We start from the raw sequence: 117922 nt of genomic DNA on the forward strand, positions 1-117922 counted from the left end.
ACCATCTCTTTTCATTTTCCTCTCCAAGTGATGCTGTCAGCAGCCAAACAAGATATCACTCTCCACCCACCCTCCCTGACAGGGAGTCACAACACAACGTTGAGGAAATGGAATAAAAGAATAAAGACAAAGGTAAACAAAATGGTTGCCTTCCAGACTCTGGCACCTCTACCGTACCCAGCTAATCCCATGATTCTCTTTGTTCCTTAATCCCATCAGCCACTGGGGTCCTGCATGGCTCTCTGGGTGCAGATAATGGCACCATGCCGTGTGTCTTGATGAAGTTCAGGACCTTATTGAAGTGAATTTGCATGCATGTTTAAATACAGGGAGAGGAAAAACTGCCTCGTGATGCCGGGATGATAGTTTAAAGGATTACAACTTTTCTCCACGTGAATCCAAAATCATATATTTCCGCATTTTTCCAGCATCAGACAACAATTTTAATCCTTAGCTCTGTTACACTCTGTGCCTGTTCTTTGTTTCAAGGTAACTTTATAAACATGACAACCTTTGACTTTTAATGGTTGTGGTACATTTTTTATTGCTTGAATAAACGTGTGGTCAAGGTGACCATTACATCGCCAGCACTGTGAATCAGTGTGTTTACTCCCCTGTGTCGTGTTGTAAGAGCAGCCTCACACAACATCCATATACATAAAAGGCACCAGTGCCTTGTGCTTTAATAACTCCATCAACTGTAAATCCAAAACCAAGTCCAGTAACAACACTGCCGAGAGTTGATTCAGGTGCTGCATTTCTCCAATTATAAAAGCTGCCATCTTATTCAGTCTGGTGTGTCAGGGCGGGAAGCTGTTGGTTATAAATGTGCGTGATTTAAGCCGACTGCCACAACTGTCAAGGTTGTTAGAATCTGGGCTTGTAACAGCTTCTATTCAGCATCAGGGAGGCTAAGTGAGGGCACAATGATGCACAAGCAGAACCACAGAGAAAGTCTTCTCTCACTTGGAAGCCCACCCAGAAATAGTGCATTTTAAGACAGCGAAGAAAAACATTTTCCAATATAAATACCTCACAACGAATATGGCTGCATTCATTGTTTTGATAAAGAATCACACAAACTGGCAAGTGGGTGTATTTAATGAACATACGACCTCAGACAGACAGTTGTTGAGTATTCTCGCCTGCCCTGTTCTATGAAGTTACAAAAGCCATTTTAAGTAAAGAATGATAGGTCTGTCGCAGAGGCTGCAGTGTTGGCATGTGTATTTTTGGAGCGTTTTTTTTTAAGACCTCCAAGTGGCACTGGGAGGTTACAAAATCAGAAGCTTTCTAGTGCCACAAACAGCTTGAGTGGTGTAATTTCGTGCTCAGAGTAAACAAAAACGTGTCTGAAATCAGCAACGCCATCTACTAATGTTTCTGACTAGGCACCTAGTGCGCCAATTGCAGATGAGCAAACAGTCTCCACACACCATCCCTAGAATAGTAAAAGCCATCAAACAGGCTCTTTTGCTCCTCTCGGTATTTATAGGCACACAAATAGTCTGCACCTGGAGTGATCACATAAAAGTCCTGGACATTTGTGTTGACCCTGAGAGAAACCTGGCCATGAATTCAAATAAAAAGAAGATTTCTCCTCCTATACTTCTCTCGCAAACTTCTTAAAGACATGTGTGTACATGCATGCATGTGCATACACACCCAGGTGTGTAAGCCTAGGCGCTCCGGCAGCTGTCTAAAGCAGCATCCATCTCTGTAACTCAGTATGCAGAGGTTACCTTGGGGGCAACCTGCTCATTACTCCAAGTGTTGTTACACAAAGTGTACACGCACCGATTCATCAGCGCACACCAATTTGTCAGAGCCACTCACTTCCGCTTGCTAGCAGTGTACTTCATGTCTGAGAGTTTGCCAACTCTTCTGTGTGTGTGTGCCAACTGACTTCACGTGTGTGCATACGCATGCGAGTGTGTGTGTGTCAGCTGGAGAACCCACGTGTGTTGTTTTTGTTGTTGTTGTTGTATGTGTGAAGAGGAAACAAAATCCACCAATCTGCGTGTCCCTGTGGGCACACTCTACATCTGTAGCTATGTGCTTGTACCTTTGTCCACGTGTAATTGTGTCTTTCTGGTTGGTCCATTTCCGGTGGCCCAGAATCTACCTGCAGCACATAATGCGTGTGCGTATTCAGAGGCTGCCTAATCTGTTGCTGCAAAGCTACGGGCGGGAGGGAAGGGGGGACTGCAGAGGATATCCTTTATTAGACTGATCGGAGTGGAGGAGTGGAGGGATGGACGGTAGGAGGGAGGAAGGGGGGTTAAGCCTTCACAGGTAAACACACCCCAGGCGATGTTCGATCCCAACATTTAAACACACACACATGCTCAAAGCTGCAATTCAATTATTCGCCATGAAATCTTGCTTTCAACAAGCTCTAACACCACTTAAGAGGTCTACTCACCCAAAGGATTCTTTTTAATAAACAGCAGCAAATCATTGTTTTGTGCTTTCTCTTTTAACTACTTAATTAATAAAGTACTTTGGCTATAATGACCTGGAGTTCATTCTTCAAAGTAATTATTTCAAAGTGAATGTTTAACAAAAAAGAGTGGCTTGGGAAGCTTAAAGACAGACTTAATAAACAATAAACTCCGCAGATAATCTTTTCTATGGTGATGGTGTAAAAATGAAGATTTAAGCTACCAGCTGCTCATCAACTCAACATGCTATCATTTTAGCTTGAAATAAAAACAATGCCTTCTTAAACTCTCTTTTTCAAGTGAATAAATAGCATCCATTGAGACCAGACCAGAGGCAGAGTTGCTAGCCAGCTCTCATTTACATAAACACTTACCGTTCAATACAGCGAGAGCAGCCTGGCTAAAGTAGATTGACTCTCATGTACCCATCCTATTAAACATTTATTAAACATAGTTAAAGCAGAGATTGGTTCCAATTGTAGGCAAACAGAGTTAAAAAGCCAAACAGACAAAGTGGAATCGAAATAAAAGAAAATAATCTAAAGATTGCAAGTCTATTTTCGAAAAGTGGGCAGAATTGAATTCTACCAGCCTCCGCTTACATCACACTTGCTGATATGTTGACAAGTAGTAAATAGCAGTAGTTCTTAGACCTCTCCATTTTCACTCTATTTCTCTCCTTTTACGCCCTTTGCTTGCCAACAGCTCTCCTGTAAACCATGGCGCAGTGAAGCTGGGGCCAGAGGCCAGTCATCATCTTGTCATTATCTGATGGGAGCACCGATAACTTCCTTACTGCTTCCTTGTTGAGGTGGGAAGGGTCAAGAAGTCAGCTTGTGTCAGAAATGGAGAGGAAACGATGGAGCTGCAGCCGTGATATACAGTATTGATGGCATTGACATATGTAGGAGACTGTGATTTGAATTTGCAAATCCTCATTACAGCCTGAGCCTGTCTGAGGACAGCATTATTAACATAGAGAGAGGCACACATGCCCCTATGAATACTAAAGTCCTGTTTGCCTTCAGTGGAGGATTTGCTCCCAAATCGATTAGGAAAATATGTACTCTGCATCAGTTTGAGTTTGAGAACTTGACATTATTGAAGTTAAGGCAGTGTTTTTCACCTACTCAGCACATTAGCAAAAATGTTAATCACAAGGTTAACATATTCATGTTGGCCATCCTTTTTGGTAGTCAATGATTTATCACCTTATTTTTTGGATCAGTCTATTTTGATCTCACACCTGTCAAAGATCACGATATTTTACAGCAAATGATCATCTGGAAGTAACTTCCGGAACATGAATCAGCAAAGTTTCCCTCGTCACTGTCAAATTTAGAGAGGCGCCATTATGCATGCACACGTGCTTGTTCGCAGACACACACAACCCTGTGATCTCCTGCTTTGGATTGTTCTCGCCTTCTCTCGCTGTTTGCAAACAGAGCTGCCCTAGAAGCCTCTGGCTGGCCTCTTCACCGCTAATCAGAGCTCCCACACACCGGCCCCTCTAATGCTGCAGCTGCCATAAACACACGTGCAGTATCCAATCTTAAAGCAGGCGACAACCTTTCCAAAGAGCCTTTTTAAAAATGTGCTTAATGTGTTATGTCCCATCATTTCAGTCTTTTATCCATTGCTAGGATATGAATGGATAAAGTCATATACTATAAACTACCCAGTGCTAAAGTAGTTCAGAATTTCAAGAAATAAACGTATTTGGTAAGAAAAATCAGTACGTTAATTGAGCTGCAGACAGGAGACTTTCAGTTTAGCATGAATACAGCAAACAGCCTTCCTGACTCTCATCACAGAAAAACAAACACATAATCCATATAAAACCCACATACCATGTTTTTTTTTTTTTTTTTATATATATAATTCTAATTGTTGTTTCATTGATGATTTTTAGAGGTGCCATCTCACAGAGCCAAGCAAACTGCTTCTCCGACTCCACTCTTAACGCTGAGCTGACCCACCGCTGGCTGTATCTTTAGCAGACAGACCTGTGTGAGTGGTGTCAATCACATCATTGAACTGGTGCTGCCATCAAATGTTTAGAGTGTATATGAACCCCCCTCTATTGTGGTATTCATGACCTCAGACCTCCAAATTCTCTGAAAGCTCAGAGTCCACGAGTTGTGACGTGTTTGCCGGCGTTTTCAGAAATGGTGGTCGTAGAGGTTCATTTCTGGTAAGTTAATACATTTTTTTCCCATGATTTATTGATATGTTTGAGGAAAATGTTCACAATGGCCTCAACTTTTCCTTCTGTCATTCCACCTTTGCATTGCCTGCATTATGTCACGCCTCTGTTAGCATGAAGAGTGTACACACGCCTTCCTATGTCGTAACCACGAGCTCACGAGTTCCATTTGAAGGCAGCATGAAACAAATTGAGCAAGTGTATTCCCAACTATATCACACTATCCTTTAAGTGCAGCTGTCTCTGAACCCACTTTGTTATTTTGTGTATATTTTCTTTGCTGATGATGTGATATCGAGCCATGACAGGCGTCAACCTAATACAAGTTTCAGTGTCAGTTCCTCAAAATGGATCAGAAATGTTTTCCTCCAGACTCTATTTAGCCCAAGGAAAATCATGGTGAAAGATACTGACGCTGATTCCTGAATTTAATTCTGTCTATAAAATAGCAGCGACTCTTGGGGTCTAACTGAGGCAACAAGGAGAGAGGTAGTATACACCACTCTTCACAGACTGATATGTGTACAGCGATGTAAGACAATCCAAGGATACAATTTTCCTTTGTGTGTCAGTGTTTGCAAGTGCGCTCGCTTGTAGGGCTCGGTATGATCTCTTGCCCTCTGGGCTGTAATTAATTAGAGCAGCAACAAGGTCTGATCAGGATTCCTCTGTGGTTCACAACCCCAGCATCCTTTCCATCCCGCCTGCAGAACCAATCCCGACCTACAGTAAAGCAAGTGTTCCTGGTTTATGCATTAAATGTGTATGAAGCTCATTTAGGTGCTTGTCAAACATGTTTTGTCCAATCTATGGGGCATACAGTCAGCATGGCTTCATCATGGAGAAGGCATGTCATGCTATTCAGAAGAGCAAGATATTCTAAAAATAAATAAAAAGGAAAAAGAAACAAGCATGACTCATTTCTCATATGAGGTTTTTTTTTTTATGGTTTAATAGTTACACGGTTTATTAATGTGTTTCAGCAAAAAAAAAAAAAAAAAAAAAAGTAAATCCGTCTTTGCATTCTGCTGTGAAGCTGCCATTGGAAATATCTTTTACACTGCAGCCTCTTGTCCTTGGCCACTAAGGATTACTTCTACTCGCCGGCCATTGAAATGGTTTCTTTTGATCTCACATTTCCAAATTAGGGTTCTAATTCACACTATGAAAAATGTATTACCATTTTCTAGAGTTTCAAAGAGAATGGGTATGATTCGATTCACACACGGCTGGTATTAAATATGTTAAACAGAGGCTTTCTCTTCTTTCCTGGGAACGTTTGCATTGCTTGGTCAGGGGTGCTTGGTGTTGAATTAGTGATGGCCTTCATGGCACGACACTGTAAGAGAGGCTGTCTAAAAGTCAGAGCCTAGGTTTAAGAGGGCACTCTGTGCTGCTATTATAAATTGTGCTTCAGCAATTATTCAACAATCCAGTTGAAGAATCAGATTTGAACAGATTTGTAGACTCTCCAGTCTCGCTGTTGCACTTCAGGAGGGTTTTATATATAAAAATGCATAGCGTGCTGTCAGCAAAGAAGGAAAACACAGTCACAGTAGCTGATACTCCAGCGCTCCCACCATCCAGTGAAATGACAAAGAAATTATTCGACAAGCTGATTAAAATTTACAAGCACACAGTGCACCTACAGTATTTGTGTGGCCATGTCTCCTAGACAACTGCATGAGTGCATATGAATCGGAATAATTGTAGAGTTTTCGATCCATGGCAATTGTTAACAAAGATTTTGTGCACTGAAAATAAGTACACTGCCTGTGTATTTTTGAACCCTGAATCCATTAAGTTTTAAGAATTTCCCATCACCTGCAGTTTTTTTTTTTTTTTTTTTTTCCAAGTATAGTCACATGAAAACAGGGACGAAGGTAAGTGGAGCCTCTCTATGTTGGCATGCTATTACTGAAAACTAAACATGGATGTTCCTGAGGCCAAATATAGTCAAAAGAATTTACATTTTAGGGTTAATATTGTACATATTTTAAGAGTAACAGCCTTATATATGAATACTTCATATACACTCTGTCACTTATAAACCTGATAGAAAAATTCTAAAAACAGATTCAAATTCAGCACACAAAGTACTATAAAATCCACATCTATTGACTTGAAGGACAGAAAAGGTACAATTGTGTTGCCCAGTATTATTGATGGAGCTGTTGTGTGTTTTCTTTTGATCTCAAAGACCAAAGTTTCATTCAGCGCAAGACCTTTGATCACTGGCATATGCCTTTACCCTTCACTGTATCCTTCAAACAACTGCTCTTATTGTTCTTGCTAATTAATGATGTTTCATTCAGTATTTCATTTAAGTGACAAATGAAGTGTCGTGCTGTCTCGACTGATTGCCAAGTGTTTAACTTCTTTGTCTATTTCAATAAGCGATATTTAGGTATGTAATTAATTTCTTTTGCTGGAAACACAATTGATTCATTAAAAAGAGAGGATTCTCCTTATCGTTTTCCCAAAAGGTTTGCACCTACAATTTCCTGTTCTATTTCAAGCATATAAACTGTTCAGTCGAGGCCAGTCCCAATCAGGACACATTTAAAGATAATGGTGGACTCTCGCTAAGCTATTCAAAGTTAGCTGACCTTACAAAATTGAAATGAAAGGAAATTAATTTTCATTGAAATGAACAATATGCTTAACAACCAATGGCAATTTAGCAAAGCTTGAAAGGTTTTCCATCACCTTATGTATGAATATTTTGAAGACACAATAGACTTATTCACACTAGAATGTATATTCCTTGATTATTGTAGACAGGGAAGAAGCTTTGATTTGATTGCAGTGTTTTTTTTGTGCACAACAACCCATATTTTAGATATACAAGAGAATAATAAAAAATAAAAATTCCTTAAATGATCCATTGTTGTGGGAGAGTATAATACTTTGAGGTTTAAGGTTGGAGGATTTGGAATATAAGGAGAAAGAGAGATTCTTGTCTCTTTTCTGAAGCCATTACTGGACAATAGATATTGATCCCTGCTGCATCATTGGAGTTCTCGATGGTGATCCATTTATCTGTTAATCTGTCTGAGACCAGAGGTGGAGAGCCAAAACGGACGAGAACCAATACACCAAAGTCTACACAACATTTTATAAACTAATTAATCAATGTTGGGCCTTAGCAAAGGCCAAGAAGCCTGCGGGAGAACTGCAGAAGAGCAACACTGCCACCTACTGCGACTCTGCTCCACTTCATCATAAAGTAAGGGAGAGCTTTGGCACCCACAGTGGCATTAAGATGAGAAAGTAAGGCTTTGCCAAATACTGTCATATTGTGTTTTCTGGTTAAAAGAGACGACCACTGACTCAGCTGTTGTGAGGCTGAGGGAGATGAGCATATGGCCGTAGTAACTAAAACAGGACTTGCCGGCAATGTTATTATAATTTACAGATTTAATAGAGATGGAATGTTTGGCTTGAGCAACATTCAAGGTTAGTGTATGATTTATGCAGGATACATGGATTAAATCCTGTTGTTGGTAATGCTAGAATAAATTGCCAGCAGCTTTTAGAGCAATCTGTTCGTGGAATTACAACAGGAGAGAGGCGTATTATTTTTCCCCATGAAGAAATATATAAAACCAATCTCAACAAACAGATATGTAACATACTTAACATACATTGAGCTGTCCTTATTTGTCAGTTTTAGGTGCTATAAGTAAATAAATGCACAAGGAAAAAGGTTTCAATGTGTTGTTTTCTATCTCTCATTATTGATGTTTTTATTTGTTGCTATTATATTCTGCTGTGACTATTATTTATAGAAATATTCCTCATGCCCTGCATGGTATAAACACTCATGGTGACATGGAACTAGAAAAAAAGTGCTAAATAAAAAACTTTTTAAAAAGAAGTTTTATGTTGGCAAAGTGTTGTACTTGAGATTTGTATAATTGTATTCTTGATCAAATTCAAACCAGATTGAAGCATTATGAAACAAAAGCTCTCTTCTAACACTGTGATAACTACTCAGTATTCCCCTTCGTATTTCAGGGGACCATATGGCAGGAAATCCCAATGAAGGAATCATTCAAAGAGGTCCATTTTCAAAGGTAAATATGTCAGACATTAAAAGCCCCTTTTGAAGTGAAATGAAACTGAATTTTAATGCAGCACCATCCTCCACCTATTTCTACAGCGTATTGCAGGATAAATTGATTAAAGATCAGTGGGAACTTTATGTGTACTTCATGTGCCTCTCAAGGTTTGGGGGGAACTTCAGCAAATGTCACACATCTTTATCGACAATGATGATGTGATGACTTCCAAATCCTCAAAGCATTTGTTGATGTTTACAGCGGTGTGTCATCATAATACTAACAAACCACAAAAATATGTGTAGCTTATCTTGAGTCCTGGCATAGGTTCATGAAGCACTATCACAACACACAGGCCATTGGAAGGAGTTTATATCCTCCAGCATCCAGCAGTGATTAAGTGGCAAGTCACTCTCATTTAATGTTTCAAGGTCACTTCAGCTTACATACTTATATATAGATTGTAATAATTTGTACGTAAGTATAGTCACTACTAGTTAGTGTTAAGTACGCAGTCACAGAGCTGCCCCTACACAAACACACAGACCTGCACCTGTCCCAAGTGGGAAATGTATCATTTAATCCAGGTGTACGTGTTGCCATACATTTATATTTCTGCTCTCCTCATAGTTCAGGTCACTCATTGGTATGAATTTATTTGTTTAAAGCTAACCATAGTGCAAGCACCTTAAAAAAGTGCAGTGGTGACCCTCACATAACTAAGGCTACGTCTCAAATCACATACTTGCACTTGCTATTTTGAGTGCATGAGTCCGTTCACATGGAAAAAAAGCATGCACTATGATCACCGAGATGGTGTGCTCATATTGGTCCACAAATTAAGTAAAAAATGCTGGACACTTCTCACCCTCAACAGTCCTCATACAAATACCAGATGTCGTTTTGAGACAACACTACCCAGTTGAAATTCACGCACTATGCAATGAAGTGTCCTACATGTAAGTGTACTAATGAAAGTACAATAATTAGAGACCATGCGTCTTCATTTGGAAATTGGTGACACAGTGGAAAAGCAGGAGTACATGCTATAGATCCTGTATGCCGCATCAGCTACAGTATTTGTTCATACTAAATATTAACCACAATTATTTCTCCATGTAGGTGTGTATAAATGTGACAACTGCATATCTATATTTACAAATGATTGACAGGAGGGATTTTGTGTTTATAGCTTACAGTGCTACAGATGTTTCTTATCAACCAATTTATACTTTACTGAAGTATTTGCTATCTGACACATTGCCCGAGCTTTAATGATGCAACGTCATTCAATAAATCACTTGTATTAAACTACTTAGTAGTTACTTACAAAAGACTTTACACACAAACTAACTCCACAGTGGATTTATAAGTAGCTGTTGCAACCCAACTCAAGACTAGACTGCCATAACTGCAGCACTTCTTGCCATGAGAACAGCTTCAGGACTTCTTCTGGCACCTTTTTCTCACAGTATAGTGATGACAGTGTTTTATAGTAATCATTGTCCCACTTCCCTGTTGGTAAGACAGAAACCACCCAGAATGATTCCAGACAGATCTCCCGAGGCCAGTCCACCCCCTTCATCTCCTCTGGCTCGAGGCACTGGTGTGCAAATGTTCTGTCAAATAACTTTGCCTAGCAGTGAGCTGAAGCTCCTCTCAACAAAATAATCATTGTGTCTTGATGCCCTCCATCTGCTGAACCACTGGCTGTGGAGACACGTGTATTGCAAGCGGCTCAACAAATTGTGGCCCCCTGTCTTATAGTATGTGTGTTTGCATGTATGTGTCAACAAGGGTTAATTGGTGAGAGGACCTGTGTTTTTGCTTGCTTTGCTTAAGAGTGATTAGTGATTTTTTTTTTTTCTCATTTCCCCCACTTGAAATATTATTTATCAAGACCAACAGAAAGTGACATTATGAGATGGGGAGAAATTAAACACTGCTTGGTGGAGGATTACTGTTGTGCCAGTTTAAATGGTTTATAAAAGGTCAGGGGAGCTGGATATTTAGTGTCCATAAAGGGGCTAAGCACTTTCCTTCCTGCCGCTGGAGTACTTGTGGACATACAGTTATTGGGCTAAGACTGCCATTGAACTTTTTTTTATTTTTGTACCAGCCCTGCATTTTACCTTTACATCAGTCTTCTATCTCTTGCACTGATGAATTGTATAGAAGCTTCTCAGCAGAGGATGTAAAGCTGCTTTACCATTCCTTCTGCCTACTGATCGACTTTTCCCAGGGCCTCTGAACTTCTAAAAAGTACGTGGAGCCTCATTCTCTTGACCCAGTTTACAGAGTGTGCCGTGCCCCAGAATAGAAGGTCTTATAGTTGCAGAGATTGAAAAGCCCTGTGTGATTATGTTCGATATATATAAAGTTGACCTTACCTCACACCCAATTTGATAGACTTGAGCCACCTGGGTCTCTGCAAAGGACAAGAGGATATACATGATGGGTGGGTAAAACAAACTTGACTGGACTGTCCAGTTAAAGCAGCACCTGAAACAATTAATTCACTCATTCATTTTCTGTGCATAATTTCAGGGTCTGAGTACTACTGTCTGTCTGTCTGAACTGTTTGTACTATGTAGCTCAGTGAGAAATCTGTTCACTTTCCAGCAATAGGCAACCAATCGTAGAAAGATGTACACTAAAATATAATAATATCTGATATCATGCTGAGGGACCTGGTATACAGCAGCAAAATAAAATATTGGAAAGTCAGGTTGGTTGTGAGAGGAATTAAGCCGAAGATTTGGTAATGTACCAGAAATGGCTGTATGCGTGTGGGTGTGTATTCTACCCTCTTTGTGTGCGGTGGGGTGTAATGAATCGGATGCCATTTTGAGAGATGCTGTTTATGAGCGTCTGGATCGACGTTGGAGGCGACAAGGGAATGTGGGGAATTAAGGAAGGAGTGTGAGCTACACTTAACAGAATGTGACAGGCACAAAATGAAAGGGTTTGGCCCGGGAATCAGGATGCCATCTTGCGTGCACACACACACACATACACACACATACAATCTGCAGACGAGCTCCAAACGCACACACATATACACACTCTGCCATGGAAAAGTGGGTACAAGCATGAGGGGACAATTTGATCTGTTCCACCAAACACAAATCAATGTCTATGTGGCTCCATTTTCAAAACACACACATACCTTTGTACTCCTATCTTTGCGAGGACCCTCATTGACATAATGCTTTTTCTATCCTCTTACCCTAACTATCACGAGATGCATAACCCCAATCCTTACTGTGAATCTAATCTAAACCTGACTCTGACCTGAATCCTAAATCAAAACTTGAATCCCTGAACAGACCTTTAAAGCACTTTTACAAAAATGTCCTCACTTTTCCTACAAATACCCTGTCTCAAGGTTTAAAATTCAAATTGGTCCTCACTCAGACAGGGAAAAAACAAAGTCATCTGAACCAGCGAGTGACTTTTCCACCTGGTTGTGACAGCCACAATAGTTGCTATTAGACAGATTAACCTGAGGGATTTCTGCCCAACCCCGACTGCCAAGGAAGGACACCCCATTATCTGGACCTTTAGGGGCATGAATCTATAAACAACATGGACATTTACATGCTCATAGTCTTTGTATTTTATAACTAGTGGTGTATTAAATATGTCAAATATTTGACTTGTCTTGACATCTTAAAAATGCAATACAACCACAGGTTACGTTTTAAATAAAATGAAGAAAAAAAAGTATCTAATCTGTTATTTTCTGTCATGACTAAGGATGGGTACCTTTTAAAACTTTTCACGACCAGTACCGATACCAATACCTTGACTTTGACATTGGTTCCTGTACACTTTATGAAAGCAACTTAATGAAATCTATTTTAAGAAAAATAAAATTACATTACACATTACAGGAGGTCAGTCAGCAGTTTAGAGAGGGAGACTGTAACCCAGGTTATTTTCTTGAGCTACAATTTACAGATGTCCCTGAAATGCCTCATATACTTTCAATAGGTGCTTGCTATACATTTGTGCACAGAGGCTTTCAGTTACTGCATTGCTGTAATTCCCATAGCAAAAACAAACTGGACCCAAATGCACAACTCAGGTATGAATACATAAAAGGGAAAACCAGAGAACACGATCAAAACCAGGCAGGCAAAAACTGGGAAGAGTACAAAGGAGGCCAGGTGAAAAACATCAGTCAGGAGACATGCAAGGAACAATTTATCTGGAAGACTTGCACAGAGAGCAGGCGGAACAACTGGGAGAATAAATGGCTGGAACAAAGACCACAGAGTATCACAATGAACAGACAGAGACCAACAGGAACAAACAAGCCATATACACAGGAGGGCAGGGAGACAGATGGACGCAAATGGAATCAGGGCGGGGCAACTGATCCAACACGAGGACATAAAGTCAAGACACCTGAAATGACAGGCGAGTAATTAACCACAATAAAACAGGAAATGAAATACTAAATCCCCCCAAAAAACAGCTAACATAACTGAACGTCAGATGCAGGTTGTGACAAGATTTACCTCCGTTGCAACCCAAAGATTTTATCAACCTGGGAGAACCGCTCAAGTAGAGGCTACGTTTGGGAAGCATATTGGCTCGCAGATCCTGATGAGAGTTACTCCTGAGTAAATATAGAAAAAGTTATGCGTTTTAAAATGAAAATGTGGATGTAGCCTGGGTATCAAAATTTGGTACCAAATGACAATACTATGTAGTATGAAAGCATTTTGGCCGGTGCCAAAAAAGTTCAGTTCCCAACCTTAACAATATATCATTATTTCAAAGAAGATTTGTTAAGTGGAAAGGCTGCTTTACATTCAACAAGCATTCACCTCATACTTTCAAAAGTAAAAGATCATCAGGGGATAAAGGAGTAAAATAACTTTCCTTCCAGCTCTGCATATATCTGTATATTTGGCCACAACTGCACTAAAACTCTTTACCACAAGACAACATACAAATATCACTGTATTTTGTTGTCAATACATAATTTGTTTGGAACATGTATGTAGATCTCCTTTGCCCAACATCGCAACCCATAACAACTTGTATCCTGTTTAAACTGAAATCTCCACTACAAGTTTCTTGTATGGAGACAGAAGAAACTATTGCTTGGCACACAGCAACCACTGTGGTGCTTCTACACAGTGGGGAATTTATAAATATTCAGCGCTAAGCCTCCACTCCACTCTGCTGCCCGTCAGGGTCAATCAAAATAATGGCTACAGCTGTGAGTCATCTCCCAAGAGCTGAACATGCTTACCGTGAAACATTGAATCGAAGGCATAAAGAACAGGAGCAAGGGTGAGTCAGGAAATCTTTCCTGGGAGAATGAAGCTGTGTGGATGTGAAGATTCAAATGATGCTGACACATGCTGTAGATGTGTGCAAGTAAGATGAAAGAGAACAAAAGGTAAATACATAGGAAACAGGTGGAGGGGGAGAAATAAGCAGGAAAGGTAAAATGCGGGAAGAGGACGGTGACAGATTGATCAGTGATGGCAGTTTATCAGCATCTGGTCCGCAGGGTCACCTCAGCTCCTGGATTCTCTTTCTCATCTGTCTTCCTCTCGCATCTTCTGACCCCACTTCCTCTTCGTACCACCCTCCATCATAAAGTGACAGTTGTGACAGAGCACTAAAATGTCCAGGCAAATGTTCTTCTCTTGATTTCTCATGCTCCCACACATACAGTAGACTTACACATTTTTGTTCTTCAGGCTCTGAGCTTCAGCACATTTAGTTTGAAATAACATATTTGATGTTTCATTAAAGTGTCAAGCCTCAGCTTTAATTCGAGTACATTTACTCTGCAATGTAACATAATTGTAAGTGCACGTGTGTGTGGGCATACACTTCGTCTTGTCCATTTGCTGAAGAGCTTCTTGCTAGAAGGTGGAACTTTTGAGAAAAAAATACTCACAATGTCAACACGAGTTATCACAAATGAAAGGGAGCAAAGACAGGATAGACAAATTAGCATTTCTCAGGAAGCCTTCTGTCTTTGAAACTTCAGAGAACAAAGCAACCACAATTAAATGGGCCAAAGTAATACGCAGAACAAATATTGTGTTTATTTTTAATACAAAATGTAGTTTTTGAACATTTCAGTAAAGGCAAATAAAGATACATAGAATAGGCTATGACTCGAAGGTGAAAAGGTAGAATATACACATAGTGTACTGCCTTGTATAGGAACAACATATGTGGGAATTTACCTGTTTAACACATAACCCAAAACTTCAGGGTTTAAAAGTAAGAGGACACATAAGGTCAAATAAAAATGCCGCTCAGTCCGACTGAGATCCGGTTATTGACTCGGCCAGTCGACGATGTTCCACCTCTTCACCCCTAAAAAGCTCTTTGGTTGCTTTGGCAGTATGTTTTAGGATGTTTGTCCTGTTGAATGGTGAAACGTTGTCCAATGAGTTTTGATGCATTTGGCTGAGTGTGAGCACACAGAACGCCCCTGTATACCTCTGCATTCAACCTGCTGCTTGGGTCATCAATAAACACCAGCGTGCCACTCCATTGGCAGCCATACATGCCCAAGCCATAACAGAGCAACCGCCGTGTTTGACAGATGGTGGTGGTGTGCTTTGGCTCATGAGCTGATTCTTTTTTTCTCCACACTTTCCTCTTGCCAACATTTTGATAGAAGTGGAGTTTTTTTTTTTTTTTTTATCCGTCCGTAGAACTTTGTTCTGCCACTTTCTTTTTGTATGTGTATGTGAACTGACCTGTTTTAAAGGCTTATCAGGGTTTTGCATCTTGTGGTGAATCCTTCAATGTTATTGCCATGAAGTCTTTCTTGATCAATAATGAGGCTACACGTACGCCTACATCCTGGAGAGGATTGCTGTGCAGTCACAAATTACTTTTCTTTACCAGGCTGCTGATTTTCCAAACATCAACAAAACTGTTAGTCCAAATTGGTAAAGTAAAAGCAGTACACGTAACATAACATTTTTAAATTAAAGTTGTTGTTTTTTTTTTACAAAAGCGGACAACTCTAACCGTTTCTTTTTTCTTTTTTTTTCACAGCAAATTCACAACTAATGTTTCAGACACACTACAGTTCTGTATAAAGGTCACGGGTTTCTTGCAGTATTTAACACAATATTTAACAAAAAACAAGTTGGTAAAATGCTGAAAGCCGCCCATTAATTCATAGTCAAATTAGGAAATCCCAGACAGACTAAAGAAACTAGCATGAATGTGCCAGTGTTTTAACATGCAGACTTTGCGAGCTAACTTACATATTTGAGGTGCCAACCTCGCGGTAAAACGGACTTATGTTGACAGAATGATTGCCACTGTTTATTTTACTTTGTGCTACCCACATGTTTGTGATATTTAGTGTTTTGCGGCATTCAGAATTTCATAGGTCTCAGTATTTCAGGCATCAGTTAGGGTGCAGAATAAAGCACCTACTTTATCAGAGACTCCCTGACAAACTTACTCTACATAGAGAGAGAGATAACTGTGTGTAAACACAGTTAAGGCAACTTTTCCCTCATCACACAGACTATCCTTCTATCAGCCTTCTTCTTTTTCTTCTTCACACCTTAATGGATATAATATTACAGGCTGTTCAGTTTCATTCAATGTTAACTTTTAGTTAAAATTGCACTCTAATTACTGCTTTCAGACTGCATATGTCTGGCTGGACATAGTTACTGATCTCCTGAACCCGAATGCTGTGCACTAATTCGTTGAATAGATTCTGTTGTCCGGAATGTCCGCGGCTTGTCCGTCTGTCTGCACTTTTCATTCTTGTTAACGCAATGTCTCAAGAATGCTTTAAGAAAATGTCTTAAGCTTTGGCACAAATGTTAACTTGGACTCAAGGATGTGCTGATTCGATGTTGAAAGTCGAAGGTCAAGATCACTGTGACATCATGTCTGTCCCATTTGAGCATCCTTAGGAACACTGTTTGCGGAACGCCTTGAGGGAATTTCCTCTAATGTGGAACAAACATTCACTGGGGCTCAAACATGAACTAATCAGATTGTGATTAGACACAGGTAATTGTGACCTCACAAAACATGCTTGTGGACATAACTCCAGAATTCAATCTGTAATCATGACATTTTACACAAATGTCAAGTTGGATAAAATAGTGTAGCAATGAGATTTTATATCTGAAAGGTCAAATGTCAACTGCACTGCGGCTTCATAATGTTCTGCAAAAACCCATCCCTGGCCCTTATTCAACACCATAACTCAGGAACAAAAGGGGAGATTGTGACCATATTTCTCATTTGGTTAGATAATGAATTGGTGACACGAATCTTGGTTGTCCACTTTCAAACTGTGGTCACTGTATAGATCTTCTGTGCTGTCGGCTAAGCGATGCGTGTCAGAGACAGAATTTGTAGTTTCTTTGCCAAAACATCTATATTTGAAGCATTTGTCAAAGGCAACCCCCTTTGCTGGTCAAGTATGTGGACACATAAGAAAACCCTAAACGTCTTCAATATATAGATTATATAAGTCTGGAGAGACATGGATGTAAACCACCTCTTTACTGGTTGGCAGAATGATACAACCTCTAGTTAATAATTCTAGTTTCTTTACAGCCTCAGAATAATCTTCATTTAATCACTCAGAGCCATGTGTGAGCTCCTGAAATGCTGTCTAATTACTGCTGAACCCTTGCAGTTTGGTCACTGCATGTTAAAAGGGCATCACACACAGTGCTTTCACTATTGATGTAAGCCAACACAAATTAAAGCCCTAGACTTGGCATTTGCTGAACCACAAAAAAATTTGCAACTGTACGGCTTTGGGTTGTACACACAGCGAGCACAGTGGTCACAAAGACACATCGGGGGAACAATTAAGACAAAGAAATACCACTAACAATCTAATAATAGTTGTCAATAACCTCAGCGATAGATGGACCACAGACTTTATTGCTTTGGCATTAACATATTTAAAATGCCAGCCTCCTTGTGCAAGAGCAGTAGATTTATGCCGACATCCCCCGGTTGATTAAATGTGATGTTTCAGAGTAAAATACAGCCTTGGTGAAAGGAAGAGGAGAAAGTCAGGGGAGGCCAGGCTCACACTGCATGTGTACGACATCTTAATTGCATCAATGATTATCCCTCCACATTACGCTTTCCCTGCTCATATTTATAGTTGTGTCCAATTTTCATTATGCTCTTCATTATGGCACATAAATAACCTGCGTAAATGTGCCGGCACACCACGACACACCCCATAACATTGCCAAGTGATATCCATCTTGCCCCCCAGTGATTCAACATTACCTGGCTGAATTATGTCTATTAGCTGCATGTGGCCCCTCCCACTCCATCAGGACAGCAGTCTGCAGATGACAGCATTAACTTTTAAGGCTTTATAGCATCTTCTTTACCCAACACATACCATTAATCCACTTAACGGCCACCATGACCCCTTTCATCGTGTTTCATAAAATAAAAATATGAATAAAGCCCATTACAGTCTCTATTGTGGAGAGTCTCAGTGATAAATCAGAGTAGTTCTATTAGAAGGATTGCCTCTGTGACAAGTCAAATTGGCCACACTAAATCATCAGTGCTGTTTGCTTTATCAAAGCACCCTTTTGCTCGTTTTAATGCTAAAAGCTGGAAACTTTAACTTTCCACACAGTTTGATCCTTTTTGGCACTTCAGTTGCTCATGCGCAGATCTCGGACTAATATTTACCCTCGTCTTTTAGTGAGTATTACAAGACTGAATCGCATTGAATCTTCCACAGTGTTTTATTTTCTACTCATTTTCTACTGTTGATATTAATGTGTAAAACTACAAAAAGTACCTCCTTTACAATTGTCTCCAAACACACTTTATTATTGTCTGTCGAAGAGGTCCAACCACACACAGGGATGACACTCACCAAGTCGAAACATGGCAGGTATATTTTAACTGACAACTTAAAGCTCTTCTAATTAGTTTTTACACTACAATACATAATGAGTATATGCATGTGAACTTTATTCGGGGTTATTTCACAATTCAGCAGGTCCCCTCAACTCAATATAATTGGGATACTAGCAGCCCGTGACTATTTTGGTCCACTCCCATGCGTGGTTACAGTTTCATCTGAAATGTTTTTTGTTCAGAAAAAAAATATAAAACCCCAAAACACTATACTAATAGGCTATACAAATAGGAAACTGCAGACGGGGTAAGTTGATGGATACCTGGTGAACATATCGCATTAAGCAGCTAAAGAGCACTTATTTTTGCTTAGGTGGTAGAGTGTAAAACAGCTAAAAGGTGAGTGAATATAAAAAAAAAAAAAAAAATCATCAAATAGAGCCAATAGTAGTGCCAATCAAACTAGACACGGCCCCAAATATACCGCTTTTTGAGACTTAATATCTAATTAAGTATGAAATTATTTTCAGAAGGACTGGCAGAACATAAATCAGATGGAGTGAATTTAGCGAATGCCACCATATTGACTTGAGAAAAAATTTATCGTCTTTGTATTTCATGAGAAGTTGAATGGGAGTCTACGGAACCAGAGGCTTTTTGGAGCTAACCCCTAGCTGCCCTCAGTGGTATTGCACTTTAAGGCACTTCCGCATTGGCATCCACTTTTATATACAGTCTATGAGTGTAATACAGTGAAATGGGTTGACTGTATCTTTGGGGTTTAACAAATGTTTCAAGAGCATTTCGTCCCCAAAAAACATTTGCAAAGCAAATTTTTCTCAATGTTTTAATCCTGCTTTTTTGTGTATCTCGGAGAAAACCGCCAACTGTCAATCACTGCAACAGTGTTCAACCACTGGGTGGACTGTGGAAGAAATCACCCACATGCATGTGAAATGTTTTGCACACATGAGACAAATAAAAAAAAACAAGAGGTCAGAAGCTCTTTTTAGATGTTTCTATTTGCATAGTTATTTTTTTCTGTTTGTTTTTTTTAAAAGGAAACTAAAGGAGAACTAGTATCACTTTCATTTCAGTCAGAATTGTTGAAAACTTGTATTTCTACCAACCTTGCTATGAACTACTGTCTCAATCGCCAGAGACCCATCAAATATAATATAAATGTTGAAAAGGAAGGCCTTTTAACCTCATCCAAAGGCATAACTGCCAGAATCTATTAGCCATGTCTACATTCTATTATATTTGCACATTAAATAAAGACCAAGACAAAGAATCTGCATTCAGGACGATTCCCATCACGAGGTAACCATCTTCCGAGCCAGGCCAAAGGCCAAGCACACAGTGTACAAGTTGATTGTGCACGTGCCTATAGTGGAAACATTGGCAGATGAGAAACTGAGGTCCAGATACTGTTGAATTATGGAGCAACCCCTGCCTGGAAAGAATTAGTTATTCTTGCGTGGTTTCAACAAAAAAACAAAACCAGAGTCTTCTGTTTTCACCTTTTTCCGTTCCCACCGTGCCGTCTGTTACTTAAAATTCTTCTTTGTGGAGATGAGAGCTCTACTTTCACTTGAAATAATTATCTTGTTATTTATCCTCGTGCAACGCTGGGCAAAACTCTGCTTGCATTAACAGGTAACAACCCTTGTGATTGAGCGTCACATATAATTTGTTGTTTGGGCAATACAAACCAGTTCACGGGAGGACACAGTAATGATAAATGGAATTATGCTTAACAAAAACGCTATCACTGGCTGTGGTACAAAGGCCTTTCAGTAAATTCTCAATTTGAGGATCTAACACTGCCCTTGAATTGTTTAGGCCCAACTGGGACGGTGTTGGAGGAATTAATTTCAGATATTACCAAACAGTGGGATACACAGCTCCCCAGGCACCGCAGACAAAATCTTTCATCCCTGTTAAAAAAAAATTGAATGGGGACTTAAGGAGAACACAGATAATTCAATCTTTATCTGCGGCAAGACACAATGAAATCTTAAGTTTCCATGGGATCCTCTCACCTCAAAGGAGCATACTGGAATGAAAGGACAACACATCTGAAGCATCTGCCTTCTGCTCTCCAGCTAACGAGTAAAAGAAACATACACAGACACACATTCTCTCAGAGACGAGAACAGACAACATGAAAGGTTCTCATCAACATATCAAAGCTGAAACTTCCTGTTCAACATGCTATATGTGAACCCAGTGGATGCCAACGAGGTAACTTACAGCCCGTTTCTGCAACTACACACCATTTATATATATCGCTCTGACAGCTCCTGCAGAAAGCAGACAGTTACAGATCGAGATAACTCCCAGGTGTCAGATATACATGCACACACACACAAACACGGACATGTTTGGCATTCTGCTCCACCACCACCAGCCCCTCTCTCTCTCACGCTCTCACATTTACACCCTCACAATGTATGCGAGAGTGTTTTAAGGAGGAGATAGCGTAGGAATGAGTGAAATGAACAACTCTGGCTTAGTAACGTCAACTCTGACTGAGATACCCAATAACAGCGTATAGATCGCAGACAAGCTCCACTCCAGCATTATGGTTGTAAACGTGCATCTAATCCACCAGTGTGAGGAACCGTTGCACCAAGTCAATATGCAATTTGAGGCAGGTTGACAGAAAACATTGGATTGATTGATTTTGACCTTTTTGCCTGACAGTACCTGCTGTACACATTCTCCACAAAATAATGAAAAGTGTTGAAGTCCTTATATCTTTAGGTTCTGCCTCTTTTCTTCTCCCCAAATAAGCACCTGTTGTTAATCCCACTCATATGTCTGGCTGCAGGTCTGCTCTCTCTACTTTATCTCTAAAAGCAGGGGGAGACAGACTCAGGGGGGTGATACCAGCCATATCGATTTGTGCAAACACACACACACACACACACACACACACATACACACATACTGTAGGCACACACTTAACCATTCGTTGTGGAAAGCTTTGCTATAATCCTCAAGATTTAACTCCATTTATCCCACGCTACAACTACACGGTGATCCGTGATGAGAATGACTGGTGTTTCTCACATTAATAATGTAATAACAACAACAACACAATAACGATGTATAATTGTAACGTACAGTATAAAACTCGTATTTTGAAAGATGCTGTTATATTATCCATGCCAGCAGCACAGTTGAACGCAGTGTCAATTATTTTGACAGTCCGACAGGTTTCCACATGATGGATGGTGATCTTCTGAGTTTTCCTGTTGTGTCATCATGAGGTTCACACTCGTAGTTCTGAGGGAGACAACTCAAACAACTACTGATGATGGCCTGCCATGAAATTTGGTGGAGGAAGAACGGGGTAAATTCAGCCTTTGGGGAAGTTTCTTGTTTCCCCTTGTTTCTTGTTAACCATAGACGCAATTTGTCATGTGAAAACATCTTTGAAGTGTCATCCATTTTACTCACCCTGTGATGGACACGGGTCCGGGGAATAAATGGCAAGCATATTTAAGTTCAACAAACTGTAACATGATCAGTAGCACAACTTACTCCCATGTAGCTCAATTTGCCCCTCATTAGGGATAAGGGACCACTTTCTTTTTTGGAAACTCATGTTTTCAAACAGTTTATTTCACTACATGTTGAAATACTTTTACATATAACTTACCCCGTTCTCCCCTAGATTTGAAATCCACTGAATACAAATCACTTTGCTGTTCCCTTAAACTTTTGAGTGACACTATCAGGTGAAAAATGTATTCAAGTTTTTGACAGAGTGTCTTTTAAAAGTAATGAACTGCATGAGTTTCAAGTGCACATTCTGTTTTATTCTCAAGGGCAAATGTCGGCATGCTACCACCCTAACATGGCAATTAGACTACCTAGTAGGTGATTTGTTATTTCGAACAGGGGGTGTGAGAGGGGGGTTAATGGGAGCATTCATCAATACCATGTGATTTATCAGCAGGCATATATTTCCATTATAGATTCTAACTGGCACAAACCTCAGGGAGATAAAGGATCAATGAGTGAAGGCAGAGTAGACTAAATATTCAGTGAATATGCACTCCCTCTGCGGCGGCAGGTTAACGAGGCGGGATGCATTTACCAGCAGTAAGGAGGTGCCCCCCCTCAAGTTAGCTACTTGCTTAACATTAGCATGTTGGCATTCTCATTGCGAGCATCAGCGATGTTAGCATTTAGCTCAAAGCCGAACTGTGTGCAATTCCAGTTTTCCAGTTACTAGCATGGCTGTCGAGAGTTGGTCTTAAGACGGATGCAACAGTAAAGCTGAACTCGACTGCTGTCAACATCAACAAGATAAAGACTGTATTCCGTCAGAAGCTAAAGCCTTTCACCCTGTTTTGGTGAGAAATGGAAGCGATCAAGCACATTTCAAGCTGATACGACATCTTATTGGTGCATTGAGGGGATAATACAGTGTGGAAGGTCACAATTCAAACATCCTTTTCCCTTCAGATGTAGCGAGAAAATAGAAATCCCTTCAGAGAGGAAGCAAGGAGCTCTCATATCAATCCATCAAACGGAGAAGTCCAAAAAATGCCACTTCTAAATGAAATTCTCTTGTCTTGTGGCAGAGCTCAACTTGAAAAGGCCGGTCACATGTGGGTTTAAATAAAAATCTATTTTCTGGGATGAAAATCAAACTGGCCATCATTCTGTCCTGCCTCTCCTCTCTCTTGGGGACTTGTCACATTTATAACATGTAGTCATTTTCTCAGCTGTCAAATCATGCTCTTACCAAGCCATGCTCCCCAACCCATCCTGTCAGCTTCTAATTCTAATCTGCTAAAGCTGTCTGTGTGTGTTGATTCAAGTACAGTTTTTCAAAAAATGTCTTTGATAATGAAGAGGAATGAATCTCCTTATAATTCCAGTGTGTGTTCGGTAAGGGTCTGGACAGAGGTGACACAGCATATAGGTCATGACAGAGGTTAGTACTGTATTAGTGACTGTCACTGGCAGGACAGGAGAGCGCAGACACCAGGGCAGCCCTCTCCCTTTCACTCACAGTCTCTCTCACACACACACCCACACCCCACACACACACACACACACACACACACACACACACACACACACACCAGCGATTTTCTGAAACTCCGCAGCTTTCTGTCATGGATCTGAGCCAGAAGGCCGTGACACACATGGAGGGCAGTGTCTGGAACAGGAGGACGTGTCCAGTCTGTCTTTTGGTGTGTATGCACACACATGCATGACACAATGTTCACATATGACAGGGGAGCCTGACCTGCCACCATCCAAACTGTTTGTCCTTGCCAAAGATTCACAATAAAAAATAAGAAGTTTTCAACTTATTTTGACACTTTTTAGATTTTTCCTCTTTTTCAGTTCCATATTCAAAGATTTGCTCCATCTAAGCACAGATGGAGCCTTTGTATCAGTATCCACTTCTCAAAGTTGACTTATGGAAATGTGTCTCATTACTTCTGCCTTCTTTTCAGTTCAGACTCTCACATAAAAACATAACGATCCAAGCTGTTTCTGTTGTCTGCTGCGTCAGTCAATGATTTTTTTGATGTTCTAAGTCTCTTCGGTTTCTATCCTCAGAAAGTCGGGGATAATTATGGGAGTAAAAAGGCTCGCTATCAGAGCAGATTAACAACATCTCACACGGCTGAACTCCTCGCTCCCTTTTATCTCCTCAAAAGCAGCAGAAGAGAAGAGGTGTTACGCAACTGTGCACCTTAGGGACCCAGCCGACTTTCCACCCAACTTCTGTCTGTCTCTGCATGTCTAGGGTGTCTGCTCGTCCTCTGCTATTTGATGTGCATGTTTGAAGCAGCCCTGCAACCGGGGCGGAGAGGATGTGCCTGTTGTTCGCAGCTCTTCGCTGCTTTGCTCCTCTCCCTCGGGGGAAGAGTTTCAAAGCGTGGCAAAGTTGGACCTTTCCTGGTTCTACACTTAACACCTTCTCAAATCACAGTGCCCTGGTGCTGGATTACTTCCTTCCCACCTTTTTCTTTTATCATTCCTCCAAAGACCCCCTTTCATTAGATGCATTTTGAAAGACCTGCCTTCTTTCTACTGTCATTTAGCTATAATATTTCCTTTGTAAGAATCTGCTGCAAATTATTTCTGCTGCAAATTTGTTTAACAAACTAGAACTAATATGGTGTTCCTTAAAAAAAAAAATTAAAAAAAAAAAAATACTAGATAATGTCAGGGAGAACAAATTATATTACACATCGAAAATGCAAAACATTTACAAGATTTCTACTCCGTCTACTTACGAGAAACAGCTTTTATTTCCTTTGTGGAAAATAAATGAATAAGTTGAACTTTGGGTTAATTAGGCTCTGGCACTTCTGGGAACATTTTCTGGCTCTGGCTTTCTGGTTTGTTTCCCTCTCACTTTACCACAGAAAGTACCCAGAGATACCAATAACTGAATCAATGGTCAAGAGGAAGCAAAATTGATGAGAGCCTGTCAGAATGAAAATAACTTTATGCTGTAAAAAGGCATTCACATCAAAATAATTCTACTATGTGAATGGTTTTCAAATCTGCTTTCCTTGACTTCAGTCATTGTTGTGTTTTTATCATTTCCATAAGTAACGTCGACTCCCTCGGAGATCCAAAAGAGAAAAGCGACATGTAGCTCCTTTGCACTAGAAATAATCAAAACAAAAACTAAATCTAAATTGAACACGTGCTGCTTCAGGGTCCAAACTGATTACCAACGTCAGATTTTCCCAACTTGACTTGATCAGATTTGTACAGACAAGCAGCTCCATCAGAAATACAAACACTGATGGGAGCTCTCTCAGATCAAACATTTCTGCTGATGTCGGATCGTCGTTGATATTTCAGAGTTTTTCATATTGTAGTTTTATGTCTGGGATGGATTACATTTTAATCTCAGTATGAAGAAATATGTAGAAAAGGCCGAGCTCTCTATGAAGCTCATGCTTTTACCAAAGTGTTATATACTGTACATATCAAATGGAGCACGGCCCACGAGACACTTGTAGTACAAAGAGGGGAGAGACATACAGAAGCAGCACACAAATATCAATCTACAAGTCATACATAGAGGACCACGGATTTCCAGCTAGATCAGCAGATATTCGTGAACATGGATAATTCAATCTGGAGAATTAACCCCGAAGAGAAAGATGTAGATGTACAGGCTCTATATAGGAGATACTGTCATGTCCATGCCCACTTAAATGTTTATGCCCCGAAAAAAGATGACAGATGATGTTTAATACTGAAGCCATGCAAACTATTTATTTCTGGAATAATACACACGCATTTTTGAGGTAATTATCCAAGCGGCTTTTGCAAGTCATTATACTTTCATGCTTTATCAGACTCTCCATGAAAACGTGGTCTGAGGCAATAATGTCTGTTTTTGCAGGAAGGTGCAGAAATGGCTTTGTATGACAGATATAAACCAATTAGTGTGTTATGCTGACCAATAATTTCTAACAAACATTTTGGCTCAGAAAATGCAGGCGAATAAATAGTTAAGTGACCTCAGCTTCTCATACAGCTGTGCATTTTTGGCCAAAGATGCAAATGGAGGAAATATCAGCCTATTTAACAAGATAAACAAATATGATGTTATACGGTCTATGTTAGAGCTAAAGTGAAGGGCTTAGATATTTGGTAGTCTTAAAAAAAAAAAAAACTCCCCCTTTCACAATTATTTACAGGCCGTTCTGGGAACCTGATAAATAAAGAATGATTTGACAAGATAGGAGGTTTTAACTTTAAATTTAAGGCTGTAAATATTTTTACTTTGATTGTTATTTCTAGACTCGACTAGCCTTGAACAAAAAAACACTTCAAAGTTTTATGGTAAAATATAAAAACAAGAAATAAGTAGGAAATATGTTTATGCCCAATAGATAAAGTAAAATTTAATTTACCTAGATATTTATCTAGAAGTCATGTGGGTAACATTTAAATAAATTACAATGACAAAGAGGTGATACTACATAGTTGTGCTGCATCTCCAGGACCTGACAATGAAGTCATCATTTGATATACATTTACAGTGTGTCACCTCATATAATCTGGTTTACCCTCGTAGTTGCATGATAAAAAAAACAAAAAAAAACATCTGCTACATGTGAGAGACGAGTCCAAACCTATGCAATAAATAAACGTCTTAACTTCTTAGTCTCAGGAGTAGACGGTGCCTTAAACACACCACTAGTGGTCAGTGATTAGCTGGGAAGTCCTCTAATGTATACTACGTGATCAGAACGTGACATAGGTGTCTTGTCAGCCCGTGAACGGTGCCAGTAAGGCCACCACACAGCAGGTGTTGAACTGGGTATCACTGTGGCTGACTGCCATCTCAACTTTATCCCAGTGCTATTGGTCCACACTCACTTAAATGACTTAGTGCCACTCAAGAACAGATCAGCATGCTTACGGTGCAGGGTGTTAATGAGAGGACCTTAGCGTTTTCCGCTGAGGCTGACAAAGGCCAGGTGGAGGGTGGTTATAAAAGGGAAAAGGTAGCCAAGTGGAGATGTTCTCTGTACCTGTATAGCACTACAGGCCTCGGCCCTTTTCATCTGTAAGCACCAGCTGCTCCGCTGCACACAGGCCTGAAACACAGGTAAGAAACTTTCCCTATATTCACTCAGTCTTTTAACTGTTAAAATTTATGTGTATAATAACCAGGATGAAAATAAAGTGTAGCATGGCCAGGATCTATAATTCAACTAATCTACTTTGCCAAGGAGCCTGGCACACAGCCAAGAGGGATAGAAGAGTGGCGGGGCTCGACAGAGCGCTCTGCCAATGTTGTAATGCCTGGCACAGGTGCATTGTTAAAGACACAGTTAAAATGATTCATCTTCAGTCCAATAATCTGCCGTACAGTGTAAGATGTCCACAAAAGGTCTATATAGTTTCTAAATGACTGCTAAATATGTTTTTCACCTTGAAACAGGAGCTGAACTTTAAACCTGGGAGAACATCCATCACAATGGGATTTAACTAATAACACTAACAGTTCTGTACTGCTGGACAAATCATTCCCACTCTTGAGCACTAGAACTACTGAGCTGGACAACAAGGTGGGGACTGACATTGGGGACACACTGATTGTATTCACAGTGGTGATTCTGGGACATTGGGATTATTTCTAGTTTAGATGGTGCCGTTATAAAATAAGGCTCAGCAGGGGATAAAAGTGAAGCAAAGGGAATCAAAATAAAAATCAATTTTCTATTTACTTCAAAAGGTGCTGTGTAGGAACGACATTAAACATAACTTTGGATGGCTGATCGAGAAAAATTCTGTTTGCAAATATTAAGTATGAAGCATGAAAATAAAGTTCTGAGTTTAATGCGAACTTGAAAACTGCTCTTTTGGTAACATCATTATCATCATATGAAGCCTTATTACCACATCAACCCCCCCCCCCTTCCTGAAGAACATCGTGAAGACCACTCTGGTCATTAAAACGTAATTTATAACTTTTCTTAATCTTGCCATTCGTCAGTTGTCTGTAATAGTCTGCTTTGGCTTGTGCTAATTTGGTAGATTCGAGACAAATGTCAAGCATTGACTCTCCTGCAGACCTTGTTCCACTGTGGCGTTTCATCCTGCCCTTTGATTTCCAATGGAAAAATTAATTATTCAGTTTTCTGCTTACTTCAAAGCCCTTATTTTAGAGTAGGGGTATCTCTGCGTGCCTTCCATGTTGCCTCTGTGCCATTATACTCGGCTTGCAGCTATCTGATGGAATCTCACAAAAACATAGCAAAGTATCAAAGTAACTAAAAGTTATTGAAAGAAAGTGGTTTTGTAATGCCAGAGTGCCATCAAGAGAGGTCTGATCACATTTCAACATCACATCATCCTCCAACTTTCATGATGGCATTAAGTATTGATGGGTGGATTCAGTTTTACACTTTGTCTTTGAAACCCAACGATGAAAATTCGATCTGATGGGTGCTATTTTATGCGTGAAGCTTTCGCTTTTGTGCTCTGTCCAAGCGGTCTCCCTCCCATGGCCAGGGTACCATGGATGGTGTCAGTGCTGTTGCTGCTGGCGCTCTGCTCCCCGGGGGGGTCCTTGGCCCCCGTCCAGCACCTGTGCGGCTCCCACCTGGTGGACGCCCTCTACTTTGTATGTGGCGAACGGGGATTTTTCTACAATACAAACCGACACCACAAGCGGGATCTGGAACATCTGCTGGGTAAGACCGCTTTAACTCTGGAAACGCTTTGGACTTTTTGTTTGATTTGTGTAACATATGTTTAACCATCCTCTCGATGGTGGGAGTTCAGAGAGGAACAGTATGGCATCGCCCCGAGACCCCAGTCTGGCTTTGTGACTTCAGTCTGTGTCCACCCTGTTCAAAGTCCAGACTCAGTCCAATGAAAATGCCAAATTAGATGCTGGCTGGAGGAAGAATGTTTCGGGACACCAAGCCGAAAACTTTACTGAACTAAATCTACGTCTTTGTCCGAGCCATCATTAGTGTGCGTAGCCTCTCCCCAGCCTCTTTTGATTTCAGTGCTGTGGCCAGGGTTTTGGCTCCATATTGTTGCCTTCAACATCTACGATGTGACAAATCCATGCATCACAAGTCTTGTGAAATCCCCAAATTCCTCATTATGTTGTTCCCAACACGCATTATTTGGATCTTCCACCTCAAACAATCTATTGATATTTTGAAGTTAACATTAGGGGTGTAAGTAAGCTACGATATGCCTCTGCTGGAGCTCCACCATATCTCCTCTTGATGTAGAGACTAACGAGACTAAATGGATTGGGGAGATCAGATTAACTAGCCATTAAGTCTGCATTAAGTGTGAAAAGTAAATGGTATTTTTTTTTAGGTTTGCACAGCAGTGGCAGGATTTAACATGGGGCTATGGAAACTTTCTTCACTTCAAAGGGTTCCGGTCTAAAAGGGCCAGACAGGAGCAGCGGCTGTGGAGGGCTCTGTCTGGCCGTAATGAGCCCAAGGTGAAGAGAGGCATCGTGGAGCAGTGCTGCCACAAGCCGTGCAGCATTTACCACCTGGAAGGCTACTGCGAGTGACTCGCCACTCCATGACTAGCACCACTCACAGCTTGTAAAAAATAAATAAATAATAAAAAAAAGAAGGTCCCGAAGTCCATTTCTGGCCCGATACTTGCTGGATATGTCTTATCAACTGAAGGAAATAAAGCTTCATGACCCATAACCCAAGGCTCCTCTCTGCAAGTATGTGAATTTGTGTTCTTTGTAGCCGGTATATGTGTGTGTGTGGATGAAATGTGGGTTGCGGCAGCCTTTTTGCTCTGCTTCAACCTGTGGCTGCAGTCTTAGAGTGCTCTCTACTGGCTGATGACAGACATGGTCTGAAAAGAGGCTCTGTGCACAGCGCTTTTACACTGGAGGAAATGATTAAACCTCAGTAACACTTCTGTTTAAAAAGATGATTTAATCTGTCTTTATTTACAAAAGAAGAAAGATTTAGAAAGAGCTATCCCACGTTAAAAAGTTACTGGTCCTGCTACCCTTAAAAACTGCTAAAGAGGTTACAAGGACCAAAATTCTAAATTAATTTCATAAATTTCGTCTTCCACTACAATCTATGCATCCATCCACTTCTTCGTTATTTTTAAACACTGCTCCTGTAAACACACATTTGCTCCTAACATTTCTTTTTAAAATCAAAGCAGATAGTTAGTCCTCATAGGATCTATGTCACAATTTGACCTAAAGGCTGTAAAACACCAGCATGAATAAAGTTTACACGAACTGATAAAACGTCACCAAACACACCAAACCTCAAGTGATATTAGTTGGCCCATTAGCTCTCAGATCTTGTCCATTAGAAGAAGCTCCACTAGAAATAATGGTTTCCTAACAAAACACAGAATCAGAATTTTTTTTTTAAATGTTAAATTCTTATTATTTCTTCAAAGTCGTGGAATGTGTATAGAGTCAAGGTGTTGTATTGCAAAGTCGGGTTAGTGCTCACCTTCTTTAAGAGGTTCGGTGGTTTCAGTTTGCCTGTTCTCCTTGTCGTGTTGGAAAGCTTTTCTGGGGTCAAACCTGCGGCGAGGAGTGCCAGGAAGCTTTGACTTCAGCTGCTCCAGATCGCTCTTCTGCCGGCTCACCTGGGAGCGAAGCTTAGACACCTCCTACACAGACACACACAAAGGGAAGGGGGATGAAATCCAGGCTCATGAGCTAGAGACCAAAAATGTGTTTTAGAAAGCAGACAGCGCTGCTCTCACATTTCACCTGTCTCAGGGAGATGTTCTCATCTTTCAGCTTCGTCACGTGTTTAATCTTCTGCTTCTGGTTCTGGTGTCCCAGGAGACGAGCGTAAGCGTCAGCTAATTTGTTTAATTCCTCCTGGTTCGCCCCATTCTCGTTAAGCAGTACATTTCGCTCTGCTGCAAACGCATTGAGTTGTTCCTGCGGGGACACACACACACACACACACACACACACACACACACACACACACACACACACACACACACACACACACACACACACACACACACACACACACACACCGACGTAAACATTAAGAAGCTTTTAATTCACCCGTTTAGTTTGACTTCAACTAGCATGGATTGAACACTGAACACTGAACATTGAAGCTGTGAACACAACACTGACACATTGTTGACCTAGGTAGGTAGGTAGGTAGGTATTTACTGTATTAATCCCCGAGGGGAAATTTTTTCGCTACAGCAGCATACAGAAGCAATAAGATAATAATAGAATATAATAATAGAAAAGCAATAAAATAGCAGTAAATAGCAGTAAAAAAATATAAAATGCACAGTATATACAGTACATTATATATATTATATACAAACAAACCAAGAAACACAGTCAACATATTATGAATATGATGAAGGTGTTGGTAACATTAGCTTTCATTTAAGTAGTTTCTGGCCACCTGATTAAATCTATATTCTCCAGAAACATTTGAGGGTAACATCTGCACTGTTTTTTTACTACTGGGTCTCTAACTGTCAGCCAGCCATTTGATGCCGGGCAGGTTGTGTAAAGCGGATTTATCAGAGCTGTGGGGCTCAAAACAAGATTGATGAAGGCCTGAAAACCAAAACAATGAGCTCCAAGACACTTCACAAAGCAGAGCTGAATAGTACAGATAGGGGAAAAATATCTGTTGGTTCATCGGTATAAGCACATTTCCCATTAACATAAGAAAATTGATTAGTGCAGCTTTAATGAAAGCAGTTCTGGGCTATTCTGGAGATTTCATATGTGAACATGACTGACCTGAAATGGGCGAACTTTTGCAAACAGCTCCTCATATTGTTTCCTCCAGAGCTCCGTCTCTGATCTTGGGGAGCTTCGAAGAAAGAAATTATAAGATAAAATCACCAAATTGTGAAAAAAGACCCCAAAAAAATCTCCAGATCGCACACAAATCTCACCTGTTCTCTTGTGCTTCATTTATTTGTCTTTGGAGCTCCCGTCGCTGCTCCTCCATCTCCCACTGTAGTGTAACCTTCTCCTGAGTCAGCACTTCTACCTGTTCTTTCACAGCTCCTTTGTCTTGCCGGTGTTCTTCCAACTGCTGCTGCAGAGCCCGCGTCTTCTCCTCCACAAGATCTAATTGGGCCTGGAAGCTCGCACCCTCTTGCTCGAGCTCATTGAGGCGAGACTGAAGCACATTTCTGTCCTGCTCGGCCGTGCTTAGTTGACTTTCAAGAGCACTCCTGGACTGGTCTTTGAGTTCCACTTGAGACAGCAGACTCTTCCTTTTCTCGTCTTCTCTCTCGAGCTCCGCCTTTAGGCTGATCACCTCTGACCTGACCTGCTGGTGGTCTTTCCTTTCAGCCTCCAACACTCCTTTTTCCTCCTGAAGGGCCGTCTGAATTTTAACTCTCTCCTCTCTTTCTTGTTGGAGCTGCTCCATTATTTCCTTTATTTCCTGGTTGACCTCCTCCAACAGTTTCTGTGCTTTTTCCCTCTCATCTTGGAGTCGAGCTAAAATCGGACCCGTCTGTTCCTCGAGTAGTCCCAGTGCCTTTTCTTTCTCTTTTGTCTGCAGCTGCAGCTCCTGCTGTAGCTGACTGATTTGAGCGGCGTGGCCTGCCTCTGTGCCCTTCAACTCCTCATCTTTTTGTGCGAGAAGAGTCTGGGCCTCCAGCAACACTCTACCAAGTCAAGGGGAAAAAAAGAGAATATAAATAAAATAGAGCAATGAAAATTATTTCAACACAGACCAATAGTGAATTTTAAGCGTACCTTGAATTCTCCTCCCTGGCTTTGGCTTCAGCTAACTGTCTCCCCTGGTGCTCCTCTAATTCCTCCCTCACTCTCCTGATCTCGTCCTCTTTCTGTTCGACCAGTTTATCCATCTCCTCCTTTATTTGCTGGGTCACTATGTCCACCTTTGCTTCCAGGTTGCTCCGTCTCCCCTCAGCTCCCTTTAGAGCCTCTTTGGTGCTGAAAAGTAAGACAAGCACTCTGTGAAGCTCACGCGCCGACAGAATTTTTATTTTAAAGCCAACACGAATCAAACTGCCTTTCAAGAAATACATCAAGAAATACTGACATCCGAGCGCTCACCTTTCCAGCTCAGTGACAATATCTCCCATCTTGCTCAGTGAGTTTGTGCATGCCTCTTGGAGCTCTCTCACAGCAGCTAAATGTTCCTCTTTCAAAGCTGTCACATCATTGCTCTTCCTAGAAATGACAAGCACACAGATTGGATGTGTTAAAATTGCTATCATTGCTTTACAGTCCTAAAATAAATAATTTGCTTGTGTCAAAGGATTGACAGCACCATCATAAATTTTCTATATTTTGTATCCTCTCCGATTTCTGAAGTATTAGTCGGGTAAACATCCATACAAATTCGTAGTGTTCCATTGACGGTGAAGTGCACAACAGAGCTTCAACAACACCTTAGACCTGAAACAACTGCCGGATTAATCAAACAGGAGAGAGATTAATCTGCAACAATGTTGGCAGCTAATAAATAATCTAAATTACTTTACAAACAAAAGTACCAAACATGACCTTCATCCGACCTTCTCAAATATGACAATTTGTCTCTTTGTTTCTCACATAGGATTGTAAAATTAATATCTTTGGATTGTTGGTTGGACCAAACAGTGATGGACGTGGCGCACTATTTTAACCAAATAACAACACAACTACAAATGAACAATGAATTGAGGAATGCAGACAATAATTGACAGATAAAAAGACAATGACTTAATCATTAGTTGGAGCCTTGGTTGTAAAGTAAACAGAAACAAAATTGCCTTCATCAGAAAATAGTGGCATGAAACTCAACAAAATTTGTGAACTGTCAGTCTGTGTAATAAATGCAGAGAACATGTTCCTCTCCATGGGCCCTGTTGGCCTTACATACAGAGGATGAAGTAGTGAGGTGTCTTACAAACTTTAAATTGGCCATAAACAGAGATAGACAGTGACCCAATGCCTGCAACATACCCGTGATGGACTGCCGAGCGCAATTACTTTTCTCTACACTGTGTTTGGTGTATGCTGGAACATGCTGCCAGATGCCTGTGGACCTAAACAGTAACTCGAGGGCAGCGAGGACAAATCCAAAAAAAGGTGTTGTTTTGCCAGTACAGTGGGAAGTTATTTAATCTGAGAATGGCTGCAAGGCTTCAGGACTGAAGATATATAGTCATAAATATTTGTAAAATATCATCAGTAACCTAAAAAAAAAAAATCCTGTTACCTTTGAAGAACATTAACAACATGACATGGATGACGAGGGCTGGGTAGTTATCTTGACTTCAAAACCAGTTAATGAAAAATACTTTTTTTTAATCACCTATTTAATAAAAATTCATTTTATGAAAACAAAAATCACATGACTGCACAAATCTTTAGTTTCCATGCAGTTTAGAGGGGGAGAGTGTAACCCAGGTTATTTTCTGTAACTAGAATTTAGAAATGCGTCCTAAATGCCACACATGTAAATGATCAGAAGATGTTACATTTGACCAATGATCCTTAAACACCTCACAGATGGTAGCCAGAATAGTTTGGATGCAGCCTTAGATATCCAAGTTTGGTACCGAATGATGAGGCACTTTCAATAGTAGATAGTATCACAGTAATTCAGTCGGGGCCAGAAAAATATCAAAGGCCGATGGATGACTCAATCTTCAAAGGGGATGGACACACCTGGCATTAACGAGCATCTCCGCATGCCTCTTGAGTGACCACTTGTGATTACATCTCACTTCACTGCTCTACATGTAAATCATGTAATATACAGTTAAACAAACATGTGAACCTGTACAAAAACAAGAGGAGGGAGGAGTCGAAGCCACCGGCATTTAACAGAATGAGTCATCCTTACTCACTGTGGCTTCATTTTAATGTGCCGATTATTTGAAATTTTTGACGTATTTGTAAATGTCTGAACGCTTGAGTTTGTCAATTGACCCGACGACGTCAACAGGGATTTATCTATTGCAGCAGGTTTGAGGGTGTGTTAGATATATATATATATATATATATATATATATATATATAAAATAAAAATAGAAGTTTTGGTGAAACAGCTCATGTTTTTAAATCCCTAAACAGATGCCACCAGTTTGCAGGTAAATCCCTCCTGCTTCCTGCACAGCTCAACTGTGCTTGGAATCACATAGGACATTTAAAAAAAAATAAAAAATAAAAGAAGAGCTGGCACAGATCTTCTGGTGTAATACCCGTTTGAAAGGAGGGAAAAGACCCCCCCCCCCCCCGAAACAAACAAACCTGCTGTAACGGGACGGTAACACATCGAGTCAGATACGAACACAGGAATAAGGCACCGAGAGCTGCATTCAATATCTCTACTGCTTATTCAGAGGATGTCAGTTGCGAAGTTGGTCCTTCAATGTGGTCCAGGACGTGTGTTTGCATTCACACTGCTTACAGAATGGGACCATATGCCAAATCTAAAGTCTTTCACTGATGACGTATCTACAAACAGCAGGGCAGACGATGTTCATGCTTTACAAAGCATGAGAGGTCTGAATAGATCGGATCTCAATAGGTGTTTTCAGACCAAACAGTTCTACCAACCAGAGAGTTTCCCCCAGATCCAAATAGGTTGTAAGGCCTTTTGCAGTTTACACTGTCAATATGAACTCTGAAATGTCGTACCACGACGTCAATGGAGCGACTTTTGGTCCGGGGTCATCACTTCTGCGCGCCACAACTTCAACAACAACAACAACAACAACAACGTGGTGGAGGACGCTGTGATCAGAGCTGTGGGCCTTTTGTGTGTTTTCTATTCGTAACGTTTATTTGTAAGCCAGTTTGAAATGAGATGCGCGACTTCTGCCGTTGAAAGAGCAAGAAGGAGAGCAAATAAGACAAAATTCCTGCGACAGTTGGCAGTACCTTACATTGTTGAGGCTGAGAAGAACACAGCACCGATGACAAAGGAGACGAGTACGTAACTCTGACATTATTGTAGCTTTATGGTGTGTGTGAACAAAAATATTTTGATATTTAAGTATGACGTTAAACAAATCAACCGAGGGAAAAATACAATAATACACATCCTGGTTGTGTGATCACATCAGATCACCCCGGAGTCGTGTTAATGCCGGTGTGTCCAGCCTCAGACATTTGACCTTTGATAGCTCACCTCTCCAAAAGTGCCATAGTTTCACTCAGCTGCCTCTCCAGCTCCTTGTTTTCCTCCTGCAGCCTCTGGACGGCCTCCTGACTCTCCTCCGCCACCTCCTGCCTCCTCAGCTCCTCTTCCTCCATGACAGCCAGCTCTCCCAGCACCTCCTCCATCTCCTCCTTCAGCTGTCTCAGCCGCTGCTCAGACTCTTCCCTCTCCTGCTCCACCAGCACAGACAGGGAGTCCACAAGTGCCTGTAATGGAAACAGAAAAAGCGTCAGCAACATCCTGAACATCTGTAACTGCAGCAAATTGAGACAATTCATTTTGTGCAACCTTTTCTTTCGTCAGTTCCTCGGTAAGCGTAGCATGTTCTTCCCGCAGCTGGATCTGCCTCATTTTCTCTTCTCTTTTAGTCTCCTTCAGTGAGTTCAGCTCCACCCTCAGCTCCTCTACTCTCCTCAGCCCTTCTTCCTGAGTCTTACCTAAAACCAAACAAAACATACACCATACATGCATCACAAACTTTATATGACCTGAAACAAAAAAGACTTGTTGGATCTAGTAGAACATACTTCTCTCCTCCTCAGAGAACAGACACCTCTGTTCAAGATGTGCCACTCTCTCATCCAGCTCCTTCTCCGTTCTCCTGAGCACCTCCTTGAGTCTAACAAGCTCTGCCTCCTGCTGACAGACCATTGCTTGAGAGTTTTGAACTTCTTGGTTGGCCAACTTCATCTGCTCCTTCATGTCACTCGCAGACTTTTGTAAAGAATAAAGCTCTAGCTCTTGATCCTCCAACTTCTTCTCCATTTCCCATAAGGCATCCTTTGATGCCTGCAGCTCTTGCTGGAATTTGTGTGCCTCCTCCTCTTTTTTTTCTAGTGCAGAAGTGTGCTGCTCAAGTTCAGTCTCTAGTTGCCTGTGGAAAAGTGACAAATGAGTGCGCGTGGCCTTCAGTTTAGCTAGAACCCGCTGGGAGTAAACCTGAAGCGTTTGCTTACTTTATTTTCTCCACTTGAACACCAGCAGCAGTGTTCTCCTCCATCTTCTCTTGAATCTTCAGGCGGAGATCCTAAAACCACACAAATAGATCAAGGATGTCTTTGACTTTCAAAGAGTATACCCAAAAGATGAAAAATGTCTGTTTAGTAAGTTTGATCTTATAGCCATACTGTAGTTTATACCTGGATCTGGTCATTGGCTGCATCAAGGTATTCCTGCAGTACTTTGATCTCCTCCCGTAGCTCCCGTATCACAGCTGGAAAATGACACAGATTTAAAGTTGATAGTTTCCACAAGCAAACCAACAAACAGAGGTGGGAACAGTGTTACCTGTAACGCTGGCGTGATTTGTACATCATGAGCAACAGTAAGGACATATGTGCATCTTTGTGTGCAGGAGACAGGCAGGGAGAAATCTTGGAATGAGGCTTAAGATTGAGTCACGGGTCAATTCAACCAACTGAGTGTAAAGTTAACAGCAGGCTGTATGCAGCACTCACCGTGTAGCCTTGCATTTTCACTCCCCAGCTCTTCGTTCTGGGTTTTTATAACTTGATGGAGCTCCTCTATAAAAGGTAAAAGCCCTGATTAGTTCTACGACACATGCTGACTACCACATTTGTCTACCTGTTAACACTATATATATATACTTATAAATCTTACCCAAGTCTTTGTTCCTGTCCTTTAAAGCTGTGACAGTCACCCTGGCAGCTTGGAGGTCAGTTTCTAACACCTTTAGTTGGCCCTCACTGTTAACCTGAAGGATACTTAACTCCTGGATACAAACATATACATTATATATAAGCACAAGACAATCTACTGCGGCTCAAAAGGTGCTCATAGACTCTTAAACCAATGAAGGAATAGTCATACCTTGTTTTTAACATCCAAATTGTTCCTGGCCTCCATCAGCTCCATTGTGAGAGAATTAATTCTCTTTTTTGTGGTATCAGCAGAAACCTAGGAAGTTTTAAGTCACATATTTATGCAGTAATGCTAATAAACATCAAATGTTTTGCTGCAGGGACAGCGGAGCACTTTCTCCAAAAGACTCCTCCAGCTCCGCTGTCACAAGGACAGATGCAGGAGATCATTCCAGATACTGGAGATCATTCCCGATACAGGAGATCATTCCAGATACAGGAGATCATTCCAGATACAGGAGATCATTCCTGCCGACCGCAATAAGACTGTACAATAACTCACCTCTGGCAAAATCCATCACACAAGAATAACACTGTTGTCTATGTTTCTTGATTGTTTGTATATAATATATGTATAATATATATATATATATATATATATATATACTGTACTGTATATACTGTGCATTTTATATTTTATATTTTTTTTACTGCTTTTTATTATTCTATTATTATCTTATTACTTCTGTATGCTGCTGTAGTGAAAAAATTTCCCCTCTGGGATTAATAAAGTAACTACCTAACTTAACCTAACCTATTACCAAAGACACACCTGATTCTGGTGGAATATAGACTTGATTTCTAAATACACTGAAGCCTAGACACAAACATCAAAACCAAGCACACCTTGTTTTTTAGGAACTCGTTGACTTTCTTGAGCTCGGCTCTCTGTCTTTCAAGTGTGGTAACATTGGCAGCGAGGCCCGTCTTCTCCCTGACTGCAGCCAGCAGCTTGGCTTCCACCTTGTTCAGCTCCTCTTCCAGGGCCAGCAGCCGACGGCCCTGATCCCCTCGCTGCTGCACCAGGGAGCGGATCTGGAAAGACATAAATCGAAAGTTATCACTCTGACAACAGGCAGTCAAAGGAAGGTACAATGACAATGTAAACACTTTCTGGTTTCCCAGCTGTTCATGGTTATAATTGAAGGATTCAGGACACTGATTACAAACAACTAAGAAGAGCATTTTCGAGATTAGCCTATAGCACACTGATGAGGCGTACCTCGTTCTCCAAGAGTTTCTGCTGCTTCCTTTCCACAGTCATGCCATTCCTCTCTTTCTTTACGCTCGACCCACCAGCCTAGGTTCAAACAAGACACAAGGTGTTATGGTGGAAGCAGTTGTAGGATTAGCAGTCATCTATGTTGAAATACCTGTATACTTACAAGACCATCAACTGAAAGAGACCTCCGGACAGGAGACACCAGGACACCTCTGGAAGGGGACGGAGGTGGCATAGCAGTCCCAGCAGCTGGACACACAGACAGTGAATAGAAGTGGCATGAAGCGTCATGTTTTATACAACACCGGTCCTCGCAGCACTGTAACTCATCACATCACATCTACCCACCAGCTTTAACGGGTCTGAACCGATCCGACCTGTCGAAGGACGCAGCTCCCCTCAAGTCATCAGGCTTGATTTCATAGGAACCGGGTGGAGGCGCACAACCTTCGGCCAACAACAACACAGTCAGCTGCTGCAATGTCGATTACCGTCATCCACAGCGTCAATCGACTGTCTTCTTTTTTCGTTTAAATAATGTTACATTTGCCAGCTTGCTTTGCTTGACTGGATTTCATTAAACTCCGCTAACCTAAAACATACCCCGCTGACGAAAAGTGACTTGTTGGCTCAGCAATTAGCTGCGTCCGTCAGCTAACATAAGCTACTTACCGTTGAATAACTTACGCGTCAACTTCCTACTCGCTGCTCACAGCTTTTTAACGTTACTTACCTGCGTGCTCGTTGAACCTCTTCAAAGGCGCTCTTGAAAAGGACATTTTTGTTATCCGCTGTGTGTGACTAAATTTGATTTCTGACAATATAGCTAAGGCTGCAGCGCAGCTCCTGAAGACGCACACACAACAACAACAAACGCTCCGCCGCTGAAATTTCAAAAAACGTCATACGCACGTTTATGTACGTACAGCCAATAGGAATCCAGTCCGGGCTGACGCTACGCAGCGCGTCCTTCCTTATATGGTCTCGCATTTTCATATTTAGACCCTCCAGTAAGTTTACTTTATGTGTACATTTATATATGTGTGGTATTATAAAGTATGTATGCTTTTTATACACCCCACATCATTTTATTTTTTTTATATTTTTTTTTTATGTGCACCCATCAAGGTTACATGATTTTATTTTTAATTTTTTTTTTTTAAATCACAGAATATGTACATTATATTTGTTAAAAGTGTTTTCATGTTCTCCCTGTGCCTGCGTGGGTCTCTGGGTACTCCGGCTTCCTCCCACCGTCCAAAAACATGCATCTCAGGATAATTGGTGATTCTACAAATTGCCCGTAGGTGTGAATGAGAGCGTGTATGGTCTTTGTTTCCGTCTGTCTCTATGAATTGACCCAGTATGTAACTCTGGTAGAGAATATCCTCTCTATTTCCTTTCACTTTAATAACTTTTTTACCAAACTGTGAGATTATAAGAAAATGAGTTTAACAATGAGTCTTAAAACAATGTGTATGTGTAATCATAGATTTTAAACTCATTTGACATTGTTCTGTCAATGAACCCTCCAACACACAAAACTGCACCTAAAGGTAGAACCCACTAAAGACCAATATTCTAAATACAATTTTATTTTTTCAGTTAAACGTTTTTTATTTCATGGAAATACAACATAACTTCAAATCCTTTGCAGGACCATTGTTGTACATTTTATAGTCTTTTCTCCTTTTTATTTTGTACTTCAAAACATGGTCACTTGTACAACAATATCATAAACAAAGCCTCATGTCACAAATGGAGCCATTGATGACAATAAATTACATTTGCCATGCTAAGGTTTCAAGATGATACATTGGTACCTTCATTTTCACTAGATTAACCTTTAAATGAACAACAAGTCGGAGTTGAATAAATATGATAAAAAGACACTGGAGTTACAAAAGAAACTTTCCTTGTTGAAAACAGAGCAGAAAAAAGATCACAGGGCTGTTTGGAGAGGCTTAAATAATTCATTTGTTTTCCTTCATATGAAAAGAAATAGGGACAAATTTTGCATATTTTGATAACACTGCTAAATCTAAAGCAAAAATCCAACAATAGTAAATACGGACTATATTTAGGAAACTGCCCTTTGGATATAATTGACATTTTAGTTATGATTTTTTTTTTTGTCCTTTACTGTATGTGGAGAGTATTTCATAGGTGTGCCAGACCAACATCATCCATTCACACTCAAAACAGGTTAATCTAGTACAGCACTGTCTTTATACAACCTAGAGGTATTTTCTACTCATGTTTCTTTTTTCTAACTCTTGAAAAAGAAAACACATTTACTCCGATGAAGATGTGTCTTTTCCAAATTGTAAATAATAACACTGTATCCATGTACAGAATATAAAAATCTTTCAAAACAGACAAAAGAAGGGGGGAAGGGTGACAAAACAGTTGATGAGGTTTCCAGTCAATAGTAGAGAGGCAAGTATACCAAGGATGTGTAAAATAAAATATTAATAATTAAAAGCAAGAACAATTACAACACTCAACACTTCACTTTGTTCAACAGTGAAATATACAGTGGCGCTGGTACCAAATAAAAATGTGTTAGGATGTGGGAAAACCAGACGGGGCCGTGAGATAAATAAAAGCAAATAAAAAAATGCAAAGTACCTCTTTTCCTCTGAAAGCAAGCTGGGTGTAGAAGTAATGAGTAAGTATTCATCATGATAGACACTATGTATCATGGACATGGGCAGACCAGATTATTATACAAATAAGTGAAGAGATTGAAATGGATCACGACAAACAGATTTGGGTCTTAATAGAGGACACGCACAGCGATAGCACAGGTTCACAGGCGCCTGCGCTAGTACTGTTAGTAGCTGTTAGAGCACCATGTTGCACTTAAAAGATCATCATATAACTTAGAAAATTAGTTATTTGTTGCATTATTTAGGATGGTTTAGGATGGATTAAACCTAGTTAGAAGGAGTTTTGTCTCAGTTCTTGAATTCTGAAATTCAAATTCAGGCGTTTCTGACGCTGGATGGCTTTAATTTCAATTATGTGCAGCCAACTATGGCTTCAGATTATAAGATAGAGAGATTCTCTTTTGGCATTTTTATCAGTGGTCCAACGCACAGGTGTGCAGCTGAAGGAATAAGAGAAGGCATGCATGAGTCTGAGTGAGAGCCACACAGATAGTAAAATAAAAAGATAAGGTGTGAATATACACCTCCACCTCTGGTCTGGTCCACCTGTTTGAAGAATCCAAAGACACTTTAAATAGAAGAACAGTTTGAGAGGATTTTGTCTTTGGATTCTTGCAGCCAGTGTGGAGCCACTGTGGTAATGTATACCTCTCAAAAGACCACCAAGAGGCAGAAAGTAGCATCACAGCTAGGGGGAATGTGTGTTTGAGACTGTCTGTGTGTGTGTGTGTGTGTGTGTGTGTGTGTGTGTGTGTGTGTGTGTGTGTGTGTGTGTGTGTGTGTGTGTGTGTGTGTGTGTGTGTGTGTGTGTGTGTGTGTGTGTGTGTGTGTGTGTGTGTGTGTGTGTGTGTGTGTGAGAACTATTTGTCAAGGGTCTTTTTCAACAGGTGGTGGCCAAGGATTGGTGTATAGGAGGCTGGAAGCAGCGAACATGCTCCACAGTGGAACTGTCCGTCTCCACTGCCTTCATGTATTTGTTGAGGATGGCAAATATCTCGTTGTTTAGGATCTGGTACTTCCTGATGCGGTCTGCCATCTTCTTCAGGGGCTGTCGAGGAAAACAAGAAAAGCAGGGATATATTTAAAGCCTTTTTCTGTGAAGACAAGCTAAATAAAGAAAAATGCCTATACAAGTGTGAGTAATAATGCATAAAATATACCCACCACATTTTTGATGATCTCATCCTTGCCGTCCTGCCTTTGGACTTTGAGCAGGTGGTAGCAAAAGTCAAAGAGGTCGAAGCGGCGCTGCTGTCCTAACAGGACGATGATGGCACAGCCGGCCCAGTTCAGCCCATCGCCAAAGCACTGTCTGGAAGGCAAAGCACGTACAACACGAGGAGTTATGTTTCCAATGAGCGAGGCACAAGAGTTGAGAAGATGTGACAAGACTGCATATCAACTGTGCAACAGCAGCGCGTCTCTTCTGATGCAAGAACGCCCTGTCGTATTTTATCGGTTGCCACGGTGACAGAAAAAGGCAACATGACACGGTAAAGTCTCTCTGGATCCAAAGTTTGGTCACACAAATCCAATATTTACTTATTTATTTTCAACTCTGCCAGTCAAGGAGAGCCATGTAAAGGAAGAGTGGCGACATGATGGGACTTTTTTTTTTTTTTTCTTACAGAAGAAAGAGCAAAAGCAGTGACTGCAACATCCACGAGTACAGACAAAATGTGTTTCTTCAAAGATATGCCAACTTTTCACTGCAGCCAAGGCACAACATATTTTAGCAATAGTTTGTGGCCTTTTTCCCACCAAATTTTAGGCGTTTACAAGAAAAAAAAGAAAAGGTTCCTGCAGTATAATCTCTTTGTAAAAGACAAAACTGGGGGGTTTCAGTAAATTATATTGCATCACATGTCATAAATGGTCACATCATATATCAGAAATGTTCAGAACAGAATCTGCCCCATAATGTATTTTAAAAATAAAACATGAAATCCCACTTTTTGCAAATGAGAAAGTTAGAAAGGAGGCAATGACACAGGGTCTGCTGTTATATTGAGTTATCTCTTGCAGGAAATACAGAATATGTTAAAACAGAGCAAATATTTAAAAACAGTGGACGGCAGTTTCTGCCTTTAGACATCTGCACACCTGAGAAACGTTTCATTCATAAAGAAGCAGCTGATGATAACAGATAGTGTGAGACTCACTCATCAGATTACAAATAAGTACAAACTGATTTACCAGCGTTCCTGCTTTAACCACATTATGTATGAACTTATTATGCTAAGTCAAATCCTGGCTGGAAAGCACTTGATTAAATAATTTACTTACAGTTTATGAATTATTCTGTTCGTGCTGTGCATTTGCTTCAAGTATTTAGTTTTCCCTTGTTGATAAAATCACTAAAGTGGCAGCGGATTCATGTTACAAATGTGACCAAAATACTGACAACTTGCTTTGTCTTTATATCACTACAATGCAACTTGTCTTCCATTATCATGGTAAGCTGCATATGCGGCTGATACCTGACATCTATAGCACAGACGCCAGCCAGACGTTACTTACTCTGCTGTGAACTCGTGCGTGCCCACGGGAATACAGTAGACAAACTGCATGGCGCTCCACAGGCGGTGGAACTCCATACACTCATCAACGTGCATCACGCCGTTGGTAGGCGGAGGCCCGCGCCACACGCCGTCCTGCAGGAAGCTGCGGATGCGCGTTAGGATGACTTCGAACATGGAGAGGCCGCAGCACAGACGCTCTTTGGTCAGCAGGTCTCCCTCCCGGGCAATGGCGATTTGCTGGTAAAAAAAGAACAGACATTTGAATAAAATACAGCACAAATGCAGTTTCATTTGTTTACTTTTATATAAGCAACATAGACACGAAATAGACTATAAAGTAGAAGAAACAAAGGATCAGATGCCTGTCTGCTTTCATGCCTGTCGGTCTTCCTGAAGACAGATCGGTGTTGAACTCACTTGTGGGGTTCCCAACCTCTCGATGAGAGGCACAAGGTGGAGAGGGGCGTACTTCGCTTCCAGCCTCTTCATCCTCACCTCCAGACGCTCTCCCTCTGTATACACCCAATGTTACAGTTACACACAAATTTCAGCATGATAAACCTCCCAAAAATTCCCCAAATTCCAAACTGTGAGTAATCTGATGTGAACCTTTCTCCCTTTCATTAAATGCTTCTTCTGTTGTATACCTTTGATGTAAACTCGGGGCAGGATGTTCTGGAACGGGGCGGCATGAAGCAGGTCGCACACTTCCTCCTGGGACTATGATTGAAGCACAACACACAAAAAAACCCCAAAAGAAATCATTTCAATCAAGAAGCTCCCTCTCTTTGCCTCATAGACACCTTCACATACATACATGCAGATAGCCAAGAGGTGATTTAGATTTTGCTGAATTTAGTCTCAAAATCCAGTTTTACAGATTTTGGCTGCAACTGGAAACTTTTTTTTAAACATACTTTAAAAGACTATCACAATAAGAGAACTGCAATGAGCTCCCTATTGTACAGTGGCGAGTAGGCTGATGGATTACGCGTTACTATCTCCAGCTTCCGCAGAGAGGGAGATAAGACTGAATGATGCATCTGTGTGGATAATGACGCTGTGTGTATCAAGCCATAATTTGTCTTACTCTAAGTACAAAATCCTATATAGTCTGCTTTAGCAGCAAGATGTCAAGTTCACAACCATCTTAATGAACTGAGCATGTCAGGTGTGTCGGTGTGTATTTTAGCTCAGTGAAGGTACATCAGGAAAACTGTAACTTGTCAAAGTGGTTGTCACGGTGACTGTTAGTCTAGACAACAAGCTACAAATCAAACTAAATGCAGAAAAGCAGCAGCATCTTGAAACCTCGGCTATAGCAATGAGAAGAGAGCCATGCGCTGAAAAAAGCAAGACACACCCAAACACACACTTTGAGGCAGTCACAAAAACCAACACACACACACACACACACACACACACACACACACACACACACACACACACACACACACACACACACACACACACACACACACACACACCCTAAAACAGACACACACAGGTCAGTGCAGTCAGACAGAAATGGTAGCAAGTGTGAGAGCTGAGCAGTGTTATCCAGAATTAGAAGAGAACGGAGACAAAGACTGAACCAAACACAAATGTAGAATCACCTCTTCCATGGAAGACAAGGACATACAGAGTCTGTAACAGAGCTGCCAAATGTGTTTTCTTTAACTTTTAATTATCATGATCAAATGCCTGTTCATGAAGACAAATAATGTCTTTTGTGTCAAAAATTATATTTTCAAAATAAAAGGAGGGTCTCAGTCCCTTTTCTTCCATGGCTGATTGAAAGTGAAACTGCGTGTGTGCCAAACTAACATGAAACAGAGAAAACAGAAAACACAGCAGCCCAAACCAACAAGAGATAGAAGAGAGGGAAAAACACAAACATATTTGGTTTCGGTGTCATTTTGATACCAACGACAAAAACCTAAATCCTTACCACCTGTGGTAGTTGCCAGCGTGTAATGAAAAATAGAGTTGCATTTCAGAAGAAAAACAAAACATCAAAGACTGAACACATTTGGGGGCACGTGGACCGGGAGCCTGACCGTTTCCGACCATGATATTTGATTTAGGGGGCGAATCATCAACATAAATTGGGCGGAAACTTTCAGGCACCCAGGTTACTAGTCACCCGTTAAAAACATGGCAGTCAAGACAGCTACATATCAGTGGTCCTGTTCACTGAGCATGCTCAGGCACCACAGAGCGAATTATCAGAGTTGGGAAAGCAGTAGAATAAGGGGAGAGAATTTTAATGTGGCAAAAAATATATACATATATCCAGCTAAAGGAGATGGGACTATAAAAACATGACAGTATTGTGAGATCTATGAAATGTCCTACCAGAGCTTGCTCGATGAGCAGGCAGAAGAGGATAGCGTTTCCAACCTCCCTTAAGCTCTGGAAGACATCTGTCTTCAGCTCAGCATACTCAATGATATCCTTGAGCTGGTGGTGGAAGAACTCCAGGATACCTGGGAAAATACAGTCGTGATGCGCTGCTAAATCCACATTTTATCAAGAAACACCAACACAATCTATAATCTCCTTTAGTCAAACGTACAGCTGAGAATTAAGCGCCTTCTAGTACCTCATTATGTCATTGATAATCTATTGCTACCAGGATGAATCAGGATGATGTCAGTGGGTTTGCCTGGCTGCTCTGACCCACATATGGTCGGAGCATCAGGCCCTTGCAGCAGAGGACAGGCGGATCATTAGCTGCTGACGGTAAGATCACAGGCAGTAAGCCAGGTACAGAACATCAGTAATCTACAGATTACTAAACCCTCCTTACAGGGATATCCCATCTGACTCACTCTAATCTGTGCACATAGCTCTGGCCAAAATGTATGACGGCAGGTGAGGAAATACACAAAGGTGCAACGCACACATGTAAAGAAGGCATTGTTGGTGCTTTAAGGGGACATTTCACAAGGCCTGGATGTATATACATTTTTGTTGTCTGTATTACAAATTGACCAAAAGAAGTCATTTACTCTCGCTCATTTCCACCTCTCCCAGCTGTATTTTGTAGTGGTTCATGTGCTGCCAGAAAGTATTTTACAGCTTCTCAAAGTCACAGCGGAATCTTATTCCAGTGCTGTTTAATGTTCCCAAACCCTGGCAGCAGTCAGAGAGGCTGTCTACATGTTTCACTACAGAAGTGAGAAGGAGGACGACTGTGCTCGTAGTAAAATAGGATTGGAACTGCATGGACGGGGATTGAATTGATTAAAACATAAAAATACACACATTACCATTTATGTGGCTCAAGTATGCTTCAATGTTTGAATAACTTGCGTACCGTGCCGTGAACAGATCGGGTCCAGTGTACATCCAGGACATGGTCCAACCCTACATCCCAGCCCGCTCCCTACCAATCGGCTTGTTGCTCCTTCACTGCGAGCTAAACACTCTACGAAATCATGACTGTTTGCTGTCCTGGCTCCTAAATGGTGGAATGAGCTCCCCAACGACATCAGGACAGCAGAAAGTCTGTACATCTTCCGCCGCAAACTAAAAACACACCTCTTCAGACTTTACCTTAAATAGTAGCACTTAAAATGGCATTTACTTATAGCACTTTGTAGTTTGGCTTTCTTGAAGAAATTTGTACTTTCTTGATTCTTGTTGTTCTGGGTTTTGTACCCTCATGGTTGAATGCACTGATTGTAAGTCGTTTTGGATAAAAGCATCAGCTAAATGAAATGCAATGTAATAAATCTTGTTGCGTAAAAGTACATTAGAACACATGACTATTATGTCCACTGTAAAGGAGACTGTAGCATGGGTTTTGGTATTGTACTTTTTATTGTCTTCTCTTTAGTGTAACTGTACACAAGAAGAGCCAAGACAAATAATTGAGTGTGGAATGATGGGAAAACAAAAATCTAAACAAGACTAGCTGTGCTAGCAGGACTATGAGGCAGCTTTGTATTCAACTATAGATAACAATATCAAGGCTAACAATGACAATCTTAAGACCATTGACTTCATATAAATATGGACATGACAGGTCCAATAAAGTGATGCTGAAACATCTTGATCGCCCCCTGGTGGCTGATTATAGTACAGGTCATTAACTACACCCCCTTCATGGGCCAAACTAATAAAACAATCAAAGTGTACCTCAAATAATTTGTTCCCAAATCTTGTTTCTGTCATATTAAATACTTTTTATTGCTGATGTTTGTTCAAGTGTTAATTTTTCTGATAAATTTGGACTAAATTAGTTATGACATGCAATAAAAAGGTTAAGTTGTGATTGAAATGTGTTGTTAGCAAAGATCCACTGGTTTATCAATTGGCTGATTTTATCGGCTAATACTGGCCTTTATGTATACAAATATATATGTAACTGCGTCTATGTCTGAAATGAAAACTTTTATTACATAACATAATGCAAAAAAAGATGCTTAGTGTAATTTAGAAATTGCTTGATTTGTGTTTTCTTTTTATTTATACTTGTATATAATACAGTATAGTATATGGTATGGTATGGTATGGTATGGTATGGTATGGTATGGTATGGTGTGGTATGGTATGGGATGGTATGGTATGGTATGGTATGGTGTGGTATGATATAGATGGTGGTGCCAGATGAAAAGTCTGAAGATTAAAAGTGTGACTACAAATCATTCTTAAAGGACATTTGTATAAAATTTCCCAGCAATCAATCTAACGGTTGTTGAGATATTTCTTACTATTTATATTATACCCAACCTTACGGTGTCCCATGAATGTCCCTCTAATTGTTGTTGAGAAAATTTCAGTCTGGCTCAAACTGGTGTACCAAACAACAGACAAACCAACAGACTGACACGGTCATCCTCAAACCATGTTGTTAGCACGGATACAAATCAACGACTTACAAGGAATTCTGACAACATCCTGATTTATGTGAATCAATTAAAGACTTCAGCCTCAAGTAAAGATGACAAAGACATCTAGTGTCTGAATGGCATGACAACTGGAGTCAGAAAATGTACTAGATGTAACTCCACATGCTTTCAACTCATTGCAACGGTGGGGGCTATAAACTCACCTGGGGAGCCATACTCGTGGCGCGGTAGGCGGCAGATCTTGGGCATGACTTCTATCAGTGTTTTTACATACTGCAGTATGGTGCCCTGTAACTGCAAAGTGACAGAGAAGATCGATAAATCACAGCAGGCAAGAGGAAGAGAGGGCACCGAGAGGACAGAGAATCACAAGTGTGAGACTCCAGCACACTGAGAGCAGCATGTTCTTTAGGGATCGAAAATGAAGATAAATACCAGGCTCTTGACAATCTTAAGCAGCTCCTCCATCACCACAGCAATGCCTTGGTAACCAAGGAGGCGGCAGATGGTCTTAAAGTGAGGCGGGCCAACAAAGTTTCTGTAGGAGCTGTATATGTGGGAGTAGGCAATGTTCAGAGGCTGAGAAGAAAGGAAAGATCAGAAGCAGAGACGATGTTAATCATGGAGCAGTGGGAGGTCAGCTTTCTTTTAAACACAAAGCTTTACAAAGATCTTTTACTATAACGTACAAATCACAGACGGCACCATACCTTGGACCCATACAGGTAGTAAGGCTGCACATTGGCTGGCTTGTCTCTTTGAGGCTCCTGGGTGAAAGGAATGGCTGTGCGTACAAAGCTAAAGAGTGGAAAAAAAAATGTTTAAAAGCAAAGAAGAAACAAAAATATATATCTACAAACACACAGCATCAAACTGACCGGTTTGTGGATCCGTTGTAGCAGTAGTTGGGGAGGAAATCGAAGTTGAGCTCCCAGAAGACGTGGAGCGTGATTCGACCGTAGGGAGCCGAGACGTTGTGGTTGGCCTCGCGGAACATGGCGTCAAAGCTGTCCAGAGTCATGTGCTTGGACAGGAGGCGGTGGGTGAGCCTGTTGATCTCCAGCAGCCACTCCAGCTCCTGTTCAGATATGCAGAGAGGCACAGTGTGAGACGGGCAAGAGGAAACAGAGGAAAGAGCTTGTATTGATTAGTGTCCCCGATGTATGATCGTACCACTATGGAGGTGAGGTCCTCGCTCTCAAAGCGGCTGATGGCATGGTCCAGGGACTTGTACATAGCTGCCGAGATCCTCTGGGTGATCAGGCGGTTCAGGTCGATCGAGCGACCGAGCAGCTGCAAGATACGGGAAGAATGCATCAGAAATACAAAATAACAGAGAAATAAAATGATGGTCACCCTTACAGATAACAGACGCACTACACAATTTCAGGTACCTGTACGTGTCTCTGCTTGAGCAGCGTCTCGTAGCGGTTTGATGGAGGGTACGGGATTATCACGCCATAGTTTTTACACTCTGCTCTGAAGCGCTTGTCTAGGAGGACACTGTGGAACACAAGGTATGTGATTTAGTAGAAGAAGATTTCAAAGACTGCTGCAATATCTGCCAATAAGTCCAAAATGTATAAAAAGGAAGTCCCTTCTACCTTCCAGCCATTGCTTTGTAGTAGGCAAATATCTGATCTGCTAATTTGTAGACAAACTGATCAAAGCAGAGGTTTACCTGAGAACAAAGAAAACACGATGAAGGTACCACTTTCAAAGAACATCGCTGAGAATTATCTTTCTCAAAATGTAAAATAAGGCTAATTCAAGCCGTGTCCGTTAGACCTTACCTCAGCCTCGATTTCATCATAGAGGAACTGTTTCTTGAACTTAGTGAGAGCATAGTAGCCACTGTCGTTATACAAGTCTAGAGGATACAGCACATATCTGGAGGACAGAGGACAGGTTATAATTCTGCTTGTTTTTTCAAGGCTCAAACACAATCCGAGTTCCTCAGTCGACTTGTCTTACTCCATCATGGAAGGCTCCTTGGTCTCGAGGATGTGGTCTGTGAGGATCCAAGGCATGGACATCTCAATGGGGAACTGGATTCTGCGGCCCATGGTCAGCTCCAGGAAGAACTCTCTGAACCACAGCTGGGACAGGTCACAGCACTGCTGCAGGGCCTCTGGACAGCAGAAGGACAGCGGCAGGGGGCAGAAAAGGATGTCTACAGATTTGCAAGCCTTACCATTAATTCGAAAACACATCAGATCAGTTTTGTCAGAGTAGCTTTAATATGATCTGTCAGTATGGCATCTATGACTGCTACAATTTCTGTCATATTGGTCTGTTTGTGTTAAATTTGCCTGATGGTCTGGGGACCTAAATGTGTTTTTAAACCTATATTTCACACTTTTCTGGTGTTTTATTTGCAGTCTTGATATCTGTTAGAAGATCTTTTCATGGTTTGAAGTACTCCGAAACCATCTCAACATACAACTTTAGTTTTACATCTACTCTCTGAGACCTCTTGCCGGCTGTTTTGTGTCTGTGTCTTCAAAGACCATCTCCTCTGATTGGCTGACTTTCTTCTGAGTGTCACATGCCCAGGCCAACCACAGGCTCTTTTCTGTGTTGTAACGTGTTAGTGACAGAATGGCTGTATTGCGTTTTCTTCCAGATAAAAGTTTGGACAGGGGACTGTGCTGACGGTTGTGACATCACAACTTGGGGAAGTATAAATGGCAGAGTTGCTGAATACTGGCTGTGTGCTTTTCTCTGTGGACTGATTGTTTTGATACTTAAAACCTGCTTTATAATTTTTTTTTTAAATGGAAATCGGAATTTATACAATATGCAACGTTTAAAGTGAGTTCAAGTGTGCAGGGTTCTATGGCTTCTCTTCTAGTTAAGAGTTTCTGATCCAACACACCTGTTACCAAGACACATGATGTGCAAGGACTTTTTCGAAAGCATGGTTTTCTTCAAATCTATGTTGATAATTTCTATTCACCACTGAAGTTGAGCAAGTGTGTGAAGAAGAAGGATTGCTTGTGGAAGTCTTCAATGGCCACCACTATGGGTCCATCCAGACTGCTGCGGAGAGTCTTCTTCGATCCACTCTTATCTGCTATCAGCGACTCCAGCATGGTGCGCACCATGTACAGCTGGAGAAGACACAGATGAAGAAGACAAAATGTGAAAAAAAACTCTTTAGTACTCACACCAGATGAAGGTGAACGCATACAAACCTGCATAATGAACCATTCTTACTTATTTGTCACCAACATTATTCAACTTGACAATCAGTTTCTGATTGTACTTTGCAGGTCACATGCAGTTTGTTAAAAAATTTGAAATAAAATGCAGTATTTTAGGAGGAAGCATGATTTATTTCTATTGATCAGAGCAACCCCAAAGCAAAAAAAAAAAAAAAAAAAAGGTTGAGTGCAGAGACTTCAGAGAAACAATTCATCAGCCTCCAAACTGTGTTATACAGTTTCATTCATTCTCTCGTGTGTTAATCTACTCCTTTACCTGTCCTGGTGCCTCTAACACCATCCTCTAGGAATGTTTGTTGGCAACACCATCCACTACAACTCACTCTGCCCTCACATTACATAAGAAAATATGAGCATTATTTCCAGTTGTTGCAAGTGCATATTAATGTCTGCAGTTACAGATAGAATTTAAATTTCAGATTTCATTCATCAAATATTAAATGAGTGACGCTACTTTAGCTAACTCTAAACAGTTAGAAAAATATCTATGCAGATGGGAATGTATTCACTAAAGAACTTAGAGAAGTAATGGGTTTTTCATCTTCTTTCCTTATGCACTCAGGTCTCCTACATGTCTTACCTGTGTGCTGGAGGGTCCCACAGCTCTACGAGGCACCTTGATGTCAAAACCACCTTTCGGGTCCTTCTCTCCCCTCAGACAGGGGTCATTAGGAGGTTCCCTCGCCCCCTCCCAGTCACAGACCGTCTTTCGAATGGCCTGGAGAACACTACAGAAAAATTGAAAGGGAATAACATTAAGTACTTCCGCTCTTTAAGACTTACACAGAAGAAGCGTGTGATTAATTGTAATGTGCTTATGATCAGATGAGTTTTGTACACGGTTACCTAATGAGTACATTCTTCTTCTTGCGTACAGCCTGGCGCAGAGGCTCTCTGAGGGTCATCTGGGCAAAGTCCTGCAGAGCAGCGTAGATGGTATTCCTGATGGCCTGGTTAAACACGGACTCCATTCGGCCCATCAGAACCTGCACAGAATGTTACACAGAATCATCATCATCAACATCCTTAATATTATCTAGGTTGTAAGAACTCTTGAAGTCAGTTAACATCTTTTTTTTTTTTTTTTTTAAATCTACTCATTTTCGATCTTTGAAACTGGACATTTAAAAAAAGTCAAATCTGTCTTCACTCCACATCACTTCCTCACACTAATGGTGAGTGAAGTGATCAATAATCAAAACTTGACTTGAAACATGAACCTACAGTTATCTTAGCTTAACACAAAGACATAAAAGAGGGTGAGCATCTAGTCAGGCTTTGTTAGAAGCGAACAAAATCAGCTTCCAAGCAGTTTTAAAGCACCATAAGACAGAACCGAGCTAACATTTGACCTGTTTCCAGTCTTTAAACTACACTCAAATTTATCATATGCAGGTTGTAACTTTATATTCAGTGGATGCATGCAAGCAACCCTCAGCTATAAAACAAATAAATGGGGAACTGTTCCTTTATGATTAACAACAGAACATATCAAGTCTGTTTGGAGCATAGTTTATCAGGTTTCATAGCATTTTCTGACAAAATACATTTCTTTTGTGCATCCATTCATAATTATACAAACAGTTTTATGTTCTTTGCTCTTTGATCAACCACCTGTTGAAAATATCAATAAGAGAGCGACTTTTATTTCACCAGTGTTTTACCTGCAGCCCTTTGATCATGGCGATGACCTCCACCAGGGCAAATTTCTCCTCACTTGTGTAATTGTAACGCGTGGCTCGTTCGTACTCCTCCGCTGTGCCGGGACAGTCCTTATTACAGAATTTATCTGTGGGATGTACCAGCTTCCACGAGTACTGCCAGAGACAAAGGAGAGATATAAATAGATCAAACCCAGAACAATCAATAGAAAATAAACCAATAAACTTCTCACACTTCCTCTGCCCACGCATATCGACTGCCACACAAAACTCTCCCCGCCCACACAGTCGATCCCTCGCGGTACTCACAACTTCCATGACATGCGTGCTCCACTTGGACAGCAGCTGCAGGCCCCTCAGAGCCAGGTCGAACAGCTCCCTGTACTCCTCGTCCGATTTCTGGCTGTCCAGGCCCGAGCCCGTCACCACCTCGCTGTTGCTGTAGCGCGCCAGCTCGGAGATGAATCGGATGTGGTCCTCCCTGATCTGCACCATCTGCTCGCACAGGTTGTACTGCGGCGAGATGCTGCTCTGGGTGCACGTCCACCTGAGGCACAGGTGGGGAGAAGATGGAGGGTTGAGGGCGTTTGGAAATAAACTCTTGTAGGTGTACAGATGTCTGGTTGGTTTCTCTTACTTGGACTTGTTTTCTTCGTAGTGAGCGCTCGTCTCAATGTAGCGTGACAGTTCAATCTGCATGTCTCCAAATAGTGGCACTACTTGAAGCTGAAAATCAGGGACGAATGCTTCACTCTCTGCTGATTCACACAAATACACTGCTGGATAAATACGGTGCTACAAGAGCCTTACTTTAAAGAACTTGTCAATCTTGCTCAGGTTGATCCTCTTTTTGGCATCTAGTTTGTAGATATTACTCACGTTCCCATCCATCAGGTACAGACCGAAACCCATAACCTGACAAACGGAAAAAGATTTGTTTACATTTTGCACCAGCAGGAGATCCGGTTTTTGACTGTTGCAGGTCAGCAGCAGGTGACGATGTCAAATGTGGGTTTACCTTAAGCAGCATGTGTTTCTCACTCGGTGTCAAATACATTTTGTTCTCATAATAGTCTACACAGATGTTGACTATATCTGCCAACAGCTCCTCATAGCCAGGAATCACCTCCAACTGTTGGTGCAGGCACTACACCGAGACAGAGAGGGGGCAGCAGGTCACCTTCAGACAAACAGTGAAGGACTGACAGACGAATCCTAACAAGCATTCATAAATATGAACGTAGTCAATACTGTGTGATGACCACTGCTCAAGATGGTCCCCTATTGATCATTTTAAACAAAAATACTCTCCCCAGTTGGGCCTCTGGTCTCTTTGATCATTAAAAACTGTAAATCTATAAAGAATTTTGCCATCATTTGATCTTTTATACTCTGAACTGCCATTTCAACAGGGCCACTGCCAATATACCTGCTCTACTCACTTTTGTTTGGTTTTCCATCAGAATAAAGGTGTGGATACCTGGTACTATTTTTGGTATTCCTCTATCAAGACTCCAAGCACACTTAAGGAGCACCATTTGCAGAAATCCAGAAAAGTCCCTGATACCAAAAGCAAGTAGAGGCAAGTAGAATAGAGGCTGTACTGACAGTGGAAAAGGAGAAACAGACAACTTGCTATCTTGACAATAAGTTCAGTGCAACATGGGAAACAACACAGTCAGTACCTGACTCCAGACGTTCAGTGAGAAAGGTGCATACGTCTGAGTCATTATCTTGTTTCAGGAAGGTCAAATGCCAGTTGGAGTTAAGAACTGTAGGTTAATTGCATAATTTCTCCTTTGCAACTACACTTGCGACATGGCACCTTGAGTAGAGCACAGACTCCAAATGTGAGTCTTGCATCTGCTCAATCGGTGCAGACAGTCATTTCCCGGAGTATTCAGTTAGAAGGTTAGAAGTTCAGTTGTGGTATTATTTTTATAGATTGAACAGAATATGTGTGTGCATTTGCAGGAAACCCCCTGATCAAAAGGTTAATTTTAAGGGCTTCCATTTTAACAAAGATACATGAAAAAACAACCCTGAATGACTTCACAACTGCTGCACATCATTAGAAAGTATTGGTAATGTAAAGTCACCATTCATCTACCTAGCCCTCCCATATTAAGGCAGTTTTATCCCACACAGTGAAGTAAAGATGTTAAAGAATCACCACTCTAACCTGAGTGATCCTGTTGTGGTTTGCTAAAAACATGGAGAGGTTCTGGGACTCCTGGATGGACTGCGGGTCGGCCATCTTCCTCAAGAACTGAGCTGCCCTGAAGGCAGAGGAGGAGAGGAATGTTAATTTAGCTCTGCAGAGGGGGGAAAAAAGAACAAAGGTTTAGATATCTGCTATTTATGCTCCACTACCGTTTGTAGGCAGAGTGATCATTCTTGACGCTACACTTCATATTCTTTAGTTCGTCCAGCACTGCAAACATGTTGATAAATTTGCCCAGAGTGAGCAGATAGGCCTCTGACACGAAGTCTTTCCTTCTCTCTGCGTGGCACAGACGCTTCACTTCACTACAGAAGCGTTCGATCGCTTTCCGCTGTAAAAAACATGAGATATGGAATTGATTATTAAAAACTCTATCAAAAAGGAAAAACATTTAAAATGAAATAAAAATAATAAATACAAATAAAGAAGAAAAACTACTGTCTGCAAATCATTTTTTTTGCTTTGACATATATGTCTCTTGACCTTTTTCATTTCAATCAATCATAATGTTTTGAGAGGAAACTGACCTGGAAGTACATGAACTTCATGAGCTTGGTCACTTCAGGTTCTAACACCTCCACTGTTTTCTCGTAGATCTCCACTCTGTTGGGCTGCTCGTTGCATTTCACCTAGTGAACACAAGATGGAGCCATCACACAGCTTGGTCTGGTAGCAGCAATACAGTATGTTTACTTAGTTCATGCACAGTTATAGTGTATTTGCATGTAAACTACAAAATGACTTAGGTCTGTGTTAAGGTGTATTTTTCTCCCTCAAGCAGGAATTGTCTAGTTTGGGGAAATTGTCTGATGTGAAATAACAAAGTTACAGAGGTAAAACTACAGACCTGTTGAGGTACTATTAGATTAGAAAATAATGTAACAATCATCATCACCATCATAATTATCATACATTAGTTAACATTAATATTAATATAATATTATTAATATTGTTATTATTTTATTCTAATAATTGGATTGCAACACAAATAACTTCAACAGGTCTATGTTGTTACTTGAGTAACTTTATTATTGCACATCACATAAAAATAATAATATAGTATGACATTATTATTTGTATTGATATTATTATTAATGACGGCAAAACATTGATAGTTGAGCTTTTAATTCAAGGGTCAAATTAAATCAAGTTGAGGGCAACCGAACATCCACATTTCATGTTCGACAACCTCTGCACGTTCTGACTTATTTGTATTTTACAGACAAACTTTAGTTTTGATGGTTAATAGTTGGTTCTTTTTTTTTTTTTTTTTTTAATTCCTGGAGAAAAAACAGATCGTGATAAAAGCTATGCAAAATAAAGCATTAAGCATCGTATTAAGTGCGTATGTATGTGTTTGTTTGTTTGTTTGTGTGTTACCTGGGGAATGGCTCTGGAGCAGCTCCTCCAAGTGTACAGCATCACAGCGTACTCATGTCCCTCCTCCAGCATCTCGTTCTGCACAAATGGACAACATGCAACAAGGAAAGAATTCACTCTTAATGCACATCTGGAGCAATATTTCTAATGATAAAAGCTTTGAGTAGATGCCTTTACTCCTTTATCTCTTTCTTCTTTAATATGTGTACATTAATGGAATTTCAGCAAAGCTACTTAACACCAATAAACATATGAAACATCTCAGATGAGTCACACTTTCCAGGACTTGATAAATATTTTAGCAGGAGCACATTTATTGCCCTCAGAAGTAGGTGAGACAGATTTCTCCATCACTGGAGCAACAGAAGAGTGTCCTCAAATAGATTGGCTTCAACCTCAATGATACTTCCTGATTAATAAGGTTAAATAAAGCCCTACTTCCCCTCTTTGCCAGTCAAATCACATTCTCCATTCATTCACCATCAGAAGAGAGAGGTTTAGTTCTCCACTGCCTGCCTGATTCACCAGTGTGAGTGGAATGTGTGTCTGTACGAGTGTGTGTGTGTGTGTGTGTGTGTGTGTGTGTGTGTGTGTGTGTGTGTGTGTGTGTGTGTGTGTGTGTGTGTGTGTGTGTGTGTGTGTGTGTGTGTGTGTGTGTGTGTGTGTGTGTGTGTGTGTGTGTGTGTGTGTGCGAGTCCTGCCATAGGCCTCGCCAAATTCTAACGAAGAGCCAAATGACAATCAATTCACATAAAACAAGGCTTTCTTTAAGGACATGAGACTGCTTCCCACAGTCGCCTTTGTGTTCACTGAACGATGAACAGCAAATACTGAAACTAGACCACAATAGCATTAATTCAACTACTTAAATGTAAAAAAATAAAAAAAATAAGTGTGATGCCAGGGTTTTTTTTCCAAACCCGACCACTGGTCTCACCATGCTGGAGTGGACTGTGGCTTGCTCTATGTAGCGGGCGATGCCGGTCACAAATGCATTCCTGTCTTCAAAGTTGGTGTCAAAATTAGCCTGCCGGAGGGGAGACAAAGGAGTCAAAAGGGTACATTGAAAAGGTCTGAACAACTGGGGATAATGGTGGAAGGCAGTGACAGTGTGTGTGTGTGTGTGTGTGTGTGTGTGTGTGTTTGAGTGAGTACCTGGTACATGATAGAGGAGGGAGGGGGTTCGATGCATGGCTGCTGGTCCGGGAGGGGCAGCTCCTCCAGCAGGTCCACATTGGACAGAGCATCCTCCAGGGTCACGTGGGTCGTCATGGTAACAAGGCGTCACTCAAACAACACCCCAGTCTGACAGGCAGACAGGAAGAAGGAGAGAGCAAAGATATGAAATAGGGCGTTATTACCAAAAAAATGTAAATAAAATAAAAAGATGCATGCTGACACTGGGTCTGCTTTAAAACAGTAATTCCCAACCAAAGAAACTTTTACATCAGGGAGTACCTCAGCAGTTTCCGGGGGTTACGGGGAAAGAATGTTGGGTAGAAAAAAAACTAGTTTGCATAAAAAGTAACAGCAAGCGAGCTGAGAGACTGAAACAGTAAACTGAAGAGATGGATAAATGGATAATGTAGATGATGTAGATAGTGATGGATTGATGGTTAGCTAAAGGTAATGAATAGAAAAATATAGTAAATATAATGACTAATCTTCTGCCACTTTGAGTGTTAGCAAAAATCCAACCAGACCACCTTAACCAATATATCATCAACATTTGAAATAATCTAACCATTTGGAAGAAGACAGGCAGTGTTGATGGGATAGTTGAGACAAAACTGGACAGGGTTCAGAGGAATGTCTGACAGAAATGTATTACAATAGGGGCAGACGTAAAAAATGAATACGCATAGTATCTTGTTATTTTGCGTGGCAATATTGTATATGGACGCCAATTATCAGTATTTCATTACATGTATATAAATATATTTATCAGGTGCATGCAACATTTGAGATAGTTTTTTACGACAGTGTTGCTGCAAGAAACATTTTTGAAGTGAGATCAACAGACTGAAACCTTTATTTTATTATACAAACAGATGTTGATAATGTTTTCCTTTGGGGACATAATTTGCAGTTGAAAAGACTGGAATGAATTTCAAAACACTTTATCAAAATATTCAGCATATCACAAAAAGCACAATAACATTGAATTGTGACGAACATTTTGTGATAATATTGTCTCATGGGGCCCTGGCGCTCCTCAGCCCTGTTTGGGAAGCACTGTTTTAGAAGCTACAGGGTCAACAGAACAAATTAATAACAGAGTCACCAATATTGGAATTCAAATATATGTTATGCTCAGATAATACAGTAATAATGCCTTTGAGTCCCAAGGACGCATACCAGATATTCCCCTGACAAGTCTAGACATCTTCATTTCCTCTTCTGAAACCCTGCTCAGGGTGTGCGGTGCAGTGTGCTGCACCTGTATCCCATCTGACTAGATGACAGCAAGAGACCAACAGTCAGGGGAAGTGAGGGGCAGGGGCCTCTCGCAGTTTCCTTTTCGGCTTTTTTTTTTGGCATATTTGAAGCGTAAAATTCTTGAAATGCCAAAACCTGGAACTGTCATTGATGTGACAAAGGCGAAGAACGGTCTGATGGTGAATGACATTTTGACAAACTCGGAATGTGCTATCTTTCAAAGGCAGTACACTTTTTCTTTGAGACTTTGAAAGCTGAAATTCAAAGAATTTATGAATTAAAAGAAATACTAGGCGGTTTATATGAGCATACAATTACTGTCCCTATTCACCTCTATCATCATTATAAACCCCAGCTCTGGCAAAACAGTGTGTGGGCGCCCACCCGTATATCATGTGGGCTCTCAGAAATGTGTGTTTTACGTCTGACCTGGCAGACAGGGCTGACAGCGCCGATAATCAGCTTAATATTCACAGCCAGAGACGGCACAAGTGGAGCTGAGAGGGCCAGGAGCCAAACAGCACAGAGAGAGGAGACTGATACAACTCTCCTCTGGTAGCCATAAGTGCACACTGAACTTTACAGAAACAGTAGGTTAAAAAAATGTTAATGGAAACAGTCATTTCATGTAATGAAACGCCTACATGATAAATACACAGAGCCACATTGTTGTTGGGTATGGCGACATGTGTAGGCTGATGGATGATCACATATGAACTGAGAAGCAGGTGGAGTTTCCTGTCACATACAACATTTAGCGGCAGTGTGGGTGACATTAGACTGCACTGCCTCACACCTACAACTACATACTGTCCAGACTGGTTTACCGGATGCCAAATCTGTATTGTTCTATCTCCTTTTCTGACATTATGGTAATAGCTAATTAACTATATCGTCAGATTCTGTATTTCATCATAATACTATTGGTGTTTCTCTGTGACTGTTAAATAAATATAGACTTACGGGTTTTCAGAGTTTCTGGTGTACACTGATGGATCTTTTTTGCGTCGGTGCCTACTTTTACTCCGACGCGCTGCTGAAACCTTCGAATGTTTGAGGATTTTATTGTCTTGCAGACCGTGTTTCCTGTATGCGTTGCACTGTGGTACTGCTTCACAGCCTGGATTCACACACTCTCTGGTTCTTTAAAGACTCAGATGGTTATTTTTAACTGTTCAGCTTACAGAAAATGAAACATGCAGCTTTGCTACGCAGGTTTTGTCAGGCAGACAAACATGCTCAGTGCTACTAAACTCCCATCTGTGCTTGGGAACACAGACACAGTCTAAAGCCCGGGCTGGCTAAATAAACTTTCCCACCCTATACCAGACCCTGTTCAACAGTTGGTGGGTGTGTGTGTGTGTGTGTGTGTGTGTGTGTGTGTGTGTGTGTGTGTGTGTGTGTGTGTGTGTGTGTGTGTGTGTGTGTGTGTGTGTGTGTGTGTGTGTGTGTGTGTGTGTGTGTGTGTCTGTCTGTCTCTGTGTGTATGTGCATCTTTACAAAGCAAAGGGCCCCTTCTTTCCCTTCTGGGCACTTGGCAACAAAGCTGTAGGCCTGTGTTACACCGGAACAACTACAGGAGGCCAAACAAGACAGCGACTCTCTTCAAAACGCTCACACAGTAGTTGGACATAAACAATATGCGTAGTAAAATTCCCCCCAGCAAATCCAACATTATAACTAAAGCTACTATGCATGAAGAGCTCGGGTCAGATGTCCTCATGGCACCATTAAACCATGACGACCCAAGAGTGTCGAGAAGTGCTCTAAGGAGGACACTAGCTGACATAGAGAGGGTGTGAAGAGACAATACATAACTTGTAGAAGGAAAATCATGACCAGTATGTGCCGTTAGGCGTTTGTGTAACACATCTTGCCCGAGAGAAAGACAGCGAGTGAGAGAAAGTGTGTCAACTCCAGGGTCACACCACTCAGTGGGATCTCCCCCCAAGGCTAGCTTTGTAATATATATATATATATATTCAACCACACAAGAACACGTGATCAGACCAGTGTGAACGAAAGGTAGTCTTGAGCGTTTAGACACGCACGCACATGATCGTTTACAAAATATGAATTGACACTTCACAAACGCTATAGTTGAATGTGTGTCCCAGTAGCATCGGTGCAGCGTAAAGCACGTCGTCATGCGTTGGACACTGGGCCGGCCGAGGTATTTCACAGGCTGGTTGTCAGTTCAGAGACCAGCACATGCAAAACTGCTGTCGTCTCATGATCCCCACGATGTCATGCTCTCCTTTGAGACCAACAACAATGACCATAACATGAATATGGAGTAGGGAAAACAAAACACAAGTTTGGCTTACATGATGTTCACCCAGCTGGACAGGTAGATGAGGGTAAACAAAAATCTAAACCAACATTGTCAGCCACTTTTACTTGAGGAATTTATTTTTGGTTTGTAGTATTTACGGAAAATGTTGTAATTTCTAAAGGTCTTTGTAATATTTTGCCAGCATTTATTTTTTTACCTCTACCTCCCTTTTTGCTAGTTGGTTATTTATGTCAACAGGCCGGTGTCCTTGTGTGAACTGCCTTTGTCTCTCAAATGATTCAGCTGCATTATTCAGCTGCTCATGATCAAGGTGTCAAGTTAACCTGGAATAGTAATAGTAATATAGTCAGATATATAACTACAAAGCTACTGTAGAGATGCCACAACAAAACTGTTTTTAATAACTATAAAGAACTAATAATTCTGTCAATCAATGACATTGCTTTTTTTGAGAAGGCACTCAATACTGTAGTCAATAGACTGTAACAAGCATGTGAAAAATAACCATCATAGTTTCTTAGAGGAAAAGATTAAATGTTCACAACCCTTGTTTTGTCTAAGCAACAGTTTAAAAAGCAAATATAATCAATTTAGTTCAATGTAAATAATAATATTACAGAGGGAAATGAGCCCGTGAGGAAATAATCATCTGAGGTTTCTTCTCCATTAAAAATGCAATAAGTAATATTTTTAATTTAAAGTATTCTAAAGTTAACTAAAATGTTCCACAGAATCTAAATAAATAGCAGTTTTGATACAGGTCAAAGATGTCAATGCATTGTGTTGCACAGACGCCTACATGCTGCCAGCCAGCCCCGGCCCATCCAATCATGTAATACCAACATACACCTGAAGAGGTGATAGTGAGTCACTGTGGCATCCAGTTTGCCTTCAGCCCGACATGAGAGGAAGAAGAAAAAGGGAATTTTCGCTTCTTCTTAGAATGAATGAATGAACAGTGAACGCAAAAAATGGCTGGAAACTTTTTTGGGCAAAATAGGAGGACAACAGAGCTGATATAATCATTGTTATCCACCACTGGAGACAGCTCTTGGTGGTGTAAAGAAATGAGGTTTGATGCTGAACTCGCAGTAAGTAATGTGTTTAATTTAAAGTATTCTAAAGTTAACTAAAATGTTAGGCAGGTAAATAAACAGCTGTTAATGCTCGTGCTGGCTCGCTGAGATTAGTTTATAAAAGAAGCTAACTGTAAAACGTTACTGACAGTGCTACTATATCAAGTCAGCTGTTTAATGACACACAGTTCATCCCTGTTCGAGCACACGTAGGCCTATGTGACAAGCTGAATCCGCTCGTCATCTAGCTATCCACAAAACTGAGGCATTTTTAATGGAGCAAACAAACCAGGTGTATTGACCTTGTTTTGAAATTCCAAAATATATCTTTAATGCAGCTAAATACAACACAAACCGTGCAGGGAAAATCTAAATATGTAGTTTCGATGTGGCTTGTTTCTTGCTATTATGGTCTTGCGAGAAATGGAGATAAGTAACCTAAACTGTAGACTTAACCGATTACACTTTTACTTGTTTGTTGTTTAGTCGGTCAACTACTGGCTGCATACACTGACGGTAAGAAAATGCTAAATTAGACCAAACTGCTGACTCAGAGACAAGACTGAGGACAGACTGAGTGCTACAGTGACTCACTATCGCCTCCTAACATACAAAGTGGTATTACAAGACAGGACTTAAATCCCACATAAAGAACCTTTAAAGTTTATTTTTCTTGTCCAAGCTGTATCATACTGTATAGACTACAACACCCTAGGGAGATGCACAGTCAGTTGAACTTGACTAGAAATGATAGTAACATATTGCGGTGTGTGTTTTTATTTATTCTTTTATTTTTTTATTTTTTTTTACATGAATTAGCAGCACTAAAGCATCTACTACAAATCATTACATCACTGCTTCTTGGTGAGGGGGGGCTGCCATACACATTTACTACTCAGTGAACAGAGGCAGATTTCTACTCTAAAGCGACAGGGTGGATTCATGTCTATCTATTGGGGAGTTGTGCACTAAATAAAGAGAGCAGTGAGAAGACATTTGTTTGAAACGGAAGTAGGTGAACCTGTCATTTGTTCATCAGTAACAGGCCTGCTGGTGTGACAGCTGAGAAAGCGTCTATAATGCTGTGCATCTCGTCTGCTGTGGCCTGTTGGCCGGATGGATCAAGGGGAGGGAAGTGGGGAGGGAGGGGAGGGGAGGGGAGGGGGCGATCCAGGGGAGAGAAAAGCACCACAAAAAAAAAAAAAAAAAAAAAAAAAAATGATGAAAGAGAGTGAAAGCGACGGTGTGAAATGGAGCCATCTGAGGCTCCTCTTCTTATCGTAGCGGACATCTTTTTCTCCGTGTGCAGCGAGAGAGGCTCTTTATCAGGCTGGAACATCGTTTAGCTTTACATGCTCCATCATTCAGCGGTGCACTTGCTACACAGGAACCCTCTCCTCACCCCACCCATCTCAGCGAGCTACGATGCCGATGGAGGCTAACGGGGATCCCATTCATGTGTCAGAATAATCCGCGAAAAAAAACCGCGGCGTTCAATCCCCCTTCACGGGCGGCGATTTCTCAGCGATCAAAGCTCATATTGTGTTTGTGCACAGACAGATAAGTGACGGGAAAGATGCAAAGTGCGAGAAGAGGAGAAGGGAGAGAAAAAAAAAAAAAAAACAGCACTCCGGTCTCCAGCCATCACCATCACTAACCCAGCGCACATCACCAGCCCCGTTCATCTTCAGCGCTGAGGCTGCATCCATCGCTACATTTGCCACATACCTGAAAATTGCATGTCCGTCCGGCGACAAACTAAGGCGGGCGGACGGTGTCGCGGTCTGCGACGGCGATCCGGTGGTTCCTGTTTTTTTTTTCCTGGTCTTCTGTGCCGATTGATGCTCTAGTTTCGCCCAGTACCTACCCAGTGCTAATCCACCCCACACAAAGAGCAGAAAATGGCTGCAAGTGCATTTTCTTAAAGGGACAGTCACAGTTGGAGCGATGGTGATGATGATGAAGGGCCCCCGACATGTTGATTCTGCTCATTTTTCAACAAACTTTGTGTAAGTACGAGTATAGACGCTGCTTTTTAGCCTTTTAATGTATTCACATTATAATATAAGATTTAGGTCTGTGTGTGTGTGTGTGTGTGTGTGTGTGTGTGTGTGTGTGTGTGTGTGTGTGTGTGTGTGTGTGTGTGTGTGTGTGTGTGTGTGTGTGTGTGTGTGTGTGTGTGTGTGTAGGGAGTGGGTGATCTTGTGATCTTTGACATTTGAATGATATAGGCTACTCCTCCAAAAGGGGTAAAGGAATCAAAATAGACCACTGACATATCGCTACAATTGGAATTACAATGTGTCTGTTTTTTGTTCATTTTTCAGATTTGTATATGACTTTTAAAGAACCATGATAAAGACAGGTGACTATTTCCACACAATTAAATTGAGGTACCTTATCTTTTCTCTAGTGGGCCTGTTTAAGTAATATTACAGGAGAGGGTGTGCTTTAATGTGATTATTGGCACGACAGTGAAGCGGTCAGGACCGAGGGCTTGTAAGGATGTAAAAACAGAAAGGAGATCTAGTCTGTTTTATTGCTTTCTAGAGAGCCTTTCTCAAACTGACCATATTTCGTCAAAGGGGTCGAAATTAGTAGGCCTATAACAAGTAAAAACAACATTATATTACATATTATATGAAATTCAATTCCAATAATATTTTACCATTGTGAAGGTGGAGTGATATTTCTGGTGATGAGCAGGATGTGATGCTTTATGGTGATTTGAGCACGTTCCAAATGCACCGCTGACCAGTCAGATCGCTGGGTCAGAATGACATGTTGTATAATTATAATTTATGAATTAAAATCATGGATTAAATACACTGAATTGGATTTCGTATATTTTTAAAACTATGTTGCTGAATATTTCAAATGTAGCCTATCTAGTAAATGTATGGTAGCCTATATATTGTAAATAAGGAGTTCGTCATATTATGCAAGCCAGGTAAATTCTAGGAGACAGAGACTGAATGATTGCTCCCCCAGCTGGCCCATGAAACTGCTTTTAAGACGCGCTTTGTTGTGTTTATTGAGTTTAATTTCGATAAGTCATAAGTCTCTTTGATATATGTGAAAATGTCTTCCATTTTTTTCCCCTTTTAAACAATGAAGATCCTGAGTTAGCACTTTCATTGCGTACCAGCCTCGTGTGGGAGTGGACGACGCCATCATCTACCTGCTGCAACGAGCTCAGTCTCACCTGGATGGAACCGGTGAATCTGTGAGAATCACTTTCTTTGATTTCTCCAGTGCATTCAACACCATCCAACCACTGCTGCTGAGTGAGAAGCTGCGGGTGGTGGGGGTGGACATGTCCACCGTCTCCTGGATCACTGACTACCTGACAGGCAGACCACAGTTTGTCCGTCTGGGCAGTGTGCTGTCTGATACGGTGGTCAGTGGTACTGGAGCTCCTCAGGGAACTGTTCTGTCTCCCTTCCTGTTCACCTGATACACAACTGACTTTCAGTACAACTCAGAGTCCTGCCATCTGCAGAAGTTCTCTGATGACTCTGCAGTGGTTGGGTGTATAAGGGATGGACGGGAGGACGAGTACAGGGCAGTAGTGGAGGACTTTGTGGAGTGGGCGGGAAGGAATCACCTGCTCCTGAACGTGGCCAAGACCAGAGAGATGGTGGTCGACTTCAGGAGGAAGACGATGGCTCCACAACCGCTGAGAGTTCTGGGAGAGGAGGTGGACATGGTTGAGGAGTACAAGTACCTGGGTGTGTCCATCGACAACAGAATGAACTGGAAGACCAACATCAATGCTGTCTATAAGAAGGGGATGAGTCGACTCTTTTTCTTGAGGAAACTTCGATCCTTCAATGTGTGCAGCGAGATGTTGGAGATGTTCTACCAGTCTGTTGTGGCCAGTACATTGTACTTCGCTGGGGTCTGCTGGGGGAGCAGCATTGGAGCCGGTGACACCAACAGACTTAACAAACTGGTTAAGAAGGCCGGCTCCATCATCGGCTACAAACTGGACAGCCTGGAAAAGGTGGTGGAGAGGAGGACACTGAACAAACTATTGTCCATATTGGATAATCCTGACCACCGTCTCCACCACCTGCTGCAGGGACAGCGGAGCACTTTTTCTCAAAGATTCCTCCAGCTCCGCTGTCACAAGGACAGATACAGGAGATCATTCCTGATACAGGAGATCATCCCTGCCCACTGCAATAAGACTGTACAATAACTCACCTCTGGCAAAATCCATCACATAATAACCCTGTTGACTGTGTTTCTTGGTTTGTTGTATATAATATATATAGATATATATAATGTACTGTATATACTGTGCATTTTATATTTTATATTTATATTTTCTACTGCTATTTACTGCTATTTTATTGCTTTTATATTATTCTATTCTATTCTATTCTATTCTATTCTATTCTATTCTATTCTATTCTATTCTATTATTTTATTCTATTATTTCTGTTATTATCTTATTGCTTCTGTATGCTGCTGTAGTGGAAAAAAAATGTCCCCTCGGGGATTAATAAAGTAAATACATACCTACCTACCATACCTACCTACCTACCTTTCAACGTGATAGTACTATAGGTTGTTTGGGAGCATGAGAGGCAAGCAGCTGGTCCTGCAGTTCCAACTTTGGCCACTATACCTGCAGAGCAGAGTGCACAGCTTGGTGGGGTGACTGATTTCCTGACTGACAGGGAGAGAAGGAGCATGATGACTCGCCTGTGGTCAACATCCTCTTTTTATTGTTACCAGTATTCATTTTGAAAACGTGCCACTATTGAAGCTGTTTCCCATGAAGAAACAAACAACAAGCTTTTAACTGTTGTTTTTCAAGAATAGAAGTAACTAATTATCTCAATAGTGGGACATTTTTAATCAGAAGGATTAAATCTTTCTATTCCTGCCAAACAGAGTAACCTTTTCCGTTATTGAAACGGAAACATATTACCTAGATTTGTTTATCTCAAGCTTCCATTATTGTAGTGCCGATATGACACATTTATTGTTAGCCAAGATATTATTTTAGGAAAATAAAAGTTCACTTAAACATTGCAAATGTCTGCCAGAGCTAATAGTGTCTTCTTAAATGCAAATCTGCAACTGTAACCACAATATGTCTGGAAATATTTCAAAAAAACATTAATGATGTAAAAACGGCCTTGCACCTAGCTCAATCCTCAAATTAGCTGTTGCAGTTCACTCCTACGAAAGCACTCACCTCCCCAAGCGCTCCATAACAACTGCTTGTTTATTAGGTTGGAGCGAGTACATGTGTATATCCAGAGGATGACAGGCACCCATGAATGTGCATCGTAAAATACAATCGTTGTACTGTATTTCTAGAACAGCCCATGTTTTTCCACTACTGAACTTTACTAACATTTGCTGGATTTGAAGGTATCTGGCATTAAGTAAACAGATGTCGCATCTCGCAACATTAATGAAAGTGAAAAATAATTTGTGAATTTGCTCTGTGACTCGGATTCGCTCCTGAATGTATTGGGTATTTAATTGGCCCCTGCTACTATAACAAATGGGATTTTGTGCTGTGTTGTATAAAGGCACCAGGATTTCCTCTTAAGAGTCGATTTACAACGCATGATGATGATGGACAGACAGTGCCGTCACTGGCCTGTTCTTGATCATGGATATTTAGTCATCATACGCTTGCATGGACAGGTTAAACTGGACCATATGACAAACAATATTGTTTACAGCATAAATATGTTCCTAATAATCGACAGACAGAGCAGTAACTGGACGGTTCTTGAACAGGTATCTCCAGAAATGATGCTAGAAATATAGAAAAACTTGTGTTACCACGCACATCTTGTAGTTGGCTAACTTAGCCAACAACACAGCGTATATATGCCGTTGTTCATAGAACAGACATGACAAGGATGCAAAACTACAGTTGTATAAGTCTTTGTCCATGTCTAAACTCTCCTTGGTACATATGCATTGATATAATAATTCCAGTATGTACAAAAATGAACAAACAATCTGTACCACATTTGACCAACCGCTTGTATGGACAGATTAAACTGGGATGAACCCAAGTATTTTAAAGTGACAGAACACGTTACCAAAATACATATTCACACCTGTGATACAATGGCAAGTGGAAGTATTATTAACCATGTTAAACGACACCTTTCCATTAAGTTTCATGAAAATTGGGAAGGTACAGTAGTTTTTAATCGTGGTGACACAAACAAATAAACTGAAAACATAAACTTGTTGCAGAGGTATTAGCTGATCCAACAACAACCATCTGACCTGTTTAATGTAAAAACCCTTAAGAACTGAAACCTTTGCATAATTCTGCAGTAAGCAGTGTGATTGGACTGTCTGAGCCTGAATTGTTAGCAGAGCGTTGAGAGTAAAGTGCAAAATCCAGGCATATAAAACTGTCTTGTGTTTTGTAATCCGATTAACTTCATACACACATGGAACAACTGTGGTGACTGAATCAATAAATACAATAAATAAAGCAAGCTGTGTTTAAAATTGTCATCCTCAAATCTTATGTTGGCTCACAGGTCTGAGAGGGAGGCCAGCTCGTGTAGCAGTAGAGCAAAAGATGGGCGATCTTCTGGTTTCTGGGAATGAGAAGAGAGAGAGAAAAAAATAATTACTACAGGACACTTTGCTGTCTGCTCATTTTGAAATATGTTGAATTTCTGTCCTCACCTCCTTCCAGCTCCACTCCATGAGCAGGTGGACAGAGTCCGGGGCCGAGCGTGGCTTCAGGAGCCTCATGCCTGCGTTCAAGGACTCCACCACCTCTGCGTTAGAACGGTTCTCATAGGGGAGACGGCCCTCATTATACACCTCCCACATGAGCACACCTGAACAGGGAGACACCAATCATTATAGAATAAACAAAGCTGTTGGTCAGTTATCCCTTTAACTGATAATAACAAACAAAAAGTCAACAGTTGGTTAACAATTTGCATGTCTGTGGTTATTCAATGTTAGCTCTTTTACATGTGCTGTTTTGAATGGTTACAATAACTATTATTCAAAGCAAGAATGATAACTTTGGCGTAAAATGCTTCTTGGGTATTTACTCTTAATCCTGATTTTGATGGAAATGACACACATGGTCAAATAAAAAAAGCCAAAAAGTTGTTGTTGGTGGTGACAGAAGTAAGCGGCACCAGGTGTTCCACAATCAAAAGAACAGGTACTTTGATTTTCATTGTGTTATAATACTGTCACTCTCGTATAAAAATTAAAAATGGCATGGACAAAAGCATTTGGACCTCAAACCTTATATTTTGTAGTACACCCCTCCAAGGTAATTAGTGTAATCAACTACTTTTTTAAGCTCTTAATGAGACTTTTACACGTCTCAGCTGGTTGTTTGACTCTCCCTGAGCAAACTGCTCCAGTTCTCTCAGGTTTGATGGGTACCTTCTCCCACCTGAGTTTCAGCTCTTTAGATATTCAATTGGATTAAGAACAGCACTCAGAGTGGTCCAGTGCTGTCTTCCCATCCATTCTTAGGTGCTTATAGATGTGTTTTGGGTCATCAAGCTTCTGGAGGAGATATGACCTGCGGCGGAGACGGAGCTCTCTGATACTGGGGTGTATGTTTTGCTCCAGAATGCTTTGATCATCGTCAGTATTCTTTTCTTTGAAAGCTTCAGTTTTTGTTCTGAGAGCAGAGCCGTTCACCTGTAAAGCTCTAATTTTCTTTCATCTGTCCAGTTCTCCCAGAAGCATTGTGACTTGTCTATATGCGTTTTTATCAAACACCAGCTGTGCTTTTTTTTTATGTTCCTACTTTAAAAACTTGGTTCTGCCTGCGTCTACTTCCACAGAGCCCACTTTCATTCAGAAAGTGACATATGGTGCAGCCATACACTGTTGCACCATATGGGGGTCAGCTTGTATCTGTTTTGAAGTTTTCCTTGGTTCTTTTTCCAGCATTCACATGTCCCTCTGATCAGTTTGGACTCAATTTTCCTCTTGTGGCTAAAAGCAGGGAGGTTGGCTGCAGCTTCATGTACCAACTTCCTGATGACATTAGCAGCTGTGGTTTCAAGAACTTCAAGCTTCTTGTAAATGGTCTGGTGGTCTTCATCTTGACCATGTTTGGCAATTATTTTCTTCTTTATCTCCTCAGACAACTCTCCTCTTCTCTCTCTTTTGTCCATAATCAGTGTGATAAAGGATACCAAACAGCTCAGTGAGCACTCTTCTCCTCCTTAATAGGCTGAATGACTGATTAAGTGGTCGAAGATACTTGTGATAGTAACTGAGGTCAATAGTATGCTTGAAATGTTACTTCACTAACCACTGGTAAGGAGTATGAATTATTTTGTCCAGGCCATTTCAGAGGATTTTCCTACAATAAGACTGAACTAAGCTTCTTATTTTTAATCTAAGGCAAACCAAAGGTCGGCAGGTATGCATGACGAAAGAGCTCTTAATTTTAACACTATTCACGAACAAATTGTGCCACGTCTGCAGCAGAAGTTGTAATAACCAACTCATTTTTACCATATTACTGCATCTGTGGGACACAATCAAGTCACAACTTCTGAATGCAGAATCTCGTCCCGGGAACATGTCCATGTCAATATAAAAGGTTACTGATTGTTTAATCTGCTGTTTTGGCTGTCGTTCCGACAGTATTAACTTCCTGGAGTTTACTGTAAATCCACTAGTTGTCATTGCAGCATGAACATAGCTACCAAAATTTAAAGATTCTATAAAGCAAATTCCATGATTTGCTTCTCAGTACATTATATACGTATGAAATGAGTCGCTGAAAGCATGTGCAAAGCTAGAAAACTTTGTCGCACTGAAATGTGGAGTTAGACCGTTGAACAGATTCTCACCCGTCTTCAGCTCAGGTTTTGTTTAGGCGGAGCTAAAAGCCAACCTATCTACGTCACAACAACCTATCTAGGTCAGATCACAGAAGGTTTATATAACCTTCTGCATGGCTCCTCCTCTCACACGGTGAAACGGTATAAAAGCCTGGAGCTCATTTGCATAAGAGGTCATCCCACTGGACTTCAGTTCTACTCCTGCCGTAGTCAGATTGTTATTGTACATCAGCTGGCTGCTACAGGACGTCTCCCTCCACCTGCAAGTGCATCTTTCCTGGAAGCAAGAACCTCCAAACTAGCGCTGCATCGCTATTTCAATGTCCTACTGAGGAAGAAAGGAAAAAGAGGTGGATTGATTTTGTCAGCAGTCACACTGATGGAGAGCTTCGCATCAACAACAACAGCCGCCTGTGCAGGGACCATTTCACGGCGGATTGTTTCACCAACTTCCACTCAGCGTAAGTTCTGTGTGCTTGTTATAATTATACTAGATAACTTTTCCACAGTAACTCTGCTACATTTAGTCCGCGGTGCAAACCACTAATGTGATTTTACTCGGTGTAGAATAACTTGATTTTCATGAAATGGGATCTAACGTGCTAATTAGCTTCTATTGAGCTCGTAGCAGAGTTCAGAAGAAAATGCTCCGATAACCGCGGATTTTTGTATGCGTCTCAATAAAGCTACGATAAGGAACTATAATGGATGTAACTGTATTTCACATGTCGGGGTGATGGTAAACATGGACCAGACCCGATTAATGAGGGTTGTTGTTTTTGTACTCTGGTGTAACGTTATGATCAGCGACCCTCTCGGTTACATGTACCGGTACCGGTCCGGATAAACGAGCCCGACTACATGTGTAGGAGGCTGCAGAGAGCAGGTGGAGGTGGAGGTAGAGGTGGAGGGACATGGGACATGGGACATGGGACAAGGGACTTTCGGCTCAACCTGAGCAGGTTCAAAGTTTGAATTGACGTAATATAATGAATTGACATGTGATGTGATGCAGCGTTGTTCATGTTGCAGTCGTTACAGAACTAAATCAACTCCTCCACTCTTATTATCTCCACTGTTGTAATGCAGGTGGTTAGAAGTAGTTGGAGAGCTCATTGTCTGCTGTCTCTGGTGTCCAGTTTTACTCCTGTGTTACAGCTCAGGGGGACAAGCTGGATTTATATGCATCTGTATGTTTCACTCATTGGACAAATAAATTCTGATTCTATTCTGTTTTCCCAAAGCAGGCTGCAGGAGCAGGAGATTATCAGCGAGGAAGTCAATGCTGTGGGAATAACAAAAAGATCAATAGATGCAATTATGAGAAGATGGCAAGATATTAAGCGGAAAACAAAAAAAGGCTTATATTTAAACGTTGGCAAATAAAAGAGGAGGGACGTTGGATGAGATCCTCTAACAAACACCGGTCAGCAGGTCCAGATCTTTCTGTGATGAGCAGGTGACTTTTCATTCAGTTCCTCGCGAGTGCTCGTGAACCTGATGAAGCCACCTGTGAATTCTGCGGGACACGTTCAGTACCTGTGACGGCACACCTGAATAACGGGACCGGGTGGGATATCCAAGCAGAGATACGCTGGAACGACCCAGAGGCAGGACGATGCTGAGCCATAAGAAGTTTTGACATTGCTGGTATTTCGTGGCTCCTCCTTGTTGTTGGCTGTCAATCATCATTCAGTTCATTCAATGACTCAGAAATGTCATCGCTGGACAGTTGACATGTCTGAATAATTTTTCCCTCTGTCATCTCAAAAGTTCTGAAGCATCTGATTAACACGTTCCTTTCAGTTGAACTAAAATTCACCCGCAATCACTTCTCCTATTTCTACTTCCAGGTTTAGTAAATGTCATTGTGGGTGCTGAATGGATCTATTTGCATGTTCCCTCCCAGTATTTTGCACCTTCAAGTAGAAACGGCCAATATTACATTTGCATTCAGGCAAACACGCAAAATGGACAACGTGTGTTTAAATTGCACATTCGAAAGACGCAATCCTCACTGCACGTCGTTAATAAGTCAGCTTGGACATTTTTCTTCAGGTGGTGTGGAGTTTGCACATGATTTTAAATCCGCAAACCTTTAGTTAATCAGGTCTTTCTTAGAGCCCTTAGAGTCTTAATCAGAACCAAAGCCTTTTACATTACTGCTTTTCTGTAGAAAGTAAAAAAAAATTGTTGACTTGACATTGATTTTATAACTGTACTTCCAATACATGATAAATAACCCAGTCCTTTGATTTGCGTGTTTGACGTAACATGTGTCCTGTGATCATCAGAGGGAAGAAATATCCTAAACCATTGCAGTCTTATTTAACTTCCAGTTTGGTTTCTGACAGAGTAAACTCCAGAATGAGCATGCTGTCAGTAAAACACAGGATTTTGGTTTGTAGTCAACCAACATGCAAAACTCACTATGCTCTTGTTCTATTAGAGCTGTGAATGAAACTTCAAACTGACTTGGATGGTTGAAAAAGACATGTTGTATGACTTGAGGGACAGCGAATCAAGACATACAAAGAAAACCACTGAAAGGCAGAGACATAGATGAACACACCGAACGACCAGACGTCAGACTTGCTGCTGAACTTGCAGTATTTGATGACCTCTGGGGCGGACCACTTGACAGGGAACTTGGAGCACTGGGAGCTTGTGTACTGGTCATCGAGGACAAATCTACAGTGGACACAAACCACACGCCATCAAACAATGTACATAAGTGACTTCTAACCACAATGGAAATATGTATTATGATTTAAAAAGTAAGATAAACAATATAATAGACATATATCGCAACACGTCAAAGGATTTTCTGAATTTTTTATAAAAGCATACCTGGTCATGCCGAAATCAGACACCTTCACCTCATTGTTCTTGGAGACAAGGCAGTTCCTGGCAGCCTGGAGTAGAAACAGATAAAGTATCTTAACAAAGCAGAGATACAATAGTGTTCCTTAAAATGTAATATAATGTTATATATGTTGGTTTACCAGATCTCTGTGGATGAAGTTGGAGGTCTCCAGGTAAGCCATCCCTTCACTGACATCCAGACACATTCCTAACATCATGTCCTGAGACAAACGGCCTTTCTTGGCTCGAAGGTAGTCAGATAGGCAGCCGTTGTCCATGAACTCAAACACCAGACACATGGGAGAGCGCTGGGTGCACACACCGTAGAGCTGTACCAGCTTACAGTGAGACAGTCTCCTGTTCAGACACACACATGCCAAAGATGAGTGGCTTCTAATTCATTTCACTTGTACTCACCATTCATTGTACTTACATCATAACCGTTGCCTCTTCTTTAAACTCTTCGTCTGACATGCACTCTTCTCTTATCATCTTCACCGCCACCTTCCTCTCCCTCCATCTCCCCTCCAGCACCAGCCCAAACTGGCCGCTGCCCAATTCCTGACCCAGGGTCAGCTCCTCGGGGTGCACTTCCCATTGATCTGTTGAGCAGCAAACAGTTGGAGAACAACAACACCTATGATATTGTTCAGTGTTTGTATATAGAAATGCAAATATGCAAGTTAAATTTACATAATTTCAAAACAAAGTGAACCCCTAGCAAAGAGATCACAACATTCTCTTTCCTAATTATTGTACCACACTAAACAGATGAGGGTGCATGAGAGTCGTGAACACACCCAGAGGAATATTCTGTGAAAACCACTAGAGGTCAGTGAAAACAGGTTTTTCATCATGAGGCTCTGATTACTTTTAGCTCCAGTTCAACCAGCTAGGCTGTTAATGCAAAAGTAACCTTTTGAGAGATCAGCAGTTTCCTGGGAGCAGCCTCCATCTTGAGAGACAGGGTGTCTTAGGCGTGTTATCAGACCTGCCCAGTAAAAATATCACACATATTAATACATATAAATATAAAGTATGACAGAGCAGCAAATTGTGTTTTCCCTTGTGAAGCATGAGCTGTTTTTTTTTCAGCTGAACTTCCTTTTTGCCTTTAATCTCTTTTAATAAATTTGTCTGCATGTGGAAAGAAACACTTACCGGCAGCATTGTGCTGGTGGTAATGGATTAGTTCAGGAATGGTGCTGAACAGGTACTTCTCTGCCAAGTAAAATGTGTCCTGCCCTTTTTCTGTCTGTCTTATCTGGTAATGTTTCACTCTTGGATTCTTCTCCCCGTTTGACCTACAGATTATAAAACTTTTTTTTTTAATGCAACGAATGCCATACATCCTTAAAGTAGAGGTTTGCCTACTATAAAATGTACAGAGTAAATTACAGGAAAACAATGCCACTATTATACAGCAATTATACAGCAGACAAGCCAAGCTATCATTAGTTACCGTGCCAGCATCTATACTTAAAAAAATATCCAAATCTCCTGACGTATCAGGTATAAAGATAGTTTTCACCATGTTATCTACTAATGCTAACATTATTTTAAATGCATAACTGTGTACTGAATTTATTAGGTTTAAATAACAGTATAAAAGAAGGAGAAATTTTACCCTGGCGCTTTGGTGAAAACTGACACTGTGTAGACTCCTGCCTGTCTTGAATCACGCACCATGAATGCACCTTCTTTCCCCTAAAGGTAGAGAGTTGAAACCAAATAAGATAGCGTAGATTAAAAAACATTCCATGTTCAGTATGTTAACAATGTATTCCTTTAATCTGCAGCTGATACTAGCACAGGTCTGGTCGTCATATTGAGTAATAGATGATAATGATGGATAGCTGCCACACCCCCTCCTGCTTGCAAAACTTTAGCAAAGCACTTTGCAGCAGGAAATTCAACACTGGGGGAAACATTGTGGTTGTGAAAAATTCTTCATCTCCTATCTCATGTCAAATTCTCGTTGTGCAGGTGTACATTCATTTTGCAAATGAAAGATGGCTGGAGGTGGCACAGACAGCATGGAACTGTACAAGAGGCAACATCGTGTTTACATTATCGTCAGAGAAGTTGTTTGGAGCATTTTTTTTTTCTGTAAAAACAGACCTAAGGGGATGAGTAGAAATTAATAAATAATTATTGGATTCTTAAACACTGATGTTGTTTTTACCTCTTTCATTAACAAATCCTCTGCTTCCCCTCTGTTAATGTTTTTGTTGTACCATCTGTGAGAGGACAAATTAACAACAGCTAAATCAGGTCAAAAATGAACAAATGACTGTATTCGTAGAAATCCATATGTTAACAATTCGAAGAGAAATGCAGTCAAACTCACTCAAATCGTTCAAAGTTGTTGCCGGATTTTTCAGCTACGTACGTGCTGGGCACAAAACCCATGTTCCTGATCAGGGGCCATAAAAAAAAAAAAATTAACTTTTTTCATTCTTACAATGATAGAAATCGCTAATATTTTTAACAGCAAGCAGTAAGTAAGAATAAGGAGATCATCGTCCCCCTCGATGTGCCTCACCCTCTGTCATTCTGTACAGTCCACCAGTCAGACTGAGAGCCATTAATTAGGACATACTCCAGATCTTTCTGAAGAGGCAAGTCGTTGTCTCCTTGTGGTGTGTAGTCTTGCAGAGCGACAACTATTTTCTGTCCCATATCTTGCAGCCCTATCTGCCGGAGATAAAAAATAAAATATTATCTAAAATCAGAAGCAGGGACATCATCGAGACATTTTAATCAAAGACGTTTCTTTTTCAGCAACATATTATGCAAGGAAAGCAATAACTGTGTCATACTTTTTAAAATACAATATTGATTCAATAAGTCTTTTCAGAAGTTAAATTGAGAAGTGGTCAATTTTTTTTTATTGCATTTTAAAGACATGTAACCCAACAGACTTCATCACAATGCTATGTGAATGATATTGGAGTGTACTATAAGTATGTTTTATGTTTTATAACAAGCATAGACTCTGCTACAAAAGAGGTCTTACAATCACATGATACCAGCAACTCAAGTTAACTGAGCAGCCAACACGCAAATTCATCTGCGCCCAAACCACAGGCACATTGGTTAAAAGCCAATGCAGAGCCTTCTATTGAAGATGTCACGAGAAGCAGACTTGATAAACTGGCTTAAAACAACTTGTAGCTAAAAAAAAAATGCAATAAAAAGTCATTTTGACCACCACATATCATGTTAATAAAGCTTTAGAAAGTGGTACCTCTTCATCCGGGAGTTGAGGAAGAGGCTTTTCAGTAGCTGGAGGGAAATCAGAAATATTATATTGGTGACATTTCCAACAGATCCAGCCATACAAAGCAGAAACAATTTTATGTTGGATTTGGTAGAATGCAAAGTTACACAATACAATTAAACTCTTAACCACATGTTCAAAAAGCTTAGAAAACTCCCACTACTCTATATAATTTACGTAAGATTATTTTTTTTTGGATTAGACAGGTACAGACTGAACAGCATATATAAATGAGGGAAAAGCTTTAATGAAAATGTGTTTTCTACAAAGAGAAATAATAACAAATAATACAAACCATAGCCCACTGAGTCATATACATGACAGCCTAGTGCCAGTTTTTCTGTTTGTTGGCAACATCTCCATTTACCATCCATCCAGAAGTTTGGGTGGTATTTGGCAACCAGATTGTTATGCTTCGTCTCTGTATCAGACAAAATAAAGGAAATCTAGTTTGAAATATCAGGCATCAGGAGTTAGCAGTTACTTGTTTTGCTGCTATCATTGTTGGATGATGTTCTGACATTGCTGACCCTCTTTGAGAGCTCGGACCCATCTCTGACGACAATCATTGTCTGGGGCAAAAATGTAGAGATAATAATTGGCATGGAAAACCTGTAGAGACATTTGTATTTGAGAAATGATTATTTTTTGTTTTTGTCTTATGTCAAACTTGTACTACATACTCAATCATACAGTAAACAATACAATATTTATGCAATTTTGTTCACAGTAAGTAGCCTATGTATTATTTGAGAAATTGTGACTCTTACCTGAAAAGGGTACTTATAGTTGCATGGTATGGAAACATCAGAACACACAGTCTCCGCACACTTAATGCTGGACAGTTCGATACATCCTTTCAGCATCGGCTTTTTCTGAAAGAACGTGATCTTAACTTATATATTTGTTAAACAATCTATTTTACATGTGATTTTAATTGTAGCTGGGACCCAACAGAACACATTTTTAAAGTAAAATGTCATAATGAGCTCTATAACTTCAAAATAAAGGCAAGCGTACACTTACCCCGGGACGGCGTTCAGAATACTTCAGGTCTTTGGTGTCCAGTACAAAAAATCTCTCCTTGTAGTTGCATGGTGATGTTCTTTTCTTTTGTTGAGATTTTTTGATCATAGTCCCCTTCAGAATCACCCTGGGGAACATGGTAACAGCTATGAACAACGCACTGACAAACACTAGATTTTTTTTTTTTTTTTTTTACAGAGGGAGGCTAAGTGACTGTAAAAAAAATAAAGCCGTGGATGAAAACGAGATAGATACTGTGGAGCTTCCGGTATGAAGTTATTGCAGACAGTAAACCACATCCTCACGGCAACAAATGGCTGCACGCGCACACACATGCGCTCAACTACTTTCACGTACAATGTTGCAATAAGCCACTATGTGGGGTGTGCAGTAGTAGGAGGATCTGTGATCTTGGCATTTTTAAACATTTTCCATCACAATATGCTCCTTTAAAGTGGCTGTATCCTTGTAATGACACAAAGTTTTGATATTAATGGAAACATAAAACAGGTGTATTAATGTAAGAACAAAAACTATACTATAATTAACATAAACAAAACCTAAAATTACTTTGGTACGTTGTACTGAAGCTGAAGTTTCAGGGAATTCATAGTAATTTATGCATTTTTTTCTGTTGTGATGCCGATTTGGGTGTTTTGTGTTCAACTTAAATGATGCCATACTTTTATGATTTGCCTTGTTTTTTCTTTGATAAATCATTGCCATAATTGTTGTCTTTGCTTTTATACTTGTGAGGTGATTTCTGTTTTTCTTGACTTCCTCTTACTTACACACACAATAATCACAGTCAAAACAGAGTCATTTGTACTTTTGCTGGGAATGTCAGAAAAACAATGTTAATTTTAGCTTCTAATAATAACAGAGTTAGGTTGCAGTAATCATGCAGAAAAAAAATGTGACTAAATTTTTAGTAGCCATGTTCAGAAATGATTAAAGTTGGTTAGACTGTCCAAGTTAAAATCTGAAAATTCATTCTCACGTAACATAAATGATTTATTTGATGCTATACCACCACCATCAGGAAAAGTGTTGCTACAATTTAGTCCGAATTACATTTTTTGGATGAGACTGGACTACCATCTGGTGCAGGTGGGTTTTTAGTTCATGGCAAAACACTTTTTAGTCAAAAGAAAGAAAAAAAAACAATTTTAAGTAACTAATTCACTCTGAGTGGAGGTAAAAATATTTCTATAACGTTTTGAAATTTTAAACTGTGCAAATGTTCAATATCTGTTACTCATTTTTCTATTATCAAGCTCTTATTTTTGACAAAATGTCAAATAAACTCAAAACTTTCATTAGAGAACATGTCTGATGTGGAATGGGAAATATAAATACATTTTGTTCCGTTAAAAGCCCTTTTTACAATTTTGCCTAATAATATAAGTTTTTTTTTTTTAGGAGAAGACGGTTTTAACTGAACTCTTTATGTTGCCTCATAGTTAGTTATAATATTGGAGATTCCGGAGTGTTATGAACCGGCGACGCTTTTTATGTTCGTGTTTGACTGCCACTTTTACTGTTACAGCGGACTTACATGTTCCCTCGACATCAATCTTCAAATTATGCTGTAAACACAAACTTATGATTTATGTATTTGGTATTAAATACTCCTAAAACAATCTTGATATATTGAATACGTACGTCCAAAAATGACGGCCAATCAGCGTTGAGCTTGTGCTTCAGCTGCTGTCCAATCCACGCAAAGAAAAACGGTCACGAGCACGGTTCAGCCAATAGAATTGGACACAGTCTCGTCAGCGTGTCGGGAAGGAGCTGAGCTAGTCATGAGCTAATTGTCCGAAGACACCCCCTCAGTAACATTTCACATCTAAAGTCTACATCCAGCAAATAAAGAGCCATCTAAGAGGTATGTGGACATTTCACGACTGTCTTTTCACTTCCCGGTGGTATTAGTTAGCTCCGAGTTTGATGTCCCGATTTAGCCAGTAAACAGAAGTTAGCAGCGGCACGGCTAGTTAGCGTGGTTGTTCCCTAAAACGCTGCTGAGTTAATTCATCAAATATTCGACAACAGAAACTTGAGGTTTTAATAATAATGATGATGCTGTTTGTTCAACAACATGCCTACTGTTACATTGGACTACCGGTACAAACAACCAGCAGGGTAACTTTGGCCCAACATGCTTTGTAGTGTAAAATATATAACCGTAAAAATGTTGTTTTAAAATTAGTGACGAGTTTAAACACAATTCAAATGACTATACTGTATTGGGATATCTTGCCTATATTTTACAGTCAGGTTCTATGTAATACTTTTACTCCGTAATGTTTTAGTTAAATATACTGTTTTTATGATATTATGTTTGGTTTTGTAATATTTGTAATTCCAGGTTACTTTGTAAATGTATATCTTTATATGTAAAAAAAAACATGTTAGAAGCACACAAAGCATTTAAAATACGCAGGGCTGCTTTAATTTGGCCACAGCGATTCAAGTGCACTGAGGCATCACTGCAACAGTGCATTTTTCTAAACTCTTGACCGTTTCACATCTGTATAAGGGTTCTTGTACCCTTTATTCATGTATTGCTGTGCATGCTTGTGTTTTTCAGGTCTGCATCATGGGTGAACCACAGCAGGTCAGCGCCCTGCCTCCTCCGCCTATGCAGTACATCAAGGAGTACACGGATGAAAATATCCGCAAAGGTCTGACCCCCAAGCCACCGCCACCCATCAGAGACAGTTACATGATGTTTGGCAACCAGTTCCAGTGTGATGACCTCATCATCCGGCCTCTGGAGAGCCAAGGCATCGAGAGGCTCCATCCTGTGCAGTTTGACCATAAACGGGAGCTCAAGAAACTCAACATGTCCATCCTTGTGAACTTTCTGGACCTGCTGGACATCCTTATCAAGAGTCCTGGCAGTTTGAAGCGCGAAGAGAAGCTGGAGGACATAAAGCTGTTGTTTGTTCATATGCACCATCTGATAAATGAGTACAGGCCACACCAAGCCAGGGAGACACTGAGGGTGATGATGGAGGTGCAGAAGAGACAGAGGCTAGAGACAGCAGAGAGGTTCCAGAAACATCTGGAGAGGGTGGTGGAGATGATCCAGGGGTGCCTAGCCTCTCTACCTGATGATTTACCACAAATGGAGGGTCAAGATGGTGCTTGTGATGGGACAAAGACTGTGTCCGCAGCAGCTAGTGTTGGTTGTTCCTCTGGGCAGGCCCCCAGACTGAAAATGGAACCTATGGATGTAGAGGAAGCAGGTGCCAGCTGCATGGCAGCGGGTCACCAGGACAAGAGTATCCCTACTTTAAAGAGGGACAAAATATGGGACAAAGATGCTGCCATGTGCAGTATTATTGATGAAATAGCTTAGATTATATGTAGAGTTGTTTCGTCTCATTTGTTGTGCACCTGAACTGTGTTTTTGAATGCTGTACTTGGTGTAAGTCAGAATGTTTGCTATGTTTTCAATGGGGCTTAAATCCTACTTGACATTGAATGGTGTTTTATTTAAAACCTATCGTGTATATATTATTCCCAGGTCCTGTGAAGACGGTCAAAGAGTTGAATTATTACACAGATCGGCTGGGATGTCACCTCTTAGTTTTTGTAATAAAATCAATAAAGACATTTCCATTTGTAGAGTCCAAGGCTGTTACAGCACCGAGGTGTTGTAAATCGATCAATGTCAAATCACATTCAGTGTGAACATTGACTCTTTATGTCTGCAAAGCATTAAACTCTTGTCACTGACTTGCAGATTGTATCACCCAGTGAGAGGTCATGGAGAGGTGTTCTTCCGACATCACTGCCGGAGAAAGAAATGCAATCTTTTCACCAGGCTGCCTGTTAAAGCTTCTGCAAATCCACATGTTCAGTTATGTAAAGTTCAACGCACACATCTTAAACAGATTGGAATGCAGCTAAATCCTCAGGGGGTAAATCTGAATATTGAAATATACCAAGTCTACTTCTGTAACACTCGTCAGGTTCAGTGTAGGTGTACTCCGCAATCACCAGTAAACACTTAACAGAGTTTGGGGCAAGTTTTGTCCTTGTATTGTGGAGAGTTTCCTCAATCTTTTATGTAAAACGATGACAAAAATAATGTTTTAGGGGGTGATTTGACAAAGGTTAAACGGCTAAACAAGTGCCAACATCTGTGGAGTGGCACTTGTGAATATGATTTGTTTTCTAATTTGTTACTTTGTTAATGCACGTGCTATATAAAGCACGCTTTCCCGTCATTAAGGGGCCTTGGATTCTTTATGGTCCTTTGAGGCAACTGGCTATAATAATGCCGATCTAATACTTTCATACCAGAGACCAGAGTTGTTGGACCAATGTCCAATCCTTCTGTTGTCAACGACCATTAAGCCTGCAATACTAGACAACACTGTAGTTTGATAACGGTGAACCATCCATTATTTAGACTTCTGTGTGATGATTAACACTTCATCAAACAAATTGTTGCAGTAGCACTGCCATTGCAAATACGGCTGAGGAGATCTCTGCCTTTTACCTTATTTCAAAACTCGTGGGTATAAGCATGGTTGGTCACTGGGTGTGAGGGTGCCCCTGAACCCATTGCTCTAGCCTCATTTCATTGAGCCAGAATAACGGTATACACTGACCTGCCCTGCAACCCATTGAAGTGTATGTCTACATTAATAGCGTCGTTGTGCTGTTTTCACCGACGCACAGAACTTGTAGCTGTTTTCGAAACGTATCCAGCCTACATTTTGAGTATGTAACTGAAAACAGGATGAACCGAGGTTTATGTCATGGTCCTTCCACCCCGCCCCCCTGGCTGTTCTTATGCTCAGCTGGGATTCCCTACACTGTCTGTGACGAGACCTTTTCGTACCCTAATACTAAAGTAAATATCACCACTAATGTTGCGAGACACAGGGCCTATCAACTCATCCTCCGGGTGTTTAAATCAAACCGAAGGGGAGGGAAAAAAAGAAAACTTTAATCGCAGGAATGATGTTATGAAACTCGGCATCCTTGTGTTTCACAACAGGGCGGAAAGCCACTCTTTTACCCAATCAGATTGCGCGCTGCTGCGTCATGTGATCTTTATTTACGTAATGTAATGTAATGGTGTTACACAGCAGCCAGGCTTTGTGACGGTGTGGATACGTTGCTCCAGGGGTTAAACACGAGAAGGGACTGCGAAAAAAGAAACAATATTAATGTTGCCGGTACACCGGTCTGGTTCGTGTGGCCTGTCTGGAGTCCGGAGCGTCGAGGAAAGCGGCGTGGTGGACTGGAAGCTGAGTGTCTTTATTTAACCGGTCTGAAAAGGGACTGTAATTTGCCTCAAACCAAAGACTAAGTTAGGGCTGAAGACGAACAATGTTGCCGAATGCATTTTATACGAAAAGGACATGTGTGAGGTGAGCATATGAGGGTTCCGAGTAGCAGTGAGCTAACAGGACAGAAGCAGGTCTGGTTCGAGCAGATGTGGGGACACGTTCAGCGCACCGCTTGCTGTCAGTATGTTATTTAAATGCTCCGTGCAGCAAGAATAATAATAATAATAATAACAACAGCAGGGAGACCACAGAGAAGCGCCACTCCGCTTTGCTTTAACGAACAAAGTAACAATTCTTTCTGCGGGACTTTGTTGTGGTGACATAACACGCTCACAATGGATCTGCTGGAGTGTCCGCTCTGTCTCTTCCTGATGTGCGAGCCGGTGACCATGTCGTGCGGCCACACGTTCTGCCGGAGGTGCGTCGGGGGCCACCTCCCGTCCAAATGCCCGTCGTGCAAAGAGAGGCTAAAGCAGAAGGAGGTGAAAGGCATGAAGAACAACGTCCTGCTCATCAGCGTTGTGGAAAAGTGCTGCCCCGACGAGACGAGGATGAAGTGCCACATACTGGAGAAGCTCAAAGCCAACGAGTTCACGGAAGCTTTATGCGTGGCAAATGAGGGGCTCCATTTAGGTAAGGCACCCACGCAAGACATGTGTGCCTCCGCAGAGGCAGAGGTTCCTCTCCTTTTGAGATACGCCTGCCGGTATGATTGTGTGGAAAAGGGCACTTTTTTTTTTTTGGAGTCCCACTTTTACGCACTGCACACAGTCTTGGCTGGTGCGCAGTGATGTTGATGGCGCTGAGCGCATCCCCTTCTGCCCAGTCAGTATGTGCACAGCAGCGAGATACAGGAGGTGCAGTGACAGAAAGGAGAGGGGGTTTCTCTGTGTCTAAAGCACAGATTGGGATGCCATTACATCCACTGTAGCCTGTTGATGAAATCGATGTGTAACTGGGTCAGTAAACAGTCTCCAGATGCGTCCGTGGTAGGTTTATAGAAAGAATCTTGTTTTCCTCTTTTGTAAGTATTTAGTTAGACAAACACAATCCCATCTGTCTTAGTCAGTCACAGGCAGTATGGCAACCAGTAAGAGGTGCAATGACAGCTGTCGACTGATTGGGCACCAGGCTTCTGTGTTTTGCAACAAGCTTTCTATATGTTCTGGCAGTCCAAACCCATGGACGGAAAAGAGAGGGAATTCAAAGAGGATGTTGTGTAATATGTCCAAAGCTTAAAAAAAAAAGGTATTTAATTACTAGACAGCCTTGCAAACAGATATTTCCTACTACCTTATCTGTGCAGCTGCTAATCCTCTGCACTTGCGTTTGTATGTGCACTTGACCAAAATTTCTTTATGTGGGAAGTAAAAGGGACAACTCCTGCCCTAGATGATTTTATCTAGTCAGTAGGCGTCTCAGGGGTCGTAGGAGTGTTTGTGTTACAGTGAATCAGCACAGTCGTTGAATTACCTACATGCTGGCTGGCCCTGCCATGATCCAATTAAATACTGCTACCTCTCTTGCTCCAGCAGGATCTTGTGTAACGATCCTCTGGCTGCAGAGTTGTGTTCTGCAGTGTTGTCTTTTGCTTCACTGGAGCGTTGTGGTCGGGCCACATTTGGACATTTGTATCCATCTTTTAATGACGTGTGCATTGGCAAGGACCGAGTCTGCGTTTGTAAAGGCTTATATTCTCTCAATAAACATGACTGACCGCTTTAGGTAACAGAGGTTAGAGTGCACACATGCACATGTTTGTGCAGCAATGGTATTGAAAGCTTTTTCTTTGATGATACTTGAAACCAGTAAAATTACTTCAATTTGTTTTTAATATTGAATATCAGTTTAAATAAATGGGCTGAAATTTGGAAGTTATGTCTTGTATGTGAATGTAACTTTGTACTTACTTAAATGTATGTGTAAAAGGCATCAGCAACATTAATCCCAAAAACATAAGCTGGAAAACACTTACATGGAGCATTTTCTGCACAATGAATACTTTTACTTTTGCTACTTTATGTACATTTTCCCTAAAATACTTGAATACTATTATTAAAATAAGGTTTTGAATGCTGGAGTTTTACTTTTGGTGGAGTATTTTCACAATGTGATATTAGTACTTTTACTTAACATACTATTCACTTTGGGAGTTTGAACTCAGATCTTCAAATCAGATCTTATGCAACATTTAAGAAAATAATGGAGGAGTACTTGAGGTCAGTATTAGTGCCAAAAGTAATCAATTTGACTGACTCAGAGCTTCACAAGTATTTGGATGGATTTCTTCTGTGTTTTAAGGAAAGCACTTGTTATGCAGGTTGTTTCATGCCCGAGTTACATGATGCTTGTTTTTGCATAGAAATGTGCGTAAACAGAGCCGAAGCATTACAGCATCAGCACTTCTTAACTAGCACAATGCTCCAAGGTTATTCTCTCTCTCCTTCGCCTTTTTTTGACCAATTCTCCGCTGTTTTTTGAATCCTCAGTCCCAGATGATCAAAGTTTGAAGGTGTACAGAGCTGAAGCTAACTGCAGCCTCATGCATTACTCCGATGCTCTGACGGACCTCGACTACCTCTGCTGCCTTCGTCCTAACTGGACAGAGGTGAGAGACCGGATGGCGTTGGCCAGGCAAATTATGTCTTGCTTTTAAATGTTGTTTTTGTCTGTCTATTCAGCACAAAATACACTTTAACACCAAATATAAACTATTTCAGGGCAAGTCATTGCTGAATTTCAACTCACGTGCACGCCATTGGTTAGTTTTGTAACATCGATATAATGGCACACACGTAACCCCACTAAGAAGGGCCTGCCTCTTTTTATATTTCTCTTTAGTGTGCCAAGGCGACCCATTTTTTTCCTCTGCTTTTATTGATGTTATGTCATTCACAATGTTATGCAAACAGCTACTTATGTCATAATGTCATTTAATCACTCTGTGCCAGCGGGTGACTCACCACTAGTGTAGGAAAGCACAATATATAATCATTTCTACGTATTGTTTTATTTCATGTCCAGAGACTTTTTATTCCACCTCAAAGTCCACAGTACATTTCACCCTTTAACAATGTATTTATCATTGATATGAACTTTTTAATGCTTTTGTGTTTCAGCCTACATGTTGTGTGCTCTCTCCAGTGAGATGCTGTGTAGTTTGTTGCTCAGACAGTGATGTGCTGATTGTGCTTTTCCATTTGCGCAGGGCTTCTTTCGTAAAGGGAATGTACTGCTGGAAATGGGTCAGCAGAAAGAAGCTCTAATCCAGTTCCACCGTTGCCTAAAACTTCAAGCTGACTTTGTTCCCGCAAAGAGCCAGATCAAGAAGGTTAGTTCATTTCTGACCTCTCACCAGAGGGAAGTTTTTTGTGATTGTCAGGTAAAACACAATACTGAGAATTTATATCAAATGTTTAAATTGCAGAGAGTCAGCTTGGTATATGAAAGACTTTGGCCTTATAGAGGTTGCTGTATCAGAGCTGCAAAGATCACTTGGAGACCTGCGAGATGATGAAACTATTTTATATGTTTTTTATTTTTATATATATGTATTTTTGTATTCTAGGTTACATCATATGTTCGGAAGCCGAACTTACTTTGCATGATTGTTTGCCCTGATTAAAGATTTTTTTTACTGTATGTTTGGGTGCGAATTATTAATATAAATACATATTTTGCTTTCCTTTTCCTTTTTTTCATTGCAGCTTGGATTTAGTTTGTGTCGAGTTTTTTTTTTAAATTTTTTTTTAAAAATTATTAATTCCTAATGGATCATACTCGTCATCACGTGCGTCTTTCCCGGGTATTTCCCGTACTTCAAAGCCATCTCCGGGCACCCTACTGTTGTGTGGTTTCTCCTGGCAAACTCCCACAATTTGCATGGCCCTCAAACCCGATTATGAATAATCATCATACAGCAACAAGTTTTTTATGTCTGATCTCTGACCCAGTTACAACATCGTCTGTGAAACAGTAGCTACAAACACAATCCCCACACTTCACATGATTTAAACCCATCTGTCACTGTAACCTGGCAACCCAAATCAAATGGCTGCTTTCTGAACAGGTAGACCGGTTGAAAGGAGAAAGTGAATTGAGCTGTTGTCACAGTGCTGGAGCAGGAAACCCAAATACACCTGCAAATTGAAGCAATTTCCATTTATATTTACTAGTCACCAGCATAGTGGCCATACCTTTTGCAAAGATTGTAGGGCTGATTTGATATACAGTAACAACACAAACATACAGTGACCTCAGATGCAAATGCATACATAGACTTGCTTATCAATATTATGTTCTTGGAATGATAAATGTTCATAAAAACTTTACAATATGTGTTTTGTACCATAGTGTTGAACTGTGATAATTTCATGTTGATGTAACATCATAAAATAAATATAATTTGATCCTCCTACCTCACCACTGAAATAAACCTCCCATAATTCAAACCTTATTGTTGACGGGTATGATCTATTAGTGGTAACGGTGGTAGCAAAATGATTCAACAACATAACATGTATGAAAAAAGTATTCAATGTTTAGATGTATGTTTTGTTATAAACTACATTTTCTGCATTGTTTTTCTTTCTTTTTTTTTTTTACCACCTTTTTCATCGAATTTCATTTCACTTATGAAAACAAACATGTTTTTCACCAAATTGGAGATCCTGGAAACGGTGGGAATGTCAGTGCCAGAGGAGGTGCCCTGCATTTTGCAGGTGGTGTCCGAGTACTTGAAAGAGCCCTGCCCCATCACCACCCTCAGCGGCTCCCAGGGTCCGACTCATATGGAAGGCCTCAAACATCCACATGGAGATAAGGGAGAGGGGAAAGGGAGGAAAGAGGCACACCAGGTACACACAGGGTTGGGAACATGCACTGAAAGGCTCGGGTTGTAGGTTGGGAGGTGCGTGAATGTAACTATAAATCCTAACTGATGAAAGTGCATAACTTTTGGCTCCAAGGTGAAGCATGATGCGGGCACCGAGTGCTGCCTCAGCCTCTGCCAAGCTGTTTCCTTCCTCCCTGCTGCTGAAGAGGATGAGGAGATGATGATGAGGAAGGATGATGGGCGTGGCACGGGTAGGCTGACACATAGATTTATTATGATTTGACTGTCATCTTCCTCATCATTGTCCTCATCATGAATCGCATTTGTCATTGTCACTAGTAAACAGCTTTCCCTTAACACCCACCAAGCAGATGGTTTGAAATTGCATAATAATTGCAACTTCTTCCTCAGAAGGGCAAACTCCTCACAGATCCTTGAAGTGACTGTCTCCTCTGTGGTTCTATTTTAGGTGAAAGTAATCACCACGGGGAAACAATTCTGGGTGTTCTCACGGTATCAGACTTCGAGTGCCCTCTCTGCATCAGGTCAGTGTGCTGGACTACCTGCTGTGATCCATAATGCATTGCTATGTGCTCCTTGTCTGCAGCAGAGTTGTACATCAGATGGATTTTTACTCTCTCTGACCTTTTCTCTGGTTAATGTACCCAAACACTTCCAGACTTAACAGCTGCAGTAAAACTAGGATGAATATCCTTCCTCTGCGAGGCTGTTTGAACTGATGTCTGCCTCTCAATCAGTCACTTTATTTGGACTGCACTTTTTTACACGCATACCATACAACACATTGGGCCTGATTTACTAAGATCTCAAATAAAGGGTACTAAACTGCGTGTTCCTTCCAAAAGTTTGCACATTTTTTTGCAGCCGTTATGTGGGTGATTTACAGAGTAATTGCGTCATTAAAATCGGGTGCAAATCGCTGTATTTAAATGAGAGTTTGTGTGTTAAAGTGATTCCAGCAATGGAAACCAGAGCGACCTCAAAAGGAAAAGCAAATCTGATCCCATTGAAATTAAGAAATATAAATATATAAAGAACAATACGCTATATAGGAGATTATTAGCAAGAAAGTCAATACTGTAGGAAAAACAAAAAAAGGCTTAATAATAAAATGTCGGCAAATAAAAGAGGAGGGATGGTGGTTGAGATCCTCTAACAAACACCGATCAGCAGGTCCAGATCTTTCTGTTATGATCACTTCTCCTGTTTCTACTTCCAGGTTTAGTAAATGTCATTGCGGGTGCTGAATGGATCTATTTGCATGTTCCCTCCCAGTATTTTGCACCTTCAAGTAGAAACGGCCAATATTACATTTACATTCAGGCAAACACGCAAAATGGACAACGTGTGTTTAAATTGCACACTCGAAAGACGCAATCCTCACTGCACGTCGTTAATAAGTCAGCTTGGACATTTTTTTTTGTGGGTGGTGTAAAGTTTGCATGTGATTTTACACATGCAAACCTTTAGTAAATCAGGCCCATGGTGTATTACAATAACCCCCACCATCCATACACGTACACAAACACAGCCCTCCACCTTCCTCTCCCCTCCACCTCCACCCATTCAAGCTCAAAGCAATAAATAACCATTCCACCTTTACGGAATCACACTTTTACTGGCACAATCGATAGCACACACTCCGTGTTCCCTGTCCCAGCATAGCCAACTATTTCCTGTTTAACAAAGCTCTGAGCTCCTGAGACCTCTTCATTTGAGGTGCTGTACTCACTCGTCACTATGGATTAATTATTATTATTGGCTTCCTTTTCTATGTGAAGAATGGCTCGGTGTTCCTGTGAGCACTGTTTGCACACCATCCTTTTCTTGCATGTTTTACCAAGATGTCCTCGTGTTAAACAACCAAAGCATATTCCCTTTGTTTTCAGGAATTCTACACAATCCTTGTGTGCTAGCCCTTTCATTTTGATGCAAAACTCCAATGTGTGAATCTTTTGACAGAAAAGACATGGTGGTTCGAAGGCATTAGCTATTTTAACTGGGTTGGGCTGCCTTGGCGTTGTATCCGGCTTTTTCCTCTCCACATACACATTTGTTGCGAAGCTGCTTCATTCCACCTTTGAAAGCTTTCTCCTTTTCTTTGCCAACTGTAGATGTGCGTCTGTCTTGGGGGTCTCCAAAGAGTGGGTCCATAGCAACCTTTCCTTGATGGTCAATAAAGCTAACAAGATCAGCAAATCTTGCTCTGTGTCCTCTACTTTCCTTGAGGTCAAATGCTACACTGCCCCACCTCTCTCTCATTTTATATGGCAATTTGGACACCGCAATTCTCATATTTGTGGGGTTATCCATTTTCTCCATAAACTCCACATCTTCCATTGTGTTACGATATCCAGTCAGAAATCCAGCATAAGCATTCAGTGCTTTCCCATCTTCAGACTTGATTTGTGGCCACTTTAAGGCTTTGTCAATGGAAGCACTTTGCTGTCATCATCTCATCTCCATGGTTCTTCTGAAGCAGTCGTTTTGCTTCCTAAAACCCTCTGTGTGATGGCATGTGCTCACAGCTACGTACGAGTTCCTGCGGTTCTCCTGCTGTCCTGTTGCAAGTAGAACAGCTTTTCCTGACTATTATCAGTTTTCTGTTCAATAGCTTGTTCAAAAGCTCTGATAAAATATCTGTCGGTAAGTGGATCACCATTGAAAACTGTAACTTCTTTAACTAGTAGCTGGGCTTGTTTCTGATGATATAACCAATATTTCTGTGATCAGATTTTGTTTTTGCATTACTTAAAAGAATATCATCACTGCTTCTGTCATGCTGTTGTCTGTCTGTCTTGGCCTCACAGTTTGTGGCTCTGTAAATTGCGTTAGCCGGTTTGGAACTATACCTCCTGGTACAGCCATGTTAGTGGGTGGGACAGGTCTTTGCTCCTCTTCTTTCACTTGTAATCGTCCTAAATGTGAGCGAACATAGCTGTTCATGCCACCCTCTGATCTCTCATGGTCTTTCAATACTTTTACTTGAGCTCTTTTTTTCAGCAATTGCTGCTTCCAAAGTCAGCCTTTCCAGCTTGGCTTTAATACGTGCTTCCTCCAATTGAAGCTCCTGCTTCTTCTGTGAAGCTGCAGCACGTTCCACTAATCCGGCTAACTTTGCTTCTTCAGTAGCACAAACTGATGATCTGACGGGCAGGACAGATAAACGTCCAACCAGTTATTAACATCTGCATCTTTTCCCTCTTCAGACAGAAGATCTGCTACTTATCCACTGAGCTTTTTAAACTCACTGACACCAGTGTTGAAATCGTTATGCATTAATAACTCTTGCACTTTTTGCAGATTGCCAGCATCATTCATCAAACTTTCAAATGATGTTCTTTTTCCAGTTATCTGATCTAATACTCCTCTCCTGGTTCCAATGAGCCTATGCAACTTCTCCCCCAATGCTCTCTGTTATATATGACCTTTATTTAACCAGGTAAAATCAATTGAGAACCAATTCTCATTTACAATGATGACCTGTCAACACAGTCCACACAGTGACACAAACAGCACAGATACAAAACAGTATAACAAACACATGAGGAAAAGGCTAAAGACAACATGGGTAAATGAATAAACACTATGTACCAAAATAAACAATACAATTAATAAAAATAAATAAATAAAATGAGTGTTAACTGTTAACTTTCTCGTTCTCTTAGATTCCATGTTTTCAGCATTAATTACCTCTTTATCTTCAGCCATCATGTCAATAAAGATATGCGTAAATTGCGTGCAAACGTTTAAAAAGTATTTCCACTTTTCTCATCTGACGTGCATCACAACTTCTTCAACACGCAGACTTCAGTGGCTTTTAATGAGGAACGCTGTCTGCTTTGCATGAGAAGTCCTTAAAGAAGCGAGCATCTTGGATCAAATTAGCTACGTCTGAGGGAGGGTGTGGCTCAGACGGCAGAGCGGGTTGCACACCAATCGGAAGGTTGGTGGTTCGATCCCCAGCTCCTCCCGTCCACACGCTCCAAGCGTCCTTGAGCAAGACACTGAACCCTAAGTTGCTCCCGATGGTGTACCATCAGTGTGTGAATGTTCTCCTGATGGCAGCACCCTGCATGGTGATCTGTCTCATGAATGGGTGAATGGGAAAACCATGTTAAAGCGCTTTGAGACCGAAAGGTGATAAAGCGCTATACAAGTACAGACCAGTTACCATTTACGTCAATCTTAATAACTTCAAAGAAACTGACGATCCGTCTTCATAAATCCGACACCGTAAACGGTTTTCAGGTCCTTTCTTTACCTTGTCCGACGTCTTCGCTCGGTCTAAAGCACCACAGCGCAGCGCTGAGGGCTTCTTCGGAAAGGTGATTCAAACTTTTTTTCAGAATTCACCGGTGATCAACTGGCATTCGACATCCACTTGCCAAATCCTCAAAGTTTTTCTAGTAATGAAGCGGCGTTCCATCTGCGTTGTCCATTATTAAGGCGCAAATGAGCTGCAGACACAGTGACTTCCTTTTCTTACCCGAATGACAGGAGATCTTTGAACTCTTTTCCTTTTATCTTTATTTTACACAGCGAAGCGTTAACTGAAAACACAAAATAATATACTCTGTCACAAGGTAGAAAAACTATATGCTCCCATAATGCAGCTCTCTGTTTGGCACCTGCTGCCCTCATTAAGTCATTAAATCACAAAAAAAGGGAGCGTTAATCATGAGCATAAACGTCTTTCAATATATTTTACATATTTTAGTTCCTGCACAATGAGCATAGTTCAGAAAATAAATTACTAATATTCCCAAAATTCAAATGAACTAAAAATACACTTGTGGCTCTTACAACCATTTTGTAGATTACAGACTCGGTAACACAGGAGCAGAGGAACTCATGAAATGCTATCTATCACACTGATCTGTCAAGTGGAAACACCAGAGGCAGGAAGTAGAGTTAAATATAATACTAAAATCAATTGGAAGGTTGTGCTAACTAGTAAAACCAACTAAAATGTATAAATAGATCAATAAATCAATACAAATTCAATTAAAAGTGAAATAGTACAAGGGCAAGAGGTAAAACCAACAACAATATAAAAATAGATAATGAAATACATAAAATTCAATTGAAATTTAAATAAAATACTAAAGTAAATATACCAAGAAGAAAAATAAGTAAGAATGTTTGGATAAATAGACAATACAATAAAATTACAACTTTCAATTAAAAGCCAGACTAGAAAAATAAGTCTCTGCTCTGTCTTTGTCCTCTGAAGGTTGTTTTACGAGCCAGTCACAACTCCCTGTGGTCACACCTTCTGCAAAAACTGCATAGAGAGGAGTCTGGACCACAACCTCCGCTGTCCACTCTGCAAGCAGCCACTACAAGAGGTAACCACCTACAGACACTGTGAATAATACATTTCTTTTAAGTCTAAAATAAAAAAAAAGGCCCCTTTTTTAATTTCGCAGACTTCTCCACTTTAAGAGCTGCTTATTTATTAAAGCTTTGTTACTGCCACCACATTGTGCCACCAAGTTTAGTGCCGGCAGGGTGAAATGCACCATTTGTCTACATTAGCTTTGGACAGTGTGGTAAAAAGGATTTACTTTTGATAATAATTGATGTTTCATGCATCCCTCATCAATTTGACATGTGGATACTGAACAGAATAATGTGTTGGTTCTTCATTTCTATAATTTGCTGGTGATAAATAATATCATCTAAGAAAAAAAACAAAAACGAATTGCAGTATTAGCTGTGTGTATCAATTTATTTGAATGTAGATGCAGCTAATACTAGGCTTAAATAAAATACTGTATTAATTAATCTATATTCTATATCCTTTAAAACATTGTAAGATTGTGTAAAATTGTTTAATTTTTTCTTTGTTGCAATACTGCAAATTTTTTACTGAAGCTTATTTTGAATACTGATGGAGTTATGCATAATTGCTTAAAAAAAAAAAGTCATAATGTTGCTATAGTAACTGATTGCTCTTTTTTTCTGTCTTCCCAGTACTTCAGAAACAGGAAGTACAACCCCACAGTTCTGCTTCAGGATATAATGACCCGACTTTTTCCCTCCCAGTTGGCGGATAGGAAACAGATCCACGATGCCGAGATGGCTGAGCTCTCCAAGTAGACACCTACCTCAAACAGTCTACACTTTTTTACTGTAGCAACTTATGTCTTGCCTTTTTGTCGTAACTCTCTGCATTCCCTCCTATCTTTGTTTTGGTCTTCTCTTTCTCCTCCAGTCTTACTAAGGACATCCCTATATTCGTTTGCACGGTGGCTTACCCTGGAATCCCCTGCCCACTGCACATCTTTGAGCCTCGATATCGGCTCATGATGCGTCGCTGCATGGAGACTGGCACCAAGAAGTTTGGCATGTGCAGCTATGAGCATGGCAAAAGGTATGCTACACACTCTTCATATTTCTACCTGGAGTATATATCAAATCATATTATCAACAAAAAAAAAAGTTTAATTGTGTGTTTGCGTAGACAACAATTAAATAATAATGAAGCCAATTGAAATTGAGGTCCAGGCCCTGTGCATTTGCATAGGTGTTTGCAGTTATTATGACCAGACTGTTGTGGCTGTGGAGAAAAAACAAATTTGGCATTTCCCTCACTGTGAAGCTCGCAGCAGGCTAGGTGGAGCCTGATGGAATAGTCAGCAGGGCAGCGCAAGCAGACAGCAGAGTGGGCAAAGTTCAAATCAGTCATTTGTGACCCTGAGGTGGTGGAAAATAGCAGCATGGTTACCAGTCTGCCATGAGATCTGCTGTGCATTTTCAGCTCCCGCTAAATAAACTGTTAGAACTTTGACCAGGCTGCAATGTCATTACATTTCCCAGCAAGATTATGGATGTCAAAACTAAGTCAAAATGAAAAAAAAAATTGCAAATACAGTAACTGTAAGTGACAAGACAATTTTAATGAGCTCTACCAACATGAGGTATTTTTTCTGATAAGTGTGGATAACTAAATGGAAGAAGTAGCCCTGCTTCCCTCATGATGTTGGACTTCAATGACCTCAGTCATTCTGATGTAGAGCAAGCCCCATTTTTGACCAACCCTAAGCAAGCAGGTTTTTAAAAAATATATATATTTACAAATGATGAAATTCTATTAATATACCAAGAATAATATTAGAGATTTGTAAGATTATAGCTATAAATGTAGGTTAATGTATTATTATCAAACTAAGGATGCCTTTAAAAGGCACAAAATATAACAAAGTTTGAATACATTACCGACTAAAAAGACCCACATTTCTCTCAATATTACATAAAGATATATTCAATATTTTAATATGTAAAATTTTAACACTAATGTGTTGTCTTGTGTGCCTCAGGTTTGCAGACTATGGCTGTATGCTGGAGATCCTTGGTTTGGACCTGCTGCCTGACGGACGGTCGTATGTGAAAACAGTGGGAGGCAACAGGTTCAGGGTGCTGAAAAGAGGTCAGAGGGATGGCTACCACACGGCGGATATAGAGTACCTAGAGGACCTCAAGGTTAGGGTCTCACAAACTATACCAATAGACACTGAGGATTTTACAACTGGTCCGCTTTCTCTCTCAAACTGTTTGTGCACCCTGTCTCACTCAGGTTGACGGTAGTGAGCTGGAGCTTTTACAGTGTCTCCATGACAGTGTGTACCAGCAGGCTCAGGACTGGTACCAGCGCCTTGGGGGACGCAGCCGCGAGTACATCAACAGACAGTATGGCACAATGCCTGATAAGGAGGAGAACATTCAGGTAGTGGTAGTAGTAGAATGTAATGTTTTCTTATTCAGCTTAGTAGCTGTAGAAGTACTAGTGGTGGTAGCTGTAGTACTAGTAGTAGTAGTGGTAGTAGCTGTAGTAGTAGTGGTGGTAGTAGAATGTAATGTTTTCTTATTGTCCACAGCAATGTAGTAGTAGTAGTAGTAGTAGTACTGGTAGTGGTAGTCGTAGTGGTAGTAGCTGTAGCGGTAGTAGCTATAATAGTAGTAGTAGTAGTAGAAGTAGAAGAATGTAATGTTTTCTTATTGTCCACAGCAATGTAGTAGTAGTAGTAGTAGTAGTAGTAGTAGTAGTAGTAGTAGTGGCAGTGGTAGTAGCTTTAGTAGTAGTAGTAGTGGTAGTAGCTGTAGTAGTAGTAGTAGTAGTAGTGGTAGTAGTGGTAGTGGTAGTAGTAGAATGTAATGTTTTCTTATTAACCACATCAATGTAGTAGAAGTATTACAGTAGGTGTAGTAATATTTCATGTTTTAGTCATTGTCTGGTTGGAAGCTGAGAAAAAAACAAACTATTTAGAAATGTAAAACATTACAGTATACTTGGACTAAAAGGAGTGACAGAATGAAGAAGGCTCTACTGTGTGCCTCGGTCCTAACCTTATGAACCTCTTTTAGGCCTCGTCCAACGGTCCGGCGTGGTGCTGGTGGCTGCTGTCTGTCCTCCAGCTGGACCCTGCCTATCAGACCACTGTCCTGTCCCTGACCTCCCTCAAAGACCGCTTGGGACACCTCCGCCTCATCCTCGAGTACTTCTCTCAGAGCTAGAACCCACAGCACAGAGGTGTCGTGGCCACAACTAGCTGAAAGTTAAATAATACGCACACACTGACAAATGGAGTGAAGCCTTTAATGTGCACACAACACAGAGTTTGGGTTTGGGTTCGGGTTTGGGAAACCTTGAGTCCTGGAGGGCCTCTCTTAAAGTTACAGAGCGAGACCAGATCGTCTGGTCAATATAGTAGAAGGTGATTTTTAACAATGAATTTGTACAGAGTTGGGCTTTTGCTGTTGAGTTTGCACAACGTTATCTTTTCTTACACCAGAATAGTTTTCTGAATACACATTTTACTTGCTGTACCATTAAGAATTACAGGGCTGACCAAAGATGCTTCTTATGGGTCATCAGAAGTGAATATTATTTGTGGATAAATGAAATCAGTTCATTTTCAAAAAATATAGCTGAAAATAGACACTGGGTGTCACTGTTTTATCAGCAAGAACATGGAATAGAATCAGCCAAGCTTGTACAGTATACTGTCCTGTCATGTGCTGCCTGTTAAGATCAGACTATTTGTATTGACTTAGCTATGTTTGGAGTGAGAATAAACATTAACTGCACATCATTTGTAGATATTTTTTCAGGACTAAAGTTTGTGTGTTGTGGGTCACCATTTTGGATATTCTGAGTGTCCTTTCCTACAGGGCGCTACTTGTAACGCTTGCAGTTTAGTTACATCTATTGGCCTTGGCATCCATTGAATACTGCTCATTTTATACTATTGAATAATCTTAAAAACCCCTGTTGAGTATTAGTAACTATTGCAATCATTTATAGTCCCACATAGCGGCAATTAGAGGATCTTTGAATGAATAATAGCTTCTGTCTCTGGATGCTGTTTGTCGCCATCCAGTGGACTTCTGTGAAATCCTGACAATGATAAGATGGGGGTCGGTCAGTGGGAGGTGTAAGAGGTTTGTGTTTGCAGTATGAACCTCTGATTATGTAGGTTAATGGTCAAGAGTTATACAGCACTGTCAGATGCCATCTTCACTAGCTGTTTTTTTCTTCTTTTATGACGTGTTGTCAGCACTGATAACAGCTAATGTAATGTTTGCTCCGGTGAGTTGCAAGGCACCGTGTTCACAGTTCGTGTGGAGGGACAGCTGGAAAATAACATGGCTAAATTAGTTTGGTTGTGGTCCAATGAGGGCTGAGTCCAACCCCAACCACCTCCCTCCCTCCCTCCCCTATGGGGCGTCTACCTAGGCCACGACACATACCTCTGGGCCCCTCTCCATCTCCATGTCCATCTGGCCCTTCTACCACCTGTCTTGGTGCCTTTGAGTGCCTGGGCCAACTCATCAGGAGTACTGCAAGTCTTAGATGATGGAGTGTGTGATTTGTACTCATACTGTTCTACATTTCATGGAATGTCACAGCTGCAAAGTTCTTTATAGTTCATTTACTAACAACCACAGGCTTAATGGGTTTTGTTTTTTCTTTGATAAATGTGCCATAGAGTTTTCTGTGTTAAATGCTTGATGGGAAGTTAGCCATGTTGTCACTGTGTTTGTTTGTCTACATCATGGACTCTGAAGTTAGGCCTCTATTCTTATGCCTTTTGTACAGTGGGCAGTTTACTACCACTTTTTCATGGCCAACATATCACTTTAAACAATAGGAATTAGTCCCACAAACACACTTATAGATCCAGTTTGTATGACACAGCAATAGCCCTGCTTGAATGAGAATGTTGACTTAGCTTAGAATAAAAGGGGTAATCACAATGTCCCACTAAATTACAAACTAATGAGTGGACTGATGGACACTGGGCAGCATTGGTTCCTTTGCAAAGGCTCGTCTCTGAGCACTGTGCTGTGAACACTTTACTTGAGACTCTGTTTTCCCCATTTCTTAATATACATTGATCCACTTTTTGAAGCCATCTGGGGATAAAGTGAACAAAGGTGACATTAAAATGTGCCAGTTATCACAGCGCATCTCTAAAGCTCGTATTGTCACTGAGAAATGGTCAGTTTCCTGGCAGCAGACATGATGAAAGCTAACTCAAATCAAAAAGGGACTGAGATTCTCATAATTTTTTTGAATGATGACAATGAGCCTTTGTGTTAAACACATTACGGCAGTACATGACTACAACAAGTCCATGAGGTGACTTCCAGTTCCCTGAGCCACATCCAAGACCAACACAGTTTTTTTTTTCTGCTCTAGTCCCTCACACCGTTGTCTCTCTTATGCACATAATGCATCTATTTGTTTGTCAGGTTCATTACTGAAAGATGCCACCTTTCTTTGAATAAAATGGTGATGTATGTTGATCACTGCCATCAGTCTCATCTTAGTTCACTTTGGTTAGAAGAGAACATAAATTCTGCCCCAAATGTAAGATTTTGTCCACAATAAAATAGACATATTTGGGACACCTCCGCCTCATCCTAGAGTACTTCTCTCAGAACTAGAACCCACAACAAGGTGGTGTCATGGGGCAAAAAAATTACATTTATTATTTGCGTGTAATCATTTAGTAGGTTGAAACATTGTGCTAACACCTTGCAGTGCAGTCAAGCTTCATTTCAGCTCATTTAGACTGCAGCTTGTGCCCCTCTTACACCCTGGCAGACGTCCATTAACTTCAGCTGCTGTGTTATTGGAGCCTCAGAAAAATGTCCTCCAACACAATTTGCACCGAATCCACAGTCTCCCAACACAGAACGTGAAGCATAATAAGTGACCTGTTGTTGGCAGTAATTCCCCCATGAGAGCGAGTCTTACACTTACACAAAAGCACCATGGTGACGTGTTCCTGCTATGTGCTGCAGCTTTGCAGGAAAGACTGGTCTGATGGTCAGTGGGCTGGGTGAAGTAAAGACATGCCTGTTATTCTCTGCACAGTGTTTGAATACCTCTTTGTAAGCAACAAGTACATTTAAACCCACTGGAAGTGAAGCAGATTTGCATTCATCCCTCCACCTCCAAGCCAAGAGTAGAAAACGATCTTGATCTGATTTATTGTTTATTTGTTTATTTGCTTGCCCCCTGGATGACTTTTTCAATGTTATTACAAATAAAAGATTTTCAAAGCAAACTCTGCATCATCCTCATTTAATGTGTGTCTTGTGTGATTTGAATATTATGCTTCCAATTTTGGGGGGTTTAATAAGGTGACATTACACGCGGAAAAGGAAGCGGCAGGATCTATTACAATTCACAGCATGACAGAAACTGGTACATAGGAGGGGTGATGGGAGTGAAATATGCCTCATACTGATAACAAGACACTTTGGCATGGAAATAGTTATAATTACTGGGAGAACTGTGAAGTGCTGCAGCTGCAGCAGAGTGAAAGAAGCCTCCGGTTTACTCGTATGGATTGAAATTTGAATCAGAGGAGATAGAATGGGTATCCCCAGTGAATGCCCAATTGGATGATACGTTAAGACAAACTTCCTAGACTTAGCCATAAAACAAATGGCACTGGCTTATTATTCACAACCTTCATAATATATTTCTCAGGCCAATAACAGAATCTTTCTGAGGTAACAGTTGATACTTATCTAATCCAGAAAAAATGTAATCTGGCAGGAAGCCATTATAATGTGTGATCTTCACTACAGCACAAAAAAGCAATAACTGAACAAACCTTTCTAAAAAATGGCAAGAGGCCTCAAACACATGCTATGAACAGTATTTCCACCAGGGGGCAGTCTATAGCTATGGAAGGGTGACAGCACAGATGGAAATTTCATAACAGTGTTTTTCCCATTTACTCAGGCTTAAACCGATTGTGTTAATGTCCCAAAATAGGGTCAACAGTAATATTTCGGGTGCCAGAGAAAAAAAATACATGAATAAATAAATAGGTGAAAGTAAAGTAGGACGTGTGAGTGTAGGTGTTCATGAGCTGCATGTCTCTTTGATCAAGAAAAAAAAAACCTGTATCAGAAGTGAGGTGTAATTTCCCGCCAACGTCCTCTGCATAGGAAGCAGGCAGATAAAAAGAGGTTTCACTGGCTTCAGTGGGGTTCTGTAATGCAGCTCAGCGTCTACATCAAAGCCCATTACATTTGAAGAATGCCACAGCTTTTCTGTACTAAATTGATCCATCGGCTTGCGCTGACTCCCTGCTTGTGTATGACTGAGTAAGGATGACAGGCGTTTTGTAGGAGTTATTGCAAAGGGGGAACCGGCTGTGGCTCTGTGTATGTGTGTTCTTCTATTTCTGCTGTTAAGAGGACCACATTTCCTCCCAGGGATAGAAAGATGAAGAAAATCCTCCACTTATAGCTGATATTTGGTTAGTTTATAGAGAGTTTAGGTTTAGGATTTATGTTAGCTGAGGGTCAATGAGCAATACAGCATAGAGAACTAAAATTAAGATGACTGGCTTCAGTCCTGAAAAGCATATTCATACAAATGAGTGTGTGTATGTGTGTGAATCCTTAATAATTATCCTCAATAATTATGGAACAACTCACCGGGGCTTCCACTAAAATAGACTTGAATGCTCTGTGTGCAATATAGAACAACAGCAAAAGAGCCACAGAGAGCAGCGGAGGATGGATGCAGCTCTGTTGTCATAGGAACAAAATCCAGTCTGGCAAACCTCATTGTCAAGAGCAGGATTATCAATTAGGAAATTGAGAAACTTTGTCTTTGAAGTGAAAAGCATTTTGTTTACCTTACTCTGCATGAAAGACAACACACAGGGAGCTAATTCCCGCAGATATAAGTGTGGTGAATTGAAGCAGAGTGAAGGGGAGAGTGAGATAGTGGGAGAGCTCAAGTTGCCAAATCTGTGTGTGTGTGTGTGTGTGTGTGTGTGTGTGTGTGTGTGTGTGTGTGTGTGTGTGTGTGTGTGTGTGTGTGTGTGTGTGTGTGTGTGTGTGTGTGTTTTCTGCAGTGCTCAACGCCACTCTTTTTCTAGAGATTAGAGTTTTTTTCTGTGCGTGTCTGTATGCGTGTGCATTCTCTTGTGGGTCTGAAGCTGATACACTTTGCTTGTTCTGTCTTTGTATAATCCCCTTGGGTGTCAACACGATGATAAACCCAAGAGTGTGCTCTTGTGTGTCAGTGCTTCTGAGAGCCAAGGTAAACATATTGGCCACCTGCCTCTGTTAGCATACATCATAAAATACTTTGATATGAAGACACACAAGAAATCCCCAAAAACAAAACAGCACAAAAAGAGTACGAGACCCAGCGCAGAAAGGAGCATTGTGTTACCAGATTAAGCAACAAAACTCTTTCATGTCTTCCTCTCAAAGCTCTTTCTTTCCCCCCCAAAGAAGACACTTGATGATTCAAGCCTTAAACTTGTGATTTGTGAGGGGAACAAAAGAACATGACCTTCCATGTTGTAAGATTGACAGTTTATCACATCAAAAAGAGATGGATTAGAGCTCCACTAAATCTCTCTGACGCACATTAAGTGGGTCAGGGGGTAAAAAACAAGTTTGTTCTTTATATTCTGGTGATTTCTTGGAGAAAAAAAAGATAGAAAAACAAATGGAGCAGATCAAGATCACCTGCTGGCAGATGAAGGACAAGAGAAACAGGCAGCAGGGGGCCGCGGCGAGAGACATGATGTCATGCAACTGGCTCACTGATTTGTGAGTTACCGCCTGCAGAGACACACCTGGCTGTGGGCTGCTTTTTTAGGTCCTCACAGTTGTATGAAGCAGTCTATGTGTATGTTATACAAGGACAGCCAAACTGTCCCGGAAACAGTTGGAAATAGTAGCAACGTGAGTGTGCATTATTGATTCTCCTTTGGTATTGTGTGAATAAATGTTTGGAGTCTGTGTGTCCAGGGACAGCTGTTTTCTCCAAGGTGAGTTTTAATTGAGTGGGTTTGCACAGAAAAGATGCGTACCTGGAAAGTTGTGTCACAGAGTGATGTGCAAAGCAGATTTTTTCAGTCTTGAATCATTAGAATCAGTTCATCAGAAAAGATTTGTTGAAAGGATTCACTTTAAAAACCAACTCGATGCTACCTGCCAAGCAGCGACATCATTCAGTTAGCAACTGGCTAACTGAATGAATGAATGTTGTGTTCACAGCTTGTTCTGCTGGCCCGATCTTCAAGGGAATAAACGTGAAAACTGCATGTCAGATGCTTAAAGCAATTGTTCACATTTTTGAGTCGTGTTGTGTTCAAAATAATTTTTAAATATTTAAGTATTCCACCACATTCCTTGTTAACAACTAACAGAAGCTTTTAAGTCCTGCGGTGCAAGAAAACAGAGAACAAGTCAGAGCGGGGTCACAGAGAAAAAGCAAAAGACAGACATTTCTGCTGAAAGAAAGGATGACAGCAAGTTAGGAGACATGTGGGAGAGAAAACTTTTGAATAACGACCATCTGAATAATGAAAAACAGTGTGAGAGATCATATCTACGACAAGGTTCCGAGACAATGGAGAGGATAATGGTCACGATAAAGATGATGAAAGAAGGAAATAAGTAGCAGAAGAAAAGTGAGAAGAAGTGGGGAGAAAGGAATTTATGGACGAAGCAAGATAAGATGATGGAGCAATTGAGAGGGCGGTTTGATTTGGAGGTTTCAGTAAGTACACTGATATGAGTCTGTTTGATCTCATCACCTCATGGTCCTAATTCTACCAGCGACAAGTCACCATGGCGTTGTCAAAGAAAAACATGCCTCACCTAAAGTGAATTTGGGACTTAGGTTTGTTGCAAAGCAAAGATGTGTGTTGTAGATAAGGCAATGTAAATAACAACACAGGAAGGGAGAGCTGTCGGTGGATGAGATCACATTTACTCTTCATGGCTTTTCATTACTTATAACTAAGGAACAACAATCAACAGCAGACAGAGGTGAAAAGTCAGGTGTGACATGGATGAAAGAAAATCAAAAGAGTGAGGTTTTGCACCAATTTGTCACTGTGACGACAACAGGTTGATGTTTGGATGTGATGGAGGACAACCATGTTTACAGTGACATTGATAATTTGCTAACTGGGCAATTCTTGTGTTTCTGAGCATCCGAGTGTGTCTATCCAACTTTTATCTTCCCTGAGCCTCCCTGAGGCTGTTGCACTAAACACTAGAGGTCAGAAAACCCCCAGTCCTTCTGTTTTTTTTTTTTTTTAAATAGACCAAAAAAAAAAAAAAAGATGTGTCTTGGATGCTTAAAAAGCTCCACAAAGTAAACTCAAGTAAAGTTTGTCGAGTCCAGAGTCCATGTGATCATCCCTGATAGATAAGACGTGATCCATCTTAATGCTGAGTGACGGTGGCCCGGATCTCCACGAAACACACAGTCACATCTGTCTCAGTTTGAGCAGTGTGGTCCCACTCACAACACAGCGGGCACAAAGTTACAGCGCTCCGCGTACTTCCCTAGATCAATGCATCCTGACAGGAGACCGCAGTGCACTCAGTGTGAATATTCATTGGAGGAAGTTCATCTTTTCCTCCTCTTCTCTTCACCCTCTTTGTTTTTGTTATTAGGGGTTTTATCATGTGGTGGAGGCAACTTAAAGAGGATATTTGAGTGAGAGCTTCAACAATACATTGTTTCCAACATCTGTGAAATGTCTTTTATAGTCCCCCACAAAGAGATGTGGAGCTGCTGCGAAGCCACTTCTCATTGGGGTGACACACAACGAAGGGAGATCTTTCTGTGTGCACATGACTATGTGTGGTGGTTGTAAGCATCGGGTGCGTGCGTGCACGTGCACACTCGTCGTCTGAATATTCATATGCCACTGTGTTTTGTATCTGTTTTGCATAAGGGGACACTTAACAGAGACATAAGGCGACGCTCACAAAGCGTGCAAACATGAAAAATGATTCTAGAAGTTATTGAAGATTCACAAGAGGAGACATTCAAGCTCACATGTAGCCATTTCATTTAGATTTAATTGCTTCAAGATAACTTTCATTTCGGAGTGATGGCATAATAGCATATCTACGTGCCGGCACATACAGGCACACACAAAAGCATGTGCCTGAGCTTTGTGAGTGCAGTGCATGTCTTCGGTGAGGGATTCGCAGAAGATAGCAGTGAACATAGTGCAGGATTTCTGTCATCATAGAACACATGGGGAGAGGAGTCTGCCTAGACAACACCATTGACAGATTGCATGAATAATTTAGGAACAAAGTGAGGCCTCATAGACCTCTGAATCACTACCAATGACAGCTGCCTGCTCTGACTTTGGTTCCTCTCTCATCTTTTTTAATGCATATTATTTCCATAAATTCCTCTTCTTACATTTCTAAGTTGTGTCCAGACGCAAAGGGCATGGTGCTGAATCTCCGACATGAAAACAAGAGCTGCGGCCTGAGGAAGAGGGCAACACTGCAGATTTTCCAAGTTATCTTGAAGCAATTAAATCTAAAGGGGTTTACCTCTAAGTGATGCATAGAAGAGCTGGCCTGGATATCAATATTATAATGTCAGTGCAGATGACAAATACGACTTTACAAAGGAGATTCACACTTAAGATCATCAGTATTCTGTAAAAGGTGGCAGAATTTATGCATTTGCAGCGTCCAGTCAGATATAATTGGCAAATTATGTTTAGAAGACTTATTGATTTCAGAAGGAGGTGTAAGAAAATGGAAATAAAAGCTGGCGCATTGCTGACGTCCAGTGTGAGTCAAAAAAAGACATCGGCTTTGTGGCCAAACATTTTTTTGTACTCTTATCTACCATCCTGGTTTTTCATTTCACAGTCACTAGTGGGACAAAGGAGGATTTTACGCAGAGTCATTATTTACATTTACGTAATCATCACTACTGGGAAACAATAGCTTTGTTTATTATGCCATTACTTAGCCAGCAGAAGTATTTCAGAAGGAGATGCAACTCTGAGAAAAACTTTCTCTGTGCTTTGATGTGCAACATTTTTTTTAGGATCTCATTTAGGCAACATTTTAATGACAACACCGCGGTTCTTTGCAAAGGTTTCAGGCACTACAAGTGAAATCAGGATGCTTTCAAAAATAATGGCATGAATAGGTTTTATTTATCTGTTCACTTGACACAAAGCGCAGTAAACAGAAAAACAAATCAAATCAGTGTTTGATGTGAGCACCCTTTGCCGTAGAACAGCGCCAGTTTTGGTTCACATGCCTACAGTTTTTCAGTTTATTTGTCAGGTAGGTTTATCTCAGAGAACTTGCCTCAGTTTGTGTCTTCTGTTTCGTCACATAATCACTGTCTGACTCCATGATAGACTTGACAGGTGGCTGACCAATTTTTTTTTTTTTTATTCACGGGTGTGTTTCTATTAAGTTCTGCTCTATGTGCATTTGTTGCTGCTTTTCTGTGTACAATGTATCTGTGTGTAAAGATTCACTTGGATTTTTGTCCCAACAGGTAAATACTGACTGCGTGTAGCCCATATTTTCTCATCAAATACTTTCAATCAGAATTTTGAAACTATAATCACGTCTGGACTACTGTAACTCCCTCCTGGCAGGTCTACCTATTAGTGCCATCCGACCTCTTCAGCTCATCCAGAATGCAGCAGCTCGACTGGTCTTTAACCTCCTAAATACACCCCCATTACTCTGCTCCTCCACTCCCTTCACTGGTTACCAGTAGCCGCCCGCTTCCGTTTCAAAACATTGGTACTTGCGTACCGCGCTGTGAACAGATCGGGTCCAGTCTACATCCAGGACATGGTCCAACCTTACACCCCAGCCCGTTCACTCCGCTCTGCTTCTACCAATCAGCTTGTTGCTCCCTCGCTGCGAGCTAAACACTCTACGAAATCACGACTGTTTGCTGTCCTGCCTCCTAAATGGTGGAATGAGCTCCCCACCGACATCAGGACAGCGGAAACGCTGTACATCTTCCGCCGCAAACTAAAAACACACCTCTTCCGACTTTACCTTGAACAGTAGAACTTTAGTAGCACTTAAAATGACACTTACTTATAGCACTTTGAAGTTTGGCTTTCTTGAAGAAACTGTATTTTCTTGATTCCTGTTGTTCTGGGTTTTGTACCCTCATGGTTGAAATGCACTTATTGTAAGTCGCTTTGGATAAAAGCATCAGCTAAATGAAATGTAATGTATAATTTTTTTCCCTAACTGCATTCAGAGCTCTTCAGTCTTTTTCTGTCAGTGCAGTCACTACCATGTTGAAACTCCCTGATGCTGTTGCACCTACGTACCATGTTTACTGGTATGATTGGTAACTGTAAACTGGTTTACTGTTCTCCCGACAACTGCAGCATTTTTGACAAATGATGGCCTTGTTTTTCTTCATTTGTTGCCAGGTTGAGATTGCTGTCGACATGCTGCAGAATGAATTTGGTACTGAGCACACACCTTGCTGATAGATAACAAACTGAAGATCTAAAGGTCCAAACATCTTTTACATAGTACATACCAACCTAGGTTTAAGTAACTGACTGACAAGTTGACTTTTCAACTGCACAATATCCCATATTAATTACATACTAATTATCCTAAACCTAGATGGAAAATTCTGCTTTGCACTTTTGTTTTAAATGTTCACACTGTCTACTGTTCAATACTTCAGACTAAAATGGAAACACTGAAAACAACTTCTACTCAGCTGAATATCTGTACGATCACTTTTCTTTTTTTATCCACTACATTTAAACAGGAAATAAAGCTTTACTTTGTTTATAAAATATATAATAAGCCTTCAATGATTGAGATCAAACTAGACAACATTGTACAAAGAAGGTTAAAGTAACATATGTACATGGCGTTTATTTTCCTGTGCTGGCTTCTTTTCTTTTCTCTACTTTTCTCTGACTCAAAAAAATGCACCAAAAATGATGAACTTCTTGCCTCAACTTTATTCTCTGAAAACTGTGGAAGTAAATTTGAATCTGTCAAATCTGAGTTTCACACTGTCAGTAGATTTGCTCTATAGTCCAGTCCCAATACCCACACAAAATATATTTTACCCTCAAATACTGAAATTGTTAGACAGGCGACAAACTGGCCCACCTCACTGCATCATGTTTGAATTTAAGCCAAGCTGCAGGGGTTGATATATTCACTTGAGCTGATGATTAAAGAGGGTTTAAAACCCTGTTTGTAGTGTGTGTGTGTGTGTGTGTGTGTGTGTGTGTGTGTGTGTGTGTGTGTGTGTGTGTGTGTGTGTGTGTGTGTGTGTGTGTGTGTGTGTGTCAGAGTGAGTGTGGGATATGGTAGTCAAAAAGGATTGCAGGCTGCAGCATCAGTGCCTGCAAGTGTTTGGCTTGATGTTAACTTTGGACAACTTGCCCCAAGAGCAGCGATTTCAGAAGTGTGTTCCAAGTCACTTCTCCTCGGCAACCAAAAACAATCACGGTACATACAGGCCAAATTCCACTTGGCACTCTGTAATCCCCGTAGCTTTTATTGTAGAGTGACCTTTTCCATCGTGGATTTAAAAAAAAAAAAAAAAATCACCTAACTCACTCATTTTCTTTCCAACGGCCTTCTTGGAGTGGAAGTGATTAGAAGCAGGATTTCTGTTCCCTGTGCCACATACAGAAGGACTGGCAGACAGACCTACTGTAATCTGCATTTTCACTCCCCCCCCCTACCCATCCTCTCCCTCTTTCATAGAGGAAGTTGAAGGTTTATTAGAGTTGGTGGCCTGTGATTGTGTTTTAATGAGAGAATGACTGTGGAGGGCAGATAAGGCACCCAGTTCAGGCTGAGAGGTCCTTGGTGGGATTAGAATAATCATCAGAAAACGCCATGTCTTTAAAAAACACACAATGGAACAGGGCTGCTCCTGTCACCCTCCACTCCTCCGCCCATTCATCCCCCTATTTCCCCATCCCTCCAGCCCGACACCAGTCGGCCAATTGACATTCCAGTGTGATGGTCCGCTGCTTGCAGTGGAATGTGACATTTCCTCTTATCACTCCCTGTACCGAGCCAAATGTGCAGTTTTACAGATTAGACAGGGACAGTGAGAAAATGTGAAGATGCGGGTAGTGTGGAGAGAAGATGTGATAGATGTGAGAGAGAGTGGGGGCAGAGACAGAGACAGATAGAGAGAAATGGAGAGAGATAAAGAGGCATTCAAGTACGCATTCATGCAAACTCATGATAATGAGGCATTCAGATATAAGCAGCATTATTAGCCATTGTGATTTCGCAACTCCCTTCATTCTGTGTAAACTTTATTTGCATGTTCCCTATTTAATGTCAACAATCAACCTCTAGCTATGAGTTCCATTATAGCAATCAGCAGTGTGGCTGCGGCAAATAACATTTGTTTGATTTAGGTTTCCTATAAATGTCGCATCTTAATGCAACATTAAGCTTGATGAGCAAAGACACCAGACTTTAACCCTACAGTGTTGTTCACATACTGTGCACTATGTTTGTGTGTGGAGAATTTAAAAAAGTCTAAAAAGTGAAGTGCCTTAAAGTGCAATACCATTCAGGGCCATAGCGGCGGGCTCTGAACATCCTCTGGCTCTAATAGGCTCCTATTAAAAAATAATCAACTTTTGTCATGAAATATCGAGTCATTAGAGTTTTTTTCCCCAAAAGTCTTAATGGCGTCATTCCCTAAATTCACTCCTTCTGATCAGGGTTCTGGCAGTCCTTTTGGAAAACAAGTCCATAATTGATTAGATATTAGGCCTCACAAAGAGGTATGTTTGGTCTGCTTTGATTGACATGCCTGGGGTACAGTCAGGTTGCTGGTATTAGTGGGCGAGCAATGTATCCTTGGGTTCTCAGTCAGCAGGAACTATCTGTGATGTTACACGTGTTTGTGAACTGCAATTCTGAACCCTTGAGTTCGGATTTTGTCCAACGCCATCTCGGAACCAGAGGTGATCATATTTGGACGAATCTGACTCGATCTCCAAGGACATTAAGCCCACCCACCTATAGCAAAAACCTGACTGCAACACAGACCTGTCAATCAAACGGACATACTCCCAAACATACCACTTTTTGATGCCTAATATCTAATTAATAATGGAATTATTTAAAAAAATAATAATAATAACAAGGAGTGACTTTAATGAATGACATCATTATAACTTGTGGAAAAAAATTACCGACTTTGGAGTTCATGGGAGAAGTTGAATGGGAGTCTATAGAGCAATAACCTTTTTGGAGCCAACCTAGCCAAGCCAGCGGCCCTTGGTGATACTGCAGTTTATGGCACTTCCATACAGGTCTCATTTTTTAGACACAAAAGACCCTTTTATATGCGGTCTATGGTTCTCAGTCAGATCCAACCCTCATTCGTCCACGTTGGGTCATTTCCGGCTCCAAAAAAATCAAGCTGGTGATGGCCAAAATGCAGAACTTGTGGCTTTAAAGCAACAGTTTACAAGTAATTTGAGACTGTAGCAGGTATTGAATTTTCACAAGATAGACAACAGTAAACATGGTGACTTTCATTAAGTAATTTTCTTTGGTCACTTGGTGGCAGTAAAACAACAAACAAGCTCTAAACACAACACTGACATATTATCATCTGATGATCATCTGAAGGATTGTAAATGGCTACTTATTTACACATCCAGCAGACAGAGCACCCTTATCATTCATTAGGAGTTGTGTTTCTGGCCACCTGATAAATGGAAGTCCAATATTCACTCTCCTTTTAGCTCAGCTCAAGATCTTAATGACAATCGGCAAAGTATTTTAAAGTTGTGTTCTCACAGAAGAAAAGTGTTTGTTGTAAACAGCAACGGTGGCACAAGCCGAAACACAAAGATGCCATGGAGGGCGCAGCACAACTTTCATTCCAATTACTAAACAGAGAAAAACCAGAGCGTGATAAGGTGACAGAACTCTGCTGGGACGGAGATATGTGAACTCTGTTCAACTGGAACTCTCCCTTATTTCTTTAAATCACACCAGCTAATCTAAAAGGTTTTACCAATGTATATGTGTGTGTATACAGTGTGTGAGGGAGGGGGGAGGGGATAGAAAGAGAGAGGTAGAGTTAGTTGAAGGCCTCTCTCTACAGGGAGAGGGGATTATGTTTCTCTGCTGTCATGTGTTCTGACATTCAGAATGTTATTAAACTCAATAGGCTGAGCTCAGGGTTCACTGATTACTCTTACTGGGGCTGAATCCATTATTCAGGGTTTTCTTCACACTGTGTTTACTAAAATCACAATCACACCTGCACGCTTTACACACTAATGCGTATCCACCGGCACATGTGTCATATGTGCACACATACATACATGCATGCTGCTTCAGATGCTTGCATGCACAGACCTCTACACACATGCAAATAAATGCATTAGATTAAATTTGCCTTTGCTGCAGTAATGCTTTTCAGGCGATCTGACTGTCTTGGAAAATTTGATTGGTGTGCCTGCTAAATATGCATTGGGGCTGCAAGAAGGAGAAGGCTGAAATTTAGAGTTAAGAATGTTTAATGTGTGATAGTGATGTGAGTGTCTTTCAAGTGAACTCTGACATTGAGAATGAAGAAAGAAGATTGCCCACTTGCAGCTATTCACCATGCACTGACAGGCTGAATGAAAAATGTCTCTTATTTCCAAGGATAACTCTTTTTCAGGAAATGGAAACAGCAATCGAAGTATTGCAGTGAAGAGATTTAAGTAGGGAATTCTGGACTATTGAGTGAAATATTACGCTGAAAGGGAAGGTATTTCCTGCTCCTCGGTTTTTGACCCTACCCACATAGTGATTCGCTGGGAGTCTACCTGGGTTGTGAAGGGAGGCTCCCTAACTTTGATCACTTTGGAAAGTAGCCCTGCTCCATAATCCCCCCATCTGTCATTCTGTCTGAGGCGGTGTGGGCTGCCATTCATCTCTCCCTCACTCCCTCTCCTGCTCTCCTGTTCCCTCTGTCTCCAGCTCCTGTTTACTACCTCCATCCATCTTCCCCGCAAGGCCGACGTCTGCCTTCGTCTGCTGAGATGGACAGTTGGGAAACAGAGGACCAGAAGTGAGGTCCAGGGCACCAGCTTTGCCCCTAACTTTAGGAGGGCTGGCAGCAGAACAACTTTTCTGTTCCACACAACAATGAGGAAACACATATCTCAAACAGGGGACAGTTAATGCCTGAGAGCTTCGGACTAACAGGCTCTGTCTCATGATTGACTGTCCCTCTCTGCCAGTCCCTCTGTGACCCTCCACACCACAGAGACGAGAGAGGACCAATAAAGCTCAGACTGGTTAATAACTCATCATAACCTCATACGTTTTCATTCACAGAGCAATATAACAGCATTACCAGTTATAAATCAACAGCTAATGGGATAAGTGGAGCTTCAAACTGTGAGCCTTGATGTGTGCACTGACCACTGAAGGGCTAAAGTATTACTTAACAACGTCCTCCCTCCTTCCTCCTCCCTCCCCTATTTATACCTGCCTGCCTGTATATTGTTATCAGAACAGGACTTTCTTTTAAAACAGGAGAATGCATTTTAAATAAAGTTTTGACTTTAGTCTTTGATTTGAAGTTTACATTTTTTTAAACAATCTCAGCAAAAAGTAAGTTAGTACAGCTTAAATATTGTAAAATGTAATCACTTTTGACCTGCCTCTAAGAGCAGGGTGAATCTAAGTCCAATTTCTAAATCCGATTATACAGTTTTACAGATTATAACAGAAACATAGCTTTTTAAAGGAAGAGACGAGAGAACAATTTTGACAAAAAGATACTCAAAAATGATTTAAAAATATATATATATTTGACCTGCAGCCCAACAGTTTGTCAGAAAAATATATATTATGTTATAAATCAGTTACTGGAAGAGTCTTTTGTGATATTATCAGCTCATTCCAAGGCAATGATTTTCCAGGTATCGTCCTGGGTTAGCCCGGTATCACACCAAAGCGTGTAACACACCTGTCATTTACTCGAGGATACCGTGTTAATGTCACATTTAGCCTCTTCTAGGGGTGAAAAGTACACAACCATATGACTGGGGTAAAAAAGAGATGTACAAAGTACAAAGACTGAAAAAGTCCTTAGTATTGGTTGGTTTGGCAGAACCAACACAGGATTTTCACCTGAAAGACCGTGTTTGAGTCCGTGAGAAAGCAAATATCAGCAGGATCTGCTTTAGGTAATGTAAGGAAGTTACTGATGTGATGTCACTACTGTGTTTGACTTATTATGAATCCAACCATAATCTTTTCCTAATCCTAGCCAATTCTATTCTATTTCTTCAGTCTCGTATTCAGCAAGTGAAAAACAATTTGGATTTAAGTACAGGTGAGTGCAGGATGAAGTAATCAGAAAAACAAGTATCAATTTCGTAGCGTAACAAATATTCTGTTACAAATAAAAAGTCCTAAAAGTCCTGAAAAGCCTGCATGTTTAATCCACACAGGTGTCACAATTCAAAGATAGGGAGCATGCATGAAACCCGGGGCAGGTAAAACTAAAGGTATAATTTAAAGATAATGAAGGATTCCGGGGACAAAAAAAACAAAAATAAAAAACCTTAATGCAATGCATTATGTGCAGGCTAAAGCAGAGTCAACAGTCAAGGCACGGGACAAAATGGGCAAAATCACTGTAAACAGGAGCAGAAACAAGCATGAACACAGAAACGACAAACAGACAAAGAGTGAAGGAGAAGAAGAGGTGTTTGACCAGAAGAGGCTGATGGTGAGGTGGAAACAGACGGCAGACAGTAGAAAGAATAAGTGAATTCCCTATTGGACAATGAAGACAAGTATAAACTGCAATCTATTTACATCTGTCACGATTCTGGTTGGTTCTGTTGTATCTGTTGGGTTTGAGTTTGGCGACATCATCTAACTTCCAGCATACCTCCATCTGGTTTACACCTGGTTGAAAAGCCCTCTAACTTGAGTTCAAATCAGTGTGCTGCAGTAGGTCCTGTACATTTTCTGACTGTCTGCGTGTGTGGTAAAAGAGAACATGAATGTGTATATACTGTTATACATGATTGATTAAGGGAGCACCCATGTTTTCCTGAGGCAATTTCTGTGTATTGTCAATGTGTCGTGTGTGCTTTCTTCTCATGTCAGTCGCTCAGACTCAAAGAAACGGCCTTGAGGGCTGTACGGATGAAAGACGAGAGGTGCTGCATGCAGTAACCGGGCCTGACTGTTCCAGCATCTCTGTGGGCGGATTGTGTGTGTGTGTGTGTGTGTGTGTGTGTGTGTGTGTGTGTGTGTGTGTGTGTGTGTGTGTGTGTGTGTGTGTGTGTGTGTGTGTGTGTGTGTGTGTGTGTGTGTGGGCTTATATGCACCCATGTCCATATATGTGTTTATGTCTTTGCTTATGTATCTAAGCAAAGGAAACCTCCCACACAGACATGAGTGCAGCCACTGCCTGCAGCTACCTCTGAGTGTATAGGCAGCACCCATAGAGAAACAATGGACAGGAACATGAGAGGCCAGGTGAATTACAAGTGACTTGAAAAATAGAAATAATGAGTAGAAAGAGTCAACATCCATGAAGCTGTGTGCGAGTCTGTCCTGCCATTAGAGACCGAGGCAGTTTATTCAAGCTCTTCCACATAGGAGCGAGGATTTTCTCCCAGTGAAACATCTTCCCATATGTTCAACACAAGCTGACAGCGGCGTCTTCACCGCTATTGATTTCCTTTCCTCCTTTATTTGGAAAAACATGGCTCACATGCCAGGGAGGAACCCCTGCAACTAAGTTCGACTACCTCTCTTCATAACAGTATTACTGAGATGCAAAGAAAGGGGGAAAAAAAGACCTTGGGAATGGACCTGATTTAAAACAACAAAACACCCACTGCAAAAATCAATAGCAAGCATCACGACGACACACAAAAGGAAATGTTTCAGCTGAATAAAAAACAACTAGAATTATGACATATTGAAAAATATTTTCATGATACTTAGTATTTGGTTTCACTGGTTTCACATCACTACTATGTAGAGGCCTAATACACATTCAACATATGTATTCTGGCTGCATCCCAAAACTGAATATGGACAAATGTAAGCCGTGTCATATTGTCATGCTACTGACTGTTCACCAAACCCCTCCCCCAAACAGTGACTGTCCAATCATAGTTTTAGCCTATAAACTTTGATTTCTCTATGTTAAAGTGTGTATCCCCTTACAGTAAAAACACATGAATTTCACATGCAAAAACAAAATACACATGTGATTGTGCACATGTGAAACATGCATTTTGCTCATGGGAAACATGGTTTTGGAATATTTTTGTGGTGTAATGTGTGAAGCTCATGTAGATTCCCATGTGTAAACTTTTCCACATGTTTTCCCTGTTATCATATGTTGCAACATGTGGTAAACATGTGTCATACATGTGATCACGCGTCTAATGTGAAAAACATGGAAAAGTCATGTTTTTTCTGTTAGGGTAGGCATGTACACATATTCTCTCAAAAGTAAAAAAAGTATTTAAGGGGACAAAACCTCATAACAGATTCATCCACGGGGCTAAACTATTCCGCAAACATCTGTATTTGTGTGTGTGTGTGTGTGTGTGTGTGTTTGTGTTTACGAGTCCACACCTGTGTTTGTCCATGTCTCCTGGAAACTGGCCCTGCTGCTAATCAACTGTCCCCATTAGAGAATCTGCAAATATGCTTATTAGTGTGTGTGTGTGTGTGTGTGTGTGTGTGTGTGTGTGTGTGTGTGTGTGTGTGTGTGTGTGTGTGTGTGTGTGTGTGTGTGTGTGTGTGTCCACTTGTGTAGGTATAATGCTGCTGCTGCTCATCAACAACAGTTCTCTATTGAGGGATAGAGAGAGGTGAGAAATCTGCACCTGGACACAATTAGACAGCATTCATTTTCAATGACTCTCCAGGCTGGAACAACATACTCTCCTTGTACTTATCTTTTCTTTATCCACATCTCTTTGTTTTTTCATCCTTGTTCGCTGCAACATAATATTTCTGCTGCCTTTTCCATCATCAGTATAGATGCAGGTGTATTACTTTGCTATTGGATGTGTCTTTTTTAATGCACTACTAACATCATACATTTTAGGTGTGATTTATTCCACATCCAGGACAGGTGACACACCCTGATTTAATTTTAGACAAGTATTGACTACTTGGGCTCTAAAAACCTGGGGACATGATTTCATTCTCCTAAGATAAAGTTTGTCTGGGGTGCAAGAATGAGTGTGTGGAGACTCCTTAAATTCACCAAGCAGTCAGATACCAACACTACCATACGAGGGCTGAAGCAGAAGTTAGTCCAGAATTCTATGTTTTACATCACAGAAAATAGGTGATGGTAATAATCATGCTGCAGAGTTTGACAAGTTTTTTCAAACACCCTCGTTTCAAAGTCACAAACAAGCCCTCTGAAAATTACCGGGTGAGAAGAGGTAAAAAAAAAAAAAAAAGCCCAAACAAATTTTCTGAGTGTCGAAACACCTCGTTCAAAGAAGAGAAAGAAAGAGAGCGACAGACTTCTGTAAGAGAGAGAAAAGAGAGATGTTAATTACACAGTAGGTCTTTAAGCTGTCAGAGTCAGAAAGAGTGGGGCCTCTCTGGCAGTTGATGCCACTAATCATGGGGTGTGACACAGCATGACACCCTGCTATCTCTAATGTAGCACACAAGCACACACACACACACACACACACACACACACACACACACACACACACACACACACACACACACACACACACACACGTACTCAGCGCAGCACACAGTGACATATTCTATATTTGTATCTTTGTTATAATAATAATTCTTCCAGGCTGAACAATGACACGAGAGACAACTGTTGCATGAAATGTTCCTTCCAGGTAATGAAAGCTATTTTTCC

The 117922-nt window shown here is 40.8% G+C and overlaps 6 protein-coding genes across 7 annotated transcripts; 3 read left to right on the forward strand and 3 right to left on the reverse strand.

The window, feature by feature from the left end:
- Positions 1–28617: 28617 nt before the first annotated feature.
- On the forward strand, positions 28618–29658 carry insb (preproinsulin b). The gene is made up of 2 exons (XM_069696695.1): positions 28618–28807; positions 29513–29658. The coding sequence occupies exons 1-2, from the start codon at positions 28618–28620 to the stop codon at positions 29656–29658; spliced, it is 336 nt and encodes a 111-aa protein (XP_069552796.1).
- A 365-nt stretch (positions 29659–30023) lies between these two features.
- On the reverse strand, positions 30024–39963 carry hmmr (hyaluronan-mediated motility receptor (RHAMM)). The gene is made up of 20 exons (XM_069696858.1): positions 39888–39963; positions 39503–39601; positions 39318–39403; positions 39155–39232; positions 38779–38967; positions 38102–38188; positions 37892–38003; positions 37729–37794; positions 37411–37484; positions 37228–37298; positions 36799–37145; positions 36560–36708; positions 36242–36477; positions 33172–33288; positions 32848–33048; positions 32031–32756; positions 31873–31945; positions 30853–31029; positions 30587–30749; positions 30024–30468 (listed from the first exon to the last, which is right to left on the reverse strand). The coding sequence occupies exons 1-20, from the start codon at positions 39931–39933 to the stop codon at positions 30452–30454; spliced, it is 3114 nt and encodes a 1037-aa protein (XP_069552959.1). The 5' UTR covers positions 39934–39963; the 3' UTR covers positions 30024–30451.
- A 770-nt stretch (positions 39964–40733) lies between these two features.
- cyfip2 (cytoplasmic FMR1 interacting protein 2) lies at positions 40734–65365 on the reverse strand. 2 transcript variants are annotated; one of them, XM_069696856.1, is made up of 30 exons: positions 65239–65362; positions 58855–59004; positions 58637–58726; positions 57700–57777; positions 56847–56948; positions 56469–56650; positions 56278–56374; positions 55114–55242; positions 54906–55010; positions 54733–54821; positions 54405–54642; positions 54099–54251; positions 53281–53420; positions 53015–53162; positions 52167–52320; positions 51182–51338; positions 51001–51097; positions 50812–50888; positions 50602–50710; positions 50381–50500; positions 50086–50285; positions 49918–50005; positions 49643–49786; positions 49411–49501; positions 46707–46837; positions 44996–45068; positions 44766–44860; positions 44347–44585; positions 42991–43138; positions 40734–42874 (listed from the first exon to the last, which is right to left on the reverse strand). In XM_069696856.1, exons 2-30 carry the CDS (start codon positions 58969–58971, stop codon positions 42707–42709), a joined length of 3759 nt encoding a protein of 1252 aa, XP_069552957.1. In that variant the 5' UTR covers positions 58972–59004; positions 65239–65362; the 3' UTR covers positions 40734–42706. The 2 variants fall into 2 exon arrangements, 1 of the variants encoding a protein (XP_069552957.1); XR_011310843.1 differs by lacking the exons at positions 40734–42874; positions 42991–43138; positions 44347–44585 and having other exon boundaries at positions 44836–44860; positions 44996–46302; positions 65239–65365.
- Positions 65366–68804: 3439 nt separating this feature from the next.
- itk (IL2 inducible T cell kinase) lies at positions 68805–79670 on the reverse strand. The gene is made up of 17 exons (XM_069696857.1): positions 79522–79670; positions 79266–79370; positions 79026–79107; positions 78791–78916; positions 78463–78500; positions 77758–77909; positions 77563–77628; positions 77398–77452; positions 76840–76919; positions 76374–76516; positions 76129–76203; positions 75646–75814; positions 75353–75569; positions 75198–75262; positions 74920–75038; positions 70198–70355; positions 68805–70106 (listed from the first exon to the last, which is right to left on the reverse strand). The coding sequence occupies exons 1-17, from the start codon at positions 79657–79659 to the stop codon at positions 70041–70043; spliced, it is 1854 nt and encodes a 617-aa protein (XP_069552958.1). The 5' UTR covers positions 79660–79670; the 3' UTR covers positions 68805–70040.
- Positions 79671–81297: 1627 nt separating this feature from the next.
- med7 (mediator complex subunit 7) lies at positions 81298–83277 on the forward strand. Its single transcript, XM_069696697.1, has 2 exons — positions 81298–81412; positions 82118–83277. The coding sequence occupies exon 2, from the start codon at positions 82127–82129 to the stop codon at positions 82889–82891; it is 765 nt and encodes a 254-aa protein (XP_069552798.1). The 5' UTR covers positions 81298–81412; positions 82118–82126; the 3' UTR covers positions 82892–83277.
- A 1335-nt stretch (positions 83278–84612) lies between these two features.
- Positions 84613–98787, forward strand: lonrf4 (LON peptidase N-terminal domain and ring finger 4). Its single transcript, XM_069696861.1, has 12 exons — positions 84613–85472; positions 87329–87447; positions 88048–88170; positions 89507–89695; positions 89807–89924; positions 90143–90218; positions 94931–95045; positions 95674–95795; positions 95915–96073; positions 97020–97182; positions 97277–97426; positions 98065–98787. Exons 1-12 carry the CDS (start codon positions 85175–85177, stop codon positions 98212–98214), a joined length of 1782 nt encoding a protein of 593 aa, XP_069552962.1. The 5' UTR covers positions 84613–85174; the 3' UTR covers positions 98215–98787.
- The last annotated feature ends 19135 nt before the right edge of the window (positions 98788–117922 follow it).

This window comes from Brachyistius frenatus, unplaced genomic scaffold (assembly GCF_029030835.1).
Source record: "Brachyistius frenatus isolate BFR_SWC_R1_liver_20210118 unplaced genomic scaffold, ASM2903083v1 Contig_22, whole genome shotgun sequence".
Taxonomy (NCBI): Eukaryota; Metazoa; Chordata; class Actinopteri; family Embiotocidae; genus Brachyistius; species Brachyistius frenatus.

Bases quoted from the DNA above. Each gene is read 5' to 3' on its own strand.
- hmmr (XM_069696858.1), bottom strand. From the start codon at position 39,933: ATGTCCTTTTCAAGAGCGCCTTTGAAGAGGTTCAACGAGCACGCAG. The intron at 36,478-36,559 runs GTTGCACAAAAT...TTTCCATTACAG, and splicing joins AGGAACTGACGAAAGAAAAG to GCACTTGTGGACTCCCTGTC. The intron at 33,049-33,171 runs GTGAGCGCTCGG...CTTACTTTTCAG, and splicing joins ATTGTCACTGAGCTGGAAAG to CACCAAAGAGGCTCTAAAGG.
- cyfip2 (XM_069696856.1), bottom strand. From the start codon at position 58,971: ATGACGACCCACGTGACCCTGGAGGATGCTCTGTCCAATGTGGACCTG. The intron at 51,339-52,166 runs GTGAATAGAAAT...TCTGCTGTCCAG, and splicing joins ACACTTGCTCAACTTCAGTG to AGGCCCTGCAGCAGTGCTGT. The intron at 49,502-49,642 runs GTATTTATCTTC...GTCACTTTGCAG, and splicing joins TTAAGATTGTCAAGAGCCTG to TTACAGGGCACCATACTGCA.
- itk (XM_069696857.1), bottom strand. From the start codon at position 79,659: ATGTTCCCCAGGGTGATTCTGAAGGGGACTATGATCAAAAAATCTCAA. The intron at 77,629-77,757 runs GTGAGGCACATC...GCCCCTGATCAG, and splicing joins ACTGTACAGAATGACAGAGG to GAACATGGGTTTTGTGCCCA. The intron at 75,263-75,352 runs GTAAACCAACAT...TTTCTACTCCAG, and splicing joins ACTTCATCCACAGAGATCTG to GCTGCCAGGAACTGCCTTGT.
- med7 (XM_069696697.1), top strand. From the start codon at position 82,127: ATGGGTGAACCACAGCAGGTCAGCGCCCTGCCTCCTCCGCCTATGCAG.
- insb (XM_069696695.1), top strand. From the start codon at position 28,618: ATGGCCAGGGTACCATGGATGGTGTCAGTGCTGTTGCTGCTGGCGCTC. The intron at 28,808-29,512 runs GTAAGACCGCTT...TTCACTTCAAAG, and splicing joins GGATCTGGAACATCTGCTGG to GGTTCCGGTCTAAAAGGGCC.
- lonrf4 (XM_069696861.1), top strand. From the start codon at position 85,175: ATGGATCTGCTGGAGTGTCCGCTCTGTCTCTTCCTGATGTGCGAGCCG. The intron at 88,171-89,506 runs GTTAGTTCATTT...ACCAAATTGGAG, and splicing joins CAAAGAGCCAGATCAAGAAG to ATCCTGGAAACGGTGGGAAT. The intron at 89,925-90,142 runs GTAGGCTGACAC...GTTCTATTTTAG, and splicing joins GGATGATGGGCGTGGCACGG to GTGAAAGTAATCACCACGGG.